The following is a 144,179-nucleotide window of genomic DNA, read 5'->3' on the forward strand; positions in this document are numbered from 1 at the left end:
TATCCCAGTAAGCAGCACAAGAGTGCAGTGAATTTGGGGGAACCATGAACAGCTAAACTTGGCTAGACCCTAGAAGAAGAGGAAATCACAGAGGGGGAGGCTAGTGAAGTAGGCAGACAGATTATAATGAGACTTATAGGGCTGTGTGATAAAGTTCTGGTTTTATTATGAACCACTGAAGAATTCTAAACAAGGCATGTGACCAACACATTGCAGACTAGGGAATCGCTCCTGCTGCTGGGCTGAGAGCAGAGGACAGTTAGACTTTTTCGGAGGGTAATAGAGTACCCAGGTGAGATATGATAATGTTCTGAATCAAGAGCAAGATATTGAGGGGGTAAACTTAGTTCTATTTGATGATGCATAGGGAGGCCAAGGGTGACTATGTGGTGAGTAGAGAGAAGAATAGGACTTTGAGCTTCTTTTACGCCCCTTCGCGCCCCTCGCTGAAATTGTTGCACGACTCCTTATGTCCAAAGGTGCGTGCCAGATACACCCAACAACCTATAAATGTAACTCAATCTTAATTCCTGGTACAACTCGCTAGCAGTGCCTCTCGCCGTGTAACTCTTGAGGAATTGAGTAGTGTGGCTCAAAGAACTTTGGCCATGTGTGAATATTGCACCTTTCCTCTCGGGTATGATCTCTATTTTTATTGAACAACTGTCAGTAGGCCACGCAGCATTGCCAACAACACACTGAAAATAGAATGAAAGCAATTACCTCAGCAAAGATTAACGCAGAAAGTAAAATTGCACTTATGTAATACTCCTTTTCCAGGCACTGAGACCAGCCTTCCGTTGGTTTGTCTGTATCTGTTTCAGAACTGTAACAGAATGACACCATCCCTGTCCATGATGGAGGGATCCATTTTCTCCATAATCCCCTCTTCCTGCGATCTCTAAATCTGTTCTCAGAGCAGACTCCAGAAGAGGGCTGCTCCCCAGGGATGATTTCCCATCAAGATGCTACAAACAGATGAGAGATAATATTAGCTAACAACATATCAGCACTCCTCTGGTGTTTGGCAACTACTTGTCAGTAAGCTTCAAGAAGATGCTTGTGTTTTGGAGAATGTCAGTCCTAAGAGGAACTAAGAGTTGCAGAAGAGATGATTTAGGCCAATTCTCAAGCCTGGGGAAATAAATGGCTTGCCTGAAGCTTCCTTTGTCCCTTGAATTTAAAGAAAGGATTGAAACCCCAACCTCTACTCCAACAAGGGCATTTCCCCCATGCCCTTGGCTTCTTACAATGAAACAGGGACCATAGGGAAAGCTTCCTTGTCAAATCCCTAACACCCCCAGTGGGTGGAGAAAACCTTAATACAAAAGAAGAAAATCAACCCCATAATTAGATACAGAACTGACTCCAGACCAGCTAGCAGAAATATTGTGCCGGCTTCCATAAGTGCTACAGAAGGAGGAAAGGAAAGTCTGCATCAGCAACTTGAGGCTTACATGTGGGTCTGATGGAACGATACCATTTCACAAAGCACAAACAATAACAAAAATAGCTATGATGGGAGGCAAAAAGAAACAAGAACAACTAATTGCTAAGGAGGGCCACTTTGGCATCAATTGTTAATGTCACCCAGCTTCACGCCGCCCCCCCCCCCCCCCCCCCGCCAAACCCCACCACCAAATCTCTGGCATTACAGACTGAGTTGGCTCGTTATACCTATTAAGTTGTACTATTATAAATGTTAACCTCTGACCAAACCTTGTCAAAGCAAATCTCACATCTGAAAAGTAACAGGGAGACAGGATGGTAATGGAGATCGTGGGGGGAAACAGGATGCCTGAGACGCACTGATGATTCTGCCTTATGCACCTAGGTCCCCATGTTAGTTAGTGAGAAAGAGAGAGAGGTTATCTGCCAGACATAGTAAGTGTTATATACACTATCTCAATTGATAGTGTATAATTCTTATAACCACTTTACGAGATGAATATTGTAGTATTGTTCTCCCTTAAAGTAGGGAAACTGAGTCAGAGAAGTTTTGACCCTTCCCAAGCTCAGACCTTCCCAAGTTTAGACCCAAGTTTAAAAACTGTTTATTTTAAAGTAGGTTTACATTTGCAAAAGAATTGCCAAGATAGTACAGACCGGCCATTCCCGGACACCTTTTACCCAGCCTCTCTTAATGTTAACATTTTACATCACAATGTGGACCTAACTTCAAGAGCTTTGTTCCGATGCAATTCACGTACTATATAGTTGACCTATTTAAAGTGTACCTTTCAATGGTTTTTAGTATATTAAGAGATATGGATAACTCTGGTCATGTTTAGAATATTTTTATCACCTCAAAAAGAAACCCCACACCGTTCAGCTATCTCCTCCCTTCCCCACTCCCCTCCACACGCCCAAGCCCTAAGCAACGGCAAATCTATTTTATGTCTCTGCAGAAATCCTAGGCATTGCATATAAATAGAATAATATTATATGTGATATTTTGTGACTGTATTGTTTTACTTACCATCACATTTTCAAGATCCAGCTGTGCTATAGCAGGTCTCAATATTTCATGCTTTTTAATGGCCAAATAATATTCCATAAACATATTTTGTCTATCCATTAATCAGTTGATGCTTATTTGGGTTGTTTCCACATTTGGCTTTTATAAACCATGTGAATATTGCTGATAAAGCTGTTTGGAGAGCATGATTTTCGATCTGTAAGGATCTGGTGAGTGTCCTAATACATCACTCCTGAAATAAACTGACTTATGCATCCAGTTGCTAACTGAAGACCTTCCCACGAAGGCAAGCCTTTAAGCCCACAGCAGAGGGTAGTCCAAACATGCATGTCCTATGAACTTGCCCTCTTCAAAAGAGTTGAAGTAATAGATAATGTTCAGTTTCTTCTTTCAAACTCATCGATCAGGTAATCTGACAGTCTCCCTTCAGGATGAGGATAAAGGGGCCAGAGATATGACTTAGCTCCTTAACTCAGGTGAGCCCAGAAGCAGAACCTTGAGATAAAGGCGAGAGTTTGAGTAGTTTGTTTGGAAGGTTCTGGGAGAGGTGAAGGGAAGTGAGACATGGAAGGAAAGGAAACCAATAAAGGGCATACTTTTAAGCAAATTAGTGTTGTGGGTAATTGGGGCACAGTCACATCGAGGACCTCTTGGAGACAGTGTGGAACATGCCTTGGCGTCAAACCAAAAGAGGAGGAAGGTGTAGGGTATTTATCCATCAACTCCCATCAGTCTTGGGGGTAAGGAGTAAGTCCTCTAACTCTTCCAGGGAAAGACCAGGGGAACAAGAAGAGAGCTTCCATCCTGAAAATGAGACTTTCTGAGTAGATACTGACTGATGAGTACTGGATGCAGCCCTATAGACCTGCACTTACTCGTCTGTAGAGTGAGGACTAATTCTGTGTTCACTAAATCCTTGATCATTAGAGCTGGAGTTATATATGAAGCAATATTCCAGTCCAGCCCTGTCCCCTTGTAGTTTATTGCTCCGGAAGAGATCCCTGCCCTGTATGTTAATATGTGAATGTGGTATGTTAGAGAGAGCACACGTTTTGGAGACTGGTGCTCCTGGGTTCAAATCCTGACCCCCACCATATAGAATCTACGTGCAAACTGTTTGAACAAACTGTCTCATCTTAGAACAAGTTCTCGGAATCCATAGTCGTTTCCCACCCACAACCTCCGCTCCAAGGTCAGGTAATAAACTAAATGACATGTTTGTTGACACTGAGCACAGTGGCTGATTTGTAGTATGGATTCAATAAGGAGTCATTTTCCATATTTCGACTAGGACTAAGGAAGATATGCAACAAATAAATGCATTCATTCATTCCACAAATATTTATTAAATAATGTGCAGAATTATCTAGCATGTGAAGCATTCTATTGTAGTCATCAGTGAACAGTGGTAAAGAATCCAGATTTCTCCCTCATGAAGCCTACATTCCAGTAAGTCAAAAACACTGGGATCCTGCTTTTACATGTCAGATCCTATTTTTATTATCTGGAAAAATATGGTTCAATTTATATTAGTCACCGGGCTTTTAACTTCTCAAACTATAAGCCTCATATCGAAGTGTCCCCAAGCACACTCTCTCCAACCCTTAATCAAACATATTCTGAGAAGCATTTCTCAAATCTTTCTTTGATGTTGCATTAGTTGGACTTTTTTTTTTTTTTGTTCCCAAGAGACAGAAACTAAATGTGAACTAGTTTAAGCAAAAAGGTGATTTCTTGAAAAAAGAGGATGAATAAAAACAGGGGAGAGCAGAGACATGGCTGGACTTCCAAATAGCTTGAACCAGGGACTCAGACCCTACAGGGAATCACTCTGCCTCTCACATTTGTCCCTGTGTGGAAGTTTTGTCACTCACAGTATAGTGTGGCTTTCTCTGCATGGCAGATATCATGCCTGCTCATGGCTCCTATGAGTTACACCTTGCGATGTTAGTCATCAGAAAGATGAGCCCGGTCTTCCCAGTTTTCTTGTCCAAAATGCCCAAGAAGAGAGTCTGATATTTCCACCTAGGGATAGGAATTCTCTATTGGATCTCTCAGCTACAAGACATTTCCCACAATAATTATATGGCTAGGGAACTAAGAGTGCAATCCTAGAATCCCATAGGTACCCATATGACCTGTCAAGACACGGAACCCCAAGAAGGCTGATTCTCATATCCTGGGCACCTTTCTGGCAGAAAACATGTGTAACAGCCGTTCTGAGAGCTGGAGAAATGAGCAAACAATAGAGCCAGAAGAGGCCACGTCTTATTCAGTCCACACAAGGTGTCCATTAGTAGAAATGAGCCAACAATACATTACTTCCTGCAAATTTGTTGAGTATATTCAAAACAAACACATTAAAATGGATTATTCACCATTTATGTGTCAGGGAAGTAATAATAATGTCTTTATTGCACATATTAATGTTCTTGAGTGCTTCCAAAGTACTGTGGAACTTCAAAACATTTTCCAGTTTCAGAGAATTAATTAGCTCCCCTGTGGAGCAGCTCACGAGCAATATTGCCATTTTAGAGATAGAATGATTGAATTGGAAAGGCAAGGGGTGTTGAATTATTCATCTTTTCAATAAGCATGTATAAGCACCCACTCCTTGCATGGCTCGACTGACAGTTGTGGGGGCATAAATTGATCGGAATAAAGTCTCTGCTCTCAAGGAACTTTAGCCCCCTATGATAAGTCTACTAGGAGAGGTGAACTTGTCAACAGCTAGCCTGAATAGGAGTCTACATAAAGCCAAGATAAGATGGATAAACATGAGAAGATAAAAGAAGCTGACAGAGCTGGAAAGAAAGTTAAATGGCAGAGGCCTATGAAAAAACCATGATAGGGAATTTGGTCTTCACTATGTGGACCAGTCATTAAATACACACACACACACACACACACACACAAATTACTATGCATTTATACATGGCCAGCCCTCTAATTCCTTTATTTTTATTAAACAGTAAACCTATTTCTCCCATCTCCCCCAACCTCTGCCTCTGGCAACCACCAATATGTTCATTGTATTGAAGAGTTTTGTTTTTTGGGTTTTTTTGGTGTTTTGTTTTGGTTTGGTTTGGTTTAGATTCCACATAGAAGTGAAATCACACAGTATTTGTCTCTCTCTCTCTGGTTTCTTTCACTTAGCATAATGCCCTCAAGGTCCATTCATGTTATTACAAAGGCAGGATTTCCTTCGTTTTTATGGCTGAGTAATATTCCATGGTGTCATTTTGTGTGTGTGTGTGTGTGTGTGTGTGTGTGTGTGTGTGTGTCTGTGTGTATGTATTTTTCATTACCCATTCATCCATCAATAGACACTTAGGTTGTTTCCATGTCTTGGCTGTTGTAAATAATGCTGCAATGAACATGAGGGTGCAGACATATTTTTGAGATCGTGATTTTGCTTTCTTTGGATAAATACCCAGAAGTGGAATTGCTGGATCATATAATAGTTCTATTTTTAATTTTTTGAGGAATCTCCATATTGTTTCCCATGGTGGGTGCACTACTTTGCATTCCAAATGATCTCGGTAAATGGAAGAAAAACGGATCCATGTACCCAAGTCTTCCAAATGATGAGCTAGATTCACGAGTGTACATTGCCCAGTGAGTTCTGGGTTAAAACTTGCAATGCCATTCGAAGACTAGATTGTTTGTATAATGTTCAGATTTTCATTATCCAGGCAAGGTCCGATTCCTATCGGGTTCTCTTTGTAAACCCAAATGGCATAAAGTGAGGAAATCTATGAGGAACTATGGAGATATGGGAAAGATGAACAAGAAACGCCCATATGGAGAGAAACTGAGGTCTGAGCCTCAGCTCCTGTCGAACGCCAAGAGCCAGCACACGCTGCCAGGCATGTGATGGAACCATTTGGGAAGTGAATCGTCTACTTCTGATTCCAGTGGCCCTAAGCTGACACTGAGTGGGCCAGAAGTGAGCCTTCTTCCCCGAGCCCTGTCCAAATTCCAGATTCAGGCTAATAAAAGATTGTTGTTATTTTAAGCCAAGAAGTTCGGGGGTGATTTGTTATGAAGAGTACTTAACTGGAACACGTTCCACAAAGGATTCATGATATTAACATCTTCTTGCCTTGATTCCATTCATTTAAGTCACCCCAACTATTTAGATTTCGGAAAATCAACTCAAGGGCTCGGAAAAATGCGTTTCCATTTCTCTGGAGAGTTCCAAATGGAAAATGCAATTACAATTTCAAGAGGTTTCCTTTAGTTGCAAAATTACTGGAATATATTGATTTTAAAACAATTGCTTACCCCTATTCTAGAGAGAGTTAAACTGGAAACACCAGTAAGTAATGTAATATTTGTAATACACACATAAGTTTTACAAAAGCTCCCCCTCTGGGTCAGAGAGGCCGCTGCTGTGATGTGAAGGTCATTGAATGAAGTGGCCCTTCAGTGCTAGGCTTCCTTCTTAATTCACTAATCAAGTTACAAATATAGCTTCTGATACCTCCTCTCTTCTCTTTTTTTATAGGTTGTCAAGACAAGTCAGGGGCAGCAACCAATCAGCTCCTCGTATTAAACAGCATATTTTGCTGAGCTGGATTTGACTCCTGGTTGCTACAAAACAAATCTAAGTTTATATCAGAGGTGACAAACTCCATGCCCTGTCATTTATCCTTTTTATAGCATGGGCGACACCAATGGTCAGCAAGTCTTGTTGATGAGCATGTGAATCAAGTAGAGCAGAAAGCATCCCAAGTCTAGAGGTTTCCTCTGTCAATAGGTAGAAATCGTTTGTTTTAATTAAAAGAGAACTAATTTAAAAACAAATTCCTCTGCTTTTGATTACCCTATATATTTTTTTTAATTTTTTTTTTTTTTACATTTATTTATTTTTGAGACAGAGAGGGACAGAGCATGAACGGGGGAGGGTCAGAGAGAGAGGGAGACACAGAATCTGAAACAGGCTCCAGGCTCTGAGCTGTCAGCACAGAGCCCGATGCGGGGCTCAAACTCACAGACCGTGAGATCATGACCCGAGCCGAAGTGGGTCGCCCAACCGACTGAGCCACCCAGGCGCCCCTAACCTATATATTTTAAAAGATACTTGTAATCCCTGTATGAACAGGGATAACCACTGTTAATACTGGAGTATACATTACTCTAGACACGAGCCTAAACATATGCATATATTCACATTTATACATGTAATGATTGCCAAGAGAAAAACATATTGAGATTTTTACCGTGTAGTAGGCACTTATTTGTGAAATAAGTGTTTTGCAAATTTCAATGAAAACAGAACACTATGAGGTAATTAACATCAACCAATTATACGGTTAAGGAATTGGAAGTTCAAGTCTAAGATTTCTACATAGCTATCAAGTAGAAATGTATAGCTCCAAACCTACATCTGTTGACTCCAGATATTAATTTTTATTATTGTGTCTCTCATCTTGTGCATCTGATTTTTTTGCATCTAAAATTATAATTATCATTTATAACAATACTCACTTAACTCATTTACAACCACAGTTTAATGTCTGACCAGTATCCATTTATAGATTTAAAAAACATTTCACTATTCCAGTCTTGTTAGAAATTTCAATTTGGTTTTGTTTATTTTCAATTTTCCACTAGTGTAAACAACACTGTAATGAATATCCTTGCATATAAGTCTTACTGAATATCCATTATTTATTCCTAATGATGAATTTCCAGAAGTACAGTCTTAGGGACAATGACCTCCAAAAAGTTTATGCTTTCAAGAGTAACATCATATTTCCCTTCAGAAAAGTTACACCAAATTACATACCTGCCAACCATAAGTCCTAAGACTTCATTTAAAAAACAAAAACAAAATAAATAAACAGAACTTAAACCACAAAAAAACCACAACCTTTCCAATCACAGTTTCATCTTAGAAATAGAAGATATCTTAGCAATCATGTTTTCTAATCTCCTACACATTATGGACCTTTTCCTTAGCACATCCCCGATCTAGATGGTATCCATCCTACAATGCATAGGAAGTGGGGATAGAAAATAAAGAACAATTTTAAATATCCCTAAACTACATAGCACTTTTTTTTTTTTTTTTTTACCTCTCAGCAATGAAGTACTCTTCAAACTATTCTAAAATGCATCTACAATAAGAGAGCCTCATTGGAAATGAGGACACCTTGGCAGTCTTTCAACATACTTGACACAGGTCATGAAATAATAAAGATTTTTTTGGTCATTCTCTGCCTGGAATGGGTTTGCTTTAGGTGTGGGCAACTGAGTACATATCACTTGCTCTATGCAGTTGCCCAACAACTCGGTTTCCCTTGCTTATGGGAATTCAGCAAACAGACGCAGGCTGGTCAGTGGGAAAAGAAAAGTGTCCAGAAACAAAAAATGAATTAAATGCTTTTCCATTTCTAGGTCAGAGGAGCTGGGAGTAGAACTGTGTGTGCCCTCCCCTTCCCCAAACCCTCCCAAATTTCGTCACCCAAGTTCCTTTAATTCTAGACACACTGGGATTTAGCAGTGTTTAAAGGAGAAAACGACTTCCAACAGGCTAAGCTTTCCTTGAGTACCCACTAGACACAAAACAAGTCTGGATGTTGCAGTGGTATCCTAAAAAAAGAAGAAAAAAGGAGGTAATACAGGTGAGTGATGCAATAGAAAACTGTAAAAAAAAAATCTATACCTATGTGAATTCTGCAAGTGATTGGCAAATTTGACTGTGATAGCAAAGAGAAGAGGAAAAGTAATTCTGCCTGGAGTGAGGGGTGAGGGCTGGGGTGGAAACAGGGCTGTAAAAGAAGGTGGTATGTGTAGATGCTGGGAAGGCTGGTTCCTCTGGCCCCACTTGCTTGTTTCTTGATTCATTTATTTATTTAGGTGCAGCTCTGCTAAATAATTTAAATCATGAACTGAGAACCACTGAAACCAGCAATTTGTGTTAATCTTAGCAAACACTCATGAACACACGCACATACACTTTCTTAAGGTCTATATATACTCTGCACGCCGTTTTGTTGTTGTTGTTGTTGTTTGGTTTGGTTTGGTTTTGGTTTTGGCTGTAGAAAGTCATCCCTGCAACGGGAAGGCAAATTGAATTCTAACACCTTCTTCTGCTTTGGGAAACTGGACTAGTAGGGGGTGGGGATCAAGGCCCAGGACTCATGGCCAAAACTTTGTGCTTCAGGAACCGCAGGGGATCATTCTGATATTGGAACATAGAGCCTTCGGGGAATAGCTCACTTGATCCCTCTTACCCCGGAACAGCCTACTACATACAGCACTTGGCACCCAGTAGGCCATCATTTGTCGAAGAGATGTTAGGCATCCGCCTTTTCCCCATTAGAGGACAATCAACCCATCACCTCATTATGCTTCTTCTGCCGGTTTTATTCAGCTCGGATCTCAGTAGTTAGATAAACAGGAGAAAGAATGGGGCCGTAGCTTCCAGAGAGAGGAGCTCTGCACCGGCGGGGTGCGAGGAAGGCAGGCGAGGGAGGCGGAGGGAGCCCATACTCCCACCTCGGCGCCTCTCCTCCCGCAGCAAACGCTCAGCCCCCGCCCTCTCTCTCCGTTCCGGACCCTCCACCCGGCTGGCGAGAGGGCAGCGCGGGAGAGGCGGTGGCAGGGCTCTGACTGTCACGTTCGTTCCCTGCTGCTTTTCCCGTCCCCAGCCTCCTCGCCCCTCCTCCCTCATCCTCAGCCGGGGTTTGGAGGCGATTCCCCTCTAGTGCCTGAGACGATCGCATCTGGGCGAGCGGCGCTTCGCCTCCCTCGCGTCTTTGTCTCCTCCTCCTGCAAGGCTCCGGGGCCGGGCGCAGGGTCTGCAGCAGCCGCCGCAGAAGCGGGAGCCAAGCGGTGCTCCGCACGGCCGCCCGGAGCCGCACCCTCGCTCGGTGGAGGCGCCGGAGGACGCCGGCCAGCCACGCACAGCCGGCGTCCCGCGCTCCTGCCGCCGCGCACTAACGCCGCCGCCGCGGCGGGGAACGAGCCCTCCCGGCCGGCCGGGTCCGGGGTGGGCAGCCCGGCTGGCAGCGGGGTGGGAAGAGCGGGCGCTGCAGCTCTGGCAGCTCACACCCCCAGGCAGACGCATCCAACGCCTCTTCCCTGCGCCACGAGGATGGAGCAGCCACCCCGGCCCGGGACTGGCGCAAGGTAAGGTGCAGCCGCCTGTTGCTTTTCGCAAAGCGCGGTGTCGTCCCTCTACCCGGGTGCCTAGGCCGTCCCTTCCCGTAACAAGTAGAGGGGAACTGTCACCCCAGGTCAGAGCCACGTCCAAAGCTCCGGTCCCCTTGGCGCAGACCCCGGGAGAGACCCCTCCTGGCGGGGGGAAGTCGACCCCCTGCTCGCTTGCAGCCCGCTGCTGTGCAATAGTCTGCAAAGTTTTGTGCCCCCCCCCCCCCTCCCCGCGCGGTGCTCACCCCGTGCCGTGCAAGTTGCAGGTCTAGTTCTCGCGTGCGCCCTTCCCCCAGCCCTCCCCCACTACCACCCCTGACGTTTGCATCTGCCCATTTCTCTTTCGGTGTTCTTGCCAGTCGACTTTTCACTCCCTGCAGCTCCCGCTAGAGAGGCGAGGGTTTGGGACTCAGCAGTGCTCATCCTGCTCGTGAGGGTGGGATAGGAGCAGAGAGAATGCAATAGGAGGGGTGGGACATGGGAGGAGGCTGCGGCCACCCTTGGGGCTCAGTCTAGCACGGTCCATCCTTGCGTATGCCACCCCGAACTCGGTAATGAAACCCTTGGAGTGGCTTGCGGCTGTGTGCCGCGGGAACAGCAAGTGCAGATCCGGGTGGGTGAAGTAAGTCATTTGGGGAGAGAAATGTTGCTGGAGGGGTGGGGGTGGGGGTCTCGGGTAGATCTGGTTGACAGGGTACCAAAGGGCTCCGCTTTTAAAGTGGGCGAGGGGCCAGTCCAAGCCGTCACCTGACACGGAGGAAAAAGGATTTGAGTCCGGAGAGCTCTGGCCCGGGTGTGTAAATAGAGATGGGGGGAGGGGCTGGGCACCTGGGAAGGCGCAGAGGCAGAATGGAGCCCTGGAATGCCAGAGCCCGGGGGGAGGGGGGTGGAGGGGGGGGGTACTTGGGAAGGCCGGCTTCTGGGTGCCTGGAACGGGGCGATCTTCCTCTCTAGGAGAAACAAACCTCCAGGCGAGATTGTGAATGCGTTGGCGTCTCAGGCGGCGACCGAGTGGTCAGATCATGGACCAGGGATGCTTTTCCTGGCTCTAAGAGGACCAGAGTCCTCTCCTTTCCCCGGCACCCGCTTCTACACCCTTCCACCTCCGCAGCCGAGTCCGTAGACCCACGCCCACCTTCCCTGCCGGGCGCTCTGGAGTCAAGGAGGTCTGCACAGCCGCAGGGTGGGAAGGGGATTCCTGGCCCCCAGGAGAGGCGTGTGTGCCGGCCAGGGGGAGGGGGGAGTCCCCAGCGCCAGGAGAGTAGACAGGGGTTCGAACCGGTTGGAGGAGAGCGCAGGGGCGGAGGCTGCAGTGGGAAGCCACCTTTCCGTCCCCCCCCCCCCCCCCCCCGCCCTTCCGCAAATCGCACCTGGGCGGAGCGAGGGAGTGGGGGAGCCCCAAGCTGTGCCCGCAGGCTCGGGAGCCAAGAGCCGGAGGGCGTGCGGGAAACGCAGGGCGAGGTGGTGTGGGCATCCGATGAGGGGAGACTTAGCTTCCAGGCCGGGGCCCCGGGCAGAGGTGGGTCTTTCCACGTTTGGGCCCCTCGGTAGGTCCTTGTGGTTGTTGCAGCCGCCTTAACGGATGCGGGAAGGCGAGGCTCTCTCCTCCTTTGCCCCCCAGCAATCCCGAATGGAAGACCATTTGCGGGAGGGGGCCTAGACTGCTGTTGCAGAGAAGGGGCGCCCCCCCCCCCGGGCTCCATTTCTCCAGGTGGGCTACCAAAGGCCTGGAAGCACCTCGTTTAACCCTTCTCTCTCTGAGGAGGTGCACGCCCCTCTCCAAGCAGCACCTTGGAGAGTCCAGTGCCGGGTTTCCACTGGCCCATCGAAGAATTTGGAGGTTGCGTGGGGTCCCGAGCTGTTTAAAACCCTCTGGCCCTCCTTGCCCAGGCCTCCCACGTGCAGGCTTTTCGGGGCACAGCCGCCTCTGCGGTTGCCCTGTTATAATAAGTCTGCTGCTCTCCCGTAACCAGCCGGGAGAAAGCAGAGCTCAGCGCAGTCTCCTTTTCTGGGCCCCACGCCTTGGCCAGACCCTTCCGGAACAGACGTCGACTTGCCAGGGCTCCGGGGGAGGAATCCTGAGGTCGCTCACTCCCACCCTGGGGCACCCCTGGAGCAGCGAGCTCCAGTCTCCCCGCGGCCGGCTTCAGAGCCCCGAGGAGCGGGACCGGGGATTCCCTCAGCGCTGACTCCCCGCGGCTCCTGAGCACAAAGGCCACACCCTCACAGGCCAGGCATCGCAGGGGACAGAGCGTTGGCTTCTGCCGAATTACCTGGATACCTGAGGTAGGATCCCAGAATGAAGTCCCTCACCCCGCGAGAACTACCCCAGGGCCAGTTTCTTTCCGGATGCCTATTACCTGGGTTTGTGCTCGGGCCACTTCCCTCTGCATGGAGAAACAGGTTGGAACATGTCCCTGGGGAACTCTTGAAGGAAGACTTCAATTGCACACCAAAGTGTCCCCGTCCGTCCTCCCCCACCCCCACCCCCGCGTTGCTGAGATATCCTGGGGAGACAGGTAGTAATAATAATCCGCGCCAGTGTTTATTGAGCTCTTACTCTGTGCCAGGCACTATTCTTGATATTTTGCGTGAACTGTTTTAGTTTTACTCCTCACAACAGCCCTGGAGGACAGTTATTTTTTCCCCATTTTATGGGTGAGGAAACTAAACCATGGAGAACTTAAGTTATGTGTTCATTGTCATCCAGCCAGCAAGTGGGGAAGCTGGTTAATCTTGTGGGTAGAGAACACTGGGTGTGTCCCAAGCTCCCTGACCCTGTTTGGTACTAAAGACCTTTTGTCCACAAGGAAGTATGGGTGAGGTCTCCCAGCCCTTTACTCCAAACCCCGCAGGCATACTGTGGGAGGCTGATGGGGCATGTCCCCTCTCTCAGAGTCTGTTGGGGTACATCTTGGTAGAATGGGATCCTGGTGCTGAAAGCAAATTTAGGGAACTGGCTGCTGGCAATGGACTTCTTTTCTGAACCTTTTGGTAGACCTTCCCATTTAAAATATGAAGAGCAGTGGAGAGGGGGGAATCCAAACGTGAGCAGAGATCTATAGTCACAAACCGTAGAAACTGTGTTTTGCCAGTGTCTTTCTAGTGATTGAACCACAGAATATTAGAGCTAAAGGGATCTCAGATATCACTGCCCCCAATCCAGAAGCAGGGAGGAGATTCAGTGATATGTTCAAGGCCACTCTGTGTGTTCCTAACATAACCAGTGCTGGAACCACTGTCTTCTGACTCTTGGCCAAAATAAGCCATGTTGATGCATAAATGGATTATGGCCACTGCTGTTTTTCAGCATCTTAAAATTAATTAGGGAAAAACTTATTAAAAGAAAGTTCATTTTTCTAATTCTTCATAACTGCCTCAGTCAGCATAACCAGAAAAAAATAACTATCATATAACGGATACACCATCACAAATGTGTCTCATTTGCAAGAAATTGCAACCAAATACTTATAAGCCTTCAAATCAACAGCGTTTAAGTAACCATGCAAACCTTTAGGTGACGTTCAATAAAATTGAATGGATTCCCAATCATTGTAGCAGTCTTTTTGTCAGGAGGAGTAGCTCTGTCTGGCCTCACTCCCAAGTATTTGGGAAAATAAGAGAAATCATAGTAGATCAGAGGGGAAAATTCTTTTGAATACAATGGAGTGATTTGGTATGATTTCTTCTGAATTTCTGACCGTTGGGTCACACTTTAGGCTGTTGCAAATCTGAGGCAAAACAATATCTTTCTAGCGGATATACCTGAGGCTCAGAGAGGGGGAAAATAGCCCTTTGCTACTTTGTTACCCACAGAGACCTTATAACAAAGGGACCTTCTTCAGCAGCCTAGGGATGCCATATGGCCCTAGCCATTCTTATAGGACAAAATTTTGGTTTCTAAGAACATCCCATGTCTTTTCTCTGTAGCTACTGGCATCAGGAGGTCCTACCCCTGGAGACAAATCAAGAAAAAGTCAGTTGGAGTAAACAGAGAGGGGGATTGGGAAAAACCTGTTCCTTAGAGCCACACAGAGGGGTGAGAGTTACAGGCAGACAGATGGTGAAAGCTTGGTGCCTTTTATGTAGCCTGGGGTAGGATTTGCATCCCTGATGTTGTGAGAAGCCAGGACAGAAGCCGTCAGGCAGTAACTAGGGGTGAAGGAGGAAAAGGTGAAGGTGAGGGATCATTGCTGTCAAGAACCTGGGGTGGGGGTAGATGGAGGTCGGCTGATAAAGGGCTTTGGGGTGACAGGAATGACCATGGAGAGACTGAACTGAGAGATGCTGTTCTTTCCCCTTCCCCGCCTCCCCACCACCTCAGTTTGCCTTCTGTGTTGGGTTCACTGGTCCGAATCCCAGAATCCCCTGTTATCTCGAGGGGAGCACTCACATTTTTAGAGAATTTATTAGAAATGAATATTATTTTATGTTAAGTCAGAAAACAAAATATACATAGCTGTCCCAATCTTCAGGGGAAACCATGAAAATTCACATTAAAGTGGAGAAGCTGGTCTAGTGAGATCACAGCAGTGTTAGAGGAGAAAAGATGTACCGTTGAAATCAGGTATGACAAAATCCAAAAGAAATGGTCTCTCTTTTAGGAAGCACAGGAAGAAGAATCCTTTTTGATCTGGGCAGACATCCTGGTTCCCAATTTGTAGCTTTTCAGGGATGATAGGAGACTTAGCTGGAGCCTCATCCTGTTTATGTGGTTGGCATCCCTTCTCCCTGTTTCACTGTGGCTTTTATGTGGTGTAGTGTTAAAGGGCCCACACAGCACTTCTGCTGGGACAATTCTTTGCGCGTGTATCTACCTTAAATCATATAAACTGATATCAGTTTGTTGGCAGAAGAGCAACTGCTTTAAACGGCATGTTCTGGGGAAAAGAGTATGGAAAAAAAAAACCCGAAGCCTTTTTATTCAGAACACAATGAATAAACGCATTTATGCAATACATAGCATGAATTAAAATTCTCAGTTTGGGTGAGATATTTGAAAATAAAAACATAATCAAGGACCGGAGCATCTGAACTTGACCTACTTTGAGTAACAAGAGAAGCCGTATAATAAGTTTCTGTGGAGTTTGAAGAAGACGTTGGAGGGGAAAAAGGTTCACTAAGTAGAATCTGAGAAGTTTTACCCTTGTGTGTTTTATTTTAAATAAATATATACTATCTTAATTTACACTTAAGTTTGAATATTCCATAAGATCAATAAATCTAATATTTTATCTGCAGGTTGTGACTTTGGAGAGCTTTATTCTACAAGTGGTTGGGAACCATGATGGCAGCTTTTATATCTGACATACTAGTATATAATTGTATATCCCTTATAAAAGCCCAGTGAATTAATACATTGTAACATGGCGTATGAAATTTTATGTGAGAATGAAGTCTGCAGTCTTCTCAAGAGCTAACAGCCTTGGAACATGCTATTTTCCCAAAGGGGGTGAGTTGTTGGCAAGGGCAGTATAATTCATTTAAAATAAATAAATGAACAAGTGTTGAAAAAGAACCACCCTGATAAAAATGGATTTTTTTCTTTAAGAGGATCAATGAACAGATCAGTGAAGTTTATAAAATTTGTGGTTTCAATTTATCCCAAGTTCTCTGAGCTGCTTCATATGTTAACAACTCTCCAATGTAAGTGTCACTACACTTTCAGATAGTTTTCTAAAAAGAATTGTGCCTTTCCTTAGAATTAAATTGGAAACAGAGGTGCCTGGGTGGTTCAGTCGGTTAAGCGTCCGACTCTTGGTTTCAGTTCAGCTCATGATCTCAAGTTCGTGGGATCGAGCCCCACGGAGCCTGCTTGGGGTTCTCTCTCTCCCTGCCCCTCCTCTGCATGTGCTCTCTCTCTCTCTCAAAATAAATAAACATTTTTTTAGAAGAAGAAGTAAAATAGAAACATTAAAAAAAAAATAAAAGATTGTGAACCATTCTCGAACACAGAATAACCCTCCACAAAATGAAGCATGTCTTCAAATGCAGATTCGTTTCCTTTTTTCTCTTTCTTCTCTTTATTTCTTCCCTTTTGTTCTTTCTTCCTTTCATTTTTTAGGCCATTGATACACGTTTTCAGTCTACATGTAAGCCTTCAATACCTTGCCGGGAGAGTTGGCTATTTCAGGACAAATGTTTCCCCTGGTGAGGGCAGGGAGGAGGCGCAGTGCACTTGGATGTTTGTCCAGAGCAAAAGCACACAGGTCATGAAGGCACACTGGCTTTCCCTCTAGTCTAACCTCTTCACTTCTGATTTAGAAAAGCAGTGCTGGTAAAGGCCTGCTTACAGAGGGCTCCCCCTGTTAGCAGTGACTAAGCAGTATACTTCTCTTTTGCTACTCTGGGAGTTTATGCACTGAGAAGAATCCTGGTCTAGTCTGCTGACCTTCCCTAGACATCTGGTCAGCAGGGATTATCAAGCAGGAGTGTTTCCCATCCTCCTACAGATTATATTTAAGTTTGCGTTGGCAAAGGCAGGTACCCTTCTCCCATGGAATGTTTGGTTGTCATTTATTCAGGTGGTCAGTCTGTTTTTTGGTGGCTCCTTAGAAACGTGTCATCTAGACAAAATAAATTCCCTTCCCCAGTGCAAGGTGGACTGTAGGCGCTTGGTGCCCGAAGCATCTGCTGCAAAATCCAGGAAGGAGGGAGGACTGACAGCCAGCTGGGTCAGGGGGGCGAAGAGAGAGGTAACAGGATACAGCAAGGAGAGAAAGGGGGTGAGAGAGGTAGGCCAGGAAAGAAAACAGACCACCTGAAGGAAGAAAACCCAGCTCTGTGCACAGAAAGACTAAATGAGATTTAATAGTATGCCAAATATGAGGGATAAGATTTAAAAGGCATAAAAATAAGAAGATACGGAAAGCTAATGGGGATGATAAAGGGCTGAAGAAGTGTACAAGGAAAAATAACGTACCCAAATAATTCCTCAAGGTGTAGGTCAAAGGACAGGCAGGCTGGCTGCTCAGCCAGAGGGCCTGGTCTCATACCCACATTCCCCTGTCCCCTGTTCATGTGGCTTCTCTACCACCAGGCCAATCAATGGCTCTTCATCTCATTGATGCCTGTGGCCCTTTGGCAGTCCTCCAAACTTAGGGACCCGCAGAATGACGTGTTTAAATGCTTCAAATGCAACCCAGAAGATTATAACACTAGATACACAAACGCGCGCGCAACCACGCACACCATTGTAAGCTCCTAATGTATGTGTAACAACAAGATCTGGTGGGACAGATGGCCACCATCTCTCCTAAGTAGGGATCTGCAACGGGGCTGCTTTGAGACACCTGCAGCAGCTGTGTTCGGACACGAAGAAGTCTGCTTTCTGTCAGTGGCAAAGTCTTTGGTGCTTTTACGACATGGCAGACCGTAAAGGCAGTATTGTTGCCTGCCTTTATGATGGAATGAAATACTAAATTGTAGTGCAGTGTTCATAAACAAAGTTGTGACTCTTTCCCTGTTCAGGTTTATGGATCACTTGCATTCTGTTGATAAATGCCCTAGAGGTCTGCGACCCCAAAAACCTTGGACCCATGTTCAATGTCTCCAGCTAACGCGGTAGGAGTACATCGGAACAGACTTGGGCAGATTATAACAGGGTCCTCCCAGCTTCTTTTGTCTCTCTGGGATCTTCTCTCTCTCTGGACCAATTTTCACTTTTCCGGCCCCAGGAACTGGCCTTACCTGCCCTATTCCTAGGGGTCATGGTTGTAGACAATGACGGGCATTGGCAAATAAAAATCACTGTTACCTGAAAGAGACTCACATATCAGGGGCACAGGCAGGCTGTGGGATGCCTCTGTAAGAACTAGAAAATAGGCAGCAGCATCTGGCTCCTGGCTAGGTGAAGATTGGCCTGTATCTCAGTCCCTGATGGCTGGCTGCCTTGGCTACGTGCCCTGTCGCCTTGGCTGGTCACCTGAAGTGTGCATTTCAGCTGAAAGTTTTAAGTTCCCCTCCAACACTTTTTTCTCCAAAGCAGAGCTGCTATAATGATTCATTTCCTTTCCCTGTCCATTTCCTGCTTGTCAGGAAATGGCCTCAGTGCAGGCTAGGTAGATGGAGACCCAGGGGGAAAGGTCTGGGTCTGGAGAACTGAATTCTTAAACTGATGAATAAGGCCATGAGTGATAGAAAGGAGACTGTGGTCATAGGAGTGTTTTCCAGACAGATGGCTCATACTGTCCTGTGTTACGGGAGGATGCCAGGATGTCCCCGATCGTGGAGATCACCATGTTTCTGTCTGTTCTATCTGGTGAAGTAGAACCTGCTTAATAGAAAAAGTTCTCCTAAGAAAGCCTTTGACTTTTCAGGAGGGAAGAAACATCTCAGAAAACATCCTGCTTATATGCAGGTAGAGTATTTGGGAACGAGGCAACCTCATTCTACATCAAACTTTGGCCTTAATCAGCATGATGTCTTTGGGCTGGTTAAGTTGACTGCCCTCTGCTCTACTTCCCCAGTAAACTGGAGGCTTTCTAGAGCCCCTTCCAGCTCTGTGGTCTCTAATGTCAAGGATGTGTCTGGCTTTGCTTTACTGATAATACTCCGTATGATGGCTTTCCTGTTGAGCTCGTTCAAGCTCACTTCTTTGCTTAGGCCCTCCAGCCCTGACATACCAGAGGACCAGTAATGATGGGCAGAGACTCCCCAGTCCTGAGGGTCTGTTGACCCCCAGAGCACTTCCAGGAGCCCAGAATAAGAGGATGGTGGTGGTCGGCAGAGGGATTGATAGAGGGAACGACAGCTGACAGGTGAAAAGGGATAGAGTAGGCAAAGGGCAGAACCATTGGTAAGTTTCCTTGCAGCAGTAACTGTCACTCAGGAAAGTTGCAGGAAAGATGAAGGAGGGGCTCCTGAGGTTTGACTGTGTGCCTGTCTTCATAACTGTATGATGTGTCACTTGCTACTAAAAACTTCCAGGTTACTCGTTGTTGTATTGAGGACGATCCTCAGTAGGGTTCCATAGTTCCTTCCTCACCTGGTCCTGCCTGTCTCTTCCTCTGTCGCCTTCCTAGGTGCATCCTGCACTCTGGTGTATCTGAGCTGACGTGTTAGTACCGGGTAGTGCCACCGACTCGTCCCATTTCCTCTTTCCAACTCTGCATTCAGTGATATCACGTTGAGAGCTCAAAATCCTCCACGGTAGGATTATCGGCACCACAGAAACTCACAGACACTGCAAAGCAGGGCTTTTTTGATGCAGAGAATCTGTTGCTACATTTTACCAGCATACGACACTGCCCTGGCCCCACCAGGGACCTTGTGGTTGCTGCCACAGAACGTGCCTTTTCCTGTTCCTAACAGTTCACCTGACTGGGTCTCCCTCCTTTCCTCTCTTTTTCCTTTCTTCCGTCTCTCCCTTCCTTCTGTCTTTTCATCTACCCATCTATCCAGAGGTAGCCAGACTCGGTTCTAATTCCCCTTCTGCAACTGAATAGCAGAGTGAGTGACTCCAAGAATATTCCCTAACCTTTAATGTGCCTAAATATCCTCAGACATCCATTTTCTCTAGGTGAGATGAATGTAAGGATAGAGAGTTGTGAGGCTTACATGAGTTAATATGTATTAGGTGCTTTGAACCGCGTCTGGTACATGATAAGTACTACTTAATTCTTTGTTTTTAGTACGGATCAAAACATAGCTGATTGCTTACTATGTGCCCAACACTGAATATGCACACATGAAAAGACGTTTAATAAACACAAAAAGGGAGGCCTTGGTGCTCAGTCAGTTAAGCATCCGACTTTGGCTCAGGACATCATCTCACCATTCGTGGGTTCAAGCCCTGCATCGGGCTCGGTGCTGACAGCTCAGAGCCTGGAGCCTGCTTTGGACTCTGTGTCTCCCTCTCTCTCTGCTACTCCCCAGCTCGCACTCTGTCTCTGTGTCTCTCAAAAATAAATACACATTTAAAAAATGTTTAAATAAATAAAATAAACACAAAAAATATTCAAGAACAGAGGCTGGTTCGTTCTTCCAGGGATACCAAGAACTGACTTTTTGGAACCAAGGGCATGTGAATTGGATCCTGAAAGACTGATCACATACACATACCAAACTGGCAAGACAGGCAGAGACGTCCCAGGAAGACAGAAGTCATGTGAGCACAGGCGTGGAAGTGGGAACAGCCTGAGCTGTTAGGGTTTTGTGTAGCTGAGCATGAGACCGTGGAAGGAGAGAGTCTTTGACTGTGTTTGGGTTCTGGGTTATCCATGGGAAAGCGGGCTACAGTCTCCTCTTAGCTCTGTTCTTTGGTTGCCCTGTGTGAGGACAGATCTGAGCTTTTTTTTCCCCCCAGAAGTCAGAAATCCAGGTTTTTATGTGAAACCTCCTGATGTTTGACGGTTGGACCAGCTCAATTAAAAACAGAACAAAACAAAATACAAAACACATCCGCAGGCTACGTCCAGCCTCCTGCAGAAGAATGGACTTCTAGGTTCCCAAGCCCATGTAAAGATGATAAAATCTGCCCTTGGAATTCCTGATTTTGAATAGGATTCTGCCATTAGCTGTGTGACCAGAGGTGAGAGTCCCTTCAACTTTCTGAGCCCCGGGTTTCTGCTAAATGGCTATCATATTTCTTGTCCTACATCAGTGGCTGTAAGGAGCCTTTAGTACTATGGAAATAAAAGCCCTTGGAACGAACGAGAGATGCCTTAGAATTATTCCCAGACCCTGTGTGCTATGGCAGAACCATCCATCCAGCACAGCCCGATTTAAGTCACCCAACGATACCTGCTTTTTTAATTTTAACACTAGATGAGGGAAGAGACACGTAGGAGTGTCTTTTTCCCCTTCGTTCTGTTAGAAACAGGAAGGAGCTTGACCTTCCGTTTTGGAAGTCTGGATGTCAGAGATCCAGCTAAAAGTTCTCGATTGCTTCTGCATGGATCGAGGACCAGGGCGAAAGGTGCATTCAGCCTCTGTGACGTGTGCTGATTATTTTTTTTGAGGTGGCAGAGGATGGTCTGAAAGGAAGTCCGCTGCCCTAAGTTTTAGAGTCAAAACCTGCTTCTGGATTTCTGTAATTTCTCCTCTTTGATCCCTTTGCGTGCCAGGCTGGCTTTGATCATCCGGGCTTTTAAGGAAATGATCAAACCTCGAAGAGTCAAATTACGTCCAGTGGAGGGGCTGAGCTTGGTGGGCGTTGCCTTTAATGTATTGGGGGGTGGGGTGTGAATACCCACCTACCCTACTTCCTCAGGTCCAGCGAAAAGTGCTCTGTGATTGCAGTTTTGTGAAAACCTCACGATAACACGTTGAATCTTGCTGTATTCTGAGTTTGTGTTATTTTTATTTGTTTTGCTGTACTGCCTGATTGAACTTGATCACGAGAACTTCAAAGAGGGAGGCAGGCCTTGGAGTAAGGATACTGGATTTTAAAAAGCATATCGTTTCTGAATTTCGACCTCACTGCGGAGATCTTATCAGTTCTGCTTTAGATGCTGACCTGAGAGCCTCAGAGCCTGTTTTACTTTCTTCCAAACCCTAAACCACCTGCGTCCTTAGGACTGGGGGGGGTCTGGTGCTCCTCTGGCTCTCATCCTCTGTTGGTGTCTAAGGCCCTCAGCCCTAACCACTACAGAAAGCCAAATGGCAGAGGAGCCAAAGTCCCACTCTTCTGAGATGGATTTGAAAGACTTAGGTCTATTGAATTAACATGACAGATGAAATAGCACATTTGATATTAAAGAGGTATTGAAGCCCTAACCCCTAATGTGATGGCGTTCGGAGATGGGGCCTTGGGGAGGTAATTAGGTGATGAGGGTGGGCCCCTCATTACGGGAGTAGCACCCTGATAAGAAGAGATATTAGAGAGTTTACATCCTCTCTTTCCAACCACACCCACTCAAGAACAGTCACGCGAGGATACGGCAAGGACGTGGCCATCTGCAACCCAAGGAGAGATCCCTCATAAGACATTGGCCATGCTGGCACCTTGGCTTTGGTATTTGGTTATGGCAGCCCGAGATGACTGATACAGGAGGTGACCGTAGGTTAGCCTGGGCACCCAGCCACCTTGTGAAACGTTCCTTTGAGCAAAGATGGGCCTGTGTTGGTACCAGTGTATGTGATGTTCACCACCAGCCTGGCACATAGTAGGCATTCACTCACAACTTGTCGAATGAATGAACACTAATGAATGAAGTGACAACCATCCAACTTATAAACACATATTTGGAAAACCATTCAAGTATTGGGGATTTTCTGCAGGCACGGTTTGAGATGAAGGAAGAGTAAATTCTTTTAGAATATACTGTGTGTGGGGGGGTGTGTGTACGTGTATGTATATACCAAGCTGTTAACAGCCTGCACTTTTTTTACTAGCCCACCCCACGGAGACATAATGATAGTAAAATAAATACAGTCAGCATGCTTTCCTATTTACCCAGCATGCAAGCAAGTGACTATTTCCAAGCATTTGCAATTTCATCAAGGTCTCCTAGAACCATTCTCCATAAAGAGATGCTGAGTTGGACTGCTGACCTACCAAAATGTAATTATCTGAAATTTAGTAAAAGGAAAAAGAAAAGTCATTTCTTCATAAGAGAATCACAGAACCTCTCAGTATTGGAACTTCTGAAGTTCCTTTGGACTTTAAATCCCTAGTGGGCGCGTTGCCAGTGAAGGATGTGGTTTTTTTTTCTAACAAAATGGTGGCTTTAGGGTTCTTTCTTGTTCCTCTGAGAAATCCCTCAGACACCGTGACGTGTTTGCTTCATGGCTTTTGCCATTTGAGAATGGAGAAGCTATTTCCTCAAGATGCTATTCATCTTTATTCATATCTGAGTGCAGATGAGTTCAGAACATGTGGGTGTGGGATTTGAAGAGTGAAGTGCTTAGGTAACAGTTGGGGTGCCAGTTCTGTAATGAAGAAAATGTATTGACAATATTAAATTGTGGGCTGAATCTGGCTTTTGGTGTTACCAAAAAAAAAAAAAAAAAAAAAGAACAAAATTTTCAAAAGCGACAGCATTGTTTTGATGCCGGGGTGTTTCTAAATGTTGGGACAACAAGTGCCTAGAAATACCGGTCTTCAGTGTGCGTCACTTTCTTTCTGCCCTGCCTGGTTTTGCCCTTCTAAGCCCAGCGTAGCTTTTTTTATTTTTATTTATTTTTTTTTTTATTTTTATTTTTTTAACGTTTTTATTTATTTTTGAGACAGAGAGAGACAGAGCATGAACGGGGGAGGGGCAGAGAGAGAGGGAGACACAGAATCCGAAACAGGCTCCAGGCTCCGAGCCATCAGCCCAGAGCCTGACGCGGGGCTCGAACTCACGGACCGCGAGATCGTGACCTGAGCCGAAGTCGGACGCTTAACCGACCGAGCCACCCAGGCGCCCCGCGTAGCTTTTTTTAAAATGGGAATGTGTTGCAGTGTTTCTAAATATACATTCATATTGTACTTAGCTGAGGGAAATAGATTCAGTAATAACAGGCAAGGTTTTAATCCACTTTTCATATTGCAGGTGGAAGAGCCAAGTGGTTTCTAGAAAAACTGATCGTAACTTATTGAGTCACTAGGAAGTTACTGTTTGCTTCCCAAGCTCTAAAACCTCCACATCATCATCAGCTTCTAAGGCTTTAACAGGTGAAAATGTGCACCATTACACCTCTCCCTTATTTTTTAAATGTAAAATTAACATTTCAAATTTGTCGAGATTAAGTCTAGAAATATTTTAAATGTAAAAATTAATGTACATAAAATTACAAAGAACAGCACCACCCCCACCACCTACAAAACGCCCTGATTCTCAGGGATTCTGGGAATCTCTGTCACACTGAACTTACAATATTATGCATGACCTATATCACTGCCTACTCCGTCATCAGTGTTTTAAAAAAATCACTTTAAATAACACACTTGGATAGTTAGCTTTACCATCAGATGTGTTTGAACTTGCCTGGTCTGGATTTGTAGTCCACAGACCTGTCATGTTTCAAAAGCCAGTGCTAACTTATGAAGAATTAAACCTTCTCATTTAAGCTGTCCGGCTTTGCAGAACTATAACAAATAATTTAAGTGGTTGACTTCTTTCTATTTATCCACGAAGAATAAACAAATGTCGACAGGGGCAGCCATTAAGCAGCCTCGACGCCTGGATCCCTGGGTGAGAAGATGCACCCTTTCCGTTTTGTGGCTGAATGACTACCAGGTGAGAAGTTGACCAGTAATCCCCTCCCTACATTAGAAGGGGCTGTGGTCAGGAGGAATTAACTATCCTGATTTTAAAGTTGTGATATTCGTAAATGATCTTTCAGGATTTCATTATATATATATATATATATATATATATATATATATATATATATATATACATTTTAGAGAGAGAGAGAGAGAGAGAGTAGGAGTTGGGGGAGAGGGGCAGATGGGAAGAGACTTTTAAGTAGGCTCCACACTCAGCGTGGATCCCAAGGAGGGGCTATTTCCCACAACCCTGGGATCGTGACCTGGGCCTAAATCAAGAGTCAGGTGCTCAATCGACTGAACCACCCAGGTGGTCCTATTTCAGGATTTCTAAACAACTGTGCTGCCATGTAAAAAAAAAAAAACAAACAACAACAACAAAAAAAAAAACAAACTGTGATTTTTTTTTTTTGGTGATGTCACAGGTACTAATTAACAGTAGTGTAATCTGTTGCTTGTCTTTAAAATTAAAGAAAATGCCAGATTCCAGTTGTTGATGAGTGGGGGAAAAAAATCAGAAAAGACCTCCCATAGTTGTGGATGCCCTGCATTGTAACCATGGCCTCAGTGGGGGACCATGGAGCCCAAAAACCTCTGTCTCAAGGTGCGAGTTGATGCCTGATAACGTGGGAAATAACAATGAAAGCAGTTTTCAGACACATGAAACCCACAGCAGGGGTCAGAAAAAAATGTCACTGTCTGGTAATGTATTTATTTATTTATTTATTTTTAAATTTTTTTAAACATTTATTTATTTTTGAGACAGAGAGAGACAGAGCATGAACGGGGGAGGGTCAGAGAGAGGGAGACACAAAATCCGAAACAGGCTCCAGGCTCTGAGCGGTCAGCACAGAGCCCGACGCGGGGCTCGAACTCACAGACCGCGAGATCATGACCTGAGCCGAAGTCGGACGCTTAACCGACTGAGCCACCCGGGTGCCCCTGGTAATGTATTTAACAAACATGCCAGAATTTGACCTAAAGAGTGTGGTTGGTTTAGTAACTAGTCTCTTTGGAGAGAGATGCTGTTGCCTGTATTCAATAGACATTTGGGGTCTTTGAGAGCCAGGGGTATATTGTTGTGAATAGTCTTGTCTGTTAATTCTTAAACTGTTTAGGGTTGGGTCTGGTGTTTTGAAATAAGCCAAAGTCATTTGAAGTAAGGCTGCTGAATATAGAGGGTGATCAGGTGTGCACACCAGATTGGGACTTGAAAATTCTAAGTCTTCTTTTCAGAAGGGACTCATCAGCTCTCCTGGAATCTGATCCATTGTGATGGAGGCAAAGTAAGGATGAGGTCTGGAAAAGATTTGAGTTTCCAAAATGATAATATCCTTGGAATCAGCCTTCAGTCCTCTGGGGTGACTAATTCATAGAGGAACAGCCATTTCCCTCTATAAACTAATGTTCCAAGATGGTTTCAAAATATTTAATAACATTCAGTAGTCACATTCTATATAGTCTTGAATGGAACTGCGCTCTTCGGTAGAAATATAATGCTAGCTACTTAAGGAATTTAAAATTTTCCAGTAGCCGCATTAAACATATAAAAAGAGGGGCGCCTGGGTTGGCTCAGTGGGTTAAGCGTCCGACTTTGGCTCAGGTCATGATCTCACGGTTCATGAGTTGGAGCCCTGCATCGGGCTCTCTGCTGACAACTCAGAGCCTGGAGCCTGCTTCAGATTCTATGTCTCCCTCTCTCTCTCTCTCTCTGCCCATCCGCTGCTCATGCTCTGTCTCTCTCTCTCTCAAAACTAAAGTGTTAAACAAAGAAATTTTAAACATGTAAAAAGAAAAAAGGTGAAATTAAGTTTAATAATTTTTTTTACTTAACTCAGTATATCCAAAATTATCCTTTTCACATATAATCAAGTTAAAATTTATTGATTTTTTTCCATACCAAATCTATGAAATCTAGTGTGTATTTTATACTCACAGCCCATTGCCCTTTGGACGCTGAGTTTTCATCAGAAACACTTGACCTGTGTTCAGATTTCAAAAAACTGTTGAGAAAGCAAATCCCCATAACCACGTTGCTTCAAATATGCTTGAGTGTTTTCCGGTGACTGGAGTATTAGGTTTTAAGTTTAATCACAAATAAAATTAAACATTTAGCTCCTCAGTCACATGAGCCACATTTCAAGTGCTCGGTATAGTGGTTACCTCCTTGGGTGGTGAATGCTCTAGATTATACGGGGGAACATTGGGAGTGGGATCCATAGGCACAGTGTGGACATTTAACCTCTGGAAAACTTGCGAGATTCTTGTCCTTCCAGTGTTTTGGCCTTTCTATGAAACAGTTCTTTTTGTTAATCCAGTATTTTTCCAAAAGCTTCCCATCTTCTCCTTCGAATCCATTTATATGCACCTCCCCCCACCCCACAAAGGGCCTTTCCTTGTGGGTATTTACCATTTACATCCAGGGGCACCATATGGTCTCTGCTTCATAGATGGAAGGTTCAGGGATGAGTAGAGATGATTAGACAAAGGACAGAATTAATACCCCTGCTCCAGGTTCTTATGACTAAGGACTTAAAACACAGGAGCAAAGTTTCCTGACGGTAAGCCCCACTGGACGCACCTCTGATTCTGATTCTGAAGAGCTGGGGTGGGGCTCAGGAAATTGCATTTTCATCAAGTCTTCTTTGTTGTCCCTACCTCCCCGCCCCAGGTGATTTGGCACAGCCTAATCTACTAACTACTACCCCTCGCCCCATTATATTCTTTTTGCCAGTGGTCCATAAAATGTGTTCTGTACCCTATGTCTTGTTGAACTGAAGAGTTCTGGGCCCTGCCCCAAACCAGCCAAGTCAGAATAGCTGCAACTGTGGAGCTGAGAATCTTCATTTTAACAAGCCCCTTCAATAATTCTTGTGCCTAGTGACTTTAAAAAGCACTGCTCTGTGCAGACCCCTCCCAAGTTGGACAGACAGAATTCTTTGATCCCACTCTTTCTCGTTCATTCTCTTTCCCCATGTCTGATGTCTAGAAACCCCCTGTCCCGTTTATTCCACTTCCCCTGTGTTCAAGTCATTTAACAAATATGCATTTGTTCCAGGGATTGGGGATACAAAGATATAGATTGTGAGATTCTGTCTCTGACCTCTGAGAGCTTGCGGACACAGGAGGGAGGGATGGATCTATGGACAACTGAGCTCATAAAGCATCACAGGTGGAGTGCTACGTGTATGTTCTGGGTGCAGGGAGATCACGGAGAAAAGAGTCATACTTACCTGGGCTGTGAGTTGATGAGAATGGCTTGAAAGGGGCTTTAGAGACCCTGGATATGTTGAGGGAAAGATAAAATTGGTATTGGCCTGATAGAGAGAGGAGGGGAAGGATACCTGGAGACCCTAGTATGAATGAGGTGAACAGGGAAACAGAGATATCGTGAATGAAGGATTTACTGTATGAAGGATCCCAAACAGTTTTCGTTTAGGTGGGCAATATTATCCCTCATTTCCATTAGAAAATAAGGCTGAGAAATTTTAAAAAATGATTGCTGATTCATTAAAATAACGATAACAAACCCATTACCTATTAACATAAAGAACACATGTTTATGAAAACTTATTTTCCAGAACAAAAATTCAGTGAGAAGAGTGACATCCTTTTATGTTTCTGCACGTCTCTAATACCCGACTTAAGACAAGACTGGGATTCTCAGATCTGCTTCTGGATTCACTCTGTTCCTTTAGCCCATGTCAGAAAACCTTTGGAAAACTCCACAGTACACTCATGATAGAATAAGTGTAGAAAAGGCAAATCGCATCTTTAATATTATATCTGTATTGTTATGGAAATAGTCTATATCATGTTCACAGTCAAATCATGTCTACAGAATCATGGAAATAGTCTCATTCTCATGTAAGGGTCTCAGAGACCCCAGGAGTCCCTGGACCAAACTTTGAGAGCCATTGATGTAGAGGGTGGCTTCGTAGGCAGGCAGTAGGCAGGGATACCGGGGGGGACCTTGTAACAGTGTAGGGGAGGAACATGAGGGCCTGCACCAAGGTGTATCAGTAGGGAAGGAGAAGAGAGAATGGAGGGGACAAGTTCTAGGGAGACAGATGCCACAGAACTCAGTAACCAATCGGCTGTTGGGATGAAAGAGAGGGGAGAGCCCCTGAGAGCGTCCTGGGCCAATGGATAGCTGGGTGTCTACCAGCTGCCGGAACAGGTGTGGGGGGTTCGCCAACCCATGCCTGAGCTCCCCAGGCCTTCTGCTCCACAAGGCTTTGACCTGAGGTGTAAAGGAGGTGGGAGGTCTAGCCCTAAAATAATTTTATGGAGGTCCAAATGCTGAGTTTTTATAGTATGATTATACCCTGGCAGGAATTAGAATGGGTAGAGTTACTAGAACCATTTTCGCATGGGCTGGCCAGGGCTGCATGGTTCACAGAGCAAGGGACACAGGGAAAGATGATTGTTTGGTGAGCAGCGAAAATGACAATGGTGAGGTTCAGAGAATGAACCTCTGCCCCTTGCCTTTGGGGCTGAACACATTTGTGGTTGAAAAAGCATTTAGGAGGGATTCAGGAAGCCAGAATGTGGTTTTGCATGTGTGTGTGTGTGTGTGTGTGTGTGTGTGTGTGTGTGTATAAATATGGCTTTATATGTGTAATGGTATATATATATGGTTTTATACATCAAAAACTGTATAGGCTCAGGCCTCAGCATGGGGTGTGGAATGAACTGTTCTCAGGGATCTGAGATTGTAGATGAAGTTTCTGGTTTGCCACCAACGAGCAGTGTGACCCCGGACAACCCACCCAGCGTCTCCAGGCCTCTGTCTCTTTCTGGCAAATGCAGAGGGGATGAAACCTCAGGAATTCTGTGATCCATATGCATATTTTATAGGCCACAAAGTGATCTTCTGGAGGACACAGTGATTCCTTCCATCAGTGTCAGAGTTTGCCCGAGTAGCATTTTCCTGAGCCTGTTTTCAATCTTGCCTGTTGAGGGCCTGGGAAATGAATAGACAAGCAATCAATCTGGCGTCAGGGGACTGGAGATAGCAGCTGTGCCTCTCAGGAAATGCAGGCCTTGTCATTTGTTTAGATGTTGTCCCTGACTTGGCCTGACAACCTGGGCACCTTCTTGTTTCCTTAGTTCTTGAGAAGGCCTTTTATGCCAACTCGGTCTACACACACACACGCACGTGTGTGCCCACAGCAGGGCGACCCTACTGTACTCAGTGTTTCCCCCAGAACCCCACTGTGTTATGGGAGATGGTTTTAGATGTGCACAGATTTGTTTTCGGTATTTTTGTATACCAGATAGGTGTTAGAAAAATAGAGCAAGCCCAGCAGAACCGTTGTTATGGATATTATTTCTTAGGATAACAGTTTCAATAAGTTGAATTAAAATAAATGATTGCATCAATGCTAATGTAAGGAGAACTTGGGTGTAACAAAATTCTTGAAGATCATATGTGAGTGACTAATGTGTGGGAAGCACTAACCTGATTGCGTTGAGGAGGCTTTTAACAAATTGAGGAGACTTGTTTCTCAGGCAAGACCTGATGCCTGTGTCAGAAGTGTTCTTATCCTTCATTGATTCGCTATTTCAGCCTAAAAATTTCTTTTGGGAACCAGAGGGATTTCATATCTACTTTACATTGGTCATGTCAGGTACTTAGAATGATAGACTTCACCCTAGATATAATTAGAGGAAACAATCAGGTCAATTAAAATGGAAGGAAGTTCCCTAAGAAGCTGGCCCAGGACACCACAAAAATGTCAGTGTCATACAGGGCCAAAAAGAAACAAACAAACACGGCTGGGGAACCATTCTAGATTAAAGGAGACTCAAGAAAGAGGACAAGTAAATATAATGGGTGATACGTGATTGGACCCTGGGCCGAAAATAAGAAGTTATCAAGGACATTTGGGGATGTTTAAGGGATGTGAAAACCAACTGCTTATTAGGGAACCGTAGAGTTATAAGTTTTACATTTTCTGAGTGTGATAATTGTAGTAGAGGCGACTATTCTTGGTCTAATGAGATTCCTGATGAAGTATTCAGGGATGAAGTACATCAATGTCTGCCACAAACTCTCAATTCAAGCCAAATATACACGTACACTCACATGTTCACCTAATGCCCTTACATACATGTACGTAGCTACGCGTACCACATAGCACTCACGCGCGTGCATACACGCAGATGCACGTGCCCACATTCACACATGCATACTCACATGTACAAGAAGAGGGAAAGCAAATGTGACAGAATTTCTAACAGTCGCTGTCTATAGCGTCCTTCGTGCAATTCTCCCACCCTTTCTGAAGGCCGAGACCTCAAAATTTGGCAAAATAAAAAGGCGTGGAAAAATATTAGACTTTTTGAGGTAGAGAAGTCTAAGATAATGCGAGATTTTCATCGTGTAGATCAGGAAGCAGGTGTTGAGGAGTTGGGTAACCTTTTCTTTGAGCTTACTCAGGGGCATGCTTACTTTGGTGCGGAGAACCCAAATTGCCCTGCCGCTCTTGGACACCTAGGATTCCCTCTGGCAACTGACTGTTAGACATAGAATCAGTCTCCGGTCAGCAGACAGTTCATGATGAGCGCCTAGATTCTAGCTTGCATAGGCTTCACTGTTAACAGCTGATGAAACAATACTCTTGCACACAGAATAGCCTCTGCTCTTGTCTAATGTGAAGTCGGAAGTCTTTCAGTTAAGATTTATTGAGTACCCACTGTGCTCCAGGCATTGTTCCTAGGGGCTGGTGGAGGGTGGTTAAAATTCTCCTTCTCAGGGAGGTTATGTTCTGGGATGGGAGGGATAGAATAGCCGGGCAAGTAATGAAAACTAATTGGGCGATTCCAGAAATTGTTTCGTCTTGTAAAGAAAAAGAAAATTCTGAGGGTAACATGACGGAGAGTGATGAGGCAGGGTGAGACAGGATGGTCGTGGAAGGTTTCTCTGAAGAGATGGCCCATCGTTAAGATCACAAGGAAGAGTATTTTATTTTCCACGTCTGTACTGCTTATTCCCAATTCTCCCAGCCTTTGAGTTTGACGTCAAGGTCAAGCGTCTTCTGAAACCTGACTGTTCTGTTGGGCTACCACGGGTCTGTGTTTCTGGTTTTGGTTCATGCCAGTTGGCCAGAATGGAGCCAACACTTGGATGTGTTCTTGTGTCCTCGTTCTCTCGTTGCTAAATGCAGATGTCTGGGCATTTTCATCTGTGTGGTGGACTTTTGAAAAAGTTTAATCCAAGAGCCACAGAAAGCCCATCATTTGCTTGTACTGATACATGGTGATGAAAGTGAGTTATTGTCCCCAAATAATGCTGCAGGAAGCCTTCCAGCCAGCAATTTTCAATAATGCCACATTGGCACCCCTCTGAATTACTGTCTTCTTTTGCTAATTCGATATGACAGGTTTCTAAAGCAATTTGAGCTCATGTAAAAGCAGTGTCAGAGAGAGGATTCAAACTTGCTTAGAGAAGGAACTTATACTGCATTCTTCCCTCAACACCAATCCGGAGCCATTTGGATTCATTTCCTAGAGGCATTAAATATGCTTTACTTCTTTTCCCGTCACCTTTTTAGTTTCATCTGATAACTATATTCTATGTTCAGTGCTTGAATTTGCCTCAGAGTGTAGAGACAGTCAGCTGATTCTTTAGACCAGAGGCCACCAAAGATAGGAAACGAAGACGATGTTGCTTCGCATTTAGAGAAATCGCAACTTTTAAAATTCAGGCTGAAATTACGTCCCTCATAAGCAAACGCTCACGACACAGGCCAGCAGGTAAAAAGGCTCCTGTGTGGGATTCAGAATATCATTTTTCCTTCTCTTTCCCGCTTCCACCTGGGTGAACCAAAGCTGGCCTTCCGGATGGCAGGGTGTGAGCCAGGCAGCACGGCATAGCACGAGACACACAGGATTTGGAGCCAGAGAGTCTGGTTTGAGTCCCAGCCCCACCACTTATGGCTGAACTTGGCTCCAAGTCTGGCCCACAGTAAACACTCGACAAATATGAGCCCCGTCTCCTCCTCCTCCTCCATCTTATTTCTTTACGCATGGTCTTGTACTTCCAAGCAGGAAGGCCCTTTCCACCTTTCCAGCCCATCTCTTTTCCCATTCTCTCCAAAGCCCCCATCAGTCACGCTGGCCTTCTTGCGGTTTGTAGGACATGCCAAGCAGGTCCCTGCTTCAGAGTGGCTGAACGTGGGGCGCCGGGGTCAACTTCAGCTCAGGTCGTGATCTCAAGGTTCGTGAGTTCGAACCCCTCCGGTCATCTCTCTCCCTCCCCCCAGCCTCTCAAAACCAAAGTTGCTGAACGCACCCTTCCTTCTGTTTGACATGCCCCTCCCTCAGATCACCCTTTGCTTGCCACTTACCCCTTGCCGTTCTCAGTTTGAGTATCACCCTCAAGAACAGCCTCCCCATCTCTGACATGCTGCCCCGATGGATTTTCTTCATGGCGTCTCTCACTGTCTTAAGTTATCTCGATGATTCATTTGTGTTTGCCGTTCATTATCTGTCTCTCCCTCCCAGCCCGGAGCTCCATGGGAGCAGAGGCCTTGACTCCAGTGGGTGTACCAACAACACCTGTAACACACACCGGTTACTCAGCACATATTTATTGTATGGAAGTTACCGGAAACTCCCTGAGAGATGGGACAGCGTCACAGGGCTATTCTGAAGGTCAGATGGTTCGGGTTTCTGAGAGTCCTTTGGAAATTAAATCACATCACGCAGATGATGCTTAGTATTAGGAAGAATTCCCAACCTCATCCATGAACCACCCCTTCTCAGTGCCTCCGCCTGAAGTATCCTTTTCACATTCGTACAGCATTTTCTGTAGAGATTGGGTGTTTGTGACACACGATTTCACTCCTGATATACTTCCCCGGCACGAGTTTCACATGAAACCTAGAGGAATTTGAAACAGAGGAAAACAGTTCCTGCTTGGAAATTGGTAGCCAGCAACCCAGTTTACAGGTGTAAAGCTTCAGTCCTCTAGAGGGCACAGAGCATGCAGCAAACAATGGCCGGCATCAGAGGGAGACTGTATTAAGAATTCAAGTCACACACAGCTTCCCTGTGCCAAGTTTGGCGTAAAGGATATGGCATCACACGCCTGGTTTGGGGGAGGCACGAATAAATGCAGAGGTTTCAGCTCGGAGGCAGGCACAATGGTGCAGCGGCCCTTCTTTGTTCCTTGCGTTCTTTCAAGACAGCAGCACAGTGATGAAGGAGAACAGTGTTGATAATGAGAGGCTGAGTACATCTTGCCCGTGTATGGTATAAGGCTTTTTTTTTTTTTTCTTCATCTACCTACCTTTGTGGAAAATTTTCAACCTTTACTATTTATAACCTTTTCAGGCTTCAATCAAGATGTAGTATGTTGGCTTTGAAAGAGCTTGATTTAAATTATGGAGGGAAAGGAAGGGGTTTCAGAAATCTCCATCCATTATTCATGATGTTTAGAAAGATGTGTTTTTGCAAGTGTGAAAATCATCCTGATAGAGACTGAATCAAGGAGCGAACGATGTTGATTTCGCGGTGAAAACCCCTCACTCGATGCCACCTTGTAGACAGAGTCTGCAAGGATGCTTGCCTTTTCCCCTCCCCGTTCTCCCTCCAGTTCCCCAGGCAGTTCAAAGGGCTTCTTTAAGTTTCAGTGGAAATTGAAGCCTCCGGTTTAAAAAACTGAAACCAAATCTTGAAAAATGTTGGGAAAAATCACTTCACCTGTAGCTCTCAAAATGGATGTTCGCCCTGTTTCTCAAAGTGCAAGGATTTTGGTAAACTGAGTCAGAAAAGGAGACTGAATATCCAGTCTGTTTCCTCCTCCCCCCCTCCCCGGAAGATCCAAATCCTGCCCTCACCTCCTAGGATGTGGAGTCTTTTTCTCCCAAGAGAAACACACACAAATGCTCAGATCTACTGGAAAAAAAATGTATATAGCACGAGGGCTTTGATACTTGATGCAAAATATTTCAATTATACTGTTTTTAATTTGAGTGATTTGAAGAATGCATGGTTGCAACACAAAATTTATAATATGGATGAGACCTTAAAATCAGCAAATAATTGCTGATAAAGACAAATATACTGGCTGTCTAGACTCTCTTAAACTTGCATCTCTCCCTTGAGACAACTCACAAATGAGAGCGAAGCCTTTTTCTTTTTTGGAGCGCTGAAGATTTCTTGTAGGCAGCGTTATTTAAAGAGGAGAGGTGGGGCACCTGGGTGGCTTTGTTGGTTAAGCATCCAGCTTTTGATGTTGGCTCAGGTCGTGATCTCTTGGTTATAAGGATTCATTTTTATTCTTTGTTTTAGGGTTTACAATTGAAGCCACTTGCGTTTCCAGGAAAAGAATTAGAAATAGAAGGTAGATCTTAATTTCTAAAAGATTCTCAGGGTTTCATATTCTATTGTCTGACTTAAGGTCAGCTGTCCCAGGTAGGACCAACCACCAGACAGAAGTTTACTGGACCTTCATGTAAGTGATTCTTTTTTTTTTTTTTTTAACTTATTTTTGAGGATGGAAAGCTTCTCCTGGTTTTTGTGGAGAAACCAGCAGTTGAACTCTAGCATTCAAAGAGAAGTCTTTGTCCCTCTGACTTTTCTGTATTGTTTCTTTGGGAATCTAGCTCAGAATCTTTAGCTTAGAATATTATGTCAGCAGATACAAGAGCATTTTACTAGATGCCAGTTGTGTGACTTTCTTCCCCAGTCTCATACTTCACATCCCCCAAGTTAAAAATTTAGCCCAGCCTCTGAGTTTTAATTTTGTGATGTTTGATCCTTTGTCTAATGTCACCCATTCCATTGTATTTGAAGGAGAACTTCTTCAAATTCTTTTATCACTTTATGCCTGTATCCACATTTGCTTCTCTTTACCTCCTTCCTTTACCATAGTCCTTCATATGACTTCATATTTTCCTAAAATACCGCTTTGATTTAGTTACCCCCTTGCTTAAAGCATTTGGTGACACTCAGCTGCCAGTAAAGTCAAACCCCTTAACCCGGCTTTCAAGGCCACCTATGGCCCCATTCTGCTTCCCCTAATAGATTTCATGGTGCATCTCCATGCTCCTGTTGGACATCATCCAAACTGTTACTTGACTGTTTAACACACTCTGCATTTTCTACACCCCTGAGGTCGTCTGCCCTGAAGATTTTCTCTTCTCCTCTTCCTTTTACTCATCCAATGCCATTGCATCCTTTTGAGACCTGGGTCAAACACTAATGCAGACATTTGCCTTGACCACCCCTGATTAAAGTAATCTCTCCTTTTTAATAAGATTCTATCTCTTGAATTTATTTGCACTATGGGTTGTTTGTTTGTTTTTTGCCTTTTATAATCTGTGCCCAAGCTATGTCTTAAGTTCCAAGACTGTGTCTCATAACTTTGTGAACCCCTAGCTTGCCCTCTCACACATTATAGATATTCGGTCAGTATCTGTTATTTGCTATCAAGAATGAGGTAATGAACATGAAGTTTGGGTGGCTCCATTTCTCTGCTCATCAAAAAGCTTTGTTTGTCATATCACTTTACTTCCGAGGGATGAGCTGTCGTATTCCGGGACCTGAAAGGCCCATGATGAATACTCGATGGCATCACACCAGATCTGGAAGTGAGGAGAGTGGGGACACTCAGCTCATCCCATCAGTGGCTTGTCTAGGGTGGGACAGGGGGAGCAGCACACCCCGTGGGCAGGCAATAAGCAGGTGCACAGAGGATTTAAACCTGTCATAAACCTGCTGAGTAGTTCTTCTTATTATCACCAAACACTAGCACATCTAAACAACGTCAGTACTAAAATACTCTTTCCTCCCCAAAATATATGTTGCTGTGGTTACTGTTAAATTTTAATAATGTATGTAAACTACAGGGGCGCCTGCATGGCTCATTCGGTTGAGCATCTGACTTCGGCTCAGGTCATGATATCACGGTTTGTGAGTTTGAGCCTCTCATCGGTCTCGCTCCTATCTGTGCAGAGCCTGCTTTAGATCCTCTGTCCCCCTTTCTCTCTGCCCCTCCCCTGCTTGTCCTCTCTCTCTCTCTCTCTCTCTCAAATAACAAAATAAACATTAAAAAAATAATATATGTAAACTCCAAATTAGCACATTATTATTATTATCTAATAAATGCTGAATTATGCACGGGTGTTAATTTGGAGAGATCCCAATATGCCGCATGGGCCACACGGCCTCAGGTGTCCACTTACCAAAAGGGACTTAACGGATCCTGTATCCTTCCCTTGTTTCAGGCACAGCTTGTGCCCCCAGCCCCTGTGGGATCATGTATTCTTGCATTTAATTAGTAGATTTGGAATTAGCAGTGGAGGATGATGATTGTAAAAATGAATAGATCTTGAGTCTCATCTAATTCTCATCTAATTCTTTCATCCTCTGTGACCACTTGTGGTTTTTGTTTGTTAGTTTTTAACAATCGGATACTTCAAAGTACAGGGTTTTGTTTGATGAATGCATATTTTAGTTTGTACATGAAATAAATATATTTGTCCCATTTCATGATCATCACCACAAGTCATTTTTTTTCACGTAGAGAAGGGGTATGATAAAAATGACTTAGTCCAAAAGTCATATATACTAAGAATTCTTATGTATCAGATGCATTTGTTTTACTGAAGGACAGTCTCCTAGGAGGTCCCCATGGAAGGCTCTACTCAATGTCACCTTATTAGAGAAGTTCCACTGATCAACCACCTACAGTCTGCAGTCATTCCCCTGCCTCCACTCTCTATTCCCACTCCAGTTTGTTTATCTCCAGAGCACTGATATATTGTGTGTGTGTGTGTGTGTGTGTGTGTGTGTGTGTGTGTGTGTGTCTTCTGCTGCTCTCAAGTTCCACAGGGCCAGGAAATTTGCTTTATCAGTGTTGTATCCTAGACACCTGTACGATAGTCTGACATACAGTCAAGGCTCAGTAAATATTGGTGAATGAATGAATGAATGAAGTGTCATAATACGTCCTACAGAGACCTTTCCTTTATGTTCTCTCCAGAGCTTATCTGAGTAGGGAGAATGAGCAGACTTTCACATGGGTCATAGATATAGTGCTTTTTTTTTTTTTTACCTAAACTGGAAGTTGATGGAAAATTGCCCCCAACTTTTCTACCCATTGTTCAGCCCTGTAGGCCTAACTCAGAAGATGGATGTGTAATCAGCAGGTAACATATATTGAAAATTTACCATGTTAGGCCATTTAATATGTATTATCTCAATGAATTCTCAAAAAAAAAAAAAAAAAGGCAATTTTGGAAATGAGACCAGTACCCGTGTGATCAGCTGGATCTGCCCTGTCCCCGGGACCAAGGAGGAAGGACAGCGGGGCCCTGGGAGGCACAGCCCAGCCCTTCATGGGGTCTTCTCCATTTCTCAGTCTCCACCGCTTTGGCACCGGCTCCTGCCAGCATATGCTGCCGGGAAGTGTTAGATGTCACCGCACAGCTGTGAAGTGGGGTGGAAGCCAGAAGCGGAGGGAATAGCACAGAAGAGCTAGGGAACTAAATGCAGGGCTTCAGAAGGTTAGGAGAACCACGTCAGCTCGAACCCTGCAAGAGTGAAAGAGATGGTCTTCAGGGAAAAGGATGCGTAGAAATCGGGGAGTTCGTAGAGTCAACTGCACACAAGGAAGGGGCCCGTTTCCTGTGTCCGTGCGCTAAGAATGCCTCCACAACGATATTCATTCTGTCAATTACCCACCCCTCAACCCCACTTTTCCCCCAAACCATTCATAGATGTTTTAGGGACTTGAAGGCAGCTTTTTAAAAAGTGTATATTTTTTTAATTACAAGTTTAAATTTCTGCTCTAAAACCCTGCCATAACAAAGTTATAACAACACTGCAGGAAATAAACAGAGCATCTCCTGAAATTTCACCATGCTAAAAAATATTTTTGAGTTTTTCTGGGCTCCTCCCTTTCTAGTTCTTGTCCATCTGCATGCATATTTTTATTTTGGCAGAAGCCTGTATCTGGAATGTGCTCGAATCTGTTTCTGGAGGGAGTTGTGGCTTCCACTGCCACCAGTGCAGGGCATGGCCAGGGTCAAGGAGGAGATTGAAGGGATGACAGCATCCATCGTAGACTCACACATAGGGAGAGGTCACCCCAAAAGCAGAGGCTGAGCTTGTGAGATTAAAAAAAATGAGATTGGGGCTCCTGGGTGGCTCAGTCGGTTAAGCGTCCGACTTCGGCTTAGGTCATGATCTCACGGCTGGTGGGTTCGAGCCCCGCATCAGGCTCTGTGCTCACAGCTCAGGGAATAGAGTAAGGAAGAGAGAGCAAAAGTGCCTAAAAGAGTGGATTAAAAAAAAAAAAATAGAACAGACATAGGTGGGAAAGGGGAAAATGGGGTAGGAAGAAGTTATTAGAGGGAATGAATGAAAGGAAAATGACTTGCAGCTCCCTGACATTCAGTTTGGCCAATTTGTGTTAGCCACAGCCTACATCGGGGCAGTTTCTCCATGAAATCTAGAATTTCTGTCATTTTTCTTCAGGCAGAGTAACAAATATGGTGGAAAGACTGATTTGAAATATTCTCAAAGATGGGCTTGGATATACATGTGAGTTCAGATGTTGCAGAAATTGGTCTGTCATTAATAATGTTTTAGGAGAAACTGACATGCCATTTCTCACTGATGTAAGCCTCTGGGAGGATGAGAGAGGTGGAGTATAAAACGAAACATGTAAACCGTCAGAAAGAAGAACTCACAGAGAAGAAAGCTGACGGTGTCCCTTAAGCAACAGGAAGATAACCTGAGTCTCGCAGAGATTTTGAGAACTCTTGACCATGCTGGGTGTATTAGGCCTTTAAATCAATCTGATTACTGCTCAGGGCCAGGTATTAGATTTTACTATGAATTATAATGTTACTCATATAAAGTCACTCTGAACTGTTTGTTTTTGAGAACAGACTGTGCCCATGTGTGTGTCAAGAAATAGTTATGCCCGGCCATACTGAAAGACGCCATCTTGAAAACAGCAGTTCATCTCATGGGTGGCGTTTGGTTTATTAAGAGGCAAATTACGTTCGCGTGGATATTGGAGAAGAAGTTTATAGTGTCCATACTTGGTGGCACCAGATGGCTATTTTTTCGATGTCTAATTAAGAACCTAAAATAGCCTGCACGATACATTTCCTAGATGCAGAAGCCATCCACAGCCTGGCTGAATTGTGATGCCTTCCTGTTCCTGGTGGTCTGTTTCTAATAACCTGCACAATAATGTTATAGAAGCAGACTGAAAATCCATCAGAAATGTAGGTGTCCTGGAACGAGACCAGGGTAGCCTTACCTTTTAGCAAGCCAAGGCCCAGATCCGTTCAGAAGGCTGAACCAGATGCTTGAGTCTTTTCCCACTGACATCCATCTGTACCAAGGGAGACAAACTTAAGAAGTTCACTGTCCAACAGCAGAGGCCTAGAGAGGATTGTAAGTATCTATAGCAATGGTTCTCAAGCTTCACTACATGCCAGAGTCTCCTGGGAGCTTCTAAAATCCGCCAAGTTCCAGGCTATGTTCTGCACACATTAAATCAGAATTTCTAAGGCTGGGGCTGAATGATCAGTAGCTTAACATATCTTCCAGGTGGTTCCGATACACAACTATAGATTAGTATAAGAAATGCTGATGGGAAATGTGGGCATACTCTAGATGTACCTCAGAGAAAAGAAAAATAGCGAAGGCTTCCTTGGCAGGCAGTAAGGAGGGTGTTCCCGGCAGTGGGAACAGCATAAGCAAACACAGAGATAAGAAAGCATGTAGTGGGACAGTGCAAACTTGGTTGCTTTTTTGCGGTTAGTTTTTATTTTTTGCTTTTGTTTTTGTTTGGTTTTGGCTATAGCGTGGAGGCGTAGGAACAGCGGGAGAAAATATCATGGAGTATCATGATATGCTATCGAGGGGGTTTGACTACCAGGCTGATGAACTCTTATGTGTAGTTTCCGAGGCAGAGGTAACTATCAGAGAGAAAAGGTGTTTGTTTGTTTATTTTTTTTTCATTCATTTTTGGACGCTTTATTGTATAGCCTCACCCCAAACACCAATTTTTCCCCTCGAGAACCACAAGCACCTATTTAAAGATTTAGTTTATTTTTAGAGGGAAAGAGAGCGGACAAGCAGGTGAGAGGGGCAGAGGGAGAGAGAGAAGCTCACGCAGGCTCCATGCTCCGTGCAGAGCCCGACGCGGGGCTCAGTCCCATGACCCTGAGATCGTGACCTAAGCCGAAATCAAGAGTGGGACACTCAACCGACTGAGCACCACTCAGGTGCCCTGAGAACCACAAGCACTTCAAAGATATCATATAAATGTTTCTTATAATATCCCTTTGATGTTGGGATCGGATAAAAGAACCCTGCTTTACGGGTGACAAAGTTGAGGTGATTCTCCAACACGTTTCCTAAACCATTGACAGATGGCATCTGGGTTACAAGCCTTCCGGTGGCTGGCAGAATTAATTTTTGTTGACAAAATGGCACCATTTTGTTATATCTTAGCATCCCCTCAACTATGGCAAAGGAGAGCAGAAGCCTTTCTTTTCTTTCTCCGAGTCCTGCCGGGCACCTTGTCTCCTGTGTATTTGTCTGTGGACCCAATGCCTTCCTGATGACAATGAGGTACGAGGCGGGGGGGGGGGGGGGGGGGGGGGAGAGGGGGGGGAGGCTGCAACTTGAGTGAGGACACAGAGGTAGACGTGAAGTTTTCATTCAAAACTTGAGTTGTACGTGCACATGCCATCCAGGGGGCCATTTTAGAGAGAAAAGAAAACCGCAAGAAGCAAACCTTAAAAAAAAAAAAATGTTGCTCCACATTCAATAAAACTGAGAAAAATCACATTGTCCTTGGTAAAAGCAGCTGCCACTTCTTCCAGAAGGCCTTTGAAGACGGGCTGCCACCTCGGTGCCATGAGAGGCGGTGCACCGTGGAGCATGAGCCCGGGCAAATGCAGCTTGCTTTCCGGCCACTGTGTTTCAGCTGAGAAAGAAACGAAAGGGCACACTTCTGGGCACACTCCTCTCTAAAAGGCTGCTTCCTAAAACTGCTCATTGTGCATGTTAAATAGAAACCAGAGGCTCCCGGCGGCCTCTCCGACTCCTCTTTGCGGATGTTTTGTTTTTGTTTGTTTGTTTGTTTGTTTGTTTTTAATGAACAAAGCCCCGGTGTATACAAAGTGCCTACGGGAAAGCAGAAACTCTAACCCTGCGTCACATCTGGAGGCTCGTGTGGCTTTTAAGCGACGTCTCCCAACTTTAGTCATTAGCTGGCATCTTCATGATTTTTGCGCACAATTTCCTAATACTTTTCTTTAAATGGACTTACTTTACTTAAATTATCTACAAAGAATATATATGTATGTGGATCTCCGTCGATACTTACACAACTCCCTTAATGGAAAACTAGTAGCACTTTTCATAAATGGAAGCTTAACCTTGGGAACTAAGACAGAACTAAAGGACTAAAACAAAGGCATTTCTTGATAGATACTCTCACCCACCGAGGAGTCCGACTTCGAGGCCCGGCCTCTTTGTGAAAAGGGAAGGTTTGCAAGGGGTGTGAAAGACAGAACGGCACCAAGCAGGGCAGTGGCCATGAGTCTGGAGAAGATGGAATGGAAACGAGACCGCTCAGAGGCAGACGCACCAGTCTTTGGCCAGTGGCCCCTGTTGGCTCTGCATGAGGGTGATGGGCATTTTGTCGGTGTTGCCCCCAGAGAATGCAGCTCCAGTCTGCCTGCCATGTGTCAGCTCGGATGCCAAAATACCTACAAGGGATGTGGCTGAGAAAGATGGTAAAGATCAGGACAGCGAATCTTCGAGAGTTCCTTCAGATCTAATCATCCCCTTTTATTTTGCCTGCAGAAAAGGCAGCTCCTGATGGTTTGATAATCCCAGGAAGAATGTACTTGCTCTTGGTGTGTATGAACCTAACTGGTAACACACACTGTAACTAAATACAGTTGGATTTAGTGATTGTCATCTTTAAAACACAATACCAAATAAGAGAATCATGAGAATTTGGAGTGTCACGAAATTTGAAAATAGGGTGCTGCATGGCTGTAGTTGTATGTGGGCACATTTTATTTTGGTGAGGGGCTGATTAGATGTGAAGCCGAGAGAACACTGTGGTGTCCATATATGTGTCTGTGTTTTGTATTCACGAAGCACTATGGTAAATGGAAACTTTCCAAAGTAGATTCGAAACTGCTGGGCAAAGAAAGTAATGAGAGAACTAAGCCTGCACTCACAGAGCAAACATTACGACCCTATCTTTAAAGCCAGTGACCAATGGAGAAGGAAATGTAATTCTTACTAACCCTCTGGAGTTCTCTTAAAGCCTTTGAGACACATAATAATGTCCTTATCTTGAGTTACATGCTGCTTTGTTTATGTAGACTATTAGTAAAATCCAATCTAGAGCCTGCTACAATTGCATGACTAAGGCATTCTGCTGATAAATAGATCTTACTCGACAGGTAGGACTAGGATTATGAGTAAAACCCAGTAGTGCTGGAGACAAACCCGCTTCTGTTCATTTCACTGATTCATCTGCCCTGTTTGCATCGACAGCACCTACCTGCATCTTTTTCGTTGTCAAGTGACTGTCCTTTGCGGCTGTCTCCTCCTTGGAAAGCCAAGTTGAAGGAGAGTTCATGTCTCTGATTTTCTATTACCAATTGCCCGTATTACCTTCAGCCACCATTCTAGTTGTGTTGTGGTGACAGAAAAGCCCACGGTGCACCTGCTAAAGATCGCTAATGCCTGCTGGTTTCTAGACGTCCTTTACGGGCCAGGGCCTGTGCCATGCCTGTCACTGACATTGTGACGTGGCTTAACATTCACCAGAACATTACTCTTGTTTATCATCACCATTTTATAGATGAGGAAACCAAGACTCCGAAACTAAGGGACCAGCCGGAGTTTGCGTAGCTGAGGAATGACGGAGCTAGACTCCAGACTGAGGTCTGTTCACAGAGTCAATCTCATCTGCTTCTCTACACTGCCTCCAGTTGGCTCAATGACTTACGAGCACAGTGAACAATCACCACAGGGAGGGATTTGACAGTCTCTGTGAAACAGAGCAAGACTCACGTCGCTGCTGCTGTTGCCCCAAATGAGCTGGCAGGCGGGGAGGCTGGTTGTGTATCACAGCCAGGATCCTCTAACTGCTTAAACAAATTGACCCAATCATGTCATGACTCAACACAACAAAAGTTTTATTTCTTTTTTTTTTAATTTCTAATGTTTATTTATTTTTGACAGAGAGAGAGAGAGAGAGAGAGAGAGAGAGAGAGAGACAGTGAGGGAGGGGCAGAGAGAGAGAGAGGGAGACACAGAATCTGAAACAGGCTCCAGGCTCTCAGCATAGAGCCCAACGTGGGGCTCAAACCCACGGACTGTGAGATCATCACCTGGGCCGAAGTCAGATGCTTGACCGACCAAACCACCCAGGTGCCCCCAAAAGTTTTATTTCTTAGTCAAATAGTTTCCAGGGCAGTTTGAAGTTGATGGTAAGGTGGGAGGGAAAGGTGACTTTGCTCCATGTAGCCATTCAGGGACCTCAGCTGTCCGAGGCTCTGTTATCACCATGCGTGGCTTCCATGGCTGTCGTTGTTTGCCATTCCAGTCAGCCAGGAGCAAAGAGGTTTAGAGGAATGTACATGGGATACTTTCATAGGCCAGGCCTTACAAGAGGTGTATGTTCCTTGCACACCCATTCCATTGGCCAGAATTCAGTCACACGGATACCCTAATGGCAGGGAAGCCTGTGAAATATCGTCAAGCTAGGTTTCCAAGAAGAGGAGGAAATGAATTGTCCCGAATCCTCACATCAGGGGAGCAGAGGAAAGCTTCCCCAGTCTAGGAACCCAGACATTTCCTGACGACCCATTACTAACAGCCACTTGGCAAGTTTCTCATTTGAAAAATCAGAATCAATCACCCTTGCAGCTTTGCACTCCACAGGGTAATTTAAGATCAAAATTAAAGCGAAATAAGGTATGTGCGTATGTATGCTTTGTATGCAACTTAGCGTGGAATAGTAGGCAAAGACCTAGACTGAGATATGGAATCCAAGTTCACATTCTTTTTTCTGCCACTTCCTAGCTATGTAAGCATGACTCACTCATTTGAGCTGTGAGCTGCAAGGCCTTTTCTCTTAAGTTAGGAGGAAAAGCACCTCCTTACCTTCTTTGTAGGCTTCCCGAACATATACAAATGAATCGGCTATGAAAAAGTGTTTGAGAAACCATTCAATGTCAAGGAGATAGTTAAAGCATTTAATGTTTTGTCTTTTGGTATCATCGGGGACTTCTGCTTAAGGGCCTATTACCTGGGGAGTTGCTTTCTGAACCCCATGCTCCGTGCTTTGCCCTTCCCCCTTGGCTGAAGTAGAGCCTTTACGCGTTTAAGTATTTTTTGTTTCTAAAGATTGAAATAGATGTTCATTCTCCACACACACCGTGAGTAACTAACTGTAGGCTCCTGAGCGAACACCCTGCATCACCTCCATGTTTGGAATCCCCACCAGGTATTCATACGTCCCAGGTATGCATTTGCTGTCCAACTGTTGCTTGCCGAATTACTTTCAAGTTTAATTTTTTTCAAGTTATTTATTTACTTACTTATTTATTTTGAGGGAGACAGAGACAGCATGAGAAAGGGAGGGGGAGAGAGAGAGGGAGAGAAAGAGAGAATCCCAAGCAGGCCCCACCCTGTCAGCACAGAGCCCGATGCGGGGCTCGAACTCACAAAACCATGAGGTCACGACCAGAGCTGAAACTCAGAGTTGGACGCTTAACCGACTGAGACACCGAGGCACCCCTGAATTACCTTCAATTTTAAAATATACTTGTTGGCCAAAGACAGAGTGACTAGGGGGCTGGTACAAGAGGAGTTCGTGACTGACCCCCCTGGGATTTAACGGGGGGCTCATTCAGATCCCATTTCTCTCTTTGAGGGTGTTTTATCCTAAGTGATCACATTTCAACTTTCTTATTTGCTAAATCATTTTTCTGAATTGATGGTGTTAGTCACTTAAACAGACTCAGACTTTCTTTCCTACATTGAGTATTGCCAAAATCAGAGTGATTCATTACGTTATTTTCCTTTTCCAATTCTTTTTTCTTGTTGGAATCTCTTGAAACTTCTTAATTCCAGCCACCGAGTTCATTCTGTGAGAGGTTGCTTTCTGAGCTGAGTCTTGAAGAGGGATGGTTCGCCTGGCCTTTCATTCATTCCTGGGCTCACCCAGCTATGAGTTGTGAAAGTGGGATGACTCACTCTTTTGTGGTTCTGGGTGGTTGCAGGTGAGGCCGCATCTGCTTTGTCAAGCTTTCATGAGTAAATAACAAGGGACATTAGAGAAAATCTGGGAGATTGGCTGCCTTTAGTTCTAGAATGGTTGCTGAGGTGGATCGTAGTACTGACTATCAAATTTAGGCTAATCTTGACTTTACCTGCCCACTGAACAGCTACCAAAGTGTCATTCCTTGAATGGGCCCTCCAGTAAGAGAGACAATTGCAAATAAAGGTCCTGCAGAGAGGTAGCCCCGTGCTTCTCAGACTTTCACGTGCACGGGAACCAGCTGGGATCATCCTTTTTTTTTTTTTAAGCTTCTTTATTTATTTTGAGAGAGAAAGAGAGAGTACATGGGGGTGGAGGTGGGGGGCAGAAAGAAGAAACAGAATCCCGAGCAGGCTCCATGTTGTCAGCACAGAGCCCAACACGGGGCTCGATCTGATCTCACAAACCATGAGATCATGACCTGAGACGAAACCAAGAGTCGGACGCTTCACCAACGGAGCCCCTCTCCTGGGATCACCTTACGCTGCAGATTCTGATGCAGTGGGTGTGAAATGGGGCCTGGGATTTGGCATTTCTAGAAAGCTCCCCAGGAATGCTGCTGGTTGAGCTACCACATTTTGAGGAGCGTGGGGGAGTTGATGAGGCTGAGACCATTCTTACCGAGCCTTTTTTTTTTGGGGGGGGGGGATGGGGGCAGTGAAGGGGAAGGAATGAACATTTATGGAGCATTTTCACTGACCAGCTGTAAGCTAGGAACATCCCATAGCATCTCATTAATATTTAATGCATACAACTGTTATTATCTGTTTCTTAAACCTCTGTCAAATTAAGTTATGATAATTCCAAAAGCAAACTCCAAGCGTCAGCTTTTTCAAAGTATGTTCCTCATGTAGTGCATTTCATTAGCCCATACAATATGGTTATTTCCTCTGAATGTATTAAAATTTAAAGGGAATAATGGGCATTCATCAGAAATAGCAAATGACAATGAGCTCTCCAAGGAATTTTTTTCTCCAACACTCAATTTCTGGGAGTTGAAATTTAGGGTGATTAAGATGGCCAAACCGGTAGGTGCTGCAAGGCCTCGTTCTTTATACAAAATATTTTCAGATGAGGTGGTCTCTGTGATAAGGAGTAATAACCAGGCTGCGATTGTGAAAGTAGCTAAAAAAATTGCAATCAGGAGGCAAGTGGGATCTTTTACGTTTTTTTAATCTACAGTATTTTATAAAGTGCCTCTTCTGGGTCCGAACGAGTTTGTGCCATTCAGGCCACTCCAGTGCTAAGGTTGCATCTACGCGGACGGTGAACAGGAAGATAACAGATCCCATTCCATCTGAGCGGTGCTATGAGCTGACTGCAACCGATTACCCAACAGAAGGGATGGTGAACTATGAGAGCAGGGGTGAATATCGGGATCATAGAAAATTAGGCATCTGGCTTGGGATCAGATGCTAACTTGCTAATGATTTTGCATAGTACATTGGGAGTTTGGAGATACCCAGATATAAATATTGGAGGCATACCTTCATAAGTACGTTTTTATGTCTAAAAGGGGAGGTGGGACCAAATATCTGCACATAGTTAATGATAACAGCCACAAGTATAGTGCTTACGGGGTCCAGGCGCTTTGCTCATATTAACTCATTTTATCCTCACAACAGTCCTGTCCTTGTCTCCCTTTTATAGATAAAGAAATTGAGTCACAGAGAGATTAAGCACACTCTCCAGTTCAACAGAGCTCAGATTTTGAATCTGAGCAGGCTGGCTGCCGAGCGTACTCTCTCATCATGCTCGTCCTGGGCTCACATACACCAAGGATGTGGGGGTTCAAGTTCAGATTCTGCCATTTGCATCTGTCCTTTGAGAAGTCCTCTAGTCTCGCTGTGTCAGTTTCATCACCTGTGAAATGAGCCCAGTGCTGTCCTGCAACCTCCCGGGGTTCTTGGGACGTTGAGATAAGATAATGCACTGAAATTATATACATTATATACTGCTGTATAGACAGATTCAAAGGTTAGATGGACACATTCAGTTATCATTGGTATATATTTTAAATAGCATCGGGTAAAGACCCAACTTATGTTTCCTGAGTCTCTATTTTTATATTTTTGCTGCTTCCTCAGAAAGAACTAGTTTTGCCTGGACACTTAAACAGAAAACAACAAAAAAAGTCTTTTTGGATTTGCTTTCTTTAGGTTTTCTGAAAATAGAATGTTCTGCAGAGGCTAAAAACCAGTAGAAGCCCCATCAGCTGATTTCATTCATTCCTATTTTGTGAAATATTCCCTACAGGTTCTTCTCTGAAGTGTTAGCCCATCTGGATTGAAATGATTCTCTGAGGCCTCTAGCATTTAGCTCTTCATTTGGAAAGGTGTTTTGTGATGAAATCCATTTCACCAGAGATTTTTGCACTCCGATTCAGCCCGTGATTTGTCTTGTTGCCTTGTCTCGCGCCAGCATATTTCTCATTCTGCAAAAGCCGTCACTTAGAGTTTTAACGTTCCAGCTGCACACAGTTCTGTCCCTCTAAGTTTTAGTGAGAGGTAAGATAGGACTTGGGTCATAATTGTATTACTACATCTCTCCTCTGCCCAAGAATTTAGGGGACTTGAGAATATGAATTGTCGGGAGGAAAGATCACAGGGGCTTTGCTTGTTTGCTGGGGCCAGGAGTTCGATGTCTCTGGTTCCTGGATGAGTGTGATGGAGGTGCCTCCTGATCATTAAACTATACAAATTATGATTAGAGATTAATTTTTTCTTTGTTTTTTGTTTGTTTGTTTGTTTGTTTTGGTCAGAAAGTCAGGGAATTGAAGCAAGTGAATTTTAAACCAGAATGTTATTCTATTTCATTCAATTTCTCCAGATCAGAATTGTTTTCTTTTGGGCAGCAGCTCATGATAAGTCTTTCAGAGTAAATGTTAGTGTTAGATACGATTAGTTCTCTTAAATAAATTAGCAAATTCGAAACAGAACAAATTCACAGAGTGAATTTTATGTGTGCAAGGAGGTAACATTTTGAAGCTGATTTCATCAAAGGAGAACCATCAGACAATGACATCATCATTTTCCTTTAAGTGTAGCTTCTAAGATAGGGTTCGTTTAGATTTCGGAAGTGGCCCGTGGTTACTGAACTCCAGTAGTTAGTGTGTGTATGTCTGCTCCCGAACATGGCTTGCTTTCTCTGGTATTGTTTTAGAGCAAACAGTGACAAAGAAAGACGGTCTGTGAGGACTGTTGGCTTCCAAGCTATCTAGGTATGTATTTCTGGAGTCAAAAAATACAGACAGTATAGGATATGGTCAAAGATATAGGGCTTGAGGTCAGAGAGCACCCAGTTTAGATCCTGCTTTTTTCCTTTCCTAGCTGCATGGCCCTGAGTGAGTTAACTCATCTTGCCTAAGCCTCTGCCTCCCCCTTATGTGGAGTGGTAATAGTTTCCACCTCAGGGGTTGTGGTGGCGACCACACTAATGTGTTGTGTGGAATATCATGTATTTCTTTAAAAGATGATAAAACTTGTTAAGACAAGTCTTGAGATAATTTTATCTTTGACTTACTATTAATCCACGTGGGACCCTAATGGCTACAGTAATTTGTGTTAGACATTTGAACGATTTCAAAAACACCCTGAATGAATTAGGAATGCCTTTCAAACCAGTCCATAGAAATGCCATCCCAGAAATGTGTGCATCTTTAAGAGAAACCCCTTCACTTCAGCTCAGGTCATGATCTCACGGTTCATGGGTTCAAGCCCCTCATTGGGCTCTGTGCTGGCAGCTCAGAGGATGAAGAAATGCCACTCAAAATCTCAATCCCCAACCCAAAGATTATTAATATTTGGGGGTTTTTTTAATGACTTTAGGTGTTTGTTGTTAGTTGCAATCATACTGTACAGGTAATTTTATATCCTCCCTTTTCATTATGTATGTTAAAAAACATTATTATTACAATGTCTTTATAAAGATCATTTTAATGACTGTGTACCATCATATTGAATGGATGTGTTGTCAGTTTTCAGGCCAAGTTTGTAGAGTAAAACACATGCTTTCCCAGTTCTTAGCTGTCATACTGATGTTGCAGCATTTGTGACAATGGTCACATGTCTCCCGCATATGCCAAATATGTCAAGTCATTAGAGTTGGAAGTTGGTTCATGCAACTGCCATCAATTTCTCCCACTGTATTTCCTGATGTTTTGTAGAGTCCCCCAGCTCAAGATCAAAGACCAAGTCAGTCTCTGACATCTCCATGTCTTTTAAAGGCTGGAAGGTCAGGAAGGTACAGAAAGGTCTGGAATGGATCGGGGTCACTCATCTTGCTCAGCTAACCGTGTTCTCAGGGTTATAGGTTCTGAACTCTGTGACCCCTCAGAGCCTTCTAGTAATTACCCGAGGCTCCTGAGGCTCCTTTGAGAAATGCTGCTGTCCTTAACCTATCACCCCAGCATTCCCTTATCTATCCCAGAAAACCAATCACATTAACTTCACCTTTAAAGGAATATGCATTTCAGATCTTTTCGTCAAAGCCCTTCTTTATCCTTCCCTTGAGTTAGATAATTTAAGTCATTTCTTCTAACTATTAAAGCTACCCTGCCTTATCTTTTTTCCCCCTTGATCATTATAGTTAATTCAATTTGTTACTGTCCTTAAACTCTCTGCCATACCCTACCTGTGCTTCACATTTGGGGATTTAGAGAGTTTAATAAAAGAACAATATTCTTGTTTGTTAGGACTGATACTCTTCTGATCCACATGGTACCAGCACACCAGTCATTGAAATAGTGACATGCATTAGTACTGAGTAATAAATAGTTTCTACCACTATGTCCCCTTAAAAGGCCCCCCTTCACCCCTAACTTTCTCCTACTGTTCTGGCAACCCCAGCCCCTCCTCTGAAATCTCTGTGCCATGCAGCTTCTCAATTCTGCCGTAGCTGCTGTTTCCTGCTTGCCTTAAGACAGACAGATAGACAGATATCTCCGCTCTATTCAAATTGGGATTGGGGTCTTTGCCTATAAATTTCTTGGAAAGAAGGCAGCTATTTTGGTTGTACGAATATCACTTGATTCCCACCATTGCCTCTTGCTTTCCCCGACCCAGACGCTTCTTTAAAGGAGGTCTATTCTCAGATTGATGGTGGGATGATGAGGCCAATTGACATCGCCATTATTTTCAGGGAAACCTGACACTGGTCTTTCCTATTGCTATTTCTCCTCATTTTGGATACCAAGGAGTTTAAGTCAAAGAGAGCCGAAAGGAAGGAGAGATGTGAATACGTGCATGTGTATTACTCAGGGGGCCTTTCTAAGAGCTGGAACACTTGGACAGAAGGGGAGCCAAGGTCTTGTGCTGGCTTTGCCATTCGGTCACTTTTGCTCCCAGTGCATCGTGTGCAAGAGGATGGAGCTAGACTGGGTTGTATTGTAGGCACCAGTAAACCCTCCTCCAAGTCATTTCTACATATTCCTCCCTTTATGCAGGTGGTAAGCTCTGGCTTTGAGAAAAGAGGCACACTTAATGGTAATATTTATGTACCAGAGTCAGGTGCTGTGCTCGCTCCTGTCCAAATAGTAATTCGAGGGTTTCATTTTGCAGGTTGCCTTGCTGACCGCTTACAGTGACTACGTATTTGCTCCCTGCACCCCAACACAAACATCTTTACTTCACTGCTCGTTCTCTAGTAAACTTGTACATGGCTCTACGTCTGATTCTCTCAAGGCTTAGAATTTTATTAATTACAGACGAAATACTGGATAATTTCATAAGCGTTCCATTTAAGTAATCATGCCTAAATTGCATTTAACTGAAAGGGCCTGTGTATTAATTGTGCCTGGTGTTTTTGTTGATTAGGCAATTCTGTATCTGTGCTAATCAGAGCCGCCTTGTGTCTGTCGGCACCGATGAAGTTTTCGGTCAACTGTGTTGATGTAGAATATCAGTTGTGTCTTGCTTTCCTAAGGTGGGGGAGCAGTTCTCAGCAGGACTGTTTTAGTCCTTATTCTGAACTGACAAACTGGAAATGATGAGGACTCTAAGTTAATTGCATCACTTAAGCCAGAAACCTGGATTTGTCCTTGCCTCGTTCTTCCCTGTCATTCAGTACATTTATGCAGTCAAACTCTTGTCACTTTCACCCCCCTAAATATTTCGTGTGTTAACAGATCCTCCTCTAGCTCGGGCCCCTGGTATGTCTTGCCTGAACTATCCCTGGAGTCTTTGACTTGGTCTGCCTGATGGTAGGATCATCCCTCTTAATTCAGCCAGAAGGATCTCCCTATGCACTTCTGACAGAGTTACTCTCATGCTTAAGAGCCATCAGCAGATACAGAAAAAGGCCATGCTACTTTACAGGGCACGGACGTCTTCCTGTGCTTCCAGTGCTTTCCTATTTTTTTCAGCATCATCACCTGCCCCTTTCCAATTTGAACTTGACACCACACGAACACCAAATCATGACTTTTTTCTCTGTTGCTCGCTTTCATGTTGTGGTCCGTGGTTTGGGCTGGAATATTTTGTTCACTTTCCCTATCCTGACTCGCTAAACCTCATCCACACTTGAGCAGCTAGCTTGGCTTATTGCCCCTTTCAGGAATTTGGGGGGAAATGTTTTCCTAGCACTGTTGAGAATTTCACTATTGTTATACTGACAATATCCTGTGTCTGCTTCCCACCACTATTGGCGCTAGCCCTAAGTTCTCTAAGGGCAGAAAGACTCCTGTTGTTCGTGTTGTCCCCATTCTGTAATACGGTGCCCGGAGTCTAGTAACAATTGATAATGTAATGCTAGGTCACCAGGCTATAACCAACGAAGGTGGATTTTCTTTTTTTTCCCTGAAGGACATATTTCTTGTGTAGTTCCCTAGGAGCAGACTCTGAGCTGAAGGCTCATGTGAAAATGATTTATTAGGTACTGGTCCCAGGAAAAAGTAGTAAAGGAGTAGGGCAGTGAGGCAGGGATATAAAGGTAAAGAGGTCAAGTATGGGCTGCTCTCAGGAGAGTCCCACAGAAGGTAATTTTGGCTCAGTTCTACAAGAGAGTTCTGGAGACAGTTTAGGTCCCACCTGTGATTTGTCCCCACCAGAAGTGGGGCACCTGGGGTTTCGATACACTCACGTCTATTAACGTCGGCCAGGTACTGCCTCTCCCCCAAAAAATAAAGTCCCAGTCACTTGACTTTCTATGTATATAAGTCAGTGGAGCTCAAAACTGCTCATGTGTCAGAATCCCCTAAAGGGCTTATTAAAATACAGATTGTTGAGCCCTACCCCTAGAGTTGCTGATTCGGTGGGTCTGCAGTTGGGCTCAAGAATTTGCAGTTTCAACAAGTTCCCAGGTGGTGCCGATGCTTCTGATTTGCAGACCGTATTTTGAGAAGCACTGGTTTAAGCAAAGCAAGTTACAGCAGCGTGAGGGTCATCCTACAATAAGGGCGTGGATATATAGGCTGCTAGGAATGAAGACATACCAGAATCATCAAGGGATCCAAGGGAATAAGGATATTGCTTCAACAGCATCTCCTTTCAGGGATTGAGACCAGACTAATGCCCAAGACGATTTGAGCTGTCCAGGGCAGAGTGCTGCTGGCCCCATTTGTACTCCAAGGCCAGATCCCAATTTGAAGGATGACTTATGTGAGTATTTAACTTCTAAATCAAATTTCACTTTGCGGTAATTGACGATCACACTTTCACTAAACTATTTCTTCTTCTTATCGTTGATTCTCTTCTTGTCCTCATTAAGTTCTGCCAAAAGTACTTCCTGGAAGCACCATTGGATGTTGTCTTGCTGATATGTTTTTCTTCCCAGCTGACTTCTTTGTATGTTCTCTTTTATCTTAATGTACCAAAACAAACTTCAAAATGTCATTATCTAATCAGAAAAGAGTAGAGTGTAGTAATAAAGAAAAGAGTTGAGGCAACAAACTAAAAATATAGTGTAAGAAAAAAGTGTAGCATTAAGAAATAAACAACAAGACAGTAAAATAGGCTAACTCAACAAGAAAGGACCTAGAATTAAACAAAAACAAAAATTAGAGCTTAGTTTGTGGATTTTCTAGATGCTCTTTGGAAATAAGTGAGGAATCTTGGCAATTGTGAGAATTTTGGTCAAACCTTAGGTATGATTTTATTTTACTAAAAGAGGATTTCCTTCCACAGTTTTTATCCTGGGTTGTTAGAAAAAGTTCATGGAGCTCCCAGAGGCATCTGATGTTCACAAGAGTAGCTCATGATGTAGTGGAAAATCTATCTAACCTGATGCTTTGAAATAAATATGCGAGAGCTAAAAGTTTAGTGTTGTGATTAAATCTGACATCATGCTAGAATCTTTGCAAAGGTGATAAGTCACTCAAGAATCATGAAATGGTTCTTTCACTATACTCCTTGTTCATTACTTTAAGTCAACTTAATAGAAACATAATGAGAACCTACTCTGTGTAAAGGGAAGAGACGGAACCACAGAGAAGGAGGACTTTTGCCCTTAGAAAGCTTACTGTCAGCATCCCTTTGTGAGAGCACTTAGTATGATCTGTATCTGAAATTTAGTCATTTGTGGAAAACTTAGAAAGACCAGAAAAATGACTTCATGGAAGAAAGAAGTGTAAGAGGAAAAGCTGATGACAAATAGTTAATTGATGGTGAAGAAAAGGACAAAAAACCCCATAACCATCTTCAAATTTGTGTAAGTTCATAATAAGAGAATAGATTGTTCAGTTGTGCCATGACAGAAGTACACATCAAAGAATTTGTCTGATAATGAAGCGGTTGATAAGGGTTTCATTAAGGGTTTACTTGGAAGGAAGGATATTACCCCTTGCTGGATCCCTTCTACAAGCCCATGGTTTTATAACCTATTAACACAACAAATCTACCAAAGATATTACCATTTTTTAAATAACATTTTAAAATTTTGTTTACAAAAAAAGTAAAGCTAGAACAGAGAGTTCTTTGTATGCCCTCAGCCACTTTCCTCTATTGTTTACACCTTATGTTAGTCTGCTTTGTCACAATGAAAACTCTTAATATCGGCACATCACTATCAACCAAACTCCAGACTTTAGTTGGATGTCACCACAGTGCTTTTCTTTTCCGGGATCCAATTCAGTATCCAAACTACCCTTATCATCTCCTCTGGTCCATGACAGTTTCTCAATCTTCCTTGTCTTTCGTGATCTTGGCAGTTTTGCAGAGTACTGGTTAGGTATTTGTAGAATTGAAATTGCTATTTTTAATAGACATGTATCAACTGTAACACTTACATCAAAGATAGAGATTTCGGCTGAAAAGGGAGGTATTAGTACGAACTTTTGCCAGCAACAACATTGAAAACTAAGAATGAACTGTTTTGTACCAATACCTGGGCTCCTTGAGTTCTAGAAATGTTGCCTCTGTGATTTTGTTTTCACTGTTTCTAAAGGCCCCCTTTTGAGAGAAAGAAACAAGCCTTAGGTTATACCAGAATATCCGTTCCCATGACCCTTCAGCCTCTGGGAGATTTGATGAGGATGCTAACCTTCTGAGTGAATTCTTAAGGATCACTAACACTTGATATTCACTACTGAACATAGTGCCTAACTTAAGTTTATTAAGTGTTCTAATTCTGCATTCTGTTAAAATGTCTGCTTGTCATACAAAACTTCATATAGCCTTCAAGATAAGGTTTGGCTGCAAGTACAGAGATTTGAAAAAAAAAAAACAACAACAAAAAACAAAACAAAGCCCAGTAAATATAGCGACTTAAAGAAGGCAAACATTTATTATCTTCTCACCTAGAAACAATTCAGAGTAGGCAATACAGAACTGGAATCAAAGCTAAAGAAATTATTCACTCAGGGATATAACCCCCCCTTCAGCTCACTATTCTATCATCCCGAGAGTGTGGCCTGATTCTTCTGGTCCAGAAAGGCTGGTAAAACTCTATTCATCACATCCACATTGCATGTAGTAGGATGGAGCAAGAAAAGGGTGTGCCTTCTCCCTTATAAGAAGATTTCTGGAAGTGCAGCACAACACTTTCTCTTCATATCTTCTTGCCCAAAACTTAGTCACATGAACGGTCCTAAATACAAGGGAGGCTGGGTGTATGATTTTTATTGCGGGTGGTCACGTACCTGCAAAAATTGAGTATCTCTTACCAAAGAAGAAGGTGATACTGGGAGTTGGGAGATAAATAGTGGTCTCCACCACACTTAGCAATGTTGTATGATCCCTCCTGTAGATGCAGACACAGATCATTGGGTTACTAACAATTTTCAGTGCACCATCAATGGTTGAGTCTTTTGACTCAACATGGCTTTGGACCTATCATTAATCGTTGCATAAACAGTGTTTTGACCTATCATTTTCAAATAACTAGATGATGGAGACATATCTGGGTTGCAGTTAAATCCTAAAGAAAATGGATTTGCTGTCTTTATAATCTACCTTGGGAATGCATAGAATAGGGGAGCTCTCTTTTTCCCTCCATAAGTGAATTGGAGAGCTTTTGTTCCAGAGGATGTGTCCTGGGAAATACCTAGACTCTTTGAAGAACTAGTAAGCAAGATGGCTTTGAAATGCCATGACAGAGCCAGAGTTGGTTACTCAACATCATGGTTAAGCATTAAGCTAGAGAGGTTAGGGGGAGGCAGTATCAGAAAGCTTTGAAGGCTGTGCAATTTTCCTCCAAGTCAAACAGAAGCAGAACAGGATTTCTTTTGTGCTGAAGATGTAGTTGTTCTTGCCAGAAACCTAGTTTTTGTGGGATACGTCATGGTTGTAGAATGCACATTTACATTCTCATAGTTTCCCACATTGCTTTGCAGGAATGGGTCCTCAGGAGAGAGTAGAAGCAGCTATTAGGGACATTTTCCAAGAGTCTGGGTGTTTAACTTTACAGTGAACTGCTAGGTAGGGCCTTCCTGATAATCATGGCATGGGGACCTTTTGTTAAGTTTTTGTTTGGCTTTTTTGTTGTTTGTTTTTACTACAAAGGGAATAAATAATTACTGTTGAAAATTTGGAAAATACAGAAAAGCAAATAAACCTCCCTAAACTATTCTAGCCAGCAATGAATACTGTTACCATTTTAGTGTTTGATACTCTGGCTCTTTTTCAATGCAGATAGACTGCAAATTTTTGCAGGATAACGTGCTGGAATGCCTTCTAAAAGCCTATTTTTAGTTCATGGAGTCTTTAGTAGAAGAGAAAGGGCTTAGTAGTTCCCATCTGGCAGCTGAAGAATCCTGGGGAGCCACGAATTACTTATAAGGGTCCTCAAATCCGCACGCTTATCAAACATTATCAATAGATTGAACAAATTAATATTTCACACACACACACATACACACACACACACACACACACACACACACACATGTTCGACTATAGGGTAAACATACAAAGATGCTATTCATTGAGATTAATAAATGCAAATTCATTCAAAAGCACTACTGAATTTAGAGTAGCTTGCTGTCGTTAGTTATTTTTTCAGTCAATGAATATTAAATAAGTTCAACTACCTTATAGTAGGCCCCCCGATGTACTGATGTTCCAAAGGGGTCCCTGTGTTTGTGATGAGGGATGACTGACTTATGGAGCCATCACTGTTTAGACCATGTCATACTTCAGTCCATGCCAGCCACATGCTTCCAGAATACCTCCTTTGCCTTCACTCTTCTTACTTTGCTCCTTTCAATGAGAAGCAGCAAATTGCTCACATAGTTTGGAAGGTCCTTCTTCCACAGTTACATTAATAAACCTGATTGCTTACTATTCTTTCAAAAAGTCTAGTCATTTCCCAGAACACATCCTCTGGAACAAAGGCTCTACAATTCACTTATGGAGGGAAAAAGAGAGCTCCCCTATTCTATGCATTCCCAAGATAGATTATAAAGACAGCAAATCCATTTTCTTTAGGATTTAACTGCAACCCAGATATGTCTCCATCATCTAGTTATTTGAAAATGATAGGTCCAAAACACTGTTTATGCAACACTTAATGATAGGTTCAAAGCCATGTTGAGTCGAAAGACTCATCCATTGATGGTACACTGAAAATTTTTAGTGACCCAACATTTGTAAAATAAGGAGATGACTTTTGCCATTTTACCCTTGATAACCCCGAGAGTCATGAGCCTTCTTTCACTAATTGCTTGATTCCTATTCTTTAAGATTTACTCTTAGTGAAATCTGCCCTATTTGAAGAGAGCAACCCAGTAATTTGGAAAATAAAGCTTTCCTATTTGCCATTCTGAAGAAAACACTATTTCACACTTCATTACTTTTCTTTCCCCAAAGTTGAATCTTACTTAAAGCCATACAGTCTCTAGCAAAAGGTGATTTCTTGGATTTTCCATGAGTAGGGTGTGCTCACAGATGCCCCTTCCAGGCCCATTAGTTTCGCTTAGTGTTGTTCGTTTGGGTTCAGTTCTGTTACTTGAGGGTGCTCACCCCAGGAGAAGAATCAAGTCCTCCTCATCCACTCTAGCACATTCCAAATATAATCACATTTCCCTGAGCTTCATAAAATGCTCTTTCTCCCTCTCCACCCTGCTTAGCCTTCTCCTTTTAGGTGATTAGAATTAATACTTCTGTCCTTTCTATACCTGATGGAGTTTTGCCATCAGCTTAGCACCTCATTCTCATCATTTATCTCCTTTGTCCTGTTTGTTTTTATCCTATAGGTGCTGTTAATTTGTCTGTATCTTTCATCACTGGAGAAGTGAGGGTGTTTAGGAAAGGAGGTACATTTCCTGGTGGATGCTCTGTTCTAAAGAGAAATCACTTCATCACTTTGACTTTCACAAGTGAGAGATGCAAAGCAGTTTTCTAGAATATGGAGAGACATGTTAGTACTGTGTTTCCCAAAATAACTGAAGGGATTTAGTTTGCAGTCCTGTGCCCTCCCTTCTACCCCATTTTTTGATAGAAGGTCATGGTGAACTATCGAGGGGAATGTCGTCATATTAGTATTCTGAAGGCTCGAATTCTTGTTCACTGCTCCACTTAGATCCTTGGGCAAATTATTTCTTCTTCCTGAGTTTTGGGCCTTTTAAGCTATCAAATAAAGCTCATGATATTCCAGGATTGTCTGGGAATCTCAAGAAATACCACAAGTGCTATAAAAATATCAGGAATCAAAAGTTTTATTAACAAAGCTGAAGGCACAGTCATTAGTTTCTTATTTGTTTCCTTATTATTCAAAGAGATAACAAGCCTGGGTATTGAATTCCCAAGCCTACTAATGTATCACCTTGAGCAAGTTACTTGACCTCTTTGTGTCTCAGTTTCCCCAAGCATAAAATACAGATGATCATAGCTACTACCTCATTAGATTAGGCAAATAGAAACCAATAATTCACATAAAGAGCTCAGTGTGATACTTGGAGCATAATAAAAGTTGAGTAACCATTAATGTCTTTATCAGCACAAAGAACTAGCAAGGAGAATTCTGACATTTCGATCCTTTCAGGCTATGTTCATTGCATCCTATGGCAGGTGCATCATAGTGGAACCTGCATTGGGAGAAGTGAACACAGTCCTTTTCTCCTGTATCTTACGAAAAGAATGTCTATATTTAAAGGATCAAAACTAGCCCCATTTTACCGATAAAGGAAACTGAAGTTCAGGGACATGAAGCAGATTATTTTAACCAGGACCACATTCTAGGTGTTCAAATTCTGTCCTAGAGTTCCTTCTTCTGTATTTGCAAACTTGAGCTTGACATCCTTCCCTAACAGAAAACTCTCCCAGAAAGGACAAGATATAAACGTTGTGGATTTTAAACACAAGATCTGTTTTGTTGCTAGAAAATTGAAAAGCCCCTACAGTAACAATGGTTCACTGTGAAACTCATTTTATAGACTTTTCAAACATATGGTGTTCTGGGCACACCCCTTCCCCCCAGCTCTAGGTTTCAACCACTTGAAATAAATTGCTATCCAGTAATTGAGATGTTCGTCCCCTGAAAACACCCTGCTTTCTGGGTAAACAACTGTGTCACTCTGCATATATTTTTTGGATTTATAAGAAAAATATTGAATATAAAAAGATCTAATACATACATACACATTGATATGGCAATGCCAGTCTTTTTAAATGGAACCCTTAAATTTAAAATTGAGTGGGGCGCCTGGGTGGCGCAGTCGGTTAAGCGTCCGACTTCAGCCAGGTCACGATCTCGCGGTCCGTGAGTTCGAGCCCCGCGTCAGGCTCTGGGCTGATGGCTCGGAGCCTGGAGCCTGTTTCCGATTCTGTGTCTCCCTCTCTCTCTGCCCCTCCCCCGTTCATGCTCTGTCTCTCTCTGTCCCAAAAATAAATAAAAAAAAACGTTGAAAAAAAAAATTAAAAAAAATAAAATAAAATTGAGTACATTTTTTGGAAGACAAAATACATTTTGAAGAGAATAATCTCGATTTGTCAAAAGGCAAAGCCAAAGACCTATCAAGAAAGAGGGAACACAGCTTTTAATGATATGCTGTCCTAGCAATCACAGTCAGCAATTCTGGAGGAGAGAGGTGGTGATAAGTTGGTTGCAACACGCCATGCAGTTCTCAGCCTGATTTCTTAGTATTTTCATTGTTCAATTGCTAGGTCAGTTCTTAACTGTTTGATAAAAGTTAGTTGTGATTACAGGTATATGGAAATATCTTCCCACAATGTTCAGCTAATTGTAAACAATTAAAAAAAAAAAAGAAGAAGACCCTTCACTTGGGTGGTTACCCTGGGAAGATCACCTGCCTTTTGAAAAAGAACGTTAGATTTAGCGTGCATTTCCTGGACTGGCAGTTCATACTGAGTCCCTGCTCCCAACCTCCAACCCGGTCAGGCTGTTGATATTCACATTTTTATCATTAGACATAAAATCTCAAATTGGTTATCCAGTTTCCATCAGAGACTGAAACCTCAGCCTCAAATCTGGGGCTCACATTACAGTAGCAGCTACTCTAGTAGCTACTTAAGATTTTTGCACTCACCATATTTGATAGTCCCTCCTTGTCTCTGAAATCAATCCATTTTGGATAGAATGCATCCGGGTCTTTTTTGAACATCTTAATTCAGAAACAACTTCATAGCGTACCTTTTGTAGGGGCCACTTTTTGGAAGGTTGACGATACTTGTTATCATCTTTCACCAAGGCGACTACACCACATGACTGTGAGTTAGAGCAAGGCTGCCCACGAGATAAGAATCCTGGATGGCAGACTAGGTTTACTCACTGTTCTAAAGTCCCACACCACACCCAACTTCATAGCATTTGAGATTCCAGTTCTGGCCTCGGCGAATATAAACGTTGCCTCATAAAGTGAATCTTAGGGATCGCACTTGCGTAGCCCCCAAGAAGGTCCGTTGCAGTGGTGAGCAGTATTTTCTGCACAAATGTCAAACCAAGAAAAATTAAAGTGTTCATAGGTTGCTTTCTTTTTTTCTTGGTACAAATCATAATCCTTAAAAAATGGGAACATGAAGTATCTAAAAGTTAGCTTCTGCAGTCTTTTATTTCTCTTATGCTAAGGTTTTCATTTCAAGCAGTAACTGTACTGCTGTGTCTTTAGATACACTTTGTGCGAGATGAAAACCCAACGATATTCAAGGGGTTATTGCAAACTATGTAGATAGTGGAGAAAAAAATGGCACCACAGTTGAGCCACGGTACTATGAAAATGTGTTCTATTAAGGTTTTCTCAGCTGTGTAGGGAGAATTTTAGGGACATGTAGTAAATGGGACAGTGCAACAGGGCCTGTGGATTGGATACAGACACTTACCAGTGAGTCCTTGCCTGTTCCACATCTATTCCCAGCCTACAAACAGGATAGAATTCCAGGGGAGCTGTTCTCTGGCACAGGATGGAGTAAAAGCTGTCCTCTCTATCTTGCTTCCTCTCTGGCTACTTTGCCCTCTACTATGTCTATGTCATGTAAGAAGATACCGGCGTAGGTACTACGTTAGATACCATATGGGTGGGAACTTAGGTCGTTTTCTTAAACTAAAATAGAGACATCTCAAATGTTCTAGAAGATGACCCCTGGATTGTGCACCACATTGGAAAGCTGGCAAGCTACAGGAGACCCAATCTTTGGGCCTCGTGGAGATTGTAAATAACAAATAATAATAAAACAATAGCAAAGAAATAAATAGGTTTGCTGATGATGAGATCTGGGGCTAAGTCAATTCAATGATTTAATAGTAGTCATTGAAACATTTAAACCTCCTGAATTTTTGAAGCAAGCACACTCTGCAGTTTACAAGAGAGGTTTATGTTGGGTTAGTTTGTGGATTCATGATGTGGCACTCTCAGAAATGTGGCTGTGACTTTCATCATCTCCCAAAGTTAATTAATAGAGATCTTTCTGAAGTCTGTGGGAGGTTGTGCTATCCAATTCAACAAGTTAATTATGAATATTTGGTAACTATATTTTGTCATATTGTCATAGGACAAAAGCAAACACATTTACTCGTGAAGGCGAAAAATATTAAGGTGAAATTAAGTGGACTGAAATAAAATGTAGGCTCTTGACTAATTTAGCCAGATCAAAATAACAAAAGTAAAATGTTGGAATTATGTAAATGTGACAGCACTCGACTTCTATTCCTGTTTTCTTATTTAAAAAAAGATGAGGTGCCTGGCTGGCTCAGTCAGTAGACCATGCAACTCAGTCTTGGGATTGTGAGTTTGAGCCCCACATTGGGTGGGGTGATGACTTAAAAAAGAAAAAGAAGGATGCTCTTTAAAATTTGCAAATGAATTGTATATTTAAAAACAAGTTTTCTCAAAGAATAAAAGCATTTTATTAGCTACCACAGAAATGGTTGCTATTAAAATGTAGGTTCTCTGTGGAAGCGGGGCCCGTATTCTTTTTTTAATCCCTAGAACCTAATGCTGGGGTTGTCAGTCATTAAATATATAGTTGACCCTTGAACAAGATGGGTTTGAACTGCATGGGTCCACTTATACATGGGTTTTTTTTTTTCAATAAATACCATACAGTACTGTAGATGTACTTTTTCTTATGATTTTCTTACCATTTTTTCCTCTAGCTTACTTTACCATAAGAATAAAGTATATAATACATAAAACATACAAAATATGTCTTAATCAACTGTTTATATTTTCAGTGGGGGTTGTGGTCAACAGTAGGCTATTCATAAAGTTTTTGAAGAGTCCAAGTTATACACAGATTTTCAACTGTGGGGGCGGGAGAGGGTTGGTACCCTTAGCTAACCCTGTGTTGTTCAAGGGTCACCTGTAATAATAAATAGTTTTAGATGATTAAATGGTTTATAAGCTACCTACGAGACCTCATAACCTCAAAGTCCCACAAGTACATCAAACGAGCATTTCTAGAAAGGAGCTCAAACTTGACCATTCCTTAATGCTTCAACCCACAACCTACTCCTCTCATTTTCTTCCTCAGTGAAGAGAAAAGGGTTTGACCTGAGTGTCAACATGTTTCAAGTTCTGTCCATCAGGATTGTCTGTCAAAGAGCATGAGCTTATAAATATAATCTAAAATGGATTTAGCATCATTTTATATTGGGCTATTGTGTTGACATTCAATGACTTGATCTGAAATAATTGTAAACACCCTGGGGTATCGCAAGCAGAAAGACCAAGAAATCCTTCTCTTAATGTTTTCTAGTCTTTAAAAAAAAATTTTTTTTAATGTTGATTTGTTTTTGAGAGACAGACAGAGATAGAGATAGAGCATGGGTCGGGGAGAGGCAGAGAGAGACAGGGAGACACAGAATCCCAAGCAGGCTCCAGGCTCTGAGCTGCCAGCACGGAGCCTGGTGCAGGGCTCGAACTCCAGAACCATGAGATCATGACCTGAGCTGAAGTCGGACACCTAACCGACTGAGCCACCCAGGCACCCCTGTCGTTTAGTCTTTGATATATGTTTTCTCTGTACTTTAGTAGAATGTCTTCCCTATGGAGTCCTTCCCCACCTAATTTCTGTTGCATATAAGAAGATACCTGTGTAGGTAGATAGATGCCATACAGGTAGGGACTTAACGTTATTTTCTTAAAATAAAATGGAGACATTCAAGTATAGCATGTAAATAAAGGCAGTGATTCTTCAAATCAGATCTGTAACACAAGTGCCTGTGATACCCCAATCAGATGATTTGCAAGTGGCATGGTTCTGAATCAGGCCCAGGCCATCAGCTCTGGGTCTCAGCAGAGGTTCTAGGTGCTGCAGTCCCCTTCCTACAGCACCTGCTACCTTCAGCCAGATGCACACCCTGCCAACGATCCACTGTCCTCCTAGAGTTCCAGGGAGAGACAGAGGCAGAAAAGAAACCAGTGGCATAGAAACAGTTGATTCCCCACTTCTTTCAGTTGGCCTAGAATATTCTAAGCTATGTGAAGAAGCCCTAGTGAGTGTTATTTCCATTTTTATCAAATAGCATGTGAAACTGGGGGGTTTGGTAATATTGACAGAAATGAAGTTAATTGAAATAACTGTTTTTCTTTGCATTGGTGAATATATATATGTATATATGTATGTATATAATATATATACACATATGTACACACACTCAGATTGACAAACTGTCAATTATTAATATATATAAAGCATAGTTAAAGGAAAATTGTTTTCATTTTTCTAATTTTAGATTTGAAAAAATAATTTTATACATATGTATTTATTTATTTATTATTTTTTTAATGTATTTTTTTTAACATTTATTCATTTTTGAGAGACAGAGTGCGAGCAGGGGAGGGACAGAGAGCGGTGGGGAGACACAGAATCCGAAGCAGGCTCCAGGCTCTGAGCTGTCAGCCCAGAGCCTGACGTGGGGCTCAAACCCACGAACTGTGAGATCATGACCTGAGCTAAAGTCGGACTCTCAACTGACTGAGCCACCCAGGTGCCCCCAAAAATATAATTATATCTTTAAAAATAGAGTGGTGCAAATGGTTTAATGGTTGTTTCTTAGGAAAGACTAGCTCTTATTCTAAAATGTTTTACTTTCTATTTTGGTGGTGGCCATGTTACTTTTATGAAATAATGGTGGTAGCTGACACAATAAAATGTGACCGTACTATATCGGTCCTTGGTTTATTTCATCTTTAAATTTTGCACGTCCATGAACACTGGTGTGGAAGCTTGGTTTTGGAGGATGGGAGTCTAGGCTTCCCTGCAGTCTCTGACTGGATGGGCACGTAGATCGGAGATGTTTGTGCTTCCAAGTTGCAGCATAAAGTTGGACTTGGGTGAGGTGTCACGGTGGAATAAAAAGGGCGCTAGTCTTGGGGTCAGAGAGCAGGCTTCACAGTCTCGCTCCATCACTGACTGGTCATGAAGATGAGTCATTAACCTCATCTGCAAAATGAAGATAAAAACCGTGTCTGTCTTCCCCGCAGGGATGGTGAACAATCAAAGAAAAGAAATGTGCAGGAAGCACTTTGAAAATTGTACAGTACTATGCAGAAATAAGTCATTCATTATATAAGGAAGCCATAGTTTCCTCTGAGGAAGTGGGGATGTGTATAGGTTGATTTCGAGAATATTCAACCACCAGTGCTGTGTGCTGCAGAGATTGCACTTCCCATAGGCTTCCACGTGAGGGCAAATATGAGGGAGGTTTGGCTAGTGTTGGGCTATGATCACAATGGTGGGTGGTGGTTGGAGTCAGGTAATGGACCTTTCGTGGAGCTAGCACTGCTGTCTGTCAGGAGACAGGCCCATCCACCATGGTCCTGACCCACTCTGGAGGGGCTAGGGGTTTGTATGTGAAGAAGGGATCGTCTGTGTGAGTCAGAGCAGATTGACTAGGGGGCCAGTTGGCTGAGGGACACTGGAAGCACCTCTGTGCTAATGCTATACAAATGTGAAGGTTATTTAGAGCATGTAAGGACAATAACGCTGTAATTCCAAAGAAACACAGGTACACATGTCATGCATTCTCACTGCCAGCCAAAATTGAGCTACCAATATGGCCAGATTAGAATTTTTAAAAGTTGTTTTAGATACGTACAAAAGCACAAGAGAGGGCTTCTTGGTGAAACCTGTGAACATCTGGCAGAAGTAGAGATTGTTGATCAGTGTTGGTGTCTAAGGAACCAGATTTTGCACCTAACCCTCAAAGCCATATGCTAATCATGACCAGCGTTCTTGATGCTTATTCTGGAAGAAAGGTTGGAAGAGCACCACAGTCAAGATTCACCAAAATCGTAGATTCATAGAACCAGAGATAAAAGTGACTTCGAAGGTCGTCCAATACGCAATTCACATTCTATTGAGGGTTATTATAAAAGTCTTTGAGAGTAAGGGGGGGAGACGAGCTTCCTAAGAGGAATGGTTATGAATTTCCTTCTTAAGTCTGCCTATGAGAGAAATGTGTATTTTCCATGGTTTCCCATTAGAAACAAAGTGAAATCCGGAATTCTCTAAAAACCTCAGATCTTGAAGGAATATTTGGGTGGACTTCCTGTTGACAATGTGTCTGTTATCCTATAGCAAATCTAAATAGATATGGTGAGAAAAGATCAATACTGCATAGCATAGGATTATTTGCTTCAGGTAGCCAAAATACGGGCAATCGGAACCATTCCTTCAATCATTCATTCAGTTTTTGACTCAGTCATCAAATATTTGAACAAGGGGGTACAAACCCTTAGAGATGGACAATCTGTGGCATTGTAGATGCTTCTTTAGAAGAGGTGATGGCTGGTGGCCTTGGTGTGAACACAAGAGCTGGAGTAATCTTCCCTTTCCTCCTCTCCCTTCCCTCCCCTCCCCTTCCCTGTTTATGTATTCATTTTGAGAGAGAGAGCCCAATAGGGGAGGGGCAGAGAGAGAGAGAGGGGGGGAGAGAGAGAATCCCAAGCAGGCTCCACGCTGTCAGTGCAGAGCCCCATGTGGGGCTTGATCTCACAAACCGTGAGATCATGACCTGAGCCAAAGTCAACAGTCAGACACTTAACTGACTGAGCCACCCAGGTGCCCCCAGAGTAATCTTTTCAATATATAAATCAGACAGTCTTGCTTCTCTACTCACAGTCTTCCAGTGGCTTGTCATTGTGCATAAATTAAAATCCAACCCCCTCCCCCCACTATGGTCTTTGAAGACCTGCTGACCTCTAGCCCCTGCTGACCTCTCCAAACCTATTTCTGCCACTGTACCACCTCACTTCAGCCAAAGCTAGACTTTTCACCCTTCCTCAAAGAAGTTGCAGATGTCTCAGGGTCTTGGCACATGCTGTTCCTTCTGCCTGGAACACTGTTCCCCAACTACCTTCAGAATGGTTTCCTCACTCAGTTCTCTGCTCAACAGGTACCTCCTTGGAGAGGCGTCCCCCAACCCCTGTCTGAAACAGCACCATCCCACCACAACAGGCTTTTCTTGTCCTACTTTATTATGACTCATAGCTACTCCCTGACATTAAATGGTTTCTTTATGTGTTTGCCTCCTGTCCATCTCACTCCTCCTCCTCCTCCTCCACCCTCCTCCCTCCCAAGCTTTGTTTGGGCAGGGACCTGGTCTGCTGCGTGCACTGCCATACCCTCAACGCAGCGGGGGACAGTGCCTAGCACAGAGGAGGCTTCTAAGAAAATATTTGTTGAGTGGCCAGATGAACGAATGAAAGCGAGTGATGCGGGATTGGAGGTGGGGAAAAAGCAAAGAAACGCCACATTCAGGGGAGAAGGGGTCCCTGAGCTTCATTTCCTCCATGGGTCACTACCTCTGCCATGCTCACTTGCTTTCCTCCTTCAGCCTGCAGAGGAGGCTGAGGCCGAGCGAATCAAACCTTCAAGTGCAAGAAAATCACCTGGACCTTGTGAAAGTGCAGCTCTTTATGTAGGAGGTCTGGGGTGGGACCTGAGATTCTGCATTTCGAAGAATCTGGAAGGTGCCGCCATTACTGCTGCTCTGTGGGCCAGGGGAGGACAAGGGTAACAAAGCTGCCTGCCACACCGGGGCCCTTCCCCCGCCTCCTGGCCCCAGGAGGGGCCCCAGGAGGAGGCCTACCTGTGGGCCTCAGGTGGGTGGGGCCTTGAGCAAAAGGGAAAACCTGAGGAAGTTGCCAATGGAATCGGCTTCTCCCCCAGGGCCCTTAAGGTAAATTCCCTCTGAATGAGTCCTCCTGAGGATCTAATTCCATGGGATTTTTTATTTTTTTTTTTAAATTATTAAAGGTCAAGGAAACTATAAAATGACAAAACCCAGACTACCTGAAATTCTGGGATTTACATTTTCTTGACTTTATTTATTTACAAAAATAAACCGTGTTTTCCCAGAGGTCGTTTTGAATTTCAAGGGGGGGGAGAAAAGCTCTTTTGCTTGTCCGAGGACCTCCTCACCCCTTAAAAGTTATGTAATTTTGGGGGGCGTGCCTGGGTGGCCCAGTCAGTTAAGCTTCTGACTCTTGGTTTCTGCTCAGGTCATGATCTTGTGTGGTTTGTGGGTTTGAGCCCCCCATGGGGGCCCTTCCTCTCTCTCTACCCCGCTCACTCTCTTTCTCGGTGAAAAATAATCAAATAAACATTTTTTTTTTTCAAGTTCTGTAATTTCAATTTCCGTGTGTCTCATCCTGACTGAAGAGTCAAAATAACATAAGAGCTTTTTATTTGGGTGGATCTTTAATGCATTTTGATATCAATTTATAAAGAGTTATTTATCCTTTTCACTCTGTTTCTACTGATAAGTGGAAATGATACCCACTGTGACAGTCTGGTTAGACATTTGGTACAGTGCTAGCGTGACTGGATAATTTCTCGAAAATCTCAGAGTCCTGGGGTAGCCAGTGAGGTGTGCTGGTGGGTAATCCCCTCTAGGAAATGATGATTATGTGCTAGATAGTTTTAAGGATCCTGTGTCTGTAAACATTCTGTATCGAGAGTCCTCCCGAAGATTTTCCTGCCAGAACAAGAAAGTAGCTTCTCTCTGCATTTCATTTATAATTAACAGGTAAAGATTAAGGAAGATGCACTAGAGACCATATGGTTTTGCTTTCATTTGAAAATACATTCACAGAAATTTAAACAGGTTAAGTCATCCTCCCAGAATCACACTGCCGAGCCTGGACTCAAATTCTTTCTTCTTCCCCGTGGCACCTGTTGTCGCTCAGATTTAGACACAGGAACTCATGGTCAGACAACGAGGCGGTGCCCATCTCGCTTACGTGCTGTCTGGAGTCCTTGTTGTGAAGGCGGAGGCTCACTCTGTTGTCTTTATTTCTGCATCCACGGCTCCTTAGTCAGTGCCTGGCACATAGTAGGCCCTCAGTAAAGAGCTGTTGAGTGAATGAATGTCATTACCATCTGCCAAAGCGAGCATTTCATTTTCTGGAGAATAGTCTAGACTCCCAGGACGCAGGGACTTCTGTGCTAACAAGAGAGTGGATGTCACATTCTTTCCCTCCAGGAGGGTTTTACAGCCTCCTTGTCCCCTCCAGAGGTTTATTCTCTTCTTCACCCCCAACTCAAGAGGCACAAAGTCATGCCTGGCATCCTTATCCTGGACTCCTTACTTGAAATTTCCAGCCCTTCCTTGACCACTCCCTCTCCCAAACCAGATATGCAAGAAAGAAGCAAGGCCCAGCCCAGAGGCATACTTTATGAATAATTTAAAAACTGGAATTTAGAAAGCAGACATCAGTTTACTACCTACCCATCCCAATCAATCCAGCATAAAAGTCCATAACTTGTATAACTTGCATTACTAGATTAGTACAAGTAACAACCACGTTATATTGGGCAGGCTACAAAGATCCATTTCATTGCACATTATTTTTTTATTCTGAGAGAGGGGTATTCTGAGCACTCCCTTTGCAAAAGTATCAGAGTTTACTTGGCCAGTATGAGATTCTCTTCCATTTCACCTGCAGGCTTGGATCACCTACCTTTACTACTCTACCTAAGAGTCAAATTGAGAATTAGTAGAATGAGACTGTGGAAGTTGATGAGCCAATCCTGAAGTAGGAATAATCAATGTCCCCATTTAATTAGATGAGGAAACTGAGGTACAGAGAGGATAAGGTAACTTGCTGAAAATTATAGATGATCACTAGCAGATTCAAGGGTAGGATGACAACTTTGTTTTTATGGAAGAAATGTCAAATGTACTCGATACTTAGGCCTGGCCTATGTTTTTTCCTTTTTTTATTGAGAAAGGAATGCACAGAGCTTTAGTATTCACTGAAATTGATGGGAGATCCTTGGGAAAATTTCCATTAAAAAGCTGAATCTCCTGTTTCTTGCCATATCAAAGATTTTCCTTTTTATATTAATCCAAACAGATCAATAAATTGTGGTTACTGTCCCAAAGTTCCAAGAACTTTCCCAAGGGAAAAAAAATTATATGCATAAATTCTCTTGAAGTTCCTATGTTTAAGAATTGTACTAAGTTGTACTTGTTAAATATATGCCTTGTTAATCTACTTAGGAGTTGACCATTCCTTCTTTCACACATGAAATAAAAGGAGATTCTGCTAGGATTTCTCTGGATGAGGTCTAATGCCATGGACAGAGACTGCAAATTTCCCAATGCCTACGAAATAGGATTTTGTATCCTATCCATTTGCTGGAGGATCATTCCAGAAATGTCACATATAAGGCACTTCTGAAGTTTCTCTGTCACCCCAAATCACAAACATGCAGTTCCTACCCTATAGCCCAGCACTGCTCAAAACAACTGACTTCTCAGACCTTTAAACAGAATGCAGAGAGCCTATGGGTAATATGCAGAGATTGTTTGGGCATTGGGATTGGTAGAGGAAACCGTAGCTAGTTTCCCCTCTTGGGCTCAACATCTTTTGTTTCACTGTGGTTAAAAGAATCAAAATATAGTTCAGCTCAGAGAGGGGACTTACCTTGGTGTATCTTAAAACACAGATTTCCAAATATTTCAGACAAGTATCCTAATCCAGAAAGATGGCTTTATCGTTCCTATTTCATTAGTAATCATCAAATTTTGTTTTGGAAGCTAAAACCCAAAGGCACCATTAGACAGAGAAAGGAAAAATGACTCTTTTGTTCTCCCAAATGTGTTTTTTTGTCATGTACGTACTACCCAAGACAGTTTAAATACGGTGGTCTGGGTCAGGCTTTTAAAACAATAGCTGTTGAGGGAGCAAGAAAGCAGTTAGGGAAAGGTTGGAAAGTGAAATAATTAATATATGGTTTCTGTTCTCATTGGCATTTACTTGTCCTTTTGTTGTTGTTGTTCTTTTGTGTTCGTGGAAGTTTGTTTAGATTTAGGTAATCTAACATCAATCCTTTGGGATCCCACTAAGCTGTGTTAACACAATGATAGGTGTTGATTTTGTGGTTTAAGAGAGGGTAATATTGAATACGTAGTTGTAACAGGGAACATATTTGAAAACTGAAGCTGAATTAAATATATTTATGAGAACATATTTGTAGCACACGAAACTCTTTCTCACAGCCCAGTAGGGAGGAATAGATACAAACCCCATCAGTTCTGCCCACCAAGAGATGATATTCCATAATGTTTATGAGCTCAGGCTCTTGAGTTGGCAGATCTGGGTCAAAATCCAGGCTGTGTACCTGACTCAAGCAAGCTTCTCTGAGCCTTGATTTCCTCATCTATAAAAGGAGCTACAGTTGCTCACACATTTCTGGGTAGCTCTGCGTGTGAAATAAAATGATACGATGTGTATAAAGCATATAGTCCAAAGTAAAGGCTAAATAAATGTCAGCCACTACAGTTATAATCATCATTCTTATCACCATACGATCATTAATGTCAATCACTGTCTGGCACGAGATTAGCAACCAGATGGTTTGATGAACTTGGTATGAGTAAAAGTGTTTCTGAAATGGGCAAAGCCTCTTCTGAGCTGAAAACTTACAAACACAAAATACTTCACGTAATAAATCAGGATGTGCAGTGTGTTTGCCAGATTTAGCCATTAACCAGATCCATTTTATGGTACAGCCAAGTCCTACGGTGAACCCCAAGCCCTTCCTACTCAGGACTTGGCAAAGATTGTGTAGCTGGCATCTCCTCTCTGTCCAGCCCGTTTATTTCACACTTATTTTGTTCTCCTTACACGTTGCCCAGGATTGAGACCCCTCTACACATAATGTGTGTCCCATTATTGCCACCTCTCCCTCGCAGACTCTCAAGTTCACTCGCCCTTTCTCTTTGTGCCACACCTGCCGTGCACACACACATGATCAGCTGAAGAAGAGAACTTCTTTGGTTGCTCTCTTGTCACCTGGTTTACCGCGTAACATTTCCTTTTGTTTTTGTTCTTGGTGGGAAGAGCTATTTATTTACCCCCAGGAAGTCCTGTGATGGAGACGGGAAAATGTGTTTCCTGGCTGTGTGCCACTGGAAAGACCATCCCCCGTCTAGAGAAAAATTAAACATTCCTTTTGGTAGTGACGTTGTTCACTTTAAAGCATCATTAGACATCTATGCAGTCCCGCACAAGGCTCTCACACCAGGGCCATTATTACCCCAGTGGGATGGTGCGTCCCCTTCCCCTTGCGCATTGTATGTGGCATTCACCCACAGAACATTAGCATCAAAAGATTGCTGTTTTTCCTTCCTCTACATCAATTAGCTCTGTATTTCCTATTTCACTTTTCCATGGTGTTTACCCAAAACAATGCAACATCTGAGATTTCCTAATTTACACCCTGTGTTTCTCTGCACAGGCATTCTGCAGCTTGTATTAAGAATGACACACAAAAACAATTCTGTCTGCATTTTTTTTTTATATACCAGTTAAACCCAAGCAACTCACTTCTGAGGTCTTTTGTATTCTAGTCATGCTTAGTTACCAGGCATGCGGGAACTTCAGAAGCACCTTCTGGAAATAGGAGGAGATTAGGAAAGGTCAGGATCTAGGAAAGGGAAGCTAATGAAGATATGGGGCTTCCCTCACCCCATCTGGGGAGGGGACAGCAGTTCTGATCATACCTCTAGAGGCCTGGTAAAAACTGGCTCGATAGAGGATGCATCGACACCCAGCTGGAATCCCCACATTGAAGAGGGACTTGGCAGGAATATGCGGGGAGTTGGATTTCAAGGAGCAGAGAAGTTGATGGCAGGGCCCCACCAGGTGTTATATGCTGCAGGTCAGGAATTTCCAAAGGCCTGATCCAACACGGAAGGGCAGAGACTAGGTGGATCCGAGAGTGACTGAGACTCTACACTATTGAAGCGGTGAAACAAATCCCACATTCCATCCCTGAAATACTGCCTACTCAAAGCAGGACAACTTCCACTAGTCTGCTAACCCAGAAGTTATCCATTCTTCTGAGTCAAGAGGGCAGGCTCGCTAGATTTCCACTTGGTATCCCCTTGTATTTTCTTCTTTTTTTTTTTTAGTTTATTTATTTTGAGAGAGAGAGAGAGAGAGAGAGAGACTGAGAGAGCAGGGGAGGGGCAGAGAGAGAGGGAGACAGAATCCCAAGCAGGCTCCACCCTGTCAGCACAGAGCCTGATGCGGGGCTCCGACTCATGAACCGTGAGATCATGGCCTGAACCAAAATCAGGAGTCACCCACTTAACCAACTGAGCCACCCGGGCACCCCTGGCTTTGCGTTTTCTGACGGCAGCGAAGGAACCAAAGGTGAAAGCCATTTGCATGGAACTGGTCAGTCCAGCTGCTTCCCATGCAATCAAGTCAGAGTCTCAATCTACGTGGCATTGAACAACGGACCATGCAGTGTTAGGAACTGGGCAGGTTGTAGCAAAATCTTGATAATGTCCTGGCCTTGACGATGGTGTAAGCTCCATCCGTGCTTTACACTTTTCTCTCTCTCCTCTGACAGTTTCTGGTCCTTTGCTCCAGCTCTCTTGCTGACTTCCTGTAAACATATCCAATGAGTTCCGAATGAACCTGATATTCACTTGGCATTCAGAACTCTGAGTTTTGCTCTGAGCTCTCTGTCCCCCCACACTGGAAGGGATATTTGCGGATGCTCAAGTATACTTTTTTACCTTCTCGACGCTGCTAAAGTTGGTCTTCCTTCCCGAAATGATACTGCCCCTCACTCTCTGCCAGTCAAACTGCTTCCCATCTTACTAGTACCTGAACCTCAATTTCTTTGTCTGTGGAAGGATGGTAAAAGCAACTGTAATCATCCTCAGATGTCAGTGGCATAAAGGGACAACAGCCTCTTTTTCATTCACACCACATAACATGGGTCAGGGAGGGGATCTGCTTTTCCTATTCACTGACCCAGGAAGATGGAGACGGAGGTAGGGGAGCCTAAGTTCTGCCCAGAATTCACTAGCCAAAGTGATCACATGGCACAGCTAACCTCAAAGAAGGAGGAGAAGTGCAATCCTACCACCTTCCGGAAGGAGCACTGAGATTTTTGTGAGGCCCTGAAATGGCAGCCCAGCCTCTCTAAAGCACATGATAAACCCATACAGATGGCACTATACTTCCTCTTGGCAAGGTCCAGCTTCAGTTTGGTGATGAGAAAGAGATTTTAAATTAACCCCTCTCTGTTCTTTATTTGCACAGGCATGATAAAAGAAAGCCCAACATGGCGGTCAACGTAGATTCTGCATTGGTGCAAATCCTGGCTTAATGACTTACTCACTCTGTGACCTTGGGCAAATTAGTTAACTTGTCTGTTCTGCAACTCCTCCACCTGGAAATAGGGACAAGAGTTGTAAATTCCCCAGAAGGTGGTTAGGCATGTTAAGTGAGCTGGGAACTGTGAAATTATCAGGTGTACCTGAGGCCATATAAGTATTTGCTGAGTCAAATGGAATTATACCACCACCACACACTGTTATGCAACTGGCCTTTTTGTTGTTGTTGTTAATAATGTAGACTTTATGTGTGTGGGTGTGTGCATGTGTATGTATGTGTGTATCCACCTTGTTTTTAAAACTGGTTACATATTATTATTATTTTTTTTTGCTGTATCTTAATTTTCTCGGGCAGTTCCTCCAGTGATGAAAAATACCTATAAAACAATTCAGGAAAACCTTGGTTTCATGAATCTCCATTTGTTGAGCTGTTCCCTGCTTTATTCCTCTCAGATGTAGGGTCTAAAGGCTGTGTCTAATACCATTCATTGGGGAAGTGTGTTCAGATCTATCAATAATTTAGTCCAAAGGAAAACCCGGGTGGTTCAGTCTGTTAAGTGTCTGACTCTTGATTTCGGCTCAGGTCACGATCTCAAGGTCTGTGGGTTCGAGCCCCGTGTGGGGTTGAACTCTGCTGAGCTGACATTGCAGAGGTTGCTGCTGATGGTGCAGAGCTTGCTTGGGATCTCTCTCTCTCCGTCTCACTTTCTCTCTCAAAAATAGATAAATAAACTTAAAAATGTTTTTTTAACTTTTTAATGTTTATTCATTTTTGAGGGAGAGAGAGACAAAATGAATAAACATTTCTCTCTCTGCTCCTCCCCCACTTGTGCTCTGTCTCTCTCAAAAATAAATAAATATTAAAATATATACATTTGAGTCATTTTTATTTTATTTATTTATTTATTTTTAAATTTTTAACGTTTTTGTTTACTTTTGAGAGAGAGAGACAGAGTGTGAGCGGGGGAAGAATAGAGAGAGAGGGAGAAACAGAATCTGAAACAGGCTCTAGACTCTGAACTGTCAGCACAGAGCCTGATATGGGGCTTGAACCCACGAACCGTGAGACCATGACCTGAGCCGAAGTTGGACGCTCAACCGACTGAGCCACCTAGGCGCCCCTAAACTTAAAATTTTTAAAATAATAATTTAGTCCAAACTCTCTGTTATGATCTTACCTGGTGGCAAGCATTCTCTGTGACTGTATTGCCAATAATTCCCCCCAATGAAAGGTATCATGTTCTTAGGCTTAGCCAAAAAACACCACAAAAAACAGGTTATGTTCCCATTGATGGACTCAGTTATGGTATAGGATTCACACAGACTCCGCCTCTTGCCTTGCTGAGGTAAACTCATGCTGTCCCCTTCCCTGGTCTCCCCAGTGCTTGGGCCTGTTATGGGTGCCATACAACTATCTTGAATGATGTAGTTGTGACGTCTTCATGCTCAATATTCTATTTTTTGTCTCTGTTCTATTCCCATTTGGTTCATTCATGGTCTTGTTCTCTCCTCCATCCCCTATCTCTCCAACCTGTCTCTCTTTGATGTGCTTCATAACTTTTCTTCCTGTATATGCCAGCATCGTACATAAAAGTAAATCTTTCACTCAGAGAAAGTGATAAGCTATACATCCCAGGCAGGATAAGGAAAAAGTAGTGACCATTGCATGTTGAGCTTCCAGGGTAGAAGACTCTGGAAATGGGATTCTATATGTGAGAGGTTCGTAAGAAGTACCTTTGGTGGGGGGAGCACCTGGGTGGCTCCATCAGTTGAGCATCTGACTCTTGATTTTGCCTCAGGTCACCATCCCAGGGTCATGGGATTGAGTCCCACGTCTGACTCCACACTGAGCTTGCTTAAGGTTCTCTCTCTCCCTCTCTCTGCCCATCCCCCTTGCTCATATGGGCTTTCTGTCTCTCTCTCTTTCTTTCTGAAAAAAAAAAGTACCCTTGGAATCAACATTTGTGGGCGGGATGGGATGGACTGGAGAGAGAAGTTGAGCTGTAATGTATACCCAACGACAACCTCAGGCAATCCCTCAGGCAGCTCTGAGTCCCCTCGCCCCGCTGTATCTCTCCAGTGGCCCTTCGGAGCTGCCCCAGGTTGGGCTGAGCAGGCCAGGCCTTTATCCTCCTACATCGGCCAGTCATTGGATGTAGGCTGTCCCTGGAGGGCAGAGCCACCCTCTGCCACACAGAGACAAGCCCCGAAGAAGCTGACAGCAGAAAGTTCTCTGCCCCCAGCACTCCCAGCAGCTGGAACAAGCCCTTCATTAGAGGGGCATTTGGATGGCGTATCACAGCGTCCACCACAGAGCAGGACAGGACCGTGGTAACCACAGGCCTCCTCCTTCCTATTCCATAAGCTCAGAGAGGAGGGCACCTCCTTCTGCAACACAGTTCCATCCACTCCCTGCCCGCCTATCTGTGTTAGGGGGAGTGGGCTTAAAGGATTACTGTGTTTTTCTTCCCTTTCATTATCCTTTAAGGTTTTGATACAGCCCTTGCTTGTTTCTGCCTCTGCCGTCCTTGGAAGCAGCTCTCAAGAATACTTTCTCATTTTCTTTTTGCTGCTATGACCATCAGTGCATCCTCTGCATTATAATTGCTCTAAATACGGTCTCAGCATCCCTTTCCCTCCAGTGCTGAGGGAATAAGATGCTTCCAAACACGAGTTTGTTTAATAAAATTTGGGCTACTCTGCATGGCACGCTGCCACCGAGCATATAATTCCTTTCTCTTTTATTCGAAGAAGCGACTGATGGAGCCTGCTTCCCCCCTCCTTTCTTCTTTCATCCCACAGATCATTTCCATACAGCCCACTCGATATTGCCTGGCAGCACGAGGGACAAGAATAGCAGGGAGCTTTGAAACCCACAGAACTGCAGCCTCCTCCCCCTTTGTGTACTTGTGAGCTGAGCTGCTAACAAGTGGCAGGATGGATTCATTTGAATTTCATCTGCCTTCATTTCCCCTGCCTTCCCTCTGGCGCTGGTGGTAATGAGCAGTGAAAATGACCGGGGGCCCAGGAGGCACACAGAAGTGGGGGAGAACCCAGGGCTTGAGAGAATCCATGCCTTGAACACTCACGAATTAACCTCGGTCCCTTCCCCTCGCCCCGCTGTATCTCATGTGGCCGCTGAACAGAGCCCACTGAATGCGGAGCCGCTCCACAAGTGGCCTCTGGGAAGATTTCTGTCCGGTTCTTCTTTTGTTGACGCGACAAAGGCAGCTCATCGAAGCTTTCCTCTTGGTCATCTCAGGACAAAGCTCGGGTATCCACAAGTGCACTTGGGAAGACATAACATGGACTTTGTACGATCATAGGTTGATAGAAAAGGGCTGAACCTTCAAAACTCTGTCCACGGCCCTTTCCAGACACCCGGGCATCTGTCCTTCTCTGGTCAGCAGATCAGAGTAATGCTGGCCTGCGGAGGAGAACAGGGAGCAAAAAATTGTACTTGCCGCTTCTTTGTGCCGGTGGGGAAAAGACCAGCTTAGTCGGGGAGTATTTGTCAGCACCAGTGAAGTATAACCACCGCTCCCAACGACCGCTCCCATCCACCCCCGTAATTACTGCCTGGAGCATGTTTTTCAACCACTCCCTCTTAGTTCTGGCTTTAGCAGGGCAAAAATGGCCTCTGCCATATACAGGCATACCTTGGAGATATGGTGGGTTCAATTCCAGACCACTGCAATGAAGCAGGTCGAATAAATTTTTTGGTTTCCCACTGCATGCAAAAGTTATGTTTACACTACGTTGTAGTCTATTAAGTGTGCAATAGCATTTTGTCTAAAAAACAATGTGCATGCCTTCATTAAAAAGTACTTCATGGCTAGGATGCCTGGGTGGCTCAGTAGGTTAAGCCTCTGACTTCAGCTCAGGTCATGATCTCACAGATCATGGGTTTGAGCCCCACATCGGGCTCTGTGCTGACAGCTTGGAGCCTGGAGCCTGCTTTGGATTCTGTGTCTGCCTGTCTCTGTCCCTGTCCCATTCGAGCTCTGTCTCTGTCTCAAAAATAAATAAATGTTAAAAAAAAAATTTTTTTTTAATACTTTATCGCTAAAAACTGCTAACCATTATCCGAACTTTCAGTGAGTTGTAATCACGTGTCACCGTTCACCGTAACGAATGTAAGAATGATGAAAAAGTTTGAAATAATGGTGAGAATGACCAAAATGTGACACAGAGGCACGAGGTGAGCAAATGCTGTTGGAAAAATGGCACCAATGGATTTTCTTGATTCAGGACAGCCACAAACCTTCAATTTGTATAAAAAAAACAAAACAAAACAAAACAAAACAAAACCCAGCAATATCTGTGAAGTACAACAGAGTGAAGTGCAATAAAACAAGGTATGCCTGTCTAATTGTTAGCTGGCTCGATCAGATCTACCTGGATCCCCAAGATGACAAGGGTCTAATACCTGGATACTAGAAGAATCAGCGTGTCATGTGACCAAGGCCTCCGCTTCTCCATCCTTGGAGGGGTGCCATCTGTTTCTGCAGCTGCACAGAACGTGGTGGCCACAGCTCTACCACGTTTTCCTGGACTCCACAGAGTTCTCAGCAGCTGCACACAAGCAGGATGTGTAGACTCTTCCGATGCCCCGTCTCCCTAAGGGTTGATAATGATGGCTTCCCTTCTAGAGCTGAGGCAAAGTAGAGGCAAAGAGGGAAATGCTGTACATTAGTACAGTCAGTACAGTCAGTCTCTTTCTGCCATTTACAGCGCAGAAATATTTTACCTTCGTGTTTTGACTATGTGTTTCTGAAAATCATGGGCCAGGCCCGAGTCACGGGCCCAGTGGCCAATGGTGAGCCCTCCCAGAGCCTGACCTCCTGTGACCACGGGCATCTCTGGGTGACTTGTGGGGAGCAGAAGTGTCATCCTCCTTTATCTGGCTAGGTGTCAGATGTCATGAATTGGATGCTGCCTCCCCCATGTCCCCAGTGTCAGCAGCTCTGCTTTTATTCTGAACCCAGTTGCATAAGAAGCAGCTCATAATTAGGGGCTCCTTCCCTCCTCCTCCATTTCCACGTGGACTGCCACAGTGACGAGAGGTGGAAAAGTCTGCACTGGTGAGGGGAGGGTGGCTCATCCCTGGGACCCCAGCCCCTACCCTGTCAGGGTTAGGTTTGTGAGAAGCTTCCGTGTGTTTTCAGTCATCCGGCCCTTCACTGAGCAAACACGTTCTGAGCACCTCCTGTGTCTTTGTCCCTAATGTGGCTCTGGGGATGCCCACAGCCGAGACATTCAGATGGTCCAGAGGCCCACCACACATGGGAGTTTGGCTCTGCTCTGTCCAGCTCTTCCCTCTGTGACTTTAAGAATTGCTGAAGTGGAAAGAGAGAAAAGGAAAAGAGTGCCAGGGGTTGGGGGTGAATGGGCTGTGTGCTCATGCTTAGACCAAGTTTACTGCATCAGGGGATCAGGGACACCAGACCAGTCTCACCACCCTTCCTGTTATCATATCTTGAGGCTCCGTGCAAGGCAAAAAGCAACAGGTTGGGTATAAACAATACTTTCTCACCTAACCAAACATTTTTTGAGCCAAACGTGTATAAGCAGTAGCTATTCGGTCTTGATTCCTGAAACCATCCCATAGGCAATGAGATTTGTGATTGCATGTTAATACTGGGATGACCTATTTTTTTTTTAATTGTGCGAGCATTTAGAGGAGACAAGATAGGATTTCAGATGATCTTTTTTTCTCTGAAAATGGCTGTCTCTCTTCTGGTTGACTTTTTCTTAGCTTCACCTGGACTGACCTTACCTTTTTTACTTATCATAACCTGGCTGGTTGGTTCACTGAGATAAGAGGAAATGCTAGGATGAAGAATACCAATTCAGTTTTATTTAAACTGGCATATTATGTCTGAGCAAGGAGATAGGGGAAGCCTTACTACATCCTGCAGACAATTAAATGACTTTGGAAAGTCTGATTTGCTTTGTTGTTGACAGGAGCTAAGTCCCTGGGTAGCTGTTGATTTTTCCGGGTGACTCCCAAAGGACAATCAAGCCAACTCAGGGCTACGCATTTCTCTATGGAACTTCAGTGAACTACACAGCATGGAAAAGAAAAACCATAGATCTCTGTTCTGATTTTCTTTTCTTTTTTTTTTTTCTTTTCTTTTTTGTTGTGGAGTTTTGTTTTGTTTTGTTTTGTTTTTTTACTACGAAAAGATTTTTTACATTTGATAGAAGCTTACGTTTAACTGAAAAGATAAAGGGCTCAGGTGGAGAACAGGAAGCAGTAAGACCATTTCTAGACTAGATACAACCCATTGATCTAAAAAGGGCTGCCTCTTTCATGCATTTGCATAATTAGGTAAATAGCAGGCAGCCTGTCCCATGATCCTCTTGTTAAAATTAAACTGCCATCCATCGTATCCAGGCAAGTTCTTTGTACTACTTTATTGTTCTACAAATACTGGGTTGTTCTTCTGTTCTGTCTTCTTCTTTAGGGAGGACTTAAGGGTTGTTGTTGTTGTTGTTGTTTGAAAAATACACTTCACAGGATAAAATAAATGAAGAAATTTCTATCTTACATGATCCCCAGGTGGTCACTGAGGAGATGAAATTTGAAAGTGTACATTAGAGAGCTTAACAGAATGAAGAATCTAAATTTGAAATCAAGGGCAAATTTACATGAAGATTGGAATGATTTATCTACCACTTAGTTTCCGCTAACAGATTGGAGGGGTAGCAATTCTATGTGCTTTGATAAGCACAGCAGTTCTGGAAAGGAGAAACTGTGAGGTTCTAGAAGGAAGGGTAATCTGAGTGCAAATAAATTCTCTGTTCACCTTTCATTGAAATCAGAGTTCAGGTGTTAGCCTCAGGTCATCAGCCTAGGTCATTCGGTGAAAATGTCTACGAGGTCCCAGGTCTGGGCAGGCCTGTTAATGGATAATTGGCCAAAATGAAATTGGAGGAAGTGGACCCTCAGGGTTCTACCCTTCAGGACTGTGTAATGGAGAGTGGGTTCCATTTGGTGGAAACCTTTTGCAGACAAAACAACAGGGAAGAGCCTCAGAGTGTCTACATGCTCGCTATAGCTCCTGAATTAATAAAATGTTACCTATTTCAGTTCTGTTTCATCCCGATTGCTAAGACATGACATTTCAATTCTTCACTGACTCTCTAGAAACTTCGCTTTCTTTTAGTTGTCTCTTTGATGTTTGCCTCTGTGTTTGCAGGATAGCTTCTGAGAGCCTGAGAGATCCAGCAAGCCCAAGGGTGGCTACTCACATTTGCCCAGAACTACCACACGGGCTCTGTTTCCAGGAGGATGTTTCAAACAAAAATCACTCGCAAAGAGAAATGACTAACATTTCTTGTGTACTATGTGCCATGTAGGTACGTTGTCTAAATAATATCACTTAATCCTTATACGCAAGAAGCAGTAAATGCTTCTGTAATCCTCACTTGCAGGTGAGGAAACTGAGGCAAGGCAAAGTTATGGAAGGAACTGGGACTCAGACTGAGCCCTTGCTCCTAACCCCTGGGCTGCACTGGTAGAGCCCTGACTCCATGCTGGCACTGCACTTGGCACGAGGAATATGTAAGCAAACAATATTAAGGTGTCTCATTCAGGTTTGACCTAGGAACTGGATGGATGTCTTCCATCTATGTATCAGTTTTTCTGGGCTACTTGGAGGTTACCGTAACAATTTTGAATATTATTGACAGTCATAGTCAGCAAATATATAGTTTGGTTTCCATTGATAATGTAACTGCTGGTGTCCTTTAGCACTTTCTTGAATGAGGTCTCTGTGATTCTTGTATGAAGAAGCATGTTCTTCTATTGGTAGTATATATGCATGAAACAAATGTCAAACAGGTGTCGTAAGAAACAGAAACATATTAACTTTTTAAATTGTTAAGATAGTCACGTGTATCAGGTGGATTTTGCTACATCACAAGCACACCCCACACCCAGGGTCATTTTTGTCGTTCGCAAATTCATGGGTGGCTGGATAGTTTTTCCGTTCTCGACTGGGCTCACTTACGAATCTGTGGTCAGCTACAGGTCGGAGAGTTGTATCTGACGATCTGAGTTGGCCTTTCTCGCATGTTGGAAGTGTGGCCAGCTCTAAGCTAGAGTGACCCACGTGGGCCAGGTGGCCCCTCCTTCATATGACTGCTTATCATCCGGCAGGCTAGGCAAGGATTGTGGTGGCTTGCGGTGGGGGAGGGTTCCCACAGCAAAAGCAAGAGCATGGATGGCCTCTTGGAGAGGTGTAGGCTTGAAACTGGCATGATGTCACTTCTGCCTCGTCTGTAGTCAAAAGGACTTCCGAGGCCAGCCTAGATTCAAGGGAGGGAGAAATGGACCCCATGTCTTCATGGAAGGAACTCCAGGTTACCTTGCAAAAGGACAGGGATGTTACAGGGTGGGGAGTAACGGAAACTGTTTGAAAATAAGCTACGACAGCACGTGAAATGAAGTATTATCATGCTCACTGTACAGACGAAAAAAATTGAGGCCCAGTATTAAGTAGCATGCCCGAAAAACAAACTGACGACTAGTAACTTACTAGCACTGATTAGTAACTAGTAAGTGGTTGAATGACAAAGTTAGGCAAACTTAGGCACGTCTAACTCCAAAGTCCTTCGAAACCCCCACTCTGTAAGGTTTTCAAGGTCTTTGGGGGTCATGTTATTAAATGATCTCGTTGATCATTTAAGTGGTGCCTGAGGAAAAAGATATAGGAGAGGATAAAATTCAAAGATAATAATAACCCATTTTTCATTTACTTATAGGCATGACTAGTTTTAATCAAGGGGCATTTCTTTAATTAAATAGAACCACCCTAGATAGCTATGGATAGTTTTTTCGTCTCCGCCCGTAATAGGCATCAGTTGGCAGTGGCTCTTTCTCTATATTATACAGCCTGAGAGGGATCAAGTACAAATAGAATTCACGTTTGCAAAACTTGTGACCATATATTACTAGTGATTATAATGGAGGGAGAATGAAATGTTCTGTAATTAATTTGAATTTAGCCAATGCATTCTGTGGGTGTTTATGCTATAAAAATAATGGGGTGTGGGGAGGCCTTTGACAGGGGGACCAAGTATTGGGGAAATTATGAGGTAATCGGTTACTTTGCTATTTAAGTTCTCAGAACCTTTAACAGGCTGGCGCCCATTGTGGCGCTCAAAGAGGGTATTTCTCCCACTTATGTGACTCCAGAACATTCACATGGTAGAAATCTCAGATACCTAGTATTCCGCAGAACCCTTGGGAAATCTGAACTGGATTCTTTCTCATCCCTTTGAAGGTCAATAGTATTTGTCAAGCATCTGCTTTGAGACAGACACTGTCAGAACCAGGCATTATCGGAAACCCATGAAATAGGCGTTGTTTTTTTTATTTATAGTGGAAGAAACTGAGAAGCTGGTGCCATAACTGGGAGTTAAACCTGGTTTTATCTAACATCAGGCCTATAATGTTTCCTGTACACTCTCCTGGGATTCAGAAAGTTTAAATGACTGCCCGTGGTGACTCAGCCGCTCAGAAGAGACACTATGTTTCACATTTTTGTAATCCCTATAGCTCCTGACAGAAAAGAGATGATATGTCAATGCCTCCTGGCCAACCCCTTTATTACCTACTTATCGGTATGATCATGCTCATGGCAAAAAAAATTGCAAGGCTAGTAAAGGGTATAAGATAAAAAGTGAAGATTCTTCGCCATTTTTTTAGGTCCAGAACCTTCCCCTAGAGGGTAAGACTATCATTTTTTATTGTTCTCCTGTAGCTTTTTAATTACGTGTGTATGTGTGTGTATAGATCTTTCTATTTTGTTTTACACAGATGAGATTGTACATGTACCTTTTTCACTGAATATATGTCTGACATCTTTTTTTAAAATCAGGATTTATAGATTGCTTCTTTCTTTTGTATTTATGAACCATATTTAATCAATTTTTGTGACGGACTTTTAAGGTATTTATAGTTGTATTTTTAATTCCTTCTTTTTTATTTAAAAAAATTTTTTTTAATCTTTATTTATTTTTGATAGAGAGACAGAGCTGAGTGGGGGAACGGCAGAGAGAGAGGGAGACGTAGAATCTGAAGCAGGCTCCAGGCTCTGAGCTGTCAGCACAGAGCCCGATGCGGGGCTCAAACCCACGAACCATGAGATCATGACCTGAGCCGAAGTCAGATGCTTAACCAACCGAGCCACCAAGGCACCCCTAATTCCTTCTTTTAAAAAAAAAGTTCTGCTGTAGCAAACAGTGTCTCAGTGAAAAAACAATCTTATACCTATATCTTTGCACGGTTACATGTTTAATGGAAAACAAAAAGCAAAAACAATACAGAACATCATTTTCCCCGGTGACCTCTCTTAGGAAAAATAGTGGACCATTGCCAAGGAAGTGTTAATGAGCTGTAAATAAACATTTCTTTAAATACAAATTTTGGACCAAATATAGTATCCTATTTGTTTGGTCAGCTCTGTTCTGACCAGAGGGCAAATGGACTGAGCCAGTGATCCTATCCAATGCCACTCTGACTAAGGTCCACAATGACTAAAACCAGCAGAGGGTGACTCAGACTCTGGAAGCTGTTACCTGCCCTGTGGAACAACGTTACATATTTTGGTTTTGACGCTATGGACACATACTCAATACAAAGTGGACAGATGTAACCAACTCTTTGTCATTTAAAGACTTGCCCATAATTTTATGCAATTGGCCCTTTCAGTGATGGAAACAGTGAACAGAATTCAGATGCAGAGTTGGACTTGAGTAAATTTCACCTCTAGGAATTTATCATAAGGCAATGATCCAAGAGGAAAATGTATCACCCTGAAACATTTATTTCAGTTGCATATTATTTATGATAAATTACTAGCAAAAATGGGAGAAAATCAAAATATCTAGCAAAAGAATAACATTTGAATGGATCTAATGTATAACTGGGGCATTGTGCTGGTATTAAAATGATGAAGAACATGACAATTAAAATCTTAAAAAAAGAAACAAAATTGTCACCTATGCTAACATGGCAATTATAAAATTGCGTGGAAGGATAAGATACTTAATTTGTTAGATGTTTGAATTCTAGGTAGTCTATTTCATTTAGAAAACATATCTGGTGTATAATATTATTTGTAAATTCAGTAAGTTACTAGTTCACAGAAGATAATTTGTATGGATGTCGAGGAAGACTGTGAGGTTGTTTTTAGTGTTTATTTTTGAAAGAGAGAGAGTATGCACAAGCAGGGGAAGGGCAGAGAGAGAGGAGAGAGAGAGAATCCTAAGCAGGATCTGCTCCGTCAACGCAGAGCCTGACGCAGGGCTCGAACTCACAAACTGTGAGATCATGACATGAGCCAAAATCTAGAGTTGGATGCTCACCTGACTGAGCCACGCAGGTGCCCCATGAAGAATGTGAGTTTTGAACAAAAGTCTGTTTTTTGTCTCAAAGACTGACGTATTCTTTTGAAAAGGCATACTATAGGTCTGGCTAGGCTGTCTCCTCACCTTGAAGGATGTTGCCTATTAGCAAGATGACCACGTGTCTCATTTTTCTGGGACAGTTGTTGCTTGACCCTGTTGTCCCAGTACAATTGTTCCCAGCACTGCTTTTCACTGTCGGAGGTGACTTGGTTTGTCTGATTAAGTCTGTGAACCCCTGCACTATAAGGGGCATGCTAACCTTCCTGTTCTGTCATATTTTCTATCCCATCCCTGTTTTAATCCTGCATCTCTAGTAAATATCCGACATGAGAATTTAGCTTTCTGTGGTTTAGGAAGCCTTTCACAGAGCAATGACTTCACATTTCGCCTAGAGCCAGAAGAGAGTTTGCGTACGTCATTAGTGCAATTGTAAAGATCTTGCCCGTTATGTCGTGTGGTCGTCCTTTCACAGAATCTTTTTAAAACTATGAAATTTGAGGGGTGCCTGGGTGGCTCAGTTAGTTAAGCGTCTATCTTTGGCTCAGGTCATGATCTGATGGCTTGTGAGTTCGAGCCCCACATCAGGCTCTGTGCTGACAGCTCAGGGCCTGGACCTGCTTTGGATTCTGTGTCTCCCTCTCTCTCTGCTCCTCTCCTGCTCACACACACACACACACACACACTCTCTCAAAAATAATTTTTAATCATGAAATTTGAAAGTTTCTCTCTGCTTGCCAGTCATTTTTCACTACATTAGATAGCAATCATTTTGTAACTCGACATTTTTGTCTTCTTCCTTTGGCAGGAAACTCAGAGCTAAGCCAGGTATTTAGTTGTAGCAAAAGTCCTTTATCCAGTGTGATGGAGAGTCAGATAGAATGGACCGTGGGTTCTATTCTTCACTTACTGTGGTGCTAGTTTCCTATGGCTGCTATCACAGATTACCACATACTTTGTGGCTTAAAACAACACACATCTGTTCTATAGTTCTGGAAGCCAGAAGTTTGAAGTCAGTTTTGCTGGACCAGAATCAGTTTGTCAGCTGGGCCCACGTCCTCCAGAGGCTCTAAGGGAGCATCTGTTTCTTGCTGCTTCCGGCTTCTGGGGGCTACCATGTTGCCCGTAGCCACATCACCACAATCTCTACTTCGGGAGTCCTGGTGCCTTCTTGTTTCCCACATCAATTACACCTTTGCCTCCTTCTTATAAGGACATTTATAATTACATTTAGGGTTCACCCAGATAATCCAGGATGATCCCTCCATCTCAAGATCCCTAACTTAATCATATCTGCAAAGTCTCTTTTTCCATAAAAGGTAACATGCATGGGTTCCAGGGGTTAGGACCTAGGTATTGGGCGGGGGCGGGGGGGGGGGGCATTTTTCAGCCTCCTACAATCTACCTTCTGGTCCCAAAGATTCACATTCATCCCCCATACAAAATATATCCATCTTATCCCAACATTACCGAGGTCTCAGCCCATTATGGCATCAATTCAAAAAATCCAAAATTTCATCTGAGGATCATCAGCTCAAAAGTCCCAGATCTTATCATCCAGATTATCCAAAGCGGATATGAGGAGACTCTGGGCATGATCCATCCTGGGGCAAAATTCCTCATTGTCTCAAAGTAAAGTTTTTGCACATAGTACATGTCCAAGAAATGTCAGCCACTATCGGAGTTACTCCCTTTATTGCATTAAGGGTACATCACTCTGGTCCTCCATTGTCCTAGCAGAGAGAAGACAAAGTGTAAGGTGATGATGGTAATGACAGTAACAATAATCGTAGTGGTAGAGTGAGTAATAGTAACCTCTCATGGACAGTTTCTTTCTCATGTAACAGAAGCTTTTCTAAGTGTTTTATATGTGTTGCCTCAGTGAATCCTCATGAAATCCCTTGGATAGAACTTATTAATACCCCCATGTTTAACTGTGGGGAAGAGAGGATACATAATTAGTAAATGGCTAAGCCATGATCTCCATGCTGCCCAATTAAAACCAGGTCCACACTGCACATGTGACGTCTGTCCGTGTGCTGGGACTTTGGTAGTCCTGGCATACAAGAAATACAATTTTATTTTCTTAAGTTTATTTATTTTGAGAGAGGTGGGGGGAGAAAAAGGGGGGGGGGATGAGCAGGAGAGGGGCAGAGAGAGGAGAGAAAGAAAATCCCAAGTAGGCTCTGCACTGTCGGTGTGGAACCTAGCATGGGGCTCGAACCCATGAACCGCAATATCGTGACCTGAGTTGAAACCGAGAGTCAGGTGCTTAACCAGCTGAGCCACTCAGGTGCCTCCACAAAATACAGTTTAAAGAAGTCCTTCTCATTTCACCTTCGGTTTCTATTCAGTGTCACTATGAGGAGATAGGCCACATTCAAATGAGTATTCCTAAAACTCTCTTCCTTCATCAGGAAGGGATTTCTTTTTCTCTTGAAGTTCTTTCTGTTGCTGTTGTTTATTTTTTAAGCCTAGAACCTCCCCTCCACATGTTCCTTTGAGAAACGTGAAACTTTCAGACAAGATGGAAAATTGGTACAATGAATACTTTTAGGTGATCACTTTCCATTTACCAGTTCTTAATCTTTTGCCCCTTTGTCTCTCTCTTTCCAGATAAAAATATAGTTTTGTTTTTCCTGGGTATTTTGAATACCCTTTGCAGTTGTCATGACACTTTACCCCAAAACACTTCAGTATGTACCTCTTAGGAACAAGGATTCTCTCCTTCCTCCTCAAATCATGAAAAGCTCAAGAAATTTATATTTGATTCAATAATATCTAATATAGGTTATAATCAGAGTTTTCCCTCATTGTACCAATAATGCACTTTGCTAGCATATGTTTTTTTTTACAGCCGGAAGCCAGTCTTTTGCATTGCTGTTGGTTATCACATCTTTTTTCTTTAATCAGGAAGAGTTCTGCAGACTGCTTTGGGTTTTTTGTGTGTTTGTTTTGTTTTGTTTTGTTTCCCTTCAGTCACCCTTTGAAGAGTCCTGATCAGTCACATTGCAAAGTGCCTCACGTTTCAGATCGGTCAAATCCTTTCCTCATGATTAGATTCAGGTTAAATATGGTTTGAAATGAATACTATCATAGGTTATGTGAGAATCGCATCCTAGTTGGTTGTGCTTAAGAAAAAGACACGTAAGGCTCTGGAAAAAGAATGATCTGGTATTCAAGCAAAACAGCCAAATACTGAAACCCACAATACAGCATAATCTTTAAGTGGCCATTGATGGCTTCTGAAGCGCATTTCACATATATTTATTTCAGTTTATCCTCATAACTATGAGACCAAGGAGGTGAATATTATTCATTATAGGTCTATGATAAATAAAGCTTAGAAGTGTGTGTGATTTGCTAAATTCCTGGAATTCATTCCTCAGAAGCCAGGGTTTGAATCCAGTTTCTAGACCTTGGTTTGCATCTCAATCCTCTACTTTCCCCACCAAATCAATGAATAAGGTTAAACAAAACAAGGGTTTAAAAAAAATGATAACAGTCACTCAGCCTACTCAGAAATTCGACTGAATTCAGCATAAGCTAGTGTGCTCTAAAAGCAGCTTTCAGATTGCCTCAGGACCCTCTTGAGTTTTAGGGAGCCTACATTTATGTAGATTATGTGTTAAGAGCTTGCAAAGCTCTCACTGTTAAATGTCATAGGCACTTGCTGAGAAATAATAATAGAGAAGCAGAAAGAAACTGAGATAGATGGGTTCCCACTCAATCTCCCTATAAACTTGCAGCATGTTGAATAATAAATACAGATGTAAGCAAAGACATAGTCTTATCTTTATTCTGTGTTTAGTCCCAGAGAGAGATAGATACTATGTCAAAAAAAAAAAAGTGGATTTTGTTTATGTATTTCTTTGTTTTTCAAGCAGGTTTATGGGTGGGAAGAATTTTTACATCTACTCTGGAGATCTATGGGCATTAGATCATGTAGAAAGGAGGCAATGTATTCATAAGAGTTGTTTGTCCCCCAATAAGTTCAGGGTTTGTTTAAAGAATTATTTTGTGAAATAGGTTTCAAAAGAAGAAAAGTGGTGCCTAAAATGACTGAGATCTGGGACAGATGGACATCATGTCGTTTTGATAAAAGTTTTGTATGAGTAGCTCTTAGAAGATTTTTTGCAGGAAAAAGAGTTTCTCTTCTCGTTATTGACCTTCCCAAAGTCTGTGGAAAGTAGTCAACAGAGGACTGATTTGGCATTTGAAACTCAGTACTTGTGTTTGCAGACCCTCTATATCTAAATGTGGCCAGTAGAAGGATTCTATAAATCACTGAGTGTTGAATGGAATCTACCCTGTGGGACACCTAGGATCCAAATTTTGTCCTTCTGCTAACCAGCGTGTGACTTTAAGCCATTTCCATTTGGTGTGTTCCTCTACTGTGCTAAAGTAGGACCAATGATGTTTATCATGTTTCCCTAAAAAGGCTGCTTAGAGAGAATTAAATAAGAGCATATCCATGGACTTGCCCCGCAGGCATCTAATGTAATGTAGTTCACAAACGTAAGGCAAATGTGTCATGTTAGAGCTTTCAGTTTAGAGGTGTAAGGGAGGAAATTTTTTCCTCCACATCTCTAGGTTTGTTTGGCTGGTCTGTTAATTAAATTGACATAAAACAGGTTAACAGAAAAAAACTTTAATTATGGAGTGGGAGCCCCACAAAGACAATGAGAGGCTTCCTGACAGGCAGTTGAGGTGTGCGTGCCATTCTGAGTTAAGGGGAAGGGGGTAGGGATCTGAGGCTTCAAAGGGGAGGAAGCCAACTCACAGAACGATGGGAAGACCAAATGGTTAGTAAACAAATGTCTGTGGTGCCATGCAGAGACAATGGGAGCAGAAAGGAATCTGAACCAACAGGCTCTGCGGACCTCCAGCCATCCTCTAGCCCATCCTGTTCTTCCGAACTGGGCCCTCTGTCTGAATTTTTCCAGGCAGTTAAGGGGGAGGTGCCAAGCTCTTCCTGAGTCTTTTGGGACTTGATCGTCTTCAGTTCAAAGTAGTCATCATGCCAGAATGGTGCTCTCTGGGGAGACTTGTTCTGAACCCCTTCAGAAGCATGTGTCACCTTTTCTCCCTCCCTCTTGCTATCTCACTAGTCTTCTTTTTCAGCAACGCTTCCCCCAGTGCTCAGGGTTGTCCTGAGGATTTTGCAAGGCGACATATGTGTATCCAGAATAGAAGGCAACTGACTTTCTGTTTTCGCCACTCCTTTAATCTCTATTCTGTGCAAGTGACCATCTTCCTCTAGTCCCTGAATGAAACACATCAGTCAGCCAATCTGTGCCAATCTCAGGTAATAGATTGTCCTACCATTACCTTAAGTCACAAAGTCAATTGACTTAAGCCAAAGTAAAAGTTGAATATGATTATGTAAGCGTCTAATTCAAGAGATTAGCCAATACACTGAATTTCATCTAATATTCAACTATTCCCCTCTCTTCTTTGTTTCAGGCGTAAAGGAAAGGGAAAGAAGGTATGGTGGGTAGCTCGGTTTCTTCTCTCTGCCCTTTCACCCCACCCCAGGCCATCAGCATAACTGGGCTTCAGCTACTCTCCTCAGAGGCTCATTGGAAGGTAGAATGAGATGGGCTTGGTGCTTCTTTCTGGAGCTCTTTTGTGCCCCCTACCCACCTGTATGATGCCCTGAAATATGACTCCCCTGGTCCCTGTGGTGGATACATTCCAGATGGCTACATTCCCCAAATCCAAACATCTGCCCTTCAGTTTCTTGTTGCTCAGATGCCTCGGCCCTACCAGGGAATCCTATGGGACTATGAGAAAGGACCCAAGATACTTTTCACTGGGGAGTTCCTTCCCTCAGGTGGCCATATCTGACCGATAGGGAGTAGTTTTCTATCCCTTGTCTGACAGCTCTGGGAGTGCAGGCTCACCCCAACATCAAAACATTACCCAACTCTACCACCAATCAATGGCCAACCTTGTGCTAGGACATTCTGCACCTCCACCCCAGCTCCAGGAATCCTATTAATAACTCTCTCCTCTCTTTGGGGAGGTGATAAGATAGATGCCTCTTGACACCTTTTTCCCTCAAAGTGGACAAGGAGATGTTAGACTCACAGAACATGTTACCCAACCTTCCCATGGCAACTTGAGCCCTCACTTTGGAATTCTATATCCATTTAACTAGGAACCTAATCAGAACTTCAGTTTCACCATCCATTACTCATGTTAGATGAGTTCATCACTTAATAAATACCTGGCATGTAATAAATGCCAAGTGAACAGTAGCTGTTTTATGATGAAATGAGGATGGATCCTAATTCATTTCAATAAATATTTATTAAACTCTTACTATGGGCGATGCAAGAATATAAAAATGAGTAAGACATTGACCCCTACCTTCTGAAAGCTCATGGTCTGGTAGCAAAAATAAACCGATATCCTCAATTGTAAAAGCAAGAATTTTGAGATTTCAGGCGCTTCCTGACTTAACCTGTTATGACATATTGGGTCTGCAAGCAGATTAAACTCCTTCTAAATATAATGATCCTCAGTTCCTCCTGTATTTGTTGGCCTTATTAGTTCATATCCTTAACTAAATGATGATAGTTGCTTGTTATAAACCAGCCGAATGACTCCTGGGCCAGATCTTCATCGTCGGATTTGAAACCAGGAAAGCGAATCCAAGCTGTAGAGGCTTGGGATGACCTCTGATAAATCTCACGCTTGTGGAAGGAAGTGGTCTTCATCATCAGCTTTCTAACTGTGGATCTCTGTTTCCTGAGCTCAGGTTTCTGTGTCTAAGTGTGGTGGGACATAGGATTGGAAAAGGAGGGTTGCCATGAACAACAGGGGCTCGTGAAAGCTTTTTGGCCAGTGGAAATTCATGGTCAAAATGTTACTTGCACCTGACATTGGAAGGAGAACAGAAGCTGCACACAGGCAGGCCGGGAAGGAGGCTTTGGCTTCCTTTTGGTGCAAGAGGATAGTGTTTTGAACAGGAGAGAGAAAAAGGGGACACAAAGCACAAGAGAGCCGGCAGGGAGAATGAAAATGGAAACGGTTCCCAAGAAATCAGGAGGGAAGAATAGGTGGTTTATGGTAGAAGGTAGTTAGTTGGGTGAGGATAAAGGGTGAAAGTGATTTTACTTTTAAGGATGCCCATTGTGAAGCCCAGGTGGAATCTTTTGGTGAGAGGTGGTTGCGAGTGGAAATGCAAAACTAAAGTTCATGGCAGAGCTCAATGCTAAAGATTGTGAATTAAGGTGTCATATCTGTGAACGTCATCTCAAAATTATCTATATAGTTCATTCACCTGAATTATTCAGATCCCAACTGTCCCTCATTTTTTGGTCAGGAATTATACGCATTGATGTTTTATGCAACCAATACTTAGTTTATAGAAAACCTGAGCATGTAAAGAAATCCCTATATAATTTCTATAATAAGTTATAAAGCTAACTTTGGAAATACTACATTGAAAATATCACATACTGTAGTCTTTGCGGAAGTAAATGAAAACTACCCAAATGAGAACAAGCAGAGGCCATTTTCCCCAAGCTTTCTGTAGCAAGGGAGCCAGCCCTGATCCCTCGCATTCGGCAGAGACTCACGGGGAGGCAGGGAGTGTAAAAGCTTTATCGTGGGACAAATGAAAGGCTTCAGATGTGCCCTGATTGGTGGCTCTTGGCATGAGGAATCTGGAAGCAGGCTAACTAGACCCAGAACCTCGTTATGTGGTTGCTTAGGGGAGCAGATTTGGCTCTCCCTGGTTAACCCTAAATTGGAAGCAGGAGGGAAAATGAGGGAAGCTGGCAGTTACTGATCTGGCTGAGTTGGGACAATTGCTATAGAGGCTGCAGTTTGCCTTCCTGGGCTGGTTTAAGCAGGTTGTGAGTTGAAGTTCTGTTTTGATATGTGGTCTCACCATTGTCCCTTTGCGTATTCAGTCTCTCAGATTGAAACACGTTCAGCTTTTTAAACTTTATCGTCTTGTTATTGACCCAACCTTCTTGGCCGCCATTGTCCAACTGTTTCATGGTGCTCGAAAGTTGTCTTCTGAGGCATTATGTTCAGATTGTTTTTTCAGTTAAGTTCTGGTCCTTTTGCACTATTTTTTTTTTAAATTTTATGTAAACAAAAACACCTTTGTATCATAAAAAGTTAAATCCACTAGAAGGGTATGAAATAAAAAGACCACTGCTTTTCTCCCCATCAGCCCCTTGAGTTCTGCTCCTCAGTTAACACTATTAATAGTTTCGTATACATTTCCTTCCATACAGATCCTTTCAGAAACAAACTATGCATTTGCAAACATATGTTATATACCTATAGCTGCACATTCATGTCCTCTTTTTAAAACTTTACACAAACAGGATGATACTATAAACCCCTTTTTCCTAGCTGCTTTTTTGAGGTCATCTTTGGAGATCTTTACATCAGTACAAGTCAGTCTAACTTGTTCTCATGTTTTAAAATCTGAATAGATATTCCTACATTGCTTGTACAAAAAGAGTGTCCCAAGTATCCCCTCATCAAGGGTTTGAGAGTGCTTTGTTTTTTACAAGGTCACTTACAGTGACCCTAGTTTTCCTAATTTTAACCAAGATGTTAGGTACTTGCACTTGAATTTATTCTTGTGTCAGTGAGATCAAGGATCTTTTCATAGGATTTTTTTGGTCATTCGTATATATTGTTTTTCTGTCCTATTTTTCTGTTGGATCAGTTTCTTATCCCTTGGTAAGAATGTCTTGTATATTAAAGAAATCAACCCTTTGTTTTAGCATCTGCCCTTTCATTTTGTGTATGGTCTTACTTTTGCCCTATGGAAGTTTTAATTTTAAGTACTTAAACTTATGAGGTTTTTTTTTTTCTTTTTTCATTAATTTGAAAATTAATGAACCCACCCACCCACCCACCCCCCCCCCCGCCCGAATCAAAGGGCCTTCCTGTGTTGCTGTATTGTGCTCTTTAATCAGATCCTTGTTGGTAGCAGTGTTGCATGGAAAGAAATTGGGAGAAATCGGTCTGTTATTTCTTCTTGAATTGGTGTGCTCACTGATCTTAGAAGAGTTAATGAAAGCTTTGGGTTTGAAGCCCTGAGTGTCCCTGAGAATCTATCCCCTAATGATGAGAAGAAAGGAATAGGAAGCAAGATAGAGTTGTTAACCACTGAAAGATCTGTCTTCTCAGGCAGTTTGCTAAATACACTTTTTTTTTCTTCTGGAAACAACATTTGATAGTTACTACCCAATCTGGGCATTAATTGTTGGACCTTGGAGACCCGTGTGATGGGGAAATGTGGGCAAGGCATGGGTCCAGGGATAAAATGGCCCCCTTTGGGAGCACAGCTCATACCGAAATACCACATTCCAAAAATACAGTAGCTTCCTGACTGCCCCAGACATATTTAAAGGGAATGAAGATAGGGTAGTATGATGAGTTGAGAAATGCAGGGGGGAGTCAAGAGGTAGAGAACGCACTGTTTAATTTGCTCTGTCCCTTTATCGGGTCTTGTTCCTTATCAGGAGGACAGGCAGTGATGCTGCTTCTATTCTTGCCATCACCAGTGTGACCCCAGCCCTTCTCTGGTGTTCTACATACTCCTCCTGAAGTTAGAAAGGAGACACTCTATTTTTTCTAGCAGGATATTGTGTTTGCTGCTTCGCATATTTGGGTAGACCTGGCTGGAAATAGAGAAGGAGGGAGTTTTAAGTTTTTGAGCTGCTCCTTAGCTTTATACTCTGCTGGGTGGTAGCTGATGTCAGAAGAATACCTATGTTTTTCACTGTGAGGCACACCTCCCATGTCTTTCTTTTCCAAGAACCTCTTTTGACCTCTCCAGCAATTTAAGACAATGTCAAGCTGGTTTTGGAAAATAGTAATTCGGCATATTAGAGTGGAGAGGCCGTTCTTCCATCTTCCCTGCTGAAGATGACCTTGACTCAATAACTCTGGCCCCTGTTGTCTGCTTCCTAGACATCCAAGGGCTCAATTCTCTACTCCTTGCATCTCTTGTCACTTTGTCCTGGCTGAGCATGGGAACACTAGAGGCTGAGTCATAGCAGCCAAGTAATCTAGCCAGTCCCAGAGCTTTTGTTTCCCTTTTCTCCAACATGACAGGAAGAAAATGAAATACTTAGTTTGAGCCCAGCATCTCTGAATGCAAGAGATACTCTGTATTTGTATTCCTAATAGGCGTTCTATTCAGTGTATAGGTGGACCATTTCAAGGTTTCAAGGTGAAACCATTTCATTGGATTCCATCTCAAGAGGTATTTCATTCTGTTGTTGAAAACTCAAGTTGTGTTCTCATCATTTCTTGTCTGTTACCATGACTATTGGACCGATCATCCTGGAGAAACCAAGATTAAGTCTCAAGAAGCCTCCCGGAAAAGCTCCATTCTTCCTTTCATCAGCTAGGAGCCTGCGCTCATGATTTTTCCAAAGACCACCATGTTGACATGTAAAACCAATAGACATTGGAAGAGCCAATATTTATATTAAAAATAAAAATAATTATCTTAGGGAAGAAAAAGTAAAGCTATATGCTTCAATATGTTATTCGATCATTCATACAATAGATGTTTGTATAGCCCTTACTACATGTCAAGCACTATGCTAGCATTTGGGAACGTATCTGGGATAATAGCAGTAACCGTAGCTAACAAGTATGGAGCTCTTACTACCTATTAGACATTGGGCTAAATGCTTTATGTGGATTATCCCACATAATTCTCAAATCAACTTTGTAATTGTGTTCTTTTATCATTTCTATTCAAAGATAAGGAAAATAAGGCTTAGAGAGGTTAAATAACTTGCCCAGGAACACAGTGCTAATAAGGATTAAAGCTGGGATACATGCCAGTGTACTTTTTAATTACACTTTGCACTTTTTAATTGTTTGCTGTTGTTTCCGCACGAGGCAGAAACAAGCCCCTGCCCTCATGGAACTTACGGTCTAACTTGGTGAACACTTTTCTTCAGGTAGACTCTTAATCAGTCTCTGGAGAGATGTGGAGGGTCTGCCAGAGAAGCCTTCCCACCTTTCAGCAGGATTTAGGCTGGTTGTACAGCCTCAGTTGTTGGGAGTTGGTTGATCGCATAGACTTTTTTCATGTTCTCTGATCATGTTCATGTCCCCCATCTCCTGTGTCCTTCTCATGCCTTTCTCCTAACATCCTTTATCTTATCCTTCTGCCACCCTCCTTTCTCTCTGAATGCCCTCCCCTCCACACCTGCTTATTTTTTCCTCTCTCCCATCTAGACAATCACTAGAGTCCCAAATGTCGTGCAATGCAGTTTTCAAGGAAAACATGGAAGGGAGGGAAACTCACTGCAAATGAAATGAGCTATTGATGGATGGCTCAGTAAGCCTAGAGGTCCTTCTTTAGCATTCTCTGGCATTTAAGGGACTCAGGATTCCAAAAGCACATCCACTCCATTCTGCTAGTGCTAATCTCATTTTTTCCATGATTAACAACCCCATTCATTATGTTTTCAGCTCACATTAATCTTCTCTTCTGTGAGTTTGGTAACATTTGGAGTCATTTCCCCCTGTATTTATCCATCTGGGATCTTTAGAAAAGATAAGTTTGCAGAGACTCATTTGTTGCTCATGCAGAAAGTCATTTATTACTCACTGTGGTAAGAGGAAGGAATATTCCCCTTGTTTCTCACATCCTGAGAGAGGACACTCTGAAATCAGACATCGAGCTCCATGGGGTACTGAGTTTGGGGTTGAGCTTCAACATAACAGCATCAGAAGTCACAACAAGCAATGCTTCCTTGATCCCAACTGTCTTTATAGAGCAGATAATGTTGGGAGAGCATTGTAGGGGTAGTAGAGAGTATTAGGAGATTAATAAGTCAGAATAAAGCCTTTGGCGTGAGTCCTGTCTCTGCCACCTATGAGCTATAACCTTGGGCGAAATCACATAATCTCTCCAAAATCCACTCGCTTCTTCTGTGAACTGGTCCCAAAGATGCCTGTCCTCTCTATATGAGAAAAGAGTTTTGAGGGTTCACTTAATATTCTCATTTCTGTTCCTGAGTAAGCTTGTATCCTTACTTATATTACTTAATATTAAAATATCACTTAATTACATTTCAGAAGCCCCCTCCAACAATATTATATATATATACAGCAAAACCTTGGTTTTCAAGCATAATTCATTCTGGAAACATACATGTAATCCAAAGCACTTGTATATCAAAGTGAATTTCAAGAACCGTTGCCTCCGTTGTGATCATATGACATTCGGTGTCATGTACCACTGGTATTGCAAGACATCACTCGTTTATCAAGTTAAAATTTATTAGAAATGTTTGTTCATCTTGCAGAACACTCAGAGAGCAAGTCACTTGCAATCCAAGGTTTTACTGTGTATTTATTATATATGTAATTTATTATATATATATAATTTATCATGTATATGTATATATATACATTTCAGCAATAATATATACATATAATGATTGGAAAGAAAAAAATAAGCTATTGGGAAAGTCTTAGAGGCTAATATTTTTTAGTCCTTATCTTATATTTTAAAAAGTCTTGGAGGTGTGTGTCATATTTGAAGACCTATTGGGGACGGGATAGGTTGTTTAGAAAACAGAGAGAATCAGGGAGACAACCCTTTTGGGGATTCTGTTCTATCAGTCCCTAGCAACATTTTGTTGTAAAGGTTGGAATGCATTTATTCATTTCTTAATTCAAGCAAGATGTTTCTTTAGAGAAAATATTCCAATTGAGCATCCATTCAGGAGCCATGACAATTATTGCTATCTATGGTCATTAACCATGAAATATCAGTGTTATTTCTCATTGCTGCTCAAGAGGAGATCTAAACTGCATTCATGCATCTGCAACTGTAGAAAGGAGGAAAGGCATAATTAAATTTTATTGCTATATAATTTAGAAGGGGTTCAGGATGTTGAGAGGACTAGTAGAGATGACAGAATTCTAGACTGTTTGCTGTAATTCTGCACAACTAAAAACAAGGCAGCATGATTCGGAAATGTCATTTATTGACAGACCTTTCCCCAAGCACCTGGGATTTGAGCAGGAGACTCCCATTATGCAGACATCTCCCAGTGGTATCAATGGAAATTACCTCTCCTGCCCACATAGAATGCCAGGCGCCTGAGAGCACTTTTAATTGCTCTCTCTGCAAAAAAAGCTAATTGTCTCTGCTTCCCTTTCCTTTAGGTACCCAAGCAAGGACAGGAATAATGAAGAGACACATGTGTTAGCTGCAACCTTTTGAAATAAGCAAGAAGGAAATCAGCAGTGTGGACAAGGCTGGAACCGTTGCCACGCTTGCTTGTCGGAGTGAATGAGGAATGGGCTTGTGATTATGCTGACATTCCAGCATGAATCTGGTAGACCTGTGGTTAACCCGTTCCCTCTCCATGTGTCTCCTCCTACAAAGTTTTGTTCTTATGATACTGTGCTTTCATTCAGCCAGTATGTGTCCCAAGGGCTGTCTCTGTTCTTCCTCTGGGGGTTTAAATGTCACCTGTAGCAATGCAAATCTCAAGGAAATACCTAGAGATCTTCCTCCTGAAACAGTCTTATTGTATCTGGACTCCAATCAGATCACATCTATCCCCAATGAGATTTTTAAGGACCTCCATCAACTAAGAGTTCTCAACTTGTCCAAAAACGGCATTGAGTTTATCGATGAGCATGCTTTCAAAGGAGTAGCGGAAACTTTGCAGACTCTGGACTTGTCTGACAACCGGATTCAAAGTGTGCACAAAAATGCCTTCAATAACCTGAAGGCCAGGGCCAGAATCGCCAACAACCCCTGGCACTGCGACTGTACTCTCCAGCAAGTTCTGAGGAGCATGGCATCCAACCACGAGACAGCCCACAATGTGATCTGTAAGACTTCTGTGTTGGATGAGCACGCCGGGAGACCATTCCTCAATGCTGCCAATGATGCTGACCTTTGTAACCTCCCCAAAAAGACTACCGATTATGCCATGCTGGTCACCATGTTTGGCTGGTTCACCATGGTGATCTCATATGTGGTGTATTACGTGAGGCAAAATCAGGAGGATGCCCGGAGACACCTTGAATACTTGAAATCCCTGCCCAGCAGGCAGAAGAAAGCAGATGAGCCCGATGACATTAGCACTGTGGTATAGCGTCCAAACAGCCTGGCACCGAGAAAGAAATTCGTTTGCAGTTGCAATAGAATAAGTGGTTTACTTTTCCCATCCATTGTAAACATCTAAAACTTTGTATCTCCCTTTCTTTTGAATTATGCCACTGTCGAGCTTTTAACAAACATGACAACATAACAGATAATTTTAGTTTAGGTGTCCCACCCCTTAATTGTACCCCCAGTGGTATATTCCTGAGTAAGCTACTATCTGGACATAAGTTAGATCCATCTCACTATTTAATAATGAAATTTATTTTTTTAATTTAAAACCAAATAAAAGCTTAACTTTGAACCATGGAAAACAGAGTGACTTATTGGTCCAGAAAACAGTACAGTCATTCCGTTGCTTTCAAGAGAAATCGACAACCCTTATGAGCCTAAAGAATTATCATAGTGAAAGATGTGTTATTAAGTCCTACTGGACACGGGGAAGCCATAGCTGAATGACTGAGCAAGGAAAGTGTCTGTCAGACTTTAAAATACTGAGCCTTAGCAAACCCGAGTGATAACACACATTCCGGCATCCTGCAGAGGCTTCAGCTGGGATACCGCTAGATGTTCGCTATCTAAAAGTTGGTGTGTTTAGCTGTTATATTAATTATATTATATTATATTATATTATATCTGGCTAAACACACTGCTTTTACTCTATGCCAGATACATGGACAAGAAAAGGACAGCACATATTCCGTCCTGAAGATCACCTTTTGGTGGGCAGGTGTATGTGACAAACATAGAAATAGCTATGCTGAAAAGGAAAGTCCTGACTGTAATATAGCATCAACAGTGTGCGAGGCATTTTTATACTATCATTAGGTCTCTAAACCTTCACTGCAAAAGGAGAATGTAACAACTGCCCCATTTACATAAGAGGAAACTGAGGTGAAAGAAGGCCAACGAAGTGCCAGGTAGAAAGTGTTAGAACTTGACTTTGAACCAAGTGTTCCTCTCTCCAAAGGCTGAGACATTATGTTCCTACTGGGTTGGTTTGGAGAGGTATGATTTACATGCCAGAAAATTGGCCATGTTAAGGGTACGGTTCCATAAGTTTTGACAGATGTATGTACCAGTATATCAAGATATTGTGTCCCTGAAACTGTTCTGAGATAGGAGAAAGTTAATTCAGTTCTTGGAGCAGGGAATTGTGGGTTTGGTTTTTGGTTTTCGTTTTGGTTTTAAGGTGCCATTACAGATAACCCTTGGAACTTGGGTGGGATCTCATCAGATGGTGATACAGGCAAGGAAGGTAGATGAAGCAGGGGGAGGAAAGCGGTAAAAATGCAGGGTGGTATTTGGGATGAAGGAATCTGTGTCGGGGAAAAGTGCAAGACAAAGCTGGAGCCCTATCATGGGGATCTCAATTCTGGGCTCCGGAGTAAGAATGACTAATAGAATTTATGGAGCATTTACAACGCACCAAGTACTTTCTTTGGGTTGTATTAATTAGTCCTTGTAATTACCCTATGAGATAGTCTTTTGTGAATGAGGTATCAGAGACACAAGAGTGTAAGTAATTAATTCAGAAAACTAGGCCTTATAAGAAGTACAGCAGATACTGAAATCCAGTCAATTTTAGAACCCACGGACCTCTTAACCAATGTACTGCATTGCTTTACATTCACTTTACTGCCTAAGTTGCTGGTTCCCCAGATCAAGAGGCTTGCAGATTCCCAAGTGATGGTCTCATTAACACAGTAATGAGCAACAATGGCTTTTTGTGGGGCTTAAGTAGGAAGGTTGGATCCTTTGCAGTTTTGACCCACAGAGCCTTCTCCAGCCCACATTAGGTTAACTTTGGGCCTCTAGGAATCACATTCCTGCCCTTGGAAAGCACCACAGTTCCTGTCCATATCAATAGTCTCTTAAGAGGTTCCTGACATGGGTCATGAGGGTCAGCCACTCTGATACCTGGAGTAGAGCATTCAGAACAATGTGGCAAGGCCACACTGGCACATACTCCGGGGCAATGGGATTGTCACACCCATCCTAGTCTTACTAAAAAAAAAAAAAAAAAAAAAAAAATGCAAAACCTAGTCCACAAGTCTGAGATGTGAAATTCAGAATATGGGCCCCAGTACTTCTGCATCCCAGTGAGAAAGAAGCCAGACTGTCTGCTTTTGCTAACTGGGTTTGAACGCCTTCCAGAGGAATTGGAGCTTTGCTGAAGATTTAACGCCCCCTGGAGGACAACATGACAATGTATCTCTGTAAGTACTACCACAGAGAGATGTCTAACTGACTGCACCTTCCCCCCACCCCACGCCAACTAAAGAATAGGAAAGTCCAGCCATTGCAAAGGATAAGCCTTAAAAAATTAATTGCGTTTATTTGAGTGGGTGAGTCACATTCATTTTAGAAAAGCTTTCACAAATCACAGAATCCACTTCAGGTTGCCTCTTCCAGAATAGCCTTTTCATATTTCTTGCTAATAAGAGTTTATTTTCCTAATGGCCAATTGCATTGGTCAAGTGTGAGTACGTATAAAAAAAAAAAATCTCTGAAGAGTGTTGCAGCACAGTGGCAGGCTGGTTCAGATGTGGCAACATTGAATTCCCACATTTGGGTTTGTAGTTCTCTGTGTACACAGAGTTAAGAGGTGCACCCTAGGTTAATAATCATTCCCCTGCCTAGATTCTGTGTGTAGATTTTCAGCTAACAGGCTATAAGTGTGAGTGCTTTAAAAAAACAACTTTAAGTTAGGTTTCTGTGATTGGAGTAGTTAAGCCACTGGAGGAGAAAATTAATTCTTTAAAAAACAAAAACAGGGGAGCCTGGGTGGCTCAGTCGGTTAAGCGTCCGACTTTGGCTCAGGTCATGATCTCGAGGTTCGTGATTTCAAGCCCCGCGTCGGGCTCTGTGCTGACAGCTCAGAGCCTGGAGCCCGTTTCAGATTCTGTGTCTCCCTCTCTCTCTCTGACCCTCCCCCGTTCATGCTCTGTCTCTCTCTGTCTCAAAAATAAATAAACATTAAAAAAAAACAACACCAGATACCAGGCTATCAGGCCCCTTCGTGACCGGAACTGGAAGGAAACACACTTCCCATCAGCTTGTAGGGATGTTCCACCCCACTGGGCCAACAGTGAACGAGGCCAGTGAGTGGCTTCTTGAGGCCCGTGGCTGGCTGTACAGGAAAAGCTCTCAAATGCATGCGTCAGTTTCAATCCCAGCGTGCTAAAGTTTCTGGACTCTCGTAAATGTATATATACAAGGAGAGCTACCTCTTTTAGAAATGTAGGGTTTCTGAAATGCACTATCATCTTATCATCTGAGGCACATACACACCATCTTGCTTTTTAAATATTTTAATTGACAGCTTCTGTGCCCAACCCTCTCCTTTGCCATCACTCACCCGACCTCAACCTTTGCAGTTCAAAAGTACCTGGGAAGTTGTGTCTAATCGTTGACAATGTGCTTATCTCTGAAGCAAGGCAAATCATAAAACGTGCCAGCCCAACTGGAACATTTTTAAGGAAAGTGATAAAAAAGTTATGTAACGGAAGATTTAACTTTCAAGAACACTTTGGCAAATTGTAATGCACTGGTATACAAATTCTGCCAGGTACGCGTTGTTCTTTTTTACGTCCTTCGATGATTACCCACAATAATTCATGTTCTGACATCAACAAGCATAAGGCAGTCTGAGATGTGGGTAGGTTTTCCTTACTGGCTCGAGACTTTCAATTCATTCAGTAAGTTTTCTCATCTATCTGGCACAGCTAGAGAATGGAAAATTCTGCCTAATGAAATGTTCAAGTTACTAGAAATAGGCAAACTCCTAGAATTTCAGGGCTGGGAGAGTTCTGGAGATGATCTCACCCGCTGATTTGACAGGTGCTGAAATGGAAACCCTTCAGACATGGACATTAGCATGCATGTGTCCATACTCTTCACCAAGTGTCCTTCACAGGGCACCAAGTGCCTCTCCTGATGAACCATCCCCCAGTCTTCAAAGAAAGAAAACAATGTAACAATATACACCACGAAGATGTCCCAGCAATCAGTAGCAGTTTCTCTGAGGAGTCAGAAGGCAGTCGCGGCTCCTACATTGTCACAGAGTTGTAATGAAGAGTATCTGTGATTCTAAAAAGCTTCTTGTTCCCTCAAGATAGAATGAGGTCATCAATTTTCCTTTCACAAACAACCCCCAGATAACATGCTCAACACTATGCATGATCTGGCTTCCCAGGGGAGAGATGGAGAAAATGATCTTGATGCAGCTTCCTGGGGAGGGAGGGTTGATGAGCATTTGTTTCCTTGAGTTGCTGCCTAAACCCTGTGTGGTCAAATACAGCCTTGCTGGCGGAGGCAGGGGGTGGGGGGAGCGGGGAGTCACCGCCTTTAACCCTCTGGTCTCCAATTCCAGAGTTCTTGTCAGTCTGGCTTCCAACGTGATGTCACTGATTCATCAAGTTGGCTGGTCTGACCCCGATAAAGCAAACCAAAGGCAAAGTCATTTAACCACACATGTGTAAATGCCCTCCCCAACCCTTTTACAAATCCAAATCTAAATAGAAACTTAGGGAAAAGAAAGACCCGGATTCCTCATCCCACATTTGCCCATAGATGGATGGTCCCAAATGCCCCAAGTGAATAAGCAGGGGACACCCCTTAAGGTCTAAGACTCTAATGCCAACTCAGGGAAATTATGATCTTGCGACTATGAGACGTATGGATATAGAGTCCCATAGTATCATGGGTAGGAGACAGTAAAAGAAAAACCACCTCTGTTTATGGCTCTAATTTATTTAACATAGAACCAGAAGCTAGTGTGAATTAAGAAGTGTGTGTGTGTGTGTGTGTGTGTGTGTGTTGTGCACATTGTGGTAATACAGTGGGGAATTGGCCCCTAAAAACACCAGGAAAAGAGATAATGAGATCACTGAAAACAAAATATTTCGGTTATCTGGTCTAGGGATGGCCTAAGTTTGGGATTTCCAGGGAAATTATTAGATGTATTTTCAAGGCTATCCCCAAGTTCAGAGAAACATTTATGCTTGTCACTAATGGCAACTGAGTTAATCAGGTTGGGGAGCTGTGTGCTTTCTTTGGCTGACAAATGTTTTGCATTTTGCTCACTATTTTCAAAAACAAATCAATGCATTTACTTTCTTTGCCTGTAGACATGCGAGCATCCGACTGACAAAAGTTTGCCAAATCTGACCTTAAAAACCAGGCCTGAAATGAATACATTGTAGGTCTCCCTGGGGTTGGGACTGAAATTCTATTTTTTTTTTTCCTTTTATATTTCATGTACTTTTTTCTTCAGAGAAGGGTTTGCAAAATGGAAGGCAATTTAAAATCTGGCTGTTGGTCTGAAGATTAATAAGCCATCTGTTGAGCTAATGGCATTGATTGTTGAAGAGATTTTAAAATAAAATGGCCCACAGGGAGTGGGATGGGGCTAATTTACACAGATCCAGCTTCCTTGGGCTTGTCCACATTCCTTCTGGAAGGAAGATATATGAAAGACGCTCTCAAAGTTTTTCATCCTCACAGACTGTCTTGCCAATTCCCTGACTCTCTGTGGAGCAAGCTGCACTGACAAGAGGAGAATGTAAAATGAAGAACGAAGGAGAAAAACCAGGGAGAGCACTACCTGGAGGAAGGCTCTGGGGGAACAAACACGACTGACCTAAACTGACATTGTCCGTACGTTACCACGGACAAGACCTTCTATCTTCCCATTGAAACATGAACTGAGGAATCCCTGTGTATAAGTCACAGATGAAGAACCTTTGATCCTACAAAAGAACCTTTTGTTCAATAGTTCTCCCTTCCTTAACAGCACTTCTCATTTACTTGGCAGAGTACGAGGCTCTGTTTCTACCTTCCCTGGTTCTTACAACATCCCTGCCCGGTAGATATTATCATTGTTCCCATTTTACAGATGAGGAAACTAGGGCTCAGAATGTATTCTGCCCAAGTTCCCACAGCGAACGTGCCAGAGTGGAGCCAGGTGTAGTTCTCCTCCACGTCCTTTGCTCTACCTAAGCTGCACTGCCTAGTTATGCTTCACCCTGTAGTTACATGAAGTCTTGTCTTAAGTCCCGTGGTAATAAATGAAGAGAGGGCAAGTCAATTTTCTTAATTTGCACAGGAGAGAAATGAGGTTAGCTGACCCAGCCAGTGGGCCGGGCCTGGTGTTCGGGGACTGCAGTGGTCCATTCCCATTTTACACCCATCCCTCTGTGCCCGGCTCTGAAGCCCCACGTATGCATAAAGTAAACCACGCTGTTGCACAGGGAAGATGTGAATATAGCTCTGGGTCGTGGGGTTGATGAATGACCCTTGGTCACTTGTTCCCAGGAGGGTCGTGAGGGTTAGGGACACCAGGGAATTGCCATCTGCTGGGAGCAGCCCTCAACCGACGACCGCTAGGCACTTCGTGTATAAACACCCAGCTCCTTCACTCTCAGAAGCACGTGTCCTACTCTGTGTTACTGTTACCCCAGCAGGATGAAGCTGTGCTAGACCACTGGGCTAATGGGCTTGGTGAGGCTCTACTTTCGCTGCCTTTCCTCCGTTGTCTCATTTCTCCACTACCCTATCTGTGCTTCCTTCACCTCCCGCATAAACACTTTGCATTCAAATCCTTGTCTCCCTGCCTGCTTGTCGGAAAAACCTAAACTAAGATCCCTGAATACCCCCCATCAACGCTTTGCAAACCTGACTAATGATCAAGCAGATTGACCCAGCCTTTGCACAATGTAAATACTTACGCACTCAGACCAGCTGAACTGGAAACCTTGAGGGTTGGGCTCTGGCCTCTGAATGTTTTGATGGTTCCTCTCTTCCTGAGAGATCTAGGGTGGCCAGTCAGGGTAGTAACTCTGACCTAGAGGACCTTCTGCACTAGAAATTTCTTCTCAGACGTTGTGCTTTGCTGCCATAAAAAAGTGAACAGCTATCCCCTCATGGAGAATGAATGTCATGTGAATCCTTCATAAAATTTCCCTTGTTTGCCTCCCGTGCCAGACAATTAAGAGGGAAAAAAAGTCTACACTTCTAATTTAGTAACCATATCTGATCTCATAGTCCATCTAGCTACAGTTTAGTTTTCTCTACTTTGGACCTGCGGTCACATGTAAGTAATTAGCTACTCTGATTGTTTTAAGTGTATCATATGCATGTTTCTATTTTACTATAAGTATTCTTTTTTTAAATTTTTTTAATGTTTATTTATTTTGAGAGAGAGAGAAAAGGAGACAGAGTGTGAGTGGGGGAGGGGCAGAGAGAGAGAGGGAGACACAGAATCCGAAGAGCCTCCAGGCTCTGAGCTGTCAGCACAGATCCCGATGTGGGGCTCGAACCCAGGAGCTGTGAGATCATGACCTGAGTCGGACGCTCCACCGACTGAGCCACCCAGGCGCCCCTATAAGTATTCTTTAAGACCCCTCAAACCCTTCATGTAATGAAACAGGGAACACATTTATGTTTATTTTCTGCCTTTTACATTCCCCTCAAATTTATAGATTGTTTCTGACTCATTTCCCATTCAGTACTGCTTAATTTCTGATTTTTTTTATCATGTGTTTCCCTTCGCTTTTATGTGCCCAAAATATTTGATATCCAGTCATCCTTTGCTATGAACCTATGCCTAATCAACAAGATTCAAGATCTAACATAAGTTCAAGGCCCAGAATCTCACAACCCCTCAATGGCCTCTGGCTCATGTGATCCCCTCAACCACCATGGAAAGAGGGAGGTAGAGTATATAATAGCATCATTTTCCAAATGTGGGAATTGAGACCCAGAAACGCTAAATGACTGTAAGTGAAAGAGGTCAGACTTACAAGAAGTTCTCTTGACACTAAAGTTCATGCTCTATCCATTTCTCACTTTGGAGGCATGAACAGTTTTGGGGAGGTCTCAGGTAATTATAAGGAGAAGGGTAATTATCTGGTGCCACAGGACACTTGTTTTTTGGGATAAAAAAAAATCTCATATTCATCTCTATTCAAAGTTGGCAGATGATATTGTCATTGTTGCTGATGTTATAAAACCACCAGCAATATTTTAGTCCTTCATTGGGTTTCTGTCTCCATTTATTCTTTTCAACGGACGCCACATGCTATCGGATGAATTGTGCCCCCTCAGACGTTGTATGTTGAAGTCCTAATCTCAATATCTTAGAATGTGACTGTACTTGGACATGGGGATTTTAGAGAAATGATTAAGTTAAAATGAGGTCATGAGGATGGGCCCTCAGCCAACCTGACTGGTGTCCTTATAAGGAGACGAGAATAGGACACATAGAGACACATCAGAGATGCATGTGCCCACAGGAAGGGCCATGTGAGGACACAGCAAGAAGGTGGCCATCTGCAGGGCACGGAGAGAGGCCTCAGAAGAAACGAAACCTGCTGACACCTTGATCTTAGACTTCCAGAACTGAGAGAAAATAAATACACATTGTGTAAGGTACCCAGTCTGTGGTATTTTGTTATAGCAGCCCTAGTAGACTAATACGTTTTATTAACCCTTGATTTCTAGGGAGTATTTTGGAAGGTTTTCTTAGGAGGCAATGTAAGAAAATTTTAGAAAATGCAACTAATTAATCAATGCCATCCCGTATCCAGATCTTTCTGTGTTGCCCTTAGTTTTCAGAGACAATTTTGCTTTTGAGAGGGATCTGCCTCTTTGCTCTGGAAATGCTCCGTACTGAAGAGTAAGCATAATAACTCTGAGAAATGAGGACTTTCATGCAGATATATGAGAACAAAAGAGACAAAATGAATAAATGATCAGATAGTGCTTCATTTCCAGATAACGAAGACTATTTTAAAGGGGAAAATGGCCATAGGTAATAAACCATCTTAATTGGAAGAATGATATAATTATCTGTGAGCCCTATATTTAATTACAGCCAAATCCCTACTCCACCCCCTGCCCCGGCTTCATTAGCAAATTTTTTTTCAGAGCAAAAAATCTCAACTATTCCTTTACGATAGTTGTCCGTAAGAGCAGGGGCTGAAAAATGGGAGGCTTTATCCCTTCCTTGCCAGCAATTTCTCAGTAGAGGAGATCAGTTTACAATCCAACGATCACTTCTCTGGTTAGGGGCTCTAAAAACTTTGACCAACGTGGCAGACGAGGACCCTTGCCTCTCGCCTTTCAAAGAGCAATAAAAACATTGTAATTGGCACTGGCTTGTCATTTAGCAGCTGCTGCACACAGCTGGCTCCCCTCAGCTAGCAGAGACTATGGTTCAGCTAGTAAGAGACTCAAAAGACTTCTGTAGGCAAGAAACTTAGAAGCCAACGACTGTCGGAAGCCTATTAGAACACAGTTCCTCACGCCACAGATTCAGCTACTGTGAAATCCTACAGCGCAGAGGGGCCCGATTAACCCAGTGTTTTAATCGGCCTTGTAGTGTGGTTAGAAAAAAAAAAAAAGGACTCGTTTCATTTTGTTTGCACGATGAAAATAACCATAATGTTTAAAAACCTGAGAATACAGAATCACGTAGAAAATGAGAGTGATTTAAAGAACACAAAGAAATGTATAAACCACTCCAAATCTCAGCACTCAGAAGTAACGGCTCTTCACATTTTGAACTTTCTTCTGGACATCTCTCTCTGTACATACACATACAAAATTTTATATAAAAGGGACATCCAATGCACATTCTTCAGACACCATGGCTCATGGTTTTCCCCTCAGTAATGCCCAGGCCAAACCCCTTAATGCTAACATAGCCCTTCTTGACCAATCTTGTCCAGTTTTCCAGCATGATCTCTTGCCTCCACCCCTCAAATCTGTTAGGTTCCTGCCTCTCCCGTCATGAATTCCTGGAAACTGCCTCTGCCTCTCATGAGACTCCTTGAAGAGTCCACAGCTGCTATGAGAGCGTGATCAGCCTTCCATTTCTGGAAGCTAAGTAGCAGATGTGGTCAGCAGGAATTGCCTGGAACCACAGGATGATCAGAGATGAGGAGCCCAGGTCTTTGTTGCACTAAATTCAGATTTAAAACAAAAGCTATTCTCCTGGGCAGGAATTGTGGAAGTGGAGACAGAAAGCAGATGGATCCAAGGACATGTTTGGGAGAGGCATTCGGGTATGAGGTAAATGCTGCCATCCTCTTCCTCTTCTTCCACCTGCTCCTCCTCCTCTTTCCCTCCTCCTCCTCATCCTCACCACCACCAAGGTAGTTGCTATTGCTATATTTGGGCTCCATCCCTAGTGTTTAATGATTATACCTGACAATAACAGGATCAAGGAAAATACATGGAATCACTGAAGCTTCAAAAACCCAGCCTAATTGTTGTAGCCAGGAGACATGGTTTCATTGTTGAGCTCAACCTCATGTAGCCCAAAATAGGTCAGATTTCAGCTGCATCACAGATTAAATGATCATCCATCTTTTCCTCTGGTTGTCAGAAAAGGATAAAGTTCATTTTATTTGAAGACCTCTTTTAATAAAGGCTTTAAATCAAACACTGCGAACGCTTACCACCTTGCAGGGAAATGACTCAGCTCATGTTAATGCAGTTTATTAAATTTCTGGTCTAATCCTTGACCTGAGAATCATAATCACCTGGAATCTCTGCCTTCTAGTTCCTGCCACATCTCCACGGAACTGTCCTTTGGGAGGCCTGGGAAATCTCTGCGCTTTTATTCAGGAGATTAAGGTGTGAGATGCTTGTACCTTGAGCTCATAAAAGGAGATGTTCTCAAAGAGTGGATGGAAACAACTGGAATATATGCTTTCCCCTTGCCACTCAAAGGTCACATCATGGAGTTCAAAAGGCCAATCAAAAATGTTACATTATAAAGGATCAATGTCTAGTTGTCAAAACTAAGAGGAAGTATATTGTGTTTAAAAACTCAGTATGATAAAATACTCTCTGGGATCCTTTTGCGTTGCAGAAATTTAACACATAATGCCACAAAATAATGAAAACAACCATTTCAGCTGATAACATGTATGAAGCAAGCATTGTGTGCCAGGTGTCACGCTTAGCACTTTTCATGACTTTCTCGCTCGGTTACTCTTCAGAGCAACCTTCTAAAGCAGATACTGTTACGCTTCACATTGTACAGATGAGTAAACTGGATGATGAATTCACGTGAGCTCATGCCTTCAGGAAGGTCAGGTCCTCATACAACAGGAAGGTCAGTGCCCCCAACCCCACACCAGAGAACACACAGCTAAGTGGTAGCCTCCCCATGTTGCTCTATACCAGGAGGACACGGTCCACGGTTTCATCATCATGATAGTTAACTCTTGGGTTAATTCACTTAAGCCCAAGAACATTATGGATCATTATTATCCTTATGCTATAAGAACGTACACCGAAAGAACCTTCAGTGACTGATCAGGTTCCCCGAGTTAGTAAGGGAGAACAGGGACCATGAACTCAGTTTTCCGACACACAGAGGACTGCTGCGGTGAACCTCCTGGTGGTCAGCATCCCCTATCCTGTTCCAAGTCTTCAGTGCTGTCACGCCTGGTTGTCAGCTACCAAATAACATGGGGAGGTGAAGCTAGCCATCTTTCAAAATAAGGGACGCTGGATTTCATCAAAGTTAATCATTTGTATGTCTTAGCCAAGCTGCCTTTCTTTAATCACTCTTAGTCATCATATGTAATAGACTATACAATTTAATACCTACATGAATGTCTGTTTTTCACCCATCTTACGGTATACTGCCAGTGCTGAGAAGCTACCAACCGTGTTAAGAGTTAACAGCCACAGTCAAGGTAAAGGGTCTTAGTTAAGACAATAAATTGTAATGTGTTTCATTATAGGTAGATGCTGAGTTTAATTCATGAATGTTCCAATTTTGTTCTTCTCTATGACAGGTTGGGTGCTTTAACCATAACATACACTCTTCTCTTTGGGAAAGTATGCAGTAAATTATTCTTAAGCATGACTTTTTTTTTTCCCTAAACATGATAGATGTCTCCAAAACACAATTTTGTGATTCATCTGAAAAAAATCAGAAGAAAAATAGGAGCTTTGGGGATGAAGTAATCTTACGTGATTTTAGTCCTTTTTTTTTTTTTTTTTCCTCCGAGGGTTTTAGCCCTGCCTCAATTAAATGACATTTCTTTATTTATTGATTTATTTTGAGAGAGAGAATGGAGGAGAGAATGAGCAGGGGAGGGACAGAGAGACAGGGGGACAGGGGTTCCAAAGTGGGCTCTGTGCTGACAGCAGAGAGCCCAATGAGGGGCTCAAGCTAAACAACTGCGAGATCATGACCTGAGCTAAAGTCAGACGCTTAACCGACTGCACCACCCAAGTACCCCTAAATGACATTTTGAAGTGCCTTTGTATAAATTATATGAATTAGAAGGTGCAATTTCAAAAGCCAGTAGGAGGAAAACAAGTACTCCCGTAATAGATTGGGCCATGCCCCCATCACATCTTATCTAGTCCCAAGTGACTTGCAGGACCTCTTTCTGGGCAGAAGTAGCAGTGCACCGATTCAGAGCCTATGCCTCAAAGAGGCATCGAATGCTTCCGTTCATCTTCTTACGCCTCTGCTACTCGCCATGACAAAAGCATATCTCAGCCATTGGGCTAAGGCACATGATAGGCCCATGAAACAAGCTCCCTGAACTTCCCAAAATAGATCATCTGGTTGGTTGAAGCAGGGTCACCCCTGCTGACTTCCAGAACCTTGAGCAAGAAAAATAAAAATGTTTCCTCTTTGTCTCAGTCCGTGTGGGCTGCTCTAACAAAAAGACCACAGACTGGTTGGCTTAAACAACAAACATTTATTTCTTGTAGCTCTGGAGTCTGGGAAGTCCAAGATCGAGGTGCCAACAGATGAGGTGTCTGGTAAGAGCCCACTTCCTGGTTCATAGATGGCCATCTTTGGTTGTGCATAGCAGAGAGCAGAAAGAAGCACATTCTCTCAGGATTCGTATGAAAGTACCAACCCTGTCCATGAGGACTTTCCATCATGATCTCATCCAATCTTAATTAGATCCCCAAAGCCCTACCTCCCACTACCATCACACTGGGGGGTAGAGCTTCCAACATATGGATTTTAAGGGGACACAATTCATTCCATAACACTCCTTTGATTCATTAAGATGTTTAGTTTCTTTGGTATACAGTATGATGCAGCCATAGCTGACCACTACAATCCATAGGAAATACCCTTAAAGTACACCTAAAGGTAAAGGGATGAGCAAAAAGTGCCCTCAAGGATTCTGCCTACTGCTGTAAGTGAACGGCCCCCAACATCAATGGGGAGAAATAGATCAGTGTTACTGCATTTTAAGCCTGGAGGGCACGCTTTATTTTAAGAGGAAATGCACTCTGTGTGTGACGTGCATAGAAAAAAATCCACACCCTTCCTTTGTAAAATTTCTTTGGGCAAATCCTTCATCAGTACCAAAATCCCACCTTCATGTGTCCATCTGATTCTCACACAAAAGCCAATGACGGTAGGCATGACTATCAGGAAACGTTTTGCTTATTTCCAGAAATCACAGTATATAAGATTGATTAGAACCATGGCAAATCAGGCATCTACGTTTTATTCTAAACTGTCTCCCTGAGATGGGCCTGAACAAGTCATAAAACTCAAAGGACATGTAATCCATGGGGAATGGATTGTGTTGAGGTTCAGCAAGATAATTAGCACTTCGCTTGAGGACCAAGGTGCTCACTGTCCCCAAGGGCTTCCCATCAGCAGAGCTGCAGCTCATTGAGAAGAGAAGTATGTGGCAGGAGAATCAAGAATTTCCACCTCACTTTCCTATTCACATCCTGGTGTCAAAATTCATTGTTAATTGGAAGTATGGCCTCTTAGGATTTGCAAAGTGTCCCTCTGAAGCTGAGTCACTGCATATGTCACAGCTGTAGAGTGAGCTAGAACCAGCTTCGAATCCTGAATTTTCCATTTCCTGGGAGTCACCTCTGGTGGCTTAAATAGTAAGAACTTCAGGTTCTTGGACTGCAAAGTGAGAAATCATAATAACTATCTACTGGGCTTATTAGAAGGGTGAAATGAGATATATTGTGTCAAGATATCTAGATATAAGACCTAAGATTAAGGCTCAATATGGCGTGCTGCTTTGACATCTGGTGAAATGGGGAGGGACATGAATGGCCCAAGTGCCAGCTCTTCTGTCCACCACTCCACTCGCATGGGCAAGATCACCTAGCCAAATAACACTTCTTATCACAGGGACAGGACACAGTCCTTGCTTACCCTAAACAGTGAGCTACAGTTTCCTGCCAGCCCACAGAATTATTCAAGCAACCCATCACTTCCTCCCATGGGAATCAGGGGCACCTCACTTGCTTGATATTTAAAACCTGCCTCTGACGATCCCTGGTTTTTCACTCTGTCCCTAAGCACAACATTGTGTAACCTTGCATGGCACGCAGTGTTCTCCTCCCCTGGGTGTGATGATATGTGATTAATAAGCAGCTGTCAACTTTGTCTGTTCAGTGTTGACTGTTTTGTGTTTGGCCATCCCTATAGCACAGGAATCTCTCTCTTAACAATGTGGTGAAGAGACCATCAAAACAAATACTTAACACACTGCAAATAACAAATGGTAAATGATGTAGTTAATTTTCAAGAAAAATAAACCTTAACATTGCTCTCCAGCCTTTTAGAAACCTTTTTTAAGTAGTTTTTCCTCGAAGGAGAGCAGTGGCCATCCTCTGTCTTTTGTTACCCAGAGCTGACATTTGGATACGGAAACCAAGGGAGAGGAGTGAGGATCAGGGCTGGGAAGAAACCAAGGGGTCCTTGGCCTATATGATTCCTGCTCCATGTGGCCCATATAAGAAAGAAACAGGAATGAAAAGTTAGGCTTCATAGTCACTATGATCCTCTCAACATGTCTAAGGGGTCTGGCCCCATGGTGAACTCAGGGGATGATCCACAGACATGTCAGAGTCGTTGGCTGTGTCTCAGCCTCCTGGGAGATGACTGTCACTTCTTCCTAAGAGTTCAACCATTATACTAGATAAGATGTAGCGATATTCCCTGCTGCCTTCATAGCCCTTGGTGTGAGGCTTCACATTTATTTTTTTTTTGTTGTTTATTTACTTATTTTGAGAGAGACAGAGAGAGAGAGCCAGTGGGGGAGGGGCAGAGAGAGGGAGACAGAATCCCAAGTAGGCTCTGCACTTTCGGCACAGAGCCCCTTAGGGGGCTCAATCCGTGAGATCATTACCCAAGCGGAAACCAAGAGTCAGATGCTTAACTGCCTGAGTCGACCAGGCACCCCTCTGTGATGACTCACATTTAAAGGGCTTGCAACAAACATGCGTTGAATGAATTATTGATTCGATGAATGAATGCTAAAGTCCGATGAATTCACTGTGCACCTAGCACATAGTAAGAGTGTAAGGATTATAAAATATGGTCCCTAGGCTTACGGAGACTGCAGTATATTTGAGGAGACAAAACCCAGAATCAAAGAGCAAGGAGGAACTCCGTGTGGGAAGGAGGAGCTGTTGATGGCTCGGTGAGGAAGGTGGGGAGCTGAGCTCAGTAGACAATAAGGAGTCAAGTCAACTGGGAGTGGAGCTGGATGAACAGAAGCCCATGCTTTCCTTCCGTGTTTCTTGCAACTTATTTTTCAGAAGGAAGAGCAAAAATGTGGATGAATAGGGACGTGTTATCCTGCAGGAAATGCTTTGAAAACAAATGGTCATGCTCCAAGTATACCAATTAAATCAAAGGATTGCTTGTGAAAAGAGAGGGCAGTGTTATCCCACTTAGCTTTCTATCGAAGGGCAACATCATCAGCTTTGCACATTCTCATCTGTGAAATGTAGTGTACTCGGTGTGATACTAAAATATCGTTGATACAGTGGAAACGAAGCCCTACCTCAGGATAAACTCGACAAGTGTCAGTTTTCCCTTGATGTTCTTTTTCATCATGTGCAAACTAAAAAGGGAGCCATGGTGTAACGAAGACTTGACAAAGCAATGTTGAGGTGACAAATATCTGAGGCACAGAAGTTGAAATGTGACATAAAATACGATCACTAAAAGAAAATAATGGTACCTTTCAAACGGGCAAAAAAAAAAAAAAATCCCATTATAGAAATAGGAAACCGGGAGTTGTGCTTTTAGAAAAAGACTTAAAGCCAAATTCTTTCTCTCCTACTCTGGGGGTGTGGTTCCATGTCAAAATATTAGAATCAGAAGTTGAAATATAGTCTTAAAAGCCTGGATTAATGGACAAATCACATTAGCAACCTAAAAAGATTCATTAAACTTCAGAATAAAATATGTTTTTACATTTTGAGAAACTGTCCTAACTCCATTGAAGATAGGAAAGATACAAGCCACTTACTGATATTTTTAAAATGTTTTATGGATGATACAAATAGCTTCTGTGTGCCAATTTTTAGTACACACACACACACACACACGCACACATACACTGTTCTCTGTGAAACAGAGGCTTCGCTTTTAAACCAAACTGACAATGTTATCTGTTTATGTCTGATGAATTTGCCTCAATATCTCACAATTTCCAAAAAGTCTGAAGTGTATAATTCCTCTCTTTAGCTAGAAACTTGAGATGACTAACATTGTGTGGCACTGACTGAGCCTTTTCAGGGTTTAGGGATTTGTGATTTGGATTTAGAAAGTCTCATTGTCATGGAAATGTGAGATGCTTTTTTTTTATATAACTCAGGGAAGGTGGTGAATGCTTTCTTAGTCATTATAAGGCCAAGCTATTAGTTTGTAAGAAAGAAAGTCAAAGTTAAATTAATATGAGGAATAGCTTTTCTCAAGTTGTCCAGACTTGAGAATCCAGGAAGGAAATTCAACTTTGCAGTATTGTGACGGGATTGAATTTAGATATTCCTATAGAGAACCATCCATTGCTTGAAATAAAACATTCTCTCTTCCCAACTTCCCCACCCTGAGCGCCTGGGAGGTAGGCTCAGCCCCCCCTCACTGTGGGAGCCTTGGATGCCCAGACCAGAGCAATGGCAGTTAGAGGATTAGAAACATTGTCAACCAATTTTTGAGAATGTAAGCTGTACAGGACATTAGGAGCGACAGACAGAGACTAAGATTGATCATATTCTTGGCAAATCTGTTGGTTCCCAAAAGAAAAAAAAGGGACAGTGGAGACACTTGAATGAAAAAGTGTGAAGGGGGAACACTTTAGGAAGTGGGAAGAAAACAAAAACAATTAACAGGAAGGTCCGTTGCTGGTAGGTATTTATTACCTCTTTCATGTATATTACGTACAACTGGCTACAGGGTGGGTGGCCATGCACCCATCTCCCTACCTCAGCTCTCTACTCCTTCAGTTCCCTCAGCCCCTTCAGTTAAGGAATTTTTAAGCCCTCTTTGGGATCCACTGAGTAGAGAAGGTATTCCTTTCCTTCCTGATCACCAGTGGGCAGAAACAGCACCCTCAACTCCAGCACTAGGTAGGGAGCAGCTTCTATTGGAGACCAACTACCCGGTGGAAAACACAGAAAGATTGATTTCTTCCAACCTGCCAACATCTCTTCCCACAAATCATAGCTAGAGGACCAACCTGGGGGCAGGAGGAAGGGAGGGGAAAGGAGTTTCTTCTGCGGTTAACAGTTATGTTTTCAGTTACAGAACTGACCGTCAGTGTGAAAAAGCAAATATAGAAAGATCAAAGTAAAGGCAACCAACGGAATGGGAAAAGATATTTGCAAATGACATATCGGACAAAGGGCTAGTATCTAAAATCTATAAAGAGCTCATCAAACTCCACACCCGAAAAACAAATAACCCAGTGAAGAAATGGGCAGAAAACATGAATAGACACTTCTCTAAAGAAGACATCCGATGGCCAACAGGCACATGAAAAGATGCTCAACGTCGCTCTTCATCAGGGAAATACAAATCAAAACCACACTCAGATATCACCTCACGCCAGTCAGAGTGGCCAAAATGAACAAATCAGGAGACTATAGATGCTGGCGAGGATGTGGAGAAACGGGAACCCTCTTGCACTGTTGGTGGGAATGCAAATTGGTGCAGCCGCTCTGGAAAGCAGTGTGGAGGTTCCTCAGAAAATTAAAAATAGACCTACCCTATGACCCAGCAATAGCACTGCTAGGAATTTACCCAAGGGATACAGGAGTACTGATGCATAGGGGCACTTGGACCCCAATGTTTATAGCAGCACTCTCAACAATAGCCAAATGATGGAAAGAGCCTAAATGTCCATCAACTGATGAATGGATAAAGAAATTGTGGTTTATATACACAATGGAATACTACGTGGCAATGAGAAAAAATGAAATATGGCCTTTTGTAGCAACGTGGATGGAACTGGAGAGTGTGATGCTAAGTGAAATAAGCCATACAGAGAAAGACAGATACCATATGGTTTCACTCTTATGTGGATCCTGAGAAACTTAACAGAAACCCATGGGGGAGGGGAAGGAAAAAAAAAAAAAAAGAGGTTAGAGTGGGAGAGAGCCAAAGCATAAGAGACTGTTAAAAACTGAGAACAAACTGAGGGTTGATGGGGGGTGGGAGGGAGGGCAGGGTGGGTGATGGGTATTGAGGAGGGCACCTTTTGGGATGAGCACTGGGTGTTGTATGGAAACCAATTTGACAGTAAATTTCATATATTAAAAAATAAATAAAAATAAATAAATAAATAAGTCAAAGAAAAGTGGGTGAGACAAGTGGAAAAAAAAAAAAAAAAGAAAGATCAAAGTAGGCCTGGTATGTAGGATGACCAGCAAGTCAAATAGCGAATGGAAAAACCCGCCCAAGCAGCCAGTGCCTTGCGTCAGGCCCCAGGAGCCTGAAACCCAGAGAATGGGTGCTCACCTTACTCCAAATGGAGAAAAGTCTCCGTAGCAGGTCTGCCTTGTCGGCACCTGCGGGCAATCCCACAAGGAATGGAAGTGGGTAAATGGGAGGAAGGGAAGAGTGGCTAAGACAAAACGTCGTGGGCTGGGTGGCCTTTAGAATCTAGCTCAGGGAGTCCTGATCTCGGCTGCAGGGTTAGAATCGCCTGGGGGAACTTTAGAAGTCCTGATGTTCCTGCATCTTGATGGATGGGACCAGTTAACTCAGCATCTTGATGGGTGAGACCCAGGCGTCAGTCCAGGTGATTCCAGTGTGAACCCACCACCGTGAATCACATCTCTGGTGCATTTTCACATCAGGAAGCTCCCAGGCAGCACAGATTCAATTCCTCAGAAGCTTGAGAGTTTGGGGCAGCCCCTGTAGCAACAAGCAGACCCACAGAAACTATGCCACTGATGGCAATGGTCTTCAAACTGAGCCACATGTCAGAACCATCTGGGGAATTGTTTTTTTAAATGCCACCACCCAGGTCACAGATCAGACTGATTCAATCAGAATTGTAAAGGGGAGGAATACAGGCATCAGTATTTTTTTTTTTAAGTTTCTTGGGTTATTACAAGTCCCACTCCTATAGCTCCATTGCTTCCCACAGTTTACTATGCAGAGAAATCACCTGTGGATGCTGATAAAATAAAGATTCAGACTCAGCAGGTCTGGGCGATGATTCTGTGTTTCTAACAAGCTCCCAGGTAATGTTGATGATGCCGGCCCACGGAGGACACTCAGAGAAGCAAGGCTTTAGTCTATTTTCTTGTCAGAAAGCCACCAGGGGGCATGTGTACTAGTCAGCAACAGTCTAGTCAGAAAAAGGGAGAAGCTCCTTTTTCTCCCACCAATGATGAGAGAGAAACAAAAACAAAATCTCGCCACTGCATGATATATACATTACCAGATCATTACGTCGCACACGTTGTTACAAAATTATGTGTCAGTTAAAGCTCAATAAAACTGGGGGAAAATCGTGTCCCCTCTCAATACCACACACTTGCATAATCTGGTCTAAAGCCCCTGCTTGCAAGAGCTACAAGGTGCCACAATTTTGTGGCCTGTGGGTCCCTGCATTTAGGTCCCACTTGTGCTAGTTGTTCTGTGGTCAATAGAGCAACTTTTTTCTTTTCTTTTTCTTTTTTTTTTTCTTCAACTTTTTTCTTTTTAAATGACCATGCAGGCTCTTAGCAACGAGTTTGGAAATCATCTTTAAGAAGGTATTCGTGGGGTGCCTGGGTGGCTTAGTCAGTTAAGTGTCTGACTCTCGGCTTCAGCTCCCATCATGATCTCACGGTTTGTGATTTCGAGCCCCATGTGCGGCTCAGTGCTGCTGGTGCAGAGCCTGCTTGGGATTCTCTCTCTCTCCCTCTCTCTCTGCCCCTCTTCTGCTGTCTCTTTCTCTCTCAAAATAAATGAACTTAAAAAAAAATAGGTGTTTGTAAGTGCACAAGGGAAACAGAAGGGAAGGGCAAGATCCTCAAGAGTGGAGATGTGGCTGATAAAACAGAAATTCAAAGTCAATTCATGGTCCTCTAGCTGTCAAATCTTCCCAGGAACACATTCCAGGCCATGTTCTCCTTCCTTCAATAGAACTATGTGAACAGGGACACCATAGAATAGCTAGTCCACACTTGCCCAGCCAATAAAAGGGGTTAAAGGATTTGGATCCAAAAGACACACAGTACATAGGACCCAATCTAAAATTATTAACTCTAATACAATACCTAGAATATTCCACACCTTAGGTCCAAGAAATCAATTGCACAAGTGTAGGGTGGGGAGAGTTGATATAACAGGAATAATAAATGTAAAAGATGTACATATAATAGCTGAATGCAAGAGTGAATTAAGTTAATATGGCAATGTTGCAGCCACTTATTCATAATATTATTTAAAAAACCTAGGTATAGTACAACACTACACTCTATGCATGCAGAAAATCAGATAGCATCTCTGGCCTTAAGGAATTTACAATCTAGCGGTGAGGAAGTTATAACTAATGCAACCAGCTGCAAAATGAAATATAGAGTCTAGAGCCAAAGCCAGATTTGTCCACCTCTTCTTCACTGGTCGATTTTCATCTGGAGCATGTTCATCTCTGGGACAAAGATTTTAAAAGAAACACTGACAAAACACAGATCTTTAGGAGGCTGCCATTAGAACAAATCTACAAATAAGGTTAAATTTGGAAAAGAGGGGAGCCCAGGGGAAGCTGTGCTATGGTTTTCAAATACAGGAAGTGTTTATTCAGGAGCGGGTTGGAATTACTTTTGTAGGACTCTGGAAAGGTGGCCCAGGGCCACTGGGTGTCACTTCGTCGGAGGCAGGTCTGGCTTGGAAAAGAGCGGCCCCACAGGGGAATACATTGTTCAGAAAAGACCACACCGCACATGTTTTGAGCGTCCACTCCCCCTAGTAAGTCCCCCACCTGCCGGGGGCCGTCAAGCTGGTGCTGGATGACACTTTTTTGGGAAGGATATAGGGAGGATCATGGCTATGGGTAGGGAGCACAGGATGCTGCTCAGGAGAAAAGTACAATTTCTTTTAATGTTTATTTATTTTTGAGAGAGAGAGAGAGAGGCAAAGAGCAAGGGAGACAGAATCCGAAACAGGCTCCAGGCTCCGAGCTGTCAGCACAGAGCCCAGTGCGGGGCTCGAACCCACGAACCGCGAGATCATGACCTGAGCCGAAGTCGTTCGCTTAACTGACTGAGCCACCCAGGCGCCCCAGGAGAAAAGAACAATTGTAAGATGCCCTCAAGTTTCTTAGACCGTCTTCTGGCTATAAAGCTACACATCTAAAAAGAAGCAGGGTCTGAGTGTGCTCTAAGTCTCACCTAGAGAGTGGGGTACAATTGATAGGAGTCTCCAAGAGCCTTGAGAGTAAAATATCCCGGGGGACAGCTACAATAACTGACAGGAGGAGACTGCAATGATTGAGGAATGACAAGTAAAACTGAAGAAAAAAATGGGGCTGAGAAATAAAATATAGGAGGCAAAATAAAGCCTTGGAAACGTGGTGGGTCCCACCTGGGTCAGCTGACTGGAAGATGGCGGTGTGTGGAAGATGGTTCCGGTGAAAAGACATTGGAATAGACTGTGAAATATCCTGGGGTTTCACAGGCACCTCTAAATGCTGTCATCTGTGTGAAGCCACCCAGTGATTCTGGAAAATCAGACACACGGCCTTAGCCCAGACTATGGGACTACCCGGTGGGCCTCATTGCCATGAAATGGGGACTAGGAGCCTTTCCTGCTCTCCCTCCAGTGGAATGGTGAGGGCACAGCTTGTGGAAATTCGCCCCTTTAGTTCATGACAGGCCTGGTGAATCTCACCAGATAACCAGAGCTGAAATTCCCCCACCCAGCGGGCTCCAGAGTGGACGAGAATTGGTGCCGGCCCGGATGAGGAGGGAGAGCCAAGTTTTCTCAGATTTCTAAAACATCTTGTCTTATAAATAGCATCTTTGCTAACTCAAAAGGGAAAGGATTTTAAACTTTAACGTCCTTCTTGTCATTTTTATACTTCACTCATTCCACGAAAGTGAAGCCCAGGATCGGCTTCCTAATGATTTCCTATTTCATTTTATTTCTCATTATTATTACATGTGCGTTTCTAGTGATGCTAAGGACCATTCGTAAAAAATTACTTTCCTTAAAATCGCTGTCCTTTGATTCTGGAAACAGTCCCATTTGTACTAAGAATTATTAGTGAACCCTTCACCCATCTGCCAGCCTTTAAAACAAAAATTCTTACTGAAGCCCAGATTTGAGTTCAAGTCATTGAATTTTTCTCCTTTAAATCACCAGTCAACAAATTCTACTTGAACGTTCTAGGATTTGGGCTTAAACAGCAGGTTTAAAAAAAAAATCAGGCTAGAAGAAGAAACCATTCCTTGGCTCAGCAAGTTGATCTGGCTAATCCAACTGCAAATCCTCTTGTTAGGGGCAGATTTGCAAAACCTCAATCAACACAAAGGGAACCTTTCATAAAAGCTTTTCTCTGCCACATAATGTTTTGCTGCCTACTTCTCAAAACGCAGGTCTTTCCATCAAGATGCCTAACACACTACATGATTTAAAGTCTTTTTATCCTGCTTAAAAGTGTTGCTGCATTAAAAAGAAGATCAAGGAATAGTAGCCATCACAGTAATAGCACGTGCACACAATCTGAAAGTTTGTTTTATGCCTATAATTGCCTATCTTACCCTATTACTTCCCTTCTGTGTGCTTTTCATTATCTTTTTCTATTTTCAGCCTCTCTCTGTGGTCTCTCTTTTATCAGCCTCTCCTTCCTTTTTCCCTTTTGCTTCTCTGTGCAGAGCCACCCTAGCACATATACCATATGAAACTTCTAGAGAAAAATGTTGTGTGTGTGTGTGTGTGTGTGTGTTTTCTGAATTTTCAAAGAGACAGCTTCTTTTCATGCAATCCCGTCTCCCTTGCAATGGAATGTGGCATTTGGGTTATAGGATGCTTTAAGACTTCTCAGCTTCTTTGGATCTGGAGATGAAGGGGGGAAATGGAAGCTGGTGATGGCGTGGGGGGAGTTTTCTATTTTTATCTGCAAAACATCTAGTCAATGGCCCAGCTTGTAGATGATTTTTATCATTTTAAAAGTGGGGGGGGGGGGGGGACAAAGATTGATCTACTTTCTCTTGAAAGGAAAATACCTACAACAATTGTCATAATCTTGTAGAAATAATGCCCTCTTAAGGACAAATGGCTTTCAGTTGAGAGGTTTTTGGAATTCTACAGCATTCTTCTGAGAGAATGAGTAGGTGGCCAAAGGATGGAGATTGTTATAACTCAACTAGAGGTTGCCCACCAGGCAACATAAGTGGTCAGCTCCAGAAAGATCCATGGCAATGGAATTTGGCCCTTGTAGTCAACTTCCCCCAAAACTATAGCTCGATTCAGGGTCAAGTTACAGCCAACCTCCCTCTATGCTGAACCATGTTGAAAGGAATTATTCTTGTCAGTTAAATATGTTGACTGGCTTAGTCTTAATGCTACACATTAATTTTACAGCAGCACTTACCACATAGTATTGTAAGTATCACCCTATGTTTTTTCTTTCTCCTTCAAATAGTTGTTCATTATTTGAAGTCAAAGACTATGTCATGTTTATCTATGTGGCCCCATTCCCATTATTAGGGGACATGAACGTGAGTTAGGCTTTTTTTTAATGTAGCAAGTGGTGAAAAATGCAATTCAAATTGGCATAAACAATAAAAGAAGTTTGCATAATCTAGACATAAGTGTAGCTGCAGGTGAAGCTTGATTCAGAAGCAAGAAAGAGTTCTTCAAGTACCTAGTTTCTTTCTGTCTGTTCACTCTGCCTTTACTCGTTAAGTTTAAATTCCAATTATGGTATAGAAAGAGTGCAATAATTCTATACCTCCTACCTTAACATAGAGCATTCTGTAAAGGAGAGAATGTTTCTTGGGAAAGAGAAAAAAAAACATTTGTATCCAGAAGCCCCAGGAATAATCTTCTTCCCTGTTTCAGTCACTTGCCCATCTGTGAACAAATACATTATGAGCAGTGGTCTGGGATATGCTGTAGGGCTTAAGCCAATCTTTCTGGAATTTGGTATGACCAAATTTATCCAAATTACATTCCTCAGAATTTGAAAGAAGTGAATTCCAAAGGAAAACTAATGTAAGTATAGTAGACAAAAGGAGCAATGAAAGCTTTAAGGAAAAACTAAAAAAAAAAAAAAAAAAAAATTCTCTGTAGCACCTAGGAAGGATTTGTTGAACAATTAAATACTTTTTCTAGTTAAGAATATTCTTTCTTAAAGTATTAGCAACAACATAAACTTTACCAAAAACAAACCTGCAAATTATTGAAGTGATGTTTAAAAACAACCAAAGCCTTCTTGGTCATCAATGTGACTGATTGCACTTTGCAAGTATAAAAACACACTGTTTTCCACTGGAGGTTTGTGCTTGCTTCCATTCTAGATAAACATACTGGTTTCAAAAAGCTTAAACACCAAAAAAGAAACAGGGGAAAAATGTATGAAAAGTGCCCAAGAATGTATGCAAAGACAAGCTAGACTCTATTAGAAAGCTTGGATCCCAAAATATGTAAAAATTATTCACTAGGCTATGAGATTTTCTTTCCTGGATCCATGTCCTGTGGTGCCAGAGGAAAGATGACCAGTTCCTTTATGGTATGTAATGGAAAGAAGTTTGGAAAGGGTCTCAGCGCCTTGACATAAGTACCTTGAAATCTGTGCCTATTGGTTGAAAATCCTGTCATAGTGGACAAAGGTGTTCCAAAGAAACAAAGCTTACAAAGCAAACATCTTTGGGAGAAAGACCAAAACATACCTTCCCTCCAGAAGGCATGTCCATAGTCAATATGTTCCTGAATGATGGAAGGAAACTTTGCAAGAGAGAATAATTGTATCCTGGTCCCAGTGGAAGTGATGCTAAATTCACTGGTCCAGCCACTTCAAGACGTTGTTCCTTCCTTTCTCCTCATGAATCCCTATTAATCCTATAAAACCTATTCTTATTCTTATGTCCTCAGTGCTAACCTCAGAGTCTGGCTCAAACCAGGCTGTGAATAAATGTGTATTTTAAAAATGAATAAATATTTGTTGAGGGGATACTTACTGGGACTCATTCTATTGTGAAGGAATAAAGAGGATAGCGTTCACATAAATCCAAACTGGAGCGGCCCCCCAGTGGCAGTGAAATTAGCTATGGTGGTCTTAGGTCCATATCAGGAGTAATTCCTCGAAGACACCCAAAGCCTTGTAAAGCAAGACCCTCCATACCTTGCAAAATCTGTCCCCGAAGTAGAGTCCATAGGTGGGATATGGTCTCCAATATATGAAGAAGGAGCAGTTACCTTCTGGTGGCTTCTTAAAATAGAAGCTTATTTATTTATTTTATTATTTATTTTTAATTTTTTTAATGTTTATTTATTTTTGAGAGAGAGAGACAGAGACAGAGCACAAGTGGGAGAGGGGCAGAGAGAGAGGGAGACACAGAATCTGAAGCAGGCTCCAGGCTCCGAGCTGTCAGCCCAGAACCCAACGTGGGGCTCGAACTCACAGACCGTGAGATCATGACCTGAGCCGAAGTCGGACGCTTAACCGACCGAGCCACCCGGGCGCCCCTAGAAGCTTATTTAAAATTTGAATTGTATCAACACCTCAAGGGTTTAAAACATGAAGGAAAACTTTTTTTTTCTTTTTTCACCCAGAATTAGGGGTAAAATGTTAGTATTAAAAGGGTTAAAACTCTCAAAATAGTGTTGACAGAAAATATATACAACCACAGACGAATAACAAATGGAAAATATTAGCCAGGATTCTTGTTGGAACTAACTGCCCTATATTGAGTGTATCAACATTCATCATACATGTCATGGTGCTTTTGGAAGTGGGGGAGGTAAAAAGACAGTAGAAATAAAAAGGTATGTTACACTGACTTCACTTTAAAATTACCTTTTTAAATAGGGGCGCCTGCGTGTCTCTATTGACTAAGAGCCTGACCCTTGATTTTGGCTCAGGTCATGATCTCATGGTTGTGGGATTGAACCCCGCGTTGGGCTTTGTGCTAATGGTGTGTGAAGACTGCTTGGGATTCTCTCTCCCTCTCTCCCTAGCCCTCCCCTGCTTGCTGATTCTCTCTCTCTCTCTCTCTCTCTGACTCTCAAAATAAATAAAAATTTAAAAAAAATTTTTAAATAATACTTCGTATATTTAAATTCACGTGTTAGGTAAAGGAGGAGAGATGAAGTACTCATGTTTTGGCTTTCATTCATTCTTTTATTCATTTGTATCATTTTTCATTTCAGAAATGATTCTAAAGCAGCTTAAAAACACTTAAACAATACAGAAAGGTAATGTTTTACCTGTTTAATAATTTACTTTGGGGGTAAATCACTGCATAGAAATGACTGAGTGAGGTCACTATCACTAAAGAGTGATCTTTCCTGAAGATAAATAGGGGAGAGATAGGGTAAACATTGTACATCAAATAAAATGAAGCTAAAATTTGGGTCCATTGTTTAAAAAGGCAGTTTCTTGTGTTTTCTATCCAGTGTACCGTCCCATTACTTACAGCTAAGCACAGCTGTGGACTCCACTATCTCCTGGAAAGGGAAGCTCATAGATGATACGAGGGTAAGTAGGATATATGGAGGTTGAATGGGCCACACATTCAGCAGGGAGGTTCATGAGTTGGGTATTGTGAGATGGTCCCTTCTTCTCCTAGGATTCTACAAGATTCTACTAAGCATAGTTGTCTTCCTCCAAGAAGCTTTGAGGATAGGCAGAGTAAACAAGCTAGATAAACAAGCTAGAATTCAGCAGTGTCTAAATCGAACAGAGCAGGTCAAAGTGCAGGGACCAGAAGGAATTGTGACTGGAAATCTGCAGACATTTCAAGCAGAGCCACATTTTTCAAAATCTCTGATGGAAGAAAGGTCCCAAGTGATATCTCGGTTCTATATGGCTGCAGAATCAACAGTAAGCCACCCTCTGCTCTCCTTCCCTGGTTCCATATTTTCCCCACTGATATCTAGCTCTTTATCACCATTCCTTCTGGTCACTGATAGGAGGTGTTCTTCTAAAAGACTCCTATTTGATCCTTTCCATATGGGCTTCATTCATGGTTTCTCTACACTAGACTCACTGAAGCTAACACCTACACAAGCCTTAAGTTATACGTCAGAATTCTTGCACTGCTTAAAAAGTGATTGACTTTTCCCTCCCAGGGAGAAAATTTTGTGATCGTGTTACATTGTTCTAGCTAGATGCCTATGTCTCATCACTATTTCTAAGTTCTGCCTGAAGGTGTTGGATTGAGATTTCAGTAAACTCCATTTTTCAGTCCTTCTTGAAGGAGATACACCACTAGATGGAGTGAACAATGGGACCAGAGCCCCAGAGGAAATGGAAGAGCCCAACACATTTCAGACCACATAAGTCCCCTTTCAAACCAGCAGAAATGATTGCAGCCTCGGGAATTGTTGTTTCAAAAAACCCAGAATTCTTGCTCCCCCAATATGGAGTAGTTTCTTTATATTAATGACGAATTGTGTCATCAAATACACCATACCCAACTGGGTTTCTTAAAGTGCTGGCCCAGCACACTGCCAGCCAAAGCATTGAGGGGACACCATGTGGTGATGACAGCCCTTTAAGTAAACAGACATGATGGCGAGGAGCCAAGATCCAGCTATGTTAGGACATATTGCTTCTCAATCAAATTTAGCTGCAAACCATTAGGCATTTGGGAAGTAACGTGAAGAGCATAGTACAAGCAAGACCAGGAATCAGAGGATCTGGGTCCTACTTACAACTACTAACTAGCAGTGTGGACCCAGACAAATCATTGCCTTCTTTGTCAGTTCCTTCAGTGAAACCAAGAGACAAGGGCCTATCATTCTGGAGGCTTCTCCATTAATGGAGGTCATGGATTGTGTGTGCATAAGTCCTGTCTTCTTCTTTTGGTTTAGGAAATAAAGTTGAATTTTATTACTTTGGTTTTATATGCCCTCAACAATCCAACCCCAGCTTATATTCATGCTCTCTCCCCCAACCCCCACTTAATACACAATTTATTCTAAAGAAAGCAAATGGTAAGTATATTCATCCTGGTATTCACAAAACCAGTGATGTATGTTGGTCTTCCCAGATAAGTCCCTAGCAGGAACTAGGCCTTTATTTTTTCTTCTTTGAGTGCCCAGGCTAGCCCAGAGCCTGGCATAAATTTTTAAATTTTTATTTTATTTTTTATTTTTGAAAATTTACATCCAAATTAGTTAGCATATAGTGAAATGATGATTTCAGGAGTAGATTCTTTAATGCCCCCTACCCATTTATCCCATCCCCCTTCCCACAACCCCTCCAGTAACCCTAAGTTTGTTCTCCATATTTATGAGACTCTTCTGTTTTGTCCCCCTCCCTGTTTTTATATTATTTTTGTTTCCCTTCACTTATGTTCACCTGTTTTGTCTCTTAAAGTCCTCATATGAGTGAAGTCATATGATTTTTGTCTTTCTCTGACTGACTAATTTCACTTAGCATAATATCCTCCAGTTCCATCCACATAGTTGCAAATGGCAAGATTTCTTTTTGATTGCCGAGTAATACTCCATTGTATATATATATCATATCTTCTTTATCCATTCATCCATCGATGGACATTTGGGCTCTTTCCATACTTTGGCTATTGTTGATAGTGCTGCTATAAACATGGGGGTGCATGTGTCCCTTCGAAACAGCACACCTGTATCCCTTGGATAAATGCCTAGTAGTGCAATTGCTTGGTTGTAGGGTACTTCTATTGTTAGTTTTTTGAGGAACCTCCAGACTGTTTTCCAGAGTGGCTGCACCAGCTTGCATTCCCATTAATTTTTTTAATGTTTATTTATTTTTGAGAAAGAGAGAGAGAGAGACAGAGCACAAGTGGGGGAGGGGCAGAGAGAGAGGGAGACACAGAATCCAAAGCAGGCTCCAGGTTCTGAGCTGTCAGCACAGAACCTGATGTGGGGCTCATACCCACAGGCCATGAGATCGTGACCTGAGCTAAAGTTGGACACGTAACCGACTGAGCCACCCAGGTGCCCCAAGGCTGGCATATTAGAAGTGCTCCATAAACACTTATAAAATGAAGAAATACAATGTGCTGCTTCTCCCAGGATGAAATGGAGATGCTAAAAGGTTGAAAGTTCTGACTTTCAAGTTCTAGTAGCTGGCAAGAGCATCTGTGAAGGCTGGGGAGTCTGCTGGTACACTTGAAGGTCTATCTCCTAGCTGGCCATATATTCTAGGTAGTCAGCCCCAGTGCTGTGGTCATTCTGAGCTTGAATCTTTTTTTCAAGCATTTTCTGGTGCCTGGCGTGGCTTTCTCTCTGCCTTTCATTTTTCCAAGTCCTGTACCATCTGTGAAACTGTCTTCATCTACAGGCCCTTATTTGTCTTTCCTCTTCTAAAGTCCTATATCACTTAACATGTCTTGCTTTTATTCACCTCTTATTTGTTAATAATTAACATTTCACAGGTCAAAGCACAGGACGTGGGATCAGGAGCTTCAAGTTCTTGTCCTAAGTCAGCACTGACCAGCTCTGAAATTATGACTAAGTCTCTGAGCCTTCCTGGAACTAATGGGGGAATTTGATGAATCTGGGCCTCAGTTAAGTTTCAACATTTGTGCCTAGTGATCGATAGGGTCTGTCTGGAGCAGGGCCCTGTAGAGATTTTTAAGACAGTCCTTAGGATCAGAGGGGGAAGAGTCTAATTACCAGTGGTTGCTGTGGTCAGAGCAAGAATTAGACCCAGCAGTAGACCTAGGAGTGACCTTTAGGAATCTATGGGCACATGTGTCTCTCTTATGAGATCCTAATGTTATCCTTGCCTTGTACTTCTGTGAATAATCTACAGCCATCAGTTCTGTGTCCTGCACATGGTAGTTATTCTATTAAGATATTTTGGATGAATAAATGAATACTCAAACCTTGACCAATTCCGAAAGCATGCCACTTAAGTTACATCAAAACATGCTGACAGAAATACACAGACTTCTTTTTCCCTAGTATATTTTATCAAGACTTTATTTTTACCTCACTATCCTAAGACTTAAAATGTAGGTTTCAATGGAAAGATTTCCATATATCCAATGTGATGATGAAAATCTTTTAAATAGCACTAGAGGGGTATAGCCATACGCTTGATGAATTCCTTATGATTGGGCAACTAAGGTATTAGATATGTCTTTGTATTTTGTATGCAGGATTAATTTTTAATTAAAAAATTATGTTTATTTATTTATTTTGAGAGAGAGAGACCATGAGCAGGGGAGGGGCAGAGAGAGATGGAAAGAGAGTGAATCCCAAGCATGGGATCCGAACCCACGAACCATGAGATAATAACCTGAGCCAAAATCAAGAATCAGGTGCTTAATGGGGCGCCTGGGTGGCTCGGTCCGTTAAGTGTCCGACTTCGGCTCAGGTCATGATCTCACAGTTCATGAGTTCGAGCCCCGCATTGGGCTCTGTGCTGACAGCACAGAGCTTGGAGTCTGCTTCAGATTCTGTGTCTCCTTCTTTGTCTGCTCCTCCTCCGCTCGTGCTCTGTCTCTCTCTCTCTCCTTCAAAAATAAATAAAAACATTAAAAAAATTTTTTTTTAAAGAATCAGGTGCTTAACTGACAGAGCCACCCTGGTGCCCCACCAGTTTTAATTTTTTAAACAACATCTTTATTGAGATATAATCCCATACCACAAAGGTTACCCTTTAAAAGGGTAGAATTCAATGGTTTGTAATGTATTCATAGAGTTATATAACCATCACCACTATCTAAGTCTAGAACATTTCTGTCACCTCCAAAAGAAGCCCCATATTCATTAGCAGTTATCCCCACCCTAGCATATCCCATCCCCCCAGCCTCTTGTAACTGTCAACCTATATTCTGTCTCTACGGGGTTGCCCATTTTGGATATTTCATATAAATGGATTCGTACACAATCATGTGAACTTTTGTGTTTGGCTTCTTTCATTGGGTATGCCTTTAAAGTTCATCCATTTGTAGTATGTCACATATCCATGCTTCATTTCTCTTTATGACTAAGAAACATTGCATTGAATGAATGCATTGCATGAATATACCACATTGTGTGTGTCCATTCATCAGCCAATGGGCATTTCAGTTGTTCCCATTTTTTGGCTATCATGAATAATGCTGCTAGGAACATGTACAGGTTTCATATAGACGTCTGTTGTCAATTCTCTCAGGTCTACACACAGGAGGAGAATTGGGTCAAATAAGAATGCCTTAACTTACGGAAGAACTCGCCAAATGAAGATATTGGGGGGATATACAGGTGTCATCATATTTAAATGATATTGTTCCCCAATGATAAGTTTTAGGTCATCCCTCTCCTTCTATAATCAAGCAACTTAGTGACATACATACCTGGTCAGTAGCAGGGATACTGAGGAGGAAATTGGACTTGAGCTCTGAATAGAATGAACGAGCACATATGGGAAAAGCCTCGCCCTAACTCTGTTCCCCATACACCTTGTGGTCATGGTGCCAGCTTCCAGAAATCAGTGAGGCAAGAAATGTCACCAAAGAAAACACTTATGTCAGGGAGTGGCCCCTGAGGCTGATATGCATAGCACAGGCAGATACCGACCTTTGGACGATTTGTTAACAACTCTTCCTCTTGTTCTTCTTCCTTTGCATTTTCTCAGAATTTTTACTCTTCTTCCTCCATCTCATAATCAAGTTATTTTTACCAACAATCTGGAAGCAAATTTCTTAGTGGAGATCCAAACCTTTTGAGAAGACTGGTTCCGGTACAAATGCTGGGATTTATCATCAGTGGGGTATTCTGAGCTGTGTCCTTACTGTAATAACACGTACTCCAGGGGATTGTTTTGAGCAATGTGGGATAATAAATGGAAAGTGTCCAAGATGGTGCCTAGCACATAGAAGATTCTGGGGCACCTGGGTGGCTCAGTTGGTTAAGCGTCTGGCTTTGGCTCAGGTCATGATCTCATGGTTCATGAGTTCCAGCCCAGCATCAGGCTTTGTGCTGTCAGCACAGAGCCCGCTTAAGGTCCTCTGTCCCCTTCTCTCTCTGCCTCTCCCACACTCACACACACACACACACACACACACACACACTTTCTCTCAAAAATAAAATAAACATTAAAAAAAGAAGATTCTAAGTGTTTCAGGTGCTTCCCTTTCACTTCAGTATGATGCATATTTGAGAGGTCCAAAGAGTAATAAGCTTGTAGTCAGAAGATATGGGTTAGGGTTTTAGTTTCACTTCATGAATTTTGGACAAATCAGTGTAAGCCTGAGTTTCCCTGACTTTAAAATGCAGACAATCCTGCCTCCTTTCCCTTGCAACTGCCTACCTCCCGAGACTCTTAAGAATGTATGAAGAAGTGCTTTGTAAATGTATGAGTGTTCTATAAATGTGTATTAAGAGGATTTTTTCCCTCCATGTCCCTGACAGGTTTCAAGCTTGATTCACGTCTTCACCGGCAACAAGAGATCAGAGGAAAAAGAGCACACCCAGACTTCAAATATGTGCGCTGCCACAGATTGCTATCCTCACTCACCCTATGACATATAGACGCTGTAATCTTTGCAGACAAAAACTTTTCTCCTGATTTCTGAAACTTGAGATAAATGTGATGCTGCCCTGAAATGAAGGTACAATCCTCCAGTGTGGGGAACTAGACAGTCCCTAAGTTTCACAGAAATGTCACAGGGTCATTGTGGATCTGGCAGAGGTCAAGAGTACCCAGGACCCATATAATTTTTACTATCGACCTTCCATCCTGGCATATGATGCCCAAACATGCCCCTACGTATTCAGTGAATGCTTTATTTTTTAGGGGGGAAAAAAACTTCCAAGAGGAAAGTCTAGTACTTGTAACACACACTATAGATTGCTTGGCAACAGATTCTAGCTTGCTTACCTGAACGATAGAATCTGCCAAACTAGAAGTTACACTTTAAAACCACCAAGAAGGTAGAAATCCACAGGAGAACCAAATTTTACCGCACAGATGCAACCCCACACGTCTTAGAAGGCAGAGGAGGAAATTGAGGCAGCACCTCACGCTGGGATGACCCAACTTGTCGCAAGCAGGGGTGTGGTTATGCTGGTCCCTAGGAAAACATTCTAAGCTCCAGGCCTTAGCATCACATTGCTGAGTGGGAGGCGGTGTGGGCAGTGATATGTCTGGTAGAGAGCTCCATGGTATGTTCTGTTCCATTTGACTGCGTTTTTCTTCACTGTGTAGCATCTAGGCCTAAGTCTCTGTGACCTGCTTAATACCATTTCATATCTCCTTCTTATTAATAGCTATGGCGGATTCTGTTGTCGGTGATTAACAACACTGACCAAGCATACTCCATGATGGCGCCTTTATGAGAGTGGAAAACAACCACTGGTTCAGATTTGTCCAAACATTTGGAAAAGGTAACAAGAGGTGTCATTTTTTGAAATTAGTTTAATGTAACCTCTTACTACTATGAAGTTGAGAGAGAGTTAGAGTTCTTTTTTTTTTTTTTTTCTATGATCATAGTCAATTCAGTACTATATGCATGCAAGGTTTATGTGGTTGTGAAGTTGTTTGGGGGGGTATCATCTATTTTTCTTTAATATTTTCAAATCTTTATTCTAAATCTGTTTTCTTCAAATTAGGAACAGCAGCTGCCTGCCAAAAGCTAATAAGGTTATTTTAATTAGTGTTAGGAAAACCTTCTAATTTGCAAACACAGATATTTTTAAATTATGAATTGTAAAATTAACACAGTGTTAACCATAAAGCCTTTTGGTGGCTTTATGCTGGAGGACTGTTAGCTTTTCAGGCTCAGATTCTCCAGGCACTACATTTCAATTATGGTTTGAGTCTTGGAAGAAATTTGAGAGGCAGAAACACTTGTATTTATTATAGTTAAGAGAGCCAGCCAAAGATCATCCTAACAACTGGCTACGGACTCATTCTTGTGAAAGAAAGAAGAAATAAGAAGAAAGGCAGGAAAGAAAGAAAAAAAGAAAGGGAGGAAAGGAGAGAGAGAGGGAGGAAGGAAGGAAAGAAGGAAGGAAGGAAGGAAGGAAGGAAGGAAGGAAGGAAGGAAGAAAGAAAGGAAAGGAAGGAGGGAAGAAGGAAGAAAGGAAGAAAGGAAGGGAAGAAGGAAGGAAGGAAGGGAAGGAGGGAGGAAGGAAGGAAGGGAGGAAGGAAGGAAAGGAGGGAGGGAGGAAGGAAAAAAGGAAGGAAGGAAGGAAGGAAGGAAGGAAGGAAGGAAAGAAAGGAGGGAGGAAAAGAGAGAGAATAGAAGGAATTCTCTTATCACCCTCTAGTTTGAACCGGACACTTGTGCCATTTCTTCTAAATTAGAGTCCTGTTTACTCTTGTTTAATTTCTACACTTTAGTCCTTCTTTTAAACCTAATCATTTTTCTAGGGAAGTGTAAAAAGACGATCTTCCTGTTTATTCAGGACAATACTTGTTATGTTCTCTAGTTAATTAATTCATCTCTGGTAGAGACTACTGTTTATTTGCTACAAACTGTTTCGCCTTGTGCTTGAAAGAATAAGATTCCCTTCACCCCCAGAGAGATCCAAGATGGGTTCATCCTAACTTCCAGAACCTGTGAATATGTGACAGTAAGTAGAAAAAGGAACTTTCCAGATATGAATAAGCTAAGGATCTTGAGATAGGAAGTTTATTCTAGATTACCTTGCTGGGCCTAATGTAATCACCAGGGTCCATATTCAAGGCAAGCAGTAGGGTCAGGGTAAGAGAAGGTGATGCAGTGACAGAAGCAAGGTGAGAGAGAGAGAGAGAGAGAGAGAGAGAGAGAGAGACTGAAGAGAATGTACTGCTGGCTTTGAATGTGGAGGAAGGTGTCATGAGCTCAGGAATGCAGGTTGCCTCTAGAAGCTGGAAAAGGCCAGGGAACAGATTCTCCTCTAGAACCTCCAGAAGGAATGCAACCCTGCCAACACTTTGGTTTTAAGACTTCTGATCTCCAGAACTTATGAATAAGGTGTACTGCTTTATTCTACTAAATTTATGGCAATTTATTGGAGCAGCAATAGGACACAAATACATTTCTCTTGGGTACACAGTTGGACTACATTTCCCACCTTCCTCTGAGGATAAATGTGTCCATGTGACTGAGTTCTGGCCAATGGACTATGGCAGAATTGAGATACATCACCTCTAGACTAGGGAGTAAAATCCTTTCTCATAATTCTCCATGGTTTCCTTTTGTAAGATGTATGAAAATGATGCAGCAAAGAATTCTAAAATTCTATGAGAGGCTGGAGCCAGAATGTGGAAAAAGCCTGCTTCCTTGAATTTCCACATAGAAAGTAGCCCCCCAAAGAACCACACTGAACTGATACATAGGCCAAAAATAAAGTTATCATGTGGTCAACCACTGAAATTTTAGGCATGTTTGCTATTCAGTGGTTATCCTACCTGACTAGCACATCATTGTTAGGGACCTTCCTTGAAAAGATGTGACTGCCAATTAACCCATGAGCTGGACCTACCTGGACAATAGGAGGCTCCTCCCCACCCCCATCCTTGGGATATGGGTTCTATTTGCATTTTCTGCTCCCATAAGCTGCTGCAAGGACATAGCTTTGAGAGAAGTATGTGATATTGAGAGTATCTGGACAATATACATGAATAAACCCAGTTAAGTCCTTTTTTAAACATTTTTTTTTAATGAGAGAGAGCAAATGGGGAGGGGCAGAGAGAGAGAGGGAGACACAGAATCTGAAACAAGATTCAGGCTCTGAGCTGTCAGTACAGAGTCCAATGCGGGGTCGAACCCATGAGCCCTGAGATCATTACTTGAGCTGAAATCGGATGTTCAACCGACTGAGTCACCCAGGAGCCCTTTTATAAACTTTTAAAATTTGAAAGCTTAACACCAGCATTCTTCTCGAAACTAGAACAAGCAATCCTAAAATTCATATGGAACCACAAAAGGCCCCAAATAGCCAAAGTAATTTTGAAGAAGAAGACCAAAGAGGAGGCATCACAATCCCAGACTTTAGCCTCTACTACAAAACTGTCATCATCAAGACAGCATGGTATTGGCACAAAAACAGACACATAGACTAATGGAATAGAATAGAAAACCCAGAACTAGACCCACAAACGTATGGCCAACTCATCTTTGATAAAGCGGAAAGAACATCCAATGGAAAAAAGACAGTCTCTTTAACAAATGGTGCTGGGAGAACTGGACAGCAACATGCAGAAGGTTGAAACTAGACCACTTTCTCACACCATTCACAAAAATAAACTCAAAATGGATAAAAGACCTGAATGTGAGACAGGAAACCATCAAAACCTTAGAGGAGAAAGCAGGAAAAGACCTCTCTGACCTCAGCCATAGCAATCTCTTACTCGACACATCCCCAAAGGCAAGGGAATTAAAAGCAAAAATGAACTACTGGGACCTTATGAAGATAAAAAGCTTCTGCACAGCAAAGGAAACAACCAACAAAACTAAAAGGCAACCAACGGAATGGGAAAAGTTATTTGCAAGTGACATATCAGACAAAGGGCTAGTATCCAAAATCTATAAAGAGCTCACCAAACTCCACACTCGAAAAACAAATAACCCAGTGAAGAAATGGGCAGAAAACATGAATAGACACTTCTCTAAAGAAGACATCCGATGGCCAACAGGCACATGAAAAGATGCTCAACGTCGCTCTTCATCAGGGAAATACAAATCAAAACCACACTCAGATATCACCTCACGCCAGTCAGAGTGGCCAAAATGAACAAATCAGGAGACTATAGATGCTGGCGAGGATGTGGAGAAACGGCAACCCTCTTGCACTGTTGGTGGGAATGCAAATTGGTGCAGCCACTCTGGAAAACAGTGTGGGTTTCCTCAAAAAATTAAAAATAGACCTACCTTATGACCCAGCAATAGCACTGCTAGGAATTTACCCAAGGGATACAGGAGTACTGATGCATAGGGGCACTTGTACCCCAATGTTTATAGCAGCACTCTCAACAATAGCCAAATTGTGGAAAGAGCCTAAATGTCCATCAACTGATGAATGGATAAAGAAATTGTGATTTATATACACAATGGAGTACTACGTGGCAATGAGAAAGAATGAAATATGGCCCTTTGTAGCAACGTGGATGGAACTGAAGAGTGTGATGCTAAGTGAAATAAGCCATACAGAGAAAGACAGATACCATATGGTTTCACTCTTATGTGGATCCTGAGAGACTTAACAGAAACCCATGGGGGAGGGGAAGGAAAAAAAAAAAAGAGGTTAGAGTGGGAGAGAGCCAAAACATAAGAGACTCTTAAAAACTGAGAACTAACTGAGGGTTGATGGGGGGTGGGAGGGAGAGGAGGGTGGGTGATGGGTATTGAGGAAGGCACCTTTTGGGATGAGCACTGGGTGTTGTATGGAAACCAATTTGACAATAAACTTCTTATATTGAAAAAAAAAGAAAAAGAAAAAAAATAAAATTTGGCAGGCAGGTGCAGGGATCCATTTGTCTTGCTGTTACCCAAGACAAGCCTCATATGTAGATTCAATTACTCATTAAACACACCATGTACCAACTTGGTATAGTCTGTCTCTTCCTTTGGTCTTTCTCCGCTCTCCAAGTATGGGAGCTGGTTTCAGATTATACCCAGGAAGCTCCCAAGAGGGTTGTCAACCAAAATCATCCAATCAATAAATCAATCAATATTTATTAAGCACCTACACTACACTACATCATAAACATGATTCCCGTGCTCGTAATATTTACAGAATTCTCACAGATCGTTCCGCTTACTTAATGAAAAACCTCCAGATAGCTCTTATTAACGCTAAATTATGTTAAAGACTGTCACCCATGTGGTCGCGGTAGTCACATATAAAATGTGAAAAGATGTTAGTGCCTGGGTTAACAGTAGATTAGTGACTCGCCTGGGAATAATCATAACACCTATTAATCAGGTTATGCTAACTTTATAACAAATAACTTGAAATTCTCCCTGTTTTAAGGCAATGGAGGTTTTTTTTTTATTTTTGTTTTTGTTTTTCTCTCCTGAAAAGTCTACTGTGAGGTCAGGCTCTTTGGGTAACTATCATGCCAGAGTTGACTCAGGGACACATTGATTTCCCTCTTGAAGTTCCATGTTTGCTTGGGCATGTACCAATCAAAGATGGGGTGAACTAAGTGGCAGAAAGGTACGCCAGTATGCCTAATCAGCAAGGACCAAAAATCATTCCACTCACATACTATTAGCCGGAACTGGTCATTTCATTTCCTCTAGGCACAAGGGAGCTGGGAAATGTAGTGGCTGAGAGATGATCATTTGCCATCAATTCCCGTGGAAGGGGGAGCATAAACCACAGATGGTCGCTGAGCCATTTCTGCCACATCATCATAGGCAACCACTGTATGAAGATTTTCTCATTTAATTTTAAAGACACTCCTTCAGACATTAGTATTATTCCCCCCTAATCTACGGATGAGGAAAGAAGTCTCAGAAAGATTAATTGTTGTGCAGACACAGTGGGGGGCAAAGCCAGGATTCAAGGAAGTTTCCGGAGAACTTTATATCCTGAGAAGTTATTATTACAGTCTTACATAGCAAACCTAAAAAAGAAAGAAATAGACCAAAAAAAAAAAAAAAAAAAAAACCCCAAAAAGTTGAGGTGGAACAGAGCCCAGCACCTAACTTTTATGCTGTAGCGAGAGATGGTGTTTTACCTTCTGGAAGGATTAGGCATGGTTTTAGAGAATGGGAAAGCCTTGGAGTTTGAGCACTCCGATGTTTTGTTTGCAGTGGTGGGGCGTTTCTCCTTTCACCTTTATGACCCTGGGGTCTTGTCCCATCCTCACAACAGAATCATTCACTGCTGGGGAAGCTCTGTCTGTAACTGAACCTCCCACATCAGTCTTCACATTGTCTGTATTTTCCTTTGGAATTTAAAATGTGAGAAAGTTTTAATGCAGAAAACTAAAGATTAATCTAGGTGTGAGCAGTTCCATAGCATTTTGCTTTGGGCTCCCACCCTCTCATCACAATGTTGGAGGGTCACATGGCTTCCCATAGACTCTCCCCACTCACACTCCCACACTCCCCCCCCCCCCTCCTTCCGTACTCCCCGCCTCCCCCTATGGCCACCACAGTCTGCTCCTGCTCTGGAGAAGAAGCCAAAAGAATCCAACATTTTGCTTTGGGGAACTTCACACTAGGTGATTAGCTTGACCTCTGAGCCCAAGGAAATTAGATGCAATTTTGCGATGCTTACTGTCTACCTGCAGAGAAGGGGAGGCTTTTCCTTTCCCAGAAGCATTGTCTCTGGGATGCCTTCATTAGCTCTGCCAGGCAGAGATCATTGTAACTGTAGCTTGTATCTGATTGCACTGGGCTGCTTTGAGTCTGCCTGGCTCCCAAGCTCCACTGTTAGGCAGAACCGGTGGTTAGGGACAATTTTACACTGAGGCTCACTGGATACTGTTATATAATGGAAACAGTATTTCCTAGTTTCCTTGCTTTAACAGTTGCCTATACTTACTAGACTGTGTGGTCAATGTAGTGAGAAGAGGACCAAAAAAAAAAAAAAATATCTAGTTTAAAAGCTGGTAAAGAGAAGGGGACAGGGTCAGTGGAGTAAAAAGGGAGAGCCTGTCCCATTTAGAAAAGCACGCTGGTGTGCCCAAAGTCAGGGGAGCAAAAGTTCTCCACGTGATCTGCTGTAAGTTTCCTCTGTGGGAATGAAAGGCTGTTTCTGAGATACAAAAAGTTGTACTTTTGGGGTGACTGAATAGGTTAAGCGACTGACTCTTGATTTGGGCTCAGATCATGACCTCATGGTTCGTGAGTTTGAGCCCTGCTACGGCCTCTGTGCTGACAGCATGGAGCCTGCGTGAGATTCTCTCTCTCTCTCTCTCTCTGCCCCTCTGCTGCTTACTCTCTTTCTCTCAAAATAAATAAATAAGCATTATTTTTAAAAAGTTTTACTTTTTCTGGGAGCGTTCAAAACACTATCCAAAGGATTTTTTTTACTGAGTGAGGTAGTAATTTGGACTTGAGAAAGAGAAGAACTTAGAAAGCAGTCTTTTCTGAATGCTGCTGGCCCTTCCGGATCTCAGATGAGAGATGAAGTCTGTGTTAGGATGAGGGAGAGAGAGAACATATCTGTGTGTGCATGTGGGGGCGGGGGGGGGGGGGGGAGTGGGGGGGGAGAGAGAGAAAGATTTTAAGGAATTTGCTTTCTTCATTGTGGAGGCTGGCAAGTCCACAACCTGCAGGGTAGACCAGCAGGCTGGAGACCCCGGGGAGGAGCTGATACTGTAGTCCAAGTCTGAAGTCAGTGTCCTGGCAGAATTCCCTCTTCTCACAGGAAGTCAGTCTTTTTTCAACTGATTAAAGTGAGGCCTACCCACATTATGGGAGGTAATCTGTTTTACTCCGAGTCTACTGATTTGAATGATAATTTCATCTAAAAAATACCTTCCCACAAATTCTGAAATAATGTTTGACCAAATATCAGGGTCTCATGACCTGGCCAAACTGATACAAAATTGGTCATCTCAAAGTGTTTCTGAGAGATTCATCCAAAAGATTGCTGGTATTCCAGGGGTCTTTTCCCCCTCCTCTGCTTTTCTCCACATAATATAGGGGTCTAGGGTGTGGGATCGGACTCTGCCACCTTAACAGGAGAGCCCAGGTTATGTAGGGTTTAGTGCTTATATAATCTGAGAGGCCCTCTGTAAGACAAAGGATAAAAACATATAAAAGAATGTCCATATTTTATCTCAGACACTGCTGGTTGAAGGGGAGAAAGGTGCAAACACTTTGGAAATCAGGTAGGCAATTTTTTAAATAAAAGTAACCATTCATCTACCCTATGACAAAGCATTTCCAAAGGAAATGAAAACTTACGTCCACAGAGAGACTAAACAAGTGTTTTATAACGGCTTTATTTATAGTAGACCTAAACCAGAAACCCAAATGGCCATTAAGGTGAATGGATTGAAAACAATGGTGTATTCACATAATGGAATGCTACCCAGTAATGGAGAGGAATGAATTAATGGTACACACAAAAACATGGTTAAATCTCAACAACATGCTGAGCTCAAGTTCCATACGCAAAAAATGCACAGTGTTATCATTTCACTTATACGAGATTCTAGAATAGGCATAAAATTATTCTGTGGTAGGAGCAGAAAAGGAGTTGCCTGGGGCTGGGGTAGGAGGTAGAAGGGGGCAGTGGGAACTTTTTGGAATGATGGAAATGTCCTAAATCTTGACTGGGAAGGAGCTTACTCCCGTCAGATTTTGTCAAAATCATTAAATTGTACAGTCGAGATTGATGCATTTCATGTAAATTATTCCTGAATAAAGTTAACTTATACAAGTTATAAAACAAAGTATAAGAGAGGATATTTATTTGGAATTAATTAAGAAATCTCAGCAAATTAAAAATTTTTAAGACGAAAAACAGAAATATCTCCAAATCCAGAACTATCACATTTTTATTATCATCATTATATCTGACAATCCCTCTATAATACATTTCCCTTATGTTTTTGACTATATACTCTTTTATTACCTTCTCATATAACAAAGGTCTCATAAATTTGTCTCTAGAGGAACTAGAAAGTTATTTTAATATTTCCTGTGGCATGAACGCATGAAATTGACTTTTTAAATTCTTGATAATTTAGAAGACCTTCTTTTAGCTTCTCAACGCATTTTTGGTGATGCCTTATCGTTATTTCTCATGTAATTTTTTGCCATGAAGGTGCTTCTGCCTTGGGTGTCTATAGACAATTGGTGTCCTTTGGCATGACCCCTGAAGACCACTCAGCACCTGGCTCAGCTCAGCCAAGTCCTCACTGGGCCCTGCCCTAGAGCCCCTGACCCCTACAGGGCTAATGCTGGAGGTGGGGCAGCCATGAAACCTAAGTCCCAGTAGTCCCTAGTGGAATAGCATCTCCATCAGAAGCTTCTCTTTGAAGTAAAGGTAGAGCCCAGTTGCCTGAAGCTTGCAGGTTGCACTGGCAGCCCGAAGATCACTTTCAGGGCACAGAAGTAACCTCACACTGGGCCTTGCTCTATGCCCCTGGCACTTGGATGGAGCTTCTGCTTCTTGCTCCTACATGCTTCATGCTTCAAGCTACATGCTTCTTGCCTCAAAGAGAAGCATACTAAGCCTTGGATTGGGCCATGCCAGAGGAGGGGCCCAAAGCTCAAGCTTCATTAGCATTTCCCTAATAACTTCGTGACCTTGTTTATGCCAACTTCAATTTCTTCGTTTGAAAAAGGAGGATGATGAATGATGATGATGATGATGATGATGATAATACATGGCTGAAAGGATTGTTGAGAATTAAATGTATTAAAGTGCTTAACGGGTCCACAGTAAATACGCACTGAATGTTAGTACTTGGATGACCACACCCACATACATTCCAAATCTATTGTTTTCAACTGATCTCTATCCTGAGCCTCCAACCCATGTATTTAACATACCAACAAAGTAAACAGTGCCGGTGAAAGTCAAACAGACATTTCAAGGTCAACATATCAAACATAAAACACTTAGTTATCCCCCCAGAACCTTCCACTTTCTGTCACTTCTTTTTTTTTATTTTTTAAGTTTATTTATTTACTTTTTGAGAGAGAAAGAGAGTGGCATGGGCCAAGGGAGTAGGAGAGAGAGGGAGAAGGAGAGAGAGAATCCCAAGTAGACTCCACACTGTCAGCACAGAGCCCATAGTGGGGCTCGAACTCACAAACCATCAGATCATGACCTGAGTCAAAACCAAGAGCTGGCAATTAACCGACTGAGCCACCCAGGTGCCCTTCTGTCATTTCTTCTTTGTTTAAAGACAACACAGTTCCCAAGTTGCCCAAGACAGACACCTGGGTGATCATTTTATATCAGTGTTGTCCATTAGATAAATAACATGAGTCACCAGGTAAATGACACGTGTAATTTTCAGCTTTCTAGTAGGCACACTAAAATGGTGAAAAGAATCAAGTGAAATTAATTTTGATAATATATTTTATATAACCCAATATATCCAAAAATTACCATTTCAACGTGTAATCAATGTACGAAGTTATTAATGAGATGTTTTAGATTCGATTTTCATACTAAGTCTTCAAAATTAGGTGTGTATTTCATACTTATAGCACATGTCAAATTATATTAGCCATGTCTAAAATAGTCATTAGCCACACATGGCTGTGGCTATTATATCAGACAGCACAGCTATAGACTTTCCCCAATTTGGCCCTCTACCCAACACATTCCATTAATCACCTCTTTTTATTGATACTATCTCCTTATTACTCTCACTTTCTTGTCACCCTCTTCTTTCACTGTCATAGATAATGCTTTTGGTCTTCTGAACTGATGTCTCAGTCTTATAACCAATTTCTCTTTCTTTGAACTACCATCCTTCCAGCCTCTCTCTCTCTCTCTTTCTCTCCTCTACTGTTGGATCCTCCCCTGGTTAGCACACTCCCAAGATAAAGTGCTAAGCCCTTAGTTCATCACACAGAATCCATCCACTATATAGCCCAGGAGACATCCCCATGGTTCTGTCTCCTTCTACTCTCTGATACGCTATTCCCTCTA

General features: G+C 42.8%; 1 protein-coding gene across 4 annotated transcripts; it reads left to right on the top strand.

The window, feature by feature from the left end:
- Nucleotides 1-8,743: 8,743 nt before the first annotated feature.
- Nucleotides 8,744-100,510, top strand: LRRC3B (leucine rich repeat containing 3B). 4 transcript variants are annotated; one of them, XM_042955475.1, is made up of 3 exons: nt 24,178-24,242; nt 24,706-24,807; nt 99,256-100,510. In XM_042955475.1, the coding sequence occupies exon 3, from the start codon at nt 99,420-99,422 to the stop codon at nt 100,197-100,199; it is 780 nt and encodes a 259-aa protein (XP_042811409.1). In that variant the 5' UTR covers nt 24,178-24,242; nt 24,706-24,807; nt 99,256-99,419; the 3' UTR covers nt 100,200-100,510. The 4 variants fall into 4 exon arrangements, with proteins under 4 accessions (XP_042811411.1, XP_042811408.1, XP_042811410.1 ...); XM_042955477.1 differs by lacking the exons at nt 24,178-24,242; nt 24,706-24,807 and adding an exon at nt 8,744-9,111; XM_042955474.1 differs by lacking the exons at nt 24,178-24,242; nt 24,706-24,807 and adding an exon at nt 10,383-10,621.
- Nucleotides 100,511-144,179: the final 43,669 nt, after the last annotated feature.

This window comes from Panthera leo, chromosome C2 (genome assembly GCF_018350215.1).
Source record: "Panthera leo isolate Ple1 chromosome C2, P.leo_Ple1_pat1.1, whole genome shotgun sequence".
NCBI classification, from domain to species: domain Eukaryota; kingdom Metazoa; phylum Chordata; class Mammalia; order Carnivora; family Felidae; genus Panthera; species Panthera leo.

Coding starts and splice junctions, on each gene's coding strand:
- LRRC3B (XM_042955477.1), top strand. CDS start 99,420: ATGAATCTGGTAGACCTGTGGTTAACCCGTTCCCTCTCCATGTGTCTC.